The following is a 144,179-nucleotide window of genomic DNA, read 5'->3' as shown; positions in this document are numbered from 1 at the left end:
GAGGCACACCGCCGACAACCTCTTAGAGAAACTGAGGGAAATCATCGCCCAGTGGCTTACCCCACTTAGACTCTCCTGGGGATTTGTGATATCTGACAACGCCACCAATATTGTGCAGGCATTACATCTGGGCAAATTCCAGCACGTCCCATGTTTTGCTCACACAATAAACTTGGTGGTGCAGAATTTTCTGAAAAGCGACAGGGGCGTGCAGGAGACGCTTTGGGTGGCCCGAAAAATTTCTGGCCACTTTCGCCATTCAGCGACTGCATGCCGAAGACTGGAGCGCCAGCAAACACTCTTGAACCTGCCCCGCCATCACCTGAAGCAAGAGGTTGTGACGCGGTGGAACTCAACCCTCTATATGCTTCAGAGGATGGAGGAGCAGCAAAAGGCCATACAAGCCTATACATCCACCTATGACATAGGCAAAGGAGGGGGTATGCACCTGACTCAAGCGCAGTGGAGAATGATTTCCGTGTTGTGCAAGGTTCTCCAGCCCTTCGAACTTGCCACACGTGAAGTCAGTTCAGACACAGCCAGCTTGAGTCAGGTCATTCCCCTCATCAGGCTTTTGCAGAAGCAGCTGGAGAAAGTGAAGGAGGAGCTAAGACGGAGCGATTCCGCTCGGCATGTGGGACTTGTGGATGAAGCCCTTCATTCGCTTTGCCAGGATTCCAGGGTGGTCAATCTGTTGAAATCAGACCACTACATTTTGGCCACCGTGCTTGATCCTAGGTTTAAAGCCTATGTGGTGTCTCTCTTTCCGGCCGACACAAGCCTGCAGAGGTGCAAAGACCTGCTGGTGAACACACTGTCAGCTGAAGCGGAACGTGACACGTCAACGGCTCCTTCTTCATTTTCTCCCGCAACTGGGGCTGCCAGGAAAAAACTTAGGTATCCTAAGCAACCCGCTGGCGGTGATGCAGGGCAGGCAGGACCAAGTTTGGACATCTGGTCCGGACTGAAGGACCTGGCAACAATTTCTGACATGTCTACTGTCACTGCATATGATACTGTCACCATTGACAGAATGGTGGAGGATTACATCGGTGACAGCATCCAAGTAGGCATGTCAGACAGTCCATACCTGTACTGGCAGGAAAAAGAGGCAATTTGGAGGCCCCTGTACAAGCTGGCTCTATTTTACCTGAGTTGCCCCCCCTCCAGTGTGTACTCCGAAAGAGTGTTTAGTGCAGCCGGGAACCTTGTCAGCGAAAGGCGTAGGAGGTTGCTTCCACAGAATGTGGAGAAGATGATGTTCATCAAAATGAATTATCAGCTCTTCCAGGGAGACCAGCCTCCAGAAGGTACAGAGGGACCTGTGGTGGTGGATTCAAGTGGGGACGAGTTAATACTTTGTGAGGATGAGGATGTACACACTGAAGAGGGTGAGGAATCGGTGGATGAGGAGGATGAGGATGACATCTTGCCTCCGTAGAGCCAGTTTGTGCAGGGACACATTAATTGCCAGCTTGTTTTGTGGGGGCCCAAACGAACCAATCATTTCAGCCACAGTTGTGTGGCAGACCCTGGCGCTGAAATGATTGATTTGTTAAAGTGTGCATGTCCTGTTTATACAACATAAGGGTGGGTGGGAGGGCCCAAGGTCAATTCCATCTTGCACTTCTTTTTTTTCTTTGCATTATGTACAGTTTGGGGCCTAGTTTTTCTAACTGCCATCCTGTCTGCCACTGCAGTGTCACTCCTAGATGGGTCACGTGTTTGTGCCGCCCACTCGTGTCGCTTAGCATAGTCATCCAGCTACCTCGGTGCAACCTTTTGGACATGAAAACACTATTGTGAGGTGTGAGGTGTTCAGAATAGACTGGAAATGAGTGGAAATTAAGGTTATTGAGGTTAATAATAGCATAGGAGCAGAGAAACCAACAAATTCTGTGATTTTAGCTGTTTTTATGCTTTTTTTCAAAAAAATACAGATCCAAAACACAAAACCCAGAACCCAAAACACGGAAGGGTGGTTTTGGCAAAACCAATCCAGATCCAAAACACGAAGAAAGATCCAGATCCAAAACCAAAACACAAAACACGAAAAGTGGCCGGTGCACACCCCTACTAATAACGTGATCATCCCACGTAAATAAAAAAGATACAGCAATCTCCCTACTGGTAACATATAGAAAACATTCCCAGGTATGGTTATATGCACTAATAACGTGATCATCCCACGTAAATTAAAAAGATACAGCCATCTTCCTACTGGAAACATATAGAGAACTGTCCCTGGTATAGTTATATGCGCTAAAAACGTGATCATCCCACGTAAATAAAAAAGATACAGCCATCTTCCTACTGGAAACATATAGAACACATTCCCAGGTATAGTTATATGCGCTAATAACGTGATCATCCCACGTAAATAAAACATCTTCCTACTGGTAACATATAGAACACATTCCCAGGTATAGTTATATGCGCTAAAAACGTGATCATCCCACGTAAATAAAAAAGATACAGCCATCTTCCTACTTGTAACATAGAGAACACAGTCCCAGGTATAGTTATATGCGTTAATAATGTGATCATCTCATGTAAATAAAAAAGATACAGCGATCTTCCTATTGGTAACATATAGAAAACATTCCCAGGTATAGTTATATGCACTAAAAACGTGATCATCCCACGTAAATAAAAGAGATACAGCCATCTTCCTACTGGTAACATATACAACACATTCCCAGGTATAGTTATATGCACTAAAAACGTGATCATCCCACGTAAATAAAAAAGATACAGCCATCTTCCTACTGGTAACATATAGAACACATTCCCAGGTATGGTTATATGCTCTAATAACGTGATCATCCCACATAAATTAAAAAGATACAGCCATCTTCCTACTGGAAACATATAGAGAACTGTCCCAGGTATAGTTATATGCGCTAAAAACGTGATCATCCCACGTAAATAAAAAAGATACAGCCATTTTCCTACTGGAAACATATAGAACACATTCCCAGGTATAGTTATATGCGCTAATAACGTGATCATCCCACGTAAATAAAAAAGATACAGCCATCTTCCTACTGGAAACATATAGGGAACTGTCCCAGGTATAGTTATATGTGCTAATAACGTGATCATCCCACGTAAATAAAAAAGATACAGCCATCTTCCTACTGGTATCATATAGAACACATTCCCAGGTATAGTTATTTGCGCTAAAAACGTGATCATCCCACGTAAATAAAAAAGATACAGCCATCTTCCTACTGGTAACATATAGAACACAGTCCCAGGTATAGTTATATGCGCTAATAACGTGATCATCCCACGTAAATAAAAAAGATACAGCCATCTTCCTACTGGTAACATATAGAACACATTCCCAGGTATAGTTATTTGCGCTAAAAACGTGATCATCCCACATAAATAAAAAAGATACAGCCATCTTCCTACTGGTAACATATAGAGAACTGTCCCTGGTATAGTTATATGCGCTAAAAACGTGATCATCCCACGTAAATAAAAAAGATACAGCCATCTTCCTACTGGAAACATATAGAACACATTCCCAGGTATAGTTATATGCGCTAATAACGTGATCATCCCACGTAAATAAAACATCTTCCTACTGGTAACATATAGAACACATTCCCAGGTATAGTTATATGCGCTAAAAACGTGATCATCCCACGTAAATAAAAAAGATACAGCCATCTTCCTACTTGTAACATAGAGAACACAGTCCCAGGTATAGTTATATGCGTTAATAATGTGATCATCTCATGTAAATAAAAAAGATACAGCGATCTTCCTATTGGTAACATATAGAAAACATTCCCAGGTATAGTTATATGCACTAAAAACGTGATCATCCCACGTAAATAAAAGAGATACAGCCATCTTCCTACTGGTAACATATACAACACATTCCCAGGTATAGTTATATGCACTAAAAACGTGATCATCCCACGTAAATAAAAAAGATACAGCCATCTTCCTACTGGTAACATATAGAACACATTCCCAGGTATGGTTATATGCTCTAATAACGTGATCATCCCACATAAATTAAAAAGATACAGCCATCTTCCTACTGGAAACATATAGAGAACTGTCCCAGGTATAGTTATATGCGCTAAAAACGTGATCATCCCACGTAAATAAAAAAGATACAGCCATTTTCCTACTGGAAACATATAGAACACATTCCCAGGTATAGTTATATGCGCTAATAACGTGATCATCCCACGTAAATAAAAAAGATACAGCCATCTTCCTACTGGAAACATATAGGGAACTGTCCCAGGTATAGTTATATGTGCTAATAACGTGATCATCCCACGTAAATAAAAAAGATACAGCCATCTTCCTACTGGTAACATATAGAACACATTCCCAGGTATAGTTATTTGCGCTAAAAACGTGATCATCCCACGTAAATAAAAAAGATACAGCCATCTTCCTACTGGTAACATATAGAACACATTCCCAGGTATAGTTATTTGCGCTAAAAACGTGATCATCCCACATAAATAAAAAAGATACAGCCATCTTCCTACTGGTAACATATAGAACACATTCCCAGGTATAGTTATATGCGCTAAAAACGTGATCATCCCACGTAAATAAAAAAGATACAGCCATCTTCCTACTGGAAACATATAGAACACAGTCCCAGGTATATGCGCTAAAAACGTGATCATCCCACGTAAATAAAAAAGATACAGCCATCTTCCTACTGGAAACATATAGAACACAGTCCCAGGTATATGCGCTAAAAACCTGATCATCCCACGTAAATAAAAAAGATACAGCCATCTTCCTACTTGTAACATATAGAGCACAGTCCCAGGTATAGTTATATGCGCTAATAACGTGATCATCCCACGTAAATAAAAAAGATACAGCCATCTTCCTACTTGTAACATATAGAACACATTCCCAGGTATAGTTATATGCGCTAATAACGTGATCATCCCACGTAAATAAAAAAGATACAGCCATCTTCCTACTGGTAACATATAGAACACAGTCCCAGGTATAGTTATATGCGCTTATAACGTGATCATCCCACGTAAATAAAAAAGATACAGCCATCTTCCTAATGGTAACATATAGAACACAGTCCCAGGTATAGTTATATGCGCTTATAACGTGATCATCCCACGTAAATAAAAAAGATACAGCCATCTTCCTACTGGTAACTTATAGAACACATTCCCAGGTATAGTTATATGCGCTAAAAACGTGATCATCCCACATAAATAAAAAAGATACAACGATCTTCCTACTGGTAACATATAGAACACATTCCCAGGTATAGTTATATACGCTAAAAACGTGATCATACCACATAAATAAAAAAGATACAGCCATCTTCCTACTGGAAACATATAGAACACAGTCCCAGGTATATGCGCTAAAAACGTGATCATCCCACGTAAATAAAAAAGATACAGCCATCTTCCTACTGGAAACATATAGAACACAGTCCCAGGTATATGCGCTAAAAACCTGATCATCCCACGTAAATAAAAAAGATACAGCCATCTTCCTACTTGTAACATATAGAACACAGTCCCAGGTATAGTTATATGCGCTAATAACGTGATCATCCCACGTAAATAAAAAAGATACAGCCATCTTCCTACTGGTAACATATAGAACACATTCCCAGGTATAGTTATATGCGCTAATAACGTGATCATCCCACGTAAATAAAAAAGATACAGCCATCTTCCTACTGGTAACATATAGAACACATTCCCAGGTATAGTTATTTGCGCTAAAAACGTGATCATCCCACGTAAATAAAAAAGATACAGCCATCTTCCTACTGGTAACATATAGAACACAGTCCCAGGTATAGTTATATGCGCTAATAACGTGATCATCCCACGTAAATAAAAGAGATACAGCCATCTTCCTACTGGAAACATATAGAACACAGTCCCAGGTATATGCGCTAAAAACGTGATCATCCCACGTAAATAAAAAAGATACAGCCATCTTCCTACTTGTAACATATAGAACACAGTCCCAGGTATAGTTATATGCGCTAATAACGTGATCATCCCACGTAAATAAAAAAGATACAGCCATCTTCCTACTGGTAACATATAGAACACATTCCCAGGTATAGTTATATGCGCTAATAATGTGATCATCCCACGTAAATAAAAAAGATACAGCCATCTTCCTACTGGTAACATATAGAACACATTCCCAGGTATAGTTATTTGCGCTAAAAACATGATCATCCCACGTAAATAAAAAAGATACAGCCATCTTCCTACTGGTAACATATAGAACACAGTCCCAGGTATAGTTATATGCGCTAATAACGTGATCATCCCACGTAAATAAAAGAGATACAGCCATCTTCCTACTGGTAACATATAGAACACATTCCCAGGTATAGTTATTTGCGCTAAAAACGTGATCATCCCACGTAAATAAAAAAGATACAGCCATCTTCCTACTGGTAACATATAGAACACATTCCCAGGTATAGTTATATGCGCTAATAACGTGGTCATCCCACGTAAATAAAAAAGATACAGCCATCTTCCTACTGGTAACATATAGAGAACTGTCCCAGGTATAGTTATATGCGCTAAAAACGTGATCATCCCACGTAAATAAAAAAGATACAGCCATCTTCCTACTGGTAACATATAGAACACTTTCCCAGGTATAGTTATATGCGCTAAAAACGTGATCATCCCACATAAATAAAAAAGATACAACGATCTTCCTACTGGTAACATATAGAACACATTCCCAGGTATAGTTATATACACTAAAAACGTGATCATCCCACATAAATAAAAAAGATACAGCGATCTTCCTACATGAAAACATAAAGAACACATTCCCAGGTATAGTTATATGCACTAAAAACGTTATCATCCCACGTAAATAAAAAAGATACAACCATCTTCCTACTGGTAACATATAGAACACAGTCCCAGGTATAGTTATATGCGCTAATAACGTGATCATCCCATGTAAATAAAAAAGATACAGCCATCTTCCTACTGGTAACATATAGAACACATTCCCAGGTATAGTTATATGCGCTAAAAACGTGATCATCCCACGTAAATAAAAAAGATACAGCCATCTTCCTACTGGTAACATAGAGAACACAGTCCCAGGTATAGTTATATGCGCTAATAATGTGATCATCCCACGTAAATAAAAAAGATACAGCCATCTTCTTACTGGTAACATATAGAACACATTCCCAGGTATAGTTATATGCGCTAATAACGTGATCATCTCATGTAAATAAAAAAGATACAGCGATCTTCCTATTGGTAACATATAGAAAACATTCCCAGGTATAGTTATATACGCTAAAAACTAGGGGTGTGCACCGGCCACTTTTCGTGTTTTGTGTTTTGGTTTTGGATCTGGATCTTTCTTCGTGTTTTGGATCTGGATTGGTTTTGCCAAAACCACCCTTCCGTGTTTTGGGTTCTGGGTTTTGTGTTTTGGATCTGTATTTTTTTGAAAAAAAGCATAAAAACAGCTAAAATCACAGAATTTGTAGGTTTTTCTGCTCCTATGCTATTATTAACCTCAATAACCTTAATTTCCACTCATTTCCAGTCTATTCTGAACACCTCACACCTCACAATAGTGTTTTTATGTCCAAAAGGTTGCACCGAGGTAGCTGGATGACTATGCTAAGCGACACGAGTGGGCGGCACAAACACGTGACCCATCTAGGAGTGACACTGCAGTGGCAGACAGGATGGCAGTTAGAAAAACTAGGCCCCAAACTGTACATAATGCAAAGAAAAAAAGAGGTGCAAGATGGAATTGTCCTTGGGCCCTCCCACCCACCCTTATGTTGTATAAACAGGACATGCACACTTTAACAAATCAATCATTTCAGCACCAGGGTCTTCCACACAACTGTGGCTGAAATGATTGGTTCGTTTGGGCCCCCACAAAACAAGCTGGCAATTAATGTGTCCCTGCACAAACTGGCTCTACGGAGGCAAGATGTCATCCTCATCCTCCTCATCCACCGATTCCTCACCCTCTTCAGTGTGTACATCCTCATCCTCACAAAGTATTAACTCGTCCCCACTTGAATCCACCACCACAGGTCCCTCTGTACGTTCTGGAGGCTGGTCTCCCTGGAAGAGCTGATAATTCATTTTGATGAACATCATCTTCTCCACATTCTGTGGAAGCAACCTCCTACGCCTTTCGCTGACAAGGTTCCCGGCTGCACTAAACACTCTTTCGGAGTACACACTGGAGGGGGGGCAACTCAGGTAAAATAGAGCCAGTTTGTACAGGGGCCTCCAAATTGCCTCTTTTTCCTGCCAGTACAGGTATGGACTGTCTGACATGCCTACTTGGATGCTGTCACCGATGTAATCCTCCACCATTCTGTCAATGGTGACAGTATCATATGCAGTGACAGTAGACATGTCAGAAATTGTTGCCAGGTCCTTCAGTCCGGACCAGATGTCCAAACTTGGTCCTGCCTGCCCTGCATCACCGCCAGCGGGTTGCTTAGGATACCTAAGTTTTTTCCTGGCAGCCCCAGTTGCGGGAGAAAATGAAGAAGGAGCCGTTGACGTGTCACGTTCCGCTTCAGCTGACAGTGTGTTCACCAGCAGGTCTTTGCACCTCTGCAGGCTTGTGTCGGCCGGAAAGAGAGACACCACATAGGCTTTAAACCTAGGATCGAGCACGGTGGCCAAAATGTAGTGGTCTGATTTCAACAGATTGACCACCCTGGAATCCTGGCAAAGCGAATGAAGGGCTTCATCCACAAGTCCCACATGCCGAGCGGAATCGCTCCGTCTTAGCTCCTCCTTCACTTTCTCCAGCTGCTTCTGCAAAAGCCTGATGAGGGGAATGACCTGACTCAAGCTGGCTGTGTCTGAACTGACTTCACGTGTGGCAAGTTCGAAGGGCTGAAGAACCTTGCACAACACGGAAATCATTCTCCACTGCGCTTGAGTCAGGTGCATACCCCCTCTTTTGCCTATGTCATAGGTGGATGTATAGGCTTGTATGGCCTTTTGCTGCTCCTCCATCCTCTGAAGCATATAGAGGGTTGAGTTCCACCGCGTCACAACCTCTTGCTTCAGGTGATGGCGGGGCAGGTTCAAGAGTGTTTGCTGGCGCTCCAGTCTTCGGCACGCAGTCGCTGAATGGCGAAAGTGGCCAGAAATTTTTCGGGCCACCCAAAGCGTCTCCTGCACGCCCCTGTCGCTTTTCAGAAAATTCTGCACCACCAAGTTTATTGTGTGAGCAAAACATGGGACGTGCTGGAATTTGCCCAGATGTAATGCCCGCACAATATTGGTGGCGTTGTCAGATATCACAAATCCCCAGGAGAGTCTAAGTGGGGTAAGCCACTGGGCGATGATTTCCCTCAGTTTCTCTAAGAGGTTGTCGGCGGTGTGCCTCTTACTGAAACCGGTGATACACAGCGTAGCCTGCCTTGTAACGAGCTGGCGTTTCTGAGATGCTGCTACTGGTGACGCTGCTGCTGTTGCTGCGTAAGGTGATACATCTACCCAGTGGGCTGTCACAGTCATATAGTCCTTAGTCTGCCCTGTTCCACTTGTCCACATGTCCGTGGTTAAGTGGACATTGTGTACAACGGCATTTTTCAGGACACTGAGGACACTTTTTCTGACGTTTCTGTACAGTCTCGGTATCGCCTGCCTAGTGAAGTGGAATCTAGACGGGATTTGGAACCGGGGACACACTACCTCCATCAATTGTCTAAATCCCACTGCACTAATGGCGGATACCGGACGCACGTCTAACACCAACATAGCAGTCAAGGCCTCAGTTATACGTTTTGCTTCAGGATGACTGCTGTCGTACTTCATCCTCCTCGCTAAGGACTGTTGGAGGGTCAATTGTTTAGTAAAAGTAGTGGTGTTCCTACTTCCTCTCTGGGATGATGAACGACTCCCAGCAGCAGCAGCAACAGCAGCAGCGGCAGCAGTAGGCATAGCAATGCAGGATCCTCCGGAGGAATCCCGGATAGGAGAGTCAGTCATGCCAGTGATATGGCCTGCAGGACTACTTCCGATCCTGACTAAGGAGGAAATTGACGAGGAGGGAGTTGACGGTGTGGTTTGCAGGCGCTTGGATACAACAGGACAACGGGATTTAGGTGTCCCTGGACTGCTTACGGTCTGAGCCAAAGTTTCTGAACTTGACAGTAACTTTTTATGAACGCGCTGCAGGTGCCGTATAAGGGAGGATGTTCCTAGGTGGTTGACGTCCCTACCCCTACTTATTTCACCTTTACATATGGTACATATGGCAAGACAGTTGTTGTCCGGATTTGGATAGAAATATTGCCAGACCAAAGAGGTGGAATGTTTGGTCTTCTGCCCAGGCATGACCGTGATGGGCTTTTTCATCCCACGGACAACAACTGTCTCCCCCGGAGCCTGATTTAAACAAACCACATCACCATCAGAATCCTCCTCGCCAACTTCCTCCTCAGCGCCAGCTACACCAGTATCCTCATCCTGTTGTACTTCAACAGTGACATCTTCAATTTGCATATCAGCAAGTGGACTGTGGGTGCTCCTTTCAGCACTTGCAGGGGGCGTGCAAATGGTGGAAAGAGCCACCTCTTCCCGTCCAGTGCTGGGAAGGTCAGGCATCGCAACCACCACCACACTTGGACTCTCCTTGGGGATTTGTGATATCTTCTTAGAAAGCACAGTTCTTCGCTGTGCTTTTGCCAGCTTAACTCTTTTGATTTTTTTAGTGGGAGGAGTGCTTCCATCGTCATGTGAAGCTGAACCACTAGTCATGAACATACTAGGGATCGACCTTAGCCGTTCCTTGCCACTCCGTGTCGTAAATGGCATATTGGCAAGTTTACGTTTCTCTTCAGCTGATTTAAATGTCTTTTTCAAGGTCATTTTCCTGAACTTTGCCATTTGGGATTGTATGTGCCCTCTACTATGACATTGGGCATCGGCCTTGGCAGACGACGTTGATGGCATGTTATCGTCTATGTCATGACTAGTGGCAGCAGCTTCAGCACTAGGAGGAAGTGGTTCTTGATCTTTCTCTATTTTATTTTTATCGGAGAAAGTTTGGTCCTCCATTTATGTTATATCGATTTGATATATACGTGCGGCTAAACACAGAAAATAATTTTTTTTTTGGTTTGGACTGGAGTGTACTTTGTGGGTTACAGCACCCTTTAACGGTCAAGCCAGCCGGCCCTTTACTTATGACACAGGCGCACTCTTGGCACTACTTTGTTGATGCACGTGCGGCTACTGCGCACACAATTCACAAACACAGAAAATAATTTTTTTTTGGTTTGGACTGGAGTGTACTTTGGGGGTTACAGCACCCTTTAACGGTCAAGCCAGCCGGCCCTTTACTTATGACACAGGCGCACTCTTGGCACTACTTTGTTGATGCACGTGCGGCTACTGCGCACACAATTCACAAACACAGAAAATAATTTTTTTTTGGTTTGGACTGGAGTGTACTTTGGGGGTTACAGCACCCTTTAACGGTCAAGCCAGCCGGCCCTTTACTTATGACACAGGCGCACGCTTGGCACTACTTTGTTGATGCACGTGCGGCTACTGCGCACACAATTCACAAACACAGAAAATAATTTTTTTTTGGTTTGGACTGGAGTGTACTTTCGGGGGTTACAGCACCCTTTAACGGTCAAGCCAGCCGGCCCTTTACTTATGACACAGGCGCACGCTTGGCACTACTTTGTTGATGCACGTGCGGCTACTGCGCACACAATTCACAAACACAGAAAATAATTTTTTTTTTGGTTTGGACTGGAGTGTACTTTCGGGAGTTACAGCACCCTTAACGGTCAAGCCAGCCGGCCCTTTACTTATGACACAGGCGCACGCTTGGCACTACTTTGTTGATGCACGTGCGGCTACTGCGCACACAATTCACAAACACAGAAAATAATTTTTTTTTTGGTTTGGACTGGAGTGTACTTTCGGGGGTTACAGCACCCTTAACGGTCAAGCCAGCCGGCCCTTTACTTATGACACAGGCGCACGCTTGGCACTACTTTGTTGATGCACGTGCGGCTACTGCGCACACAATTCACAAACACAGAAAATAATTTTTTTTTTGGTTTGGACTGGAGTGTACTTTCGGGGGTTACAGCACCCTTAACGGTCAAGCCAGCCGGCCCTTTACTTATGACACAGGCGAACGCTTGACACTACTTTGTTGATGCACGTGCGGCTACTGCGCACACAATTCACAAACACAGAAAATAATTTTTTTTTGCTTTGGACTGGAGTGTACTTTCGGGGGTTACAGCACCCTTTAACGGTCAAGCCAGCCGGCCCTTTACTTATGACACAGGCGCACGCTTGGCACTACTTTGTTGATGCACGTGCGGCTACTGCGCACACAATTCACAAACACAGAAAATAATTTTTTTTTAGGTTTGGACTGGAGTGTACTTTCGGGGGTTACAGCACCCTTAACGGTCAAGCCAGCCGGCCCTTTACTTATGACACAGGCGCACGCTTGGCACTACTTTGTTGATGCACGTGCGGCTACTGCGCACACAATTCACAAACACAGAAAATAATTTTTTTTTTGGTTTGGACTGGAGTGTACTTTCGGGGGTTACAGCACCCTTAACGGTCAAGCCAGCCGGCCCTTTACTTATGACACAGGCGCACGCTTGGCACTACTTTGTTGATGCACGTGCGGCTACTGCGCACACAATTCACAAACACAGAAAATAATTTTTTTTTTGGTTTGGACTGGAGTGTACTTTCGGGGGTTACTGCACCCTTAACGGTCAAGCCAGCCGGCCCTTTACTTATGACACAGGCGAACGCTTGACACTACTTTGTTGATGCACGTGCGGCTACTGCGCACACAATTCACAAACACAGAAAATAATTTTTTTTTGGTTTGGACTGGAGTGTACTTTCAGGGGTTACAGCACCCTTTAACGGTCAAGCCAGCCGGCCCTTTACTTATGACACAGGCGCACGCTTGGCACTACTTTGTTGATGCACGTGCGGCTACTGCGCACACAATTCACAAACACAGAAAATAATTTTTTTTTGGTTTGGACTGGAGTGTACTTTCGGGGGTTACAGCACCCTTTAACGGTCAAGCCAGCCGGCCCTTTACTTATGACACAGGGGCACTCTTGGCACTACTTTGTTGATGCACGTGCGGCTACTGCGCACACAATTCACAAACACAGAAAATAATTTTTTTTTAGGTTTGGACTGGAGTGTACTTTCGGGGGTTACAGCACCCTTAACGGTCAAGCCAGCCGGCCCTTTACTTATGACACAGGCGCACGCTTGGCACTACTTTGTTGATGCACGTGCGGCTACTGCGCACACAATTCACAAACACAGAAAATAATTTTTTTTTGGTTTGGACTGGAGTGTACTTTCGGGGGTTACAGCACCCTTTAACGGTCAAGCCAGCCGGCCCTTTACTTATGACACAGGCGCACGCTTGGCACTACTTTGTTGATGCACGTGCGGCTACTGCGCACACAATTCACAAACACAGAAAATAATTTTTTTTTAGGTTTGGACTGGAGTGTACTTTCGGGGGTTACAGCACCCTTAACGGTCAAGCCAGCTGGCCCTTTACTTATGACACAGGCGCACGCTTGGCACTACTTTGTTGATGCACGTGCGGCTACTGCGCACACAATTCACAAACACAGAAAATAATTTTTTTTTTGGTTTGGACTGGAGTGTACTTTCGGGGGTTACAGCACCCTTAACGGTCAAGCCAGCCGGCCCTTTACTTATGACACAGGCGCACGCTTGGCACTACTTTGTTGATGCACGTGCGGCTACTGCGCACACAATTCACAAACACAGAAAATATATTATTTTTTTAGCACTTGGGGGGAGCACCCCTGATGGACAGAGCACCCCCTGGACAACACTACAGCACCCCTTTAGGACTGGGACACTGCACAGGACTTTGGAACTGACTGCACAACACAGTCCAGCCAGCCCCTATGGACTTTGAAGTAGTGGACACAGCCCCTATTAACAACAGCAGCACAGCACAACACAGCCAGCCCCTATGGACTTTGAAGTAGTGGACAACAGCAGCACTACACTACACTACACTACACAGCACTAACTCCCACCCTCCCTCTTCACTGTCCACAGCCGAGTGAGAAAATGGCGCCGACGCGGGTACCTTATATAGGATCCAAAACCCGCGAGACTCGGAAGGCGGGATGATGACGTTTTGCCTCGATGTCAGATCCGAGTCAGGCGGGAAAAGTCGAGCCTGACTCGGATCGGACTCGGATCGGGGGGGCTCGGGGGGGTTCGGATTTCAGAAATCCGAACCCGCTCACCCCTACTAAAAACGTGATCATCCCACGGAAATAAAAGAGATACAGCCATCTTCCTACTGGTAACATATACAACACATTCCCAGGTATAGTTATATGCACTAAAAACGTGATCATCCCACGTAAATAAAAAAGATACAGCCATCTTCCTACTGGTAACATATAGAACACATTCCCAGGTATAGTTATATGCGCTAATAACGTCATCATCCCATGTAAATAAAAAAGATACAGCGATCTCCCTACTGGTAACATATAGAAAACATTCCCAGGTATGGTTATATGCGCTAAAAACGTGATCATCCCACGTAAATAAAAAAGATACAGCCATCTTCCTACTGGAAACATATAGGGAACTGTCCCAGGTATAGTTATATGTGCTAATAACGTGATCATCCCACGTAAATAAAAAAGATACAGCCATCTTCCTACTGGTAACATATAGAACACATTCCCAGGTATGGTTATATGCGCTAAAAACGTGATCATCCCACGTAAATAAAAAAGATACAGCCATCTTCCTACTGGAAACATATAGGGAACTGTCCCAGGTATAGTTATATGTGCTAATAACGTGATCATCCCACGTAAATAAAAAAGATACAGCCATCTTCCTACTGGTAACATATAGAACACATTCCCAGGTATAGTTATTTGCGCTAAAAACGTGATCATCCCACGTAAATAAAAAAGATACAGCCATCTTCCTACTGGTAACATATAGAACACAGTCCCAGGTATAGTTATATGCGCTAATAACGTGATCATCCCATGTAAATAAAAAAGATACAGCCATCTTCCTACTGGTAACATATAGAACACATTCCCAGGTATAGTTATATGCGCTAAAAACGTGATCATCCCACGTAAATAAAAAAGATACAGCCATCTTCCTACTGGTAACATAGAGAACACAGTCCCAGGTATAGTTATATGCGCTAATAATGTGATCATCCCACGGAAATAAAAGAGATACAGCCATCTTCCTACTGGTAACATATACAACACATTCCCAGGTATAGTTATATGCACTAAAAACGTGATCATCCCACGTAAATAAAAAAGATACAGCCATCTTCCTACTGGTAACATATAGAACACATTCCCAGGTATAGTTATATGCGCTAATAACGTCATCATCCCATGTAAATAAAAAAGATACAGCGATCTCCCTACTGGTAACATATAGAAAACATTCCCAGGTATGGTTATATGCGCTAAAAACGTGATCATCCCACGTAAATAAAAAAGATACAGCCCATCTTCCTACTGGAAACATATAGGGAACTGTCCCAGGTATAGTTATATGTGCTAATAACGTGATCATCCCACGTAAATAAAAAAGATACAGCCATCTTCCTACTGGTAACATATAGAACACATTCCCAGGTATAGTTATTTTGCGCTAAAAACGTGATCATCCCACGTAAATAAAAAAGATACAGCCATCTTCCTACTGGTAACATATAGAACACAGTCCCAGGTATAGTTATATGCGCTAATAACGTGATCATCCCCACGTAAATAAAAAAGATACAGCCATCTTCCTACTGGTAACATATAGAACACATTCCCAGGTATAGTTATTTGCGCTAAAAACGTGATCATCCCACGTAAATAAAAAAGATACAGCCATCTTCCTACTGGTAACATATAGAACACATTCCCAGGTATAGTTATATGCGCTAAAAACGTGATCATCCCACGTAAATACAAAAGATACAGCCATCTTCCTACTGGAAACATATAGAACACAGTCCCAGGTATATGCGCTAAAAACGTGATCATCCCACGTAAATAAAAAAGATACAGCCATCTTCCTACTGGAAACATATAGAACACAGTCCCAGGTATATGCGCTAAAAACCTGATCATCCCACGTAAATAAAAAAGATACAGCCATCTTCCTACTTGTAACATATAGAACACAGTCCCAGGTATAGTTATATGCGCTAATAACGTGATCATCCCACGTAAATAAAAAAGATACAGCCATCTTCCTACTTGTAACATAGAGAACACAGTCCCAGGTATAGTTATATGCGTTAATAATGTGATCATCTCATGTAAATAAAAAAGATACAGCGATCTTCCTATTGGTAACATATAGAAAACATTCCCAGGTATAGTTATATGCGCTAAAAACGTGATCATCCCACGTAAATAAAAGAGATACAGCCATCTTCCTACTGGTAACATATACAACACATTCCCAGGTATAGTTATATGCACTAAAAACGTGATCATCCCACGTAAATAAAAAAGATACAGCCATCTTCCTACTGGTAACATATAGAACACATTCCCAGGTATGGTTATATGCTCTAATAACGTGATCATCCCACATAAATTAAAAAGATACAGCCATCTTCCTACTGGAAACATATAGAGAACTGTCCCAGGTATAGTTATATGCGCTAAAAACGTGATCATCCCACGTAAATAAAAAAGATACAGCCATCTTCCTACTGGAAACATATAGAACACATTCCCAGGTATAGTTATATGCGCTAATAACGTGATCATCCCACGTAAATAAAAAAGATACAGCCATCTTCCTACTGGAAACATATAGGGAACTGTCCCAGGTATAGTTATATGTGCTAATAACGTGATCATCCCACGTAAATAAAAAAGATACAGCCATCTTCCTACTGGTAACATATAGAACACATTCCCAGGTATAGTTATTTGCGCTAAAAACGTGATCATCCCACGTAAATAAAAAAGATACAGCCATCTTCCTACTGGTAACATATAGAACACAGTCCCAGGTATAGTTATATGCGCTAATAACGTGATCATCCCACGTAAATAAAAAAGATACAGCCATCTTCCTACTGGTAACATATAGAACACATTCCCAGGTATAGTTATTTGCGCTAAAAACGTGATCATCCCACGTAAATAAAAAAGATACAGCCATCTTCCTACTGGTAACATATAGAACACATTCCCAGGTATAGTTATATGCGCTAAAAACGTGATCATCCCACGTAAATAAAAAAGATACAGCCATCTTCCTACTGGAAACATATAGAACACAGTCCCAGGTATATGCGCTAAAAACGTGATCATCCCACGTAAATAAAAAAGATACAGCCATCTTCCTACTGGAAACATATAGAACACAGTCCCAGGTATATGCGCTAAAAACCTGATCATCCCACGTAAATAAAAAAGATACAGCCATCTTCCTACTTGTAACATATAGAGCACAGTCCCAGGTATAGTTATATGCGCTAATAACGTGATCATCCCACGTAAATAAAAAAGATACAGCCATCTTCCTACTTGTAACATATAGAACACATTCCCAGGTATAGTTATATGCGCTAATAACGTGATCATCCCACGTAAATAAAAAAGATACAGCCATCTTCCTACTGGTAACATATAGAACACAGTCCCAGGTATAGTTATATGCGCTTATAACGTGATCATCCCACGTAAATAAAAAAGATACAGCCATCTTCCTAATGGTAACATATAGAACACAGTCCCAGGTATAGTTATATGCGCTTATAACGTGATCATCCCACGTAAATAAAAAAGATACAGCCATCTTCCTACTGGTAACTTATAGAACACATTCCCAGGTATAGTTATATGCGCTAAAAACGTGATCATCCCACATAAATAAAAAAGATACAACGATCTTCCTACTGGTAACATATAGAACACATTCCCAGGTATAGTTATATACGCTAAAAACATGATCATACCACATAAATAAAAAAGATACAGCCATCTTCCTACTGGAAACATATAGAACACAGTCCCAGGTATATGCGCTAAAAACGTGATCATCCCACGTAAATAAAAAAGATACAGCCATCTTCCTACTGGAAACATATAGAACACAGTCCCAGGTATATGCGCTAAAAACCTGATCATCCCACGTAAATAAAAAAGATACAGCCATCTTCCTACTTGTAACATATAGAACACAGTCCCAGGTATAGTTATATGCGCTAATAACGTGATCATCCCACGTAAATAAAAAAGATACAGCCATCTTCCTACTGGTAACATATAGAACACATTCCCAGGTATAGTTATATGCGCTAATAACGTGATCATCCCACGTAAATAAAAAAGATACAGCCATCTTCCTACTGGTAACATATAGAACACATTCCCAGGTATAGTTATTTGCGCTAAAAACGTGATCATCCCACGTAAATAAAAAAGATACAGCCATCTTCCTACTGGTAACATATAGAACACAGTCCCAGGTATAGTTATATGCGCTAATAACGTGATCATCCCACGTAAATAAAAGAGATACAGCCATCTTCCTACTGGAAACATATAGAACACAGTCCCAGGTATATGCGCTAAAAACGTGATCATCCCACGTAAATAAAAAAGATACAGCCATCTTCCTACTTGTAACATATAGAACACAGTCCCAGGTATAGTTATATGCGCTAATAACGTGATCATCCCACGTAAATAAAAAAGATACAGCCATCTTCCTACTGGTAACATATAGAACACATTCCCAGGTATAGTTATATGCGCTAATAATGTGATCATCCCACGTAAATAAAAAAGATACAGCCATCTTCCTACTGGTAACATATAGAACACATTCCCAGGTATAGTTATTTGCGCTAAAAACATGATCATCCCACGTAAATAAAAAAGATACAGCCATCTTCCTACTGGTAACATATAGAACACAGTCCCAGGTATAGTTATATGCGCTAATAACGTGATCATCCCACGTAAATAAAAAAGATACAGCCATCTTCCTACTGGTAACATATAGAACACATTCCCAGGTATAGTTATTTGCGCTAAAAACGTGATCATCCCACGTAAATAAAAAAGATACAGCCATCTTCCTACTGGTAACATATAGAACACATTCCCAGGTATAGTTATATGCGCTAATAACGTGGTCATCCCACGTAAATAAAAAAGATACAGCCATCTTCCTACTGGTAACATATAGAGAACTGTCCCAGGTATAGTTATATGCGCTAAAAACGTGATCATCCCACGTAAATAAAAAAGATACAGCCATCTTCCTACTGGTAACATATAGAACACTTTCCCAGGTATAGTTATATGCACTAAAAACGTTATCATCCCACGTAAATAAAAAAGATACAACCATCTTCCTACTGGTAACATATAGAACACAGTCCCAGGTATAGTTATATGCGCTAATAACGTGATCATCCCATGTAAATAAAAAAGATACAGCCATCTTCCTACTGGTAACATATAGAACACATTCCCAGGTATAGTTATATGCGCTAAAAACGTGATCATCCCACGTAAATAAAAAAGATACAGCCATCTTCCTACTGGTAACATAGAGAACACAGTCCCAGGTATAGTTATATGCGCTAATAATGTGATCATCCCACGTAAATAAAAAAGATACAGCCATCTTCTTACTGGTAACATATAGAACACATTCCCAGGTATAGTTATATGATCTAAAAACGTAATCATCCCACGTAAATAAAAAAGATACAGCCATCTTCCTACTGGTAACATATAGAACACATTCCCAGGTATAGTTATATGCGCTAAAAACGTGATCATCCCACGTAAATAAAAAAGATACAGCCATCTTCCTACTGGTAACATATAGAACACATTCCCAGGTATAGTTATATGCACTAAAAACGTTACATCCCACGTAAATAAAAAAGATACAGCCATCTTCCTACTGGTAACATATAGAACACAGTCCCAGGTATAGTTATATGCGCTAATAACGTGATCATCCCACATAAATTAAAAAGATACAGCCATCTTGCTACTGGTAACATATAGAACACATTCCCAGGTATAGTTATATGCGCTAATAACGTGGTCATCCCACGTAAATAAAAAAGATACAGCCATCTTCCTACTGGTAACATATAGAGAACTGTCCCAGGTATAGTTATATGCGCTAAAAACGTGATCATCCCACGTAAATAAAAAAGATACAGCCATCTTCCTACTGGAAACATATAGAACATATTCCCAGGTATAGTTATATGTGCTAAAAACGTGATCATCCCACATAAATAAAAAAGATACAACGATCTTCCTACTGGTAACATATAGAACACATTCCCAGGTATAGTTATATACGCTAAAAACGTGAACATCCCACATAAATAAAAAAGATACAGCGATATTCCTACATGAAAACATAAAGAACACATTCCCAGGTATAGTTATATGCACTAAAAACGTTATCATCCCACGTAAATAAAAAAGATACAGCCATCTTCCTACTGGTAACATATAGAACACAGTCCCAGGTATAGTTATATGCGCTTATAACGTGATCATCCCACGTAAATAAAAAAGATACAGCCATCTTCCTACTGGTAACTTATAGAACACATTCCCAGGTATAGTTATATGCGCTAATAACGTGATCATCCCACGTAAATAAAAAAGATGCAGCGATCTTCCTATTGGTAACATATAGAAAACATTCCCAGGTATAGCTATATGCGCTAAAAACGTGATCATCCCACGTAAATAAAAGAGATACAGCCATCTTCCTACTGGTAACATATACAACACATTCCCAGGTATAGTTATATGCACTAAAAACGTGATCATCCCACGTAAATAAAAAAGATACAGCCATCTTCCTACTGGTAACATATAGAACACATTCCCAGGTATAGTTATATGCGCTAATAACGTGATCATCCCACGTAAATAAAAAAGATACAGCGATCTCCCTACTGGTAACATATAGAAAACATTCCCAGGTATGGTTATATGCACTAATAACGTGATCATCCCACGTAAATTAAAAAGATACAGCCATCTTCCTACTGGAAACATATAGAGAACTGTCCGTGGTATAGTAATATGCGCTAAAAACGTGATCATCCCATGTAAATAAAAAAGATACAGCCATCTTCCTACTGGAAACATATAGAACACAGTCCCAGGTATAGTTATATGCGCTTATAACGTGATCATCCCACGTAAATAAAAAAGATACAGCCATCTTCCTACTGGTAACTTATAGAACACATTCCCAGGTATAGTTATATGCGCTAATAACGTGATCATCCCACGTAAATAAAAAAGATACAGCCATCTTCCTACTGGTAACATATAGAACACATTCCCAGGTATAGTTATATGTGCTAAAAACGTGATCATCCCACGTAAATAAAAAAGATACAGCCATCTTCCTACTGGTAACATATAGAGAACTGTCCCAGGTATAGTTATATGCGCTAAAAATGTGATCATCCCACGTAAATAAAAAAGATACAGCCATCTTCCTACTGGTAACATATAGAACACATTCCCAGGTATAGTTATATGTGCTAAAAACGTGATCATCCCACGTAAATAAAAAAGATACAGCCATCTTCCTACTGGTAACATAGAGAACACAGTCCCAGGTATAGTTATATGCGCTAATAATGTGATCATCCCATGTAAATAAAAAAGATACAGCCATCTTCTTACTGGTAACATATAGAACACATTCCCAGGTATAGTTATATGCGCTAATAACGTGATCATCTCATGTAAATAAAAAAGATACAGCGATCTTCCTATTGATAACATATACAACACATTCCCAGGTATAGTTATATGCGCTAATAACGTGATCATCCCACGTAAATAAAAAAGATACAGCGATCTCCCTACTGGTAACATATAGAAAACATTTCCAGGTATGGTTATATGCACTAATAACGTGATCATCCCACGTAAATTAAAAAGATACAGCCATCTTCCTACTGGAAACATATAGAGAACTGTCCCTGGTATAGTTATATGCGCTAAAAACGTGATCATCCCACGTAAATAAAAAAGATACAGCCATCTTCCTACTGGAAACATATAGAACACATTCCCAGGTATAGTTATATGCGCTAATAACGTGATCATCCCACGTAAATAAAAAAGATACAGCCATCTTCCTACTGGTAACATATAGAACACATTCCCAGGTATAGTTATATGCGCTAAAAACGTGATCATCCCACGTAAATAAAAAAGATACAGCCATCTTCCTACTTGTAACATAGAGAACACAGTCCCAGGTATAGTTATATGCGTTAATAATGTGATCATCTCATGTAAATAAAAAAGATACAGCGATCTTCCTATTGGTAACATATAGAAAACATTCCCAGGTATAGTTATATGCGCTAAAAACGTGATCATCCCACGTAAATAAAAGAGATACAGCCATCTTCCTACTGGTAACATATACAACACATTCCCAGGTATAGTTATATGCACTAAAAACGTGATCATCCCATGTAAATAAAAAAGATACAGCCATCTTCCTACTGGTAACATATAGAACACATTCCCAGGTATGGTTATATGCTCTAATAACGTGATCATCCCACATAAATTAAAAAGATACAGCCATCTTCCTACTGGAAACATATAGAGAACTGTCCCAGGTATAGTTATATGCGCTAAAAACGTGATCATCCCACGTAAATAAAAAAGATACAGCCATCTTCCTACTGGAAACATATAGAACACATTCCCAGGTATAGTTATATGCGCTAATAACGTGATCATCCCACGTAAATAAAAAAGATACAGCCATCTTCCTACCTGTAACATATAGAAAACAGTCCCAGGTATGGTTATATGCACTAATAACGTGATCATCCCACGTAAATTAAAAAGATACAGCCATCTTCCTACTGGAAACATATAGAGAACTGTCCCTGGTATAGTTATATGCGCTAAAAACGTGATCATCCCACGTAAATAAAAAAGATACAGCCATCTTCCTACTGGAAACATATAGAACACATTCCCAGGTATAGTTATATGCGCTAATAACGTGATCATCCCACGTAAATAAAAAAGATACAGCCATCTTCCTACTGGTAACATATAGAACACATTCCCAGGTATAGTTATATGCGCTAAAAACGTGATCATCCCACGTAAATAAAAAAGATACAGCCATCTTCCTACTTGTAACATAGAGAACACAGTCCCAGGTATAGTTATATGCGTTAATAATGTGATCATCCCACGTAAATAAAAAAGATACAGCCATCTTCTTACTGGTAACATATAGAACACATTCCCAGGTATAGTTATATGCGCTAATAACGTGATCATCTCATGTAAATAAAAAAGATACAGCGATCTTCCTATTGGTAACACATAGAAAACATTCCCAGGTATAGTTATATGCGCTAAAAACGTGATCATCCCACGTAAATAAAAGAGATACAGCCATCTTCCTACTGGTAACATATACAACACATTCCCAGGTATAGTTATATGCAGTAAAAACGTGATCATCCCACGTAAATAAAAAAGATACAGCCATCTTCCTACTGGTAACATATAGAACACATTCCCAGTAGGGATGTGCAGGCTCGGATAGGTTCGAGTTTGCACGTGGAGTTCGGATTTTTCCCTCCAAAAAAACGGAACTCAGAACGAGGCAAAACGTCATCTTCCATGGACGAACATCATCATTCCTGGTCTTTTGTCCAGGAATGATGATGTTCGTCCATGCAAGATGAAGTTTTGCCTCGTTCTGAGTTCCGTTTTTTTGGAGGGAAAAATCCGAACTCCACGTGCAAACTCGAACCTATCCGAGCCTGCACATCCCTAATTCCCAGGTATGGTTATATGCTCTAATAACGTGATCATCCCACATAAATTAAAAAGATACAGCCATCTTCCTACTGGAAACATATAGAGAACTGTCCCAGGTATAGTTATATGCGCTAAAAACGTGATCATCCCACGTAAATAAAAAAGATACAGCCATCTTCCTACTGGAAACATATAGAACACATTCCCAGGTATAGTTATATGCGCTAATAACGTGATCATCCCACGTAAATAAAAAAGATACAGCCATCTTCCTACTGGTACCATATAGAACACATTCCCAGGTATAGTTATATGCGCTAATAACGTGATCATCCCATGTAAATAAAAAAGATACAGCGATCTCCCTACTGGTAACATATAGAAAACATTCCCAGGTATGGTTATATGCGCTAAAAACGTGATCATCCCACGTAAATAAAAAAGATACAGCCATCTTCCTACTGGAAACATATAGGGAACTGTCCCAGGTATAGTTATATGCGCTAATAACGTGATCATCCCACGTAAACAAAAAAGATACAACCATCTTCCTACTGGTAACATATAGAACACATTCCCAGGTATAGTTATTTGCGCTAAAAACGTGATCATCCCACGTAAATAAAAAAGATACAGCCATCTTCCTACTGGTAACATATAGAACACAGTCCCAGGTATAGTTATATGCGCTAATAACGTGATCATCCCACGTAAATAAAAAAGATACAGCCATCTTCCTACTGGTAACATATAGAACACATTCCCAGGTATAGTTATTTGCGCTAAAAACGTGATCATCCCACGTAAATAAAAAAGATACAGCCATCTTCCTACTGGTAACATATAGAACACATTCCCAGGTATAGTTATATGCGCTAATAACGTGATCATCCCACGTAAATTAAAAAGATACAGCCATCTTCCTACTGGTAACATATAGAACACATTCCCAGGTATAGTTATTTGCGCTAAAAACGTGATCATCCCACGTACATAAAAAAGATACAGCCATCTTCCTACTGGTAACATATAGAACACATTCCCAGGTATAGTTATATGCGCTAAAAACGTGATCATCCCACGTAAATAAAAAGATACAGCGATTTTCCTACTGGAAACTCATAGAACACATTCCCAGGTATAGATATATGCGCTAAACACGTGATCATCCAACGTAAATAAAAAAGATATAGCCATCTTCCTACTGGAAACATATAGAACACATTCCCAGGTATAGTTATATGCGCTAATAACGTGATCATCCCACGTAAATAAAAAAGATACAGCGATCTCCCTACTGGTAACATATAGAAAACATTCCCAGGTATGGTTATATGCACTAATAACGTGATCATCCCACGTAAATTAAAAAGATACAGCCATCTTCCTACTGGAAACATATAGAGAACTGTCCCAGGTATAGTTATATGCGCTAAAAACGTGATCATCCCACGTAAATAAAAAAGATACAGCCATCTTCCTACTGGAAACATATAGAACACATTCCCAGGTATAGTTATATGCGCTAATAACGTGATCATCACACGTAAATAAAAAAGATACAGCCATCTTCCTACCTGTAACATATAGAAAACAGACCCAGGTATGGTTATATGCACTAATAACGTGATCATCCCACGTAAATAAAAAAGATACATCCATCTTCCAACTGGAAACATATAGAGAACTGTCCCAGGTATAGTTATATGCGCTAAAAACGTGATCATCCCACATAAATAAAAAAGATACAGCGATCTTCCTACATGAAAACATAAAGAACACATTCCCAGGTATAGTTATATGCACTAAAAACGTTATCATCCCACGTGAATAAAAAAAAGATACAACCATCTTCCTACTGGTAACATATAGAACACAGTCCCAGGTATAGTTATATGCGCTAATAACGTGATCATCCCATGTAAATAAAAAAGATACAGCCATCTTCCTACTGGTAACATATAGAACACATTCCCAGGTATAGTTATATGCGCTAAAAACGTGATCATCCCACGTAAATAAAAAAGATACAGCCATCTTCCTACTGGTAACATAGAGAACACAGTCCCAGGTATAGTTATATGCGCTAATAATGTGATCATCCCACGTAAATAAAAAAGATACAGCCATCTTCTTACTGGTAACATATAGAACACATTCCCAGGTATAGTTATATGTGCTAATAACGTGATCATCTCATGTAAATAAAAAAGATACAGCGATCTTCCTATTGGTAACATATAGAAAATATTCCCAGGTATAGTTATATACGCTAAAAACGTGATCATCCCACGTAAATAAAAGAGATACAGCCATCTTCCTACTGGAAACATATAGGGAACTGTCCCAGGTATAGTTATATGTGCTAATAACGTGATCATCCCACGAAAATAAAAAAGATACAGCCATCTTCCTACTGGTAACATATAGAACACATTCCCAGGTATAGTTATTTGCGCTAAAAACGTGATCATCCCACGTAAATAAAAAAGATACAGCCATCTTCCTACTGGTAACATATAGAACACAGTCCCAGGTATAGTTATATGCGCTAATAACGTGATCATCCCACGTAAATAAAAAAGATACAGCCATCTTCCTACTGGTAACATATAGAACACATTCCCAGGTATAGTTATTTGCGCTAAAAATGTGATCATCCCACGTAAATAAAAAAGATACAGCCAACTTCCTACTGGTAACATATAGAACACATTCCCAGGTATAGTTATATGCACTAAAAACGTGATCATCCCACGTAAATAAAAAAGATACAGCCATCTTCCTACTGGAAACATATAGAACACAGTCCCAGGTATATGCGCTAAAAACCTGATCATCCCACGTAAATAAAAAAGATACAGCCATCTTCCTACTTGTAACATATAGAACACAGTCCCAGGTATAGTTATATGCGCTAATAACGTGATCATCACACGTAAATAAAAAAGATAAAGCCATCTTCCTATTTGTAACATATAGAACACATTCCCAGGTATAGTTATATGCGCTAATAACGTGATCATCCCACGTAAATAAAAAAGATACAGCCATCTTCCTACTGGTAACATATAGAACACAGTCCCAGGTATAGTTATATGCGCTTATAACGTGATCATCCAACGTAAATAAAAAAGATACAGCCATCTTCCTACTGGTAACATATAGAACACAGTCCCAGGTATAGTTATATGCGCTTATAACGTGATCATCCCACGTAAATAAAAAAGATACAGCCATCTTCCTACTGGTAACTTATAGAACACATTGCCAGGTATTGTTATATGCGCTAAAAACGTGATCATCCCACATAAATAAAAAAGATACAACGATCTTCCTACTGGTAACATATAGAACACATTCCCAGGTATAGTTATATACGCTAAAAACGTGATCATCCCACATAAATAAAAAAGATACAGCCATCTTCCTACTGGAAACATATAGAACACAGTCCCAGGTATATGCGCTAAAAACGTGATCATCCCACGTAAATAAAAAAGATACAGCCATCTTCCTACTGGAAACATATAGAACACAGTCCCAGGTATATGCGCTAAAAACCTGATCATCCCACGTAAATAAAAAAGATACAGCCATCTTCCTACTTGTAACATATAGAACACAGTCCCAGGTATAGTTATATGCGCTAATAACCTGATCATCCCACGTAAATAAAAGAGATACAGCCATCTTCCTACTGGAAACATATAGAACACAGTCCCAGGTATATGCGCTAAAAACGTGATCATCCCACGTAAATAAAAAAGATACAGCCATCTTCCTACTGGTAACTTATAGAACACATTCCCAGGTATAGTTATATGCGCTAATAACGTGATCATCCCACGTAAATAAAAAAGATACAGCCATCTTCCTACTGGTAACATAGAGAGAACTGTCCCAGGTATAGTTATATGCGCTAAAAATTGCATAAAAAAAAATCTGGCTAATAAACGAACAATTGAAGGTAATTTAATGAAAATGTAAAAAAAAAATGTTTACTAGAAAACAACAATGCATTTAATTATTACTGATATTGTTGTAGTTTGTAAGTAAAATGTAAGCACAGGCACATTTCACTGTTAATTACCAGCTCCAAGTAGGTACATGCAGTGGAATCAGTATGATTTACCGCCGGCTGCATGGCCAGCGGTTCAAATCCCGACAGCGGAAGCCCGGCAGTGAAGATCCCGATAGGTAAGTATTTTTTCTATTTACTAACCTAACCTCCCCCCCTAACCCTATCCTTCCCCCCTAGTGCCTAACCCTAACCTTCCCCTCAAGTGCCTAAACCTAACCACCCCTTCCCCACAGCCTAAACTTAAGTCTCCCGAGGAAGTGCCTAACCCCAACCTCCCCCCGGGGGTGCCTAACCCTCCCCCCACTTCCCCTAGCCTAACCTAACCCTCCCCCCACCACCGCGGCTGTCGGCGCCCGGCTTACCTTCGATCGGTAAGCCGGGTGTCGGGCTCCCGTCGTAGGTTTAATGACATACGTCGGGATTTTGACGCCTGTCATTAGACACTTGCCTGGATTAGACAGTCGGGATGCCGACGGTCGGCAATCCGACTTCATACCCGTGCAGTAGAGGAGCAAAAGATACTGTATAGGCAGGGCTGCTGTGTGATTTTCCAGCAGGGCTGGGCGGGAGTCACTCGGGAAGCACAATGAATGGAACCACAGGGAAACACGTTAAGTGATTTCTGTAGAGGCTGCAGCAATCACCTGATGTGCTTCCCTGTGGCTCCACCCATGGCGTCGACATCCTGGGGGAGCACGCGTCAGAGGTCACTTCCTCCTAGTTGACTTGGGAGTACTGCAGCTATGTGAGCTACCAAAATTAAGACCGTGAGCTACCGGTAGCTCGAAAGCTACAGGTTGGAGACCACTGGTATAAACCGTCAATGTTCCCCATATGATAGTTTTTTTTACCATCGATTAAAAGCAATTACGCCAATGTTTGTTAACCATTTGATAGCCATCCCTAATTCAAGATAAGTTCAAAATGAGTGAGACATGTACAACCGTTGGAATGAATGCACCAATTAATTTCAAAGGGGTTTCACTTTCTACAGGTGTGCTATTAGAGCTAGTGGAACATGAATGGGTACATTGACATACATGTGAAAACCTCCCATCTTTAGAGTTTGCCATTACTAGCCAAATGCTACTGAAGTGAAACTCTGGTATTCGGACAACTTGCTGGAGATATAAGGTGCTGAGGCGTATCTACCCATTGGCCAGAATGGAACTCGCCAGGGGCACCGCGCGGCGGTGTCACCCACGTCCAGGGGGTAGGATCACTTTGTGTTACATACCAGGGCCGGTGCAGGTGTGGTCACATGATGGCTGATGGGAGCCAGCTCTGTCTCCTTCTCTAGCTGTGATGCAACAGGTGCCTGCTGGTGACGGAGACTATGGCTGCGGACGAGCATGGCAAGTTCAGCTTGCATCCAGGCTGACCCAGCGGCTGATGATGGGGGTCCCAGAGGATTCAGAGAGGGTGCCGCTGAGCATGAGGGTCTTTAACCCCTACACCGAGTTCAATGAGTACAGAAGAAAGCAGATCACGGACATGGAGGGGATGTTCCGATGGTGAGTGCCCTAATACCCAAGCCAGCAGCACTAGCTTTTTGCAAGTACCCCAGCCCTCCTCTCATTGCTCCCACCCTGCTGCCTGCCTGCTGGGCATCCTTTTTACCCCTTTGTCAGCAACCCAGGGCACCCTCCTTACTGAACATCTGTGCCATTACCACAGGGCACCATCTGTACCTCTCTGTAAGACCCCCCCCCCACAGGGCACCCTCTGGAGAGACAGAGGGGAACCTGGAGAGACAGAGGGGTGACATAGGGGGTCTGGGTAGACACAGGAGCCTGGAGAAGCACATGAGGTAACACAGGGGGGTGCTGGAGTGATACGAGGGACCAGTCCCTTAGTTTGTCAGGGGTACTCGGACCCCTAGTTGCACCCCTGGTCAGGTGTATTCCAAATAATCCTGCAATGTTTTTTCTGTGCAACATGTCCTTAGAGAACCCAAGAAATCCCCTGCACTATAATTAGAAAATATATTACTAGAATGTTATTATTGTTACTGCTCTGATTATGCACAATATTGAAAGTTCTTACCAGCATTGTTATCTGGTCAACTTGTCGACAGTCAGAAGGTCAATAGCCAAATGTCGACACCACAATGTCGACAGTTTCTGAATATTGAGATATAGAGATATGTCGACATGCTTATAGGTCGACAGGGTTAAAATGTCAACACATTCAGAATGTCAGCATTCAATATGTCGACACCAAAATGCCAACATTTTTCTCATGGTTTTTAGGCCAAGGTATAGGGTTAGTTATTTGAATGTGTCAACATTTTAACTGCATCGACCTAAGTGCATGTCGACATAATGTCCATCTCGACAGTCAGACTGTCGACATTCTGTTGATGACTAACTGAATGTCGACCTTCTGAATGTAGTCATACCACACCCCCACCATTTAGTTAGTGCAATTGCATTTAATTTTCCCACACTATCCTCTTCTGATTGGCTATTTACTTATTGACTAAAGTGATTCATATAAATTCATTAATTCATTTTGCAGCTCCATTAGGAGCAAGTTGTACCAGTCTATTATGTATTTTTATTCCAAAATTCCATTTGTGCTATTTCATTAAATAAGATTCCCATTGGATTTCTGAGAAAAATAAGGACTCAGGGCCTGGTTCAGTACGGATTGCAATTGTGATCGCAGCTGCGAATTCACCTGGTACACAGCTGTTAAAATATGCTCATGCTTGCCAAAGCTCAGCCGGCATAAAGACACCCATTGCTGCTTTCACACATTCATCCAATGTCGCTCTAATGCATAAACATCGGTACCATCGACGCACATCGGCCAGTCACGCAGGATTTGCACCAGATCTGACCAGCAGCAGAAACGGCAAGTCTCCTCGCACGCTGAGAGCTCTCATGCTGTGTATGGAATCACACTGGTTCATTTATCCACGCCCAGGAAACGGCGTACAAACGGACAGACAAGCCTGCATTCTTCTGACCACCCCCCTGTCACCACCCCAAAACCGCTCACAGTCTGTCAATCACTGTGGACACGATGGGCTCCTCTGTGCATCCGCTGTCGCAGAGCGATAGCTGCATGTGCAGCTTACACACATGTGCGATGGCAAACAATCGCTCGATGTGCGTCCGTTGTGGCACTTGCGATCGTTAGTAAATCAAGCCCTCAATTGAGGCTAAATACTACTAATAATGTTACACCAATTATGGTCTGAAATAATTGAAAGACAAAAACAGCCTGGAAACATATTTGTCTTTAAAATGGATTTTGAGCTTGAGCTAGGTACACACTGTCCACTTTTTTTGATCGGGCTAACAAATGGGGCGGTTTTTCCGCTAATCGAATATCTGTACTACACATTATGTAATGTTATATTAGAGGTTAACTATTTTCCACCACACCATACTGATTTTGCATATGTCCGCCCACATTGAAGAAGACACAGTCATGGGAAAAGTGGAAAACATAGGAAATATGCAGGGGCATAACTAGAACTTTGCGGGCCCCATAACTTAATTTTTTTAACGGGGACCCCCCAACTCAGGTCTCCACCAGAGTGGGTATGGCTAGTATAGTAACAGTAAAATTGTAATTCATTTCTAAACCAGTTCTGAGGTAATATTTACTTGTAGTATTTAGAATGAATATAATTATATATATATATATATATATATATATATATATAGATAGATAGATAGATAGATATTTATATGTATATACAGGATATATATATATATATATATATATATATTATTTTATATATATATATATATACAGTATATATATATATATATATATATATATTACAGCCATGGCCAACAGTTTGGAGAATGACACAAATATTGGTTTTCTTACAGTTTGCTGCTTCAGTGTTTTTAGACCTTTTTGTCAGATGTTACTATGGTATACTGAAGTAAATTTATAAGCATTTCATAAGTGTCAAAAGCTTTTATTGACAATTACATTAAGTTTATGCAAAGAGTCAATAATTGCAGTCTTTTTTTAAGACCTCTGCAATTCGCCTTGGCATGCTGTCAATCAACTTCTGGGCCACATACTGACTGATGATCGCCCATTCTTGCCTAATCAATGCTTGGAGTTTGTCAGAATTTGTGGGTTTTTGTTTGTCCACCTGCCTCTTGAGGATTGACCACAAGTTCTCAATGGGATTAAGGTCTGGGGAGTTTCCTGGCCATGGACTCAAAATGTCAATGTTTTGTTCCCCGAGCTACTTAAGCTGGCCACACACTAGACCAACTTACATCCAACCAGCCAACTTGTTGATTGGTTGGAATGAAAATCTGGTAAGGAATGGGAGTAACTGATGATCAGCAATTTGCTCCTAAATGCCAGAAAACAGATGAAAATGGTCGTCAGACAAGTTTGTTAAATGTTTGATCTAAACTATTTGTTCAAACAAGTTTTGGTCCATTTTCCAGCATTTGGGAGCAAATTGCTGATTGTCATTTGCTTTCATTCCTTACCAGATTTTCATTCCAACCAATCAACAAGTTGGCTGGTTGGACAGATAATCTGTAGATGTGTGGCCAGCTTTAGTTATCACTTTTGCCTAATGGCAAGGTGCTCCATCATGCTGGAAAAGGTATTGTTCGTCACCAAACTGTTGTTGGATGATTGGGAGAAGTTGCTCTTGGAGGATGTTTTGGTACCATTCTTTATTCATGGCTGAGTTCTTAGGCAAATTGTGAGTGAGCCCACTCCCTTGGCTGAGAAGCAACCCCACACATGAATGGTCTCAGGATTCTTTACTTTTGACATTACCCAGGACTGATGGTAGCGCTCACCTTTCATTCTCTGGACAAGCATTTTTCCAGATGCCCCAAACAATCTGGTAGGGGATTAATCAGAGAAAATAACTTTACCCCTGTCCTGAGCAGTCCAATCCCTGTACCTTTTGCAGAATATCAGTCTGTCCCTGATGTTTTTCCTGGAGAGAAGTGGCTTCTTTGCTGCCTTTTCTTGTTCTTGACACCAGGTCATCTTCCAAAAGTCTTCGTCCTGTGTCATGCCAACAGTAAAGCATCCAGAGACCATTCATGTGTGGGGTTGCTTCTCAGCCAAGGGAGTGGATCACTCACAAATTTGACTAAGAACACAGCCATGAATATAGAATGGTACCAAAACATCCTCCAAGAGCAACTTCTCCCAACCATCCAAGAACAGTTTGGTGACAAACAATGCATTTTCCAGCATGATGGAGCACCTTGCCATAAGGCATAAGTGATAACTAAGTGGCTTGAGGAACAAAACATCAACATTTTGAGTCCATGGCCTGGAAACTCCCCAGACCGTAATCCCATTGAGAACTTGTGGTCAATCCTCAAGAGACGGGTGGACAAACAAAAACCCACAAATTCTGACAAACTCCAAGCATTGATTAGGCAAGAATGGGCGGCCATCAGTCAGTATGTGGCCCAGAAGTTAATTGACAGCATGCCAGGGCGTATTGCAGAGGTCTTGAAAAGGAAGGGTCAACACTGCAAATATTGACTCTTTGCATAAACTGAAATGCTTGTAATTTTACTTCAGTATACCATGGTAACATCTGACAAAAAGGTCTAAAAACACTGAAGCAGCAAACTTTGTGAAAACCAATATTTGTGTAATTCTCGAAACATATATATATATATATATATATATATATACACACGTGTAGGGGGCACTCTTGGATCAAATAGATATAGTTGCCGGGGTGCCTTCCTTAGTTGAAATACAACAAGCAAGTGTCCATAATCACGGACCAAGCGGCTCTCACACGGACTTCATATAGATGGATAACGTACTTTTATTGCCAACGTTTCAAGACCCTGTAGGCCTTTTCGTCAGGGTGAATAAAGATTAGCCTAAGCATTGAAGGCTCACCAATAATGGTTAGTTGCCAATGGTGAAGAACCATCGACCAACGATTTCAGAGCCGTTGATGATCATCACTACCCTCTTCTTCCTCCATCACTGTTTGCAGGTACAGGAGCACCCTGTTCAGCCTGGTGAGTCGCCTCAGTTCAAAGGCACACGCAGGACCACAATAGAAATTGTAATATACTAGAATGTTACTAGTGCTGCATGTTGTTCTCAGTATCACAAATGAAATAATTAACACCACCTGTGGATCTTTTAAATTGTGTCAGCCAGTAATAAATATACCCCTGCACCAACTAGAAGATGTGGAAAACATGCACTGTTAGGGGTGCACTGCTATAGACCATCTATAGGGCTAATTATTAATACTGCATAATAATACACTATCCAGTACATAAGGAGACCGATATGTACATATATGTCCAGGGCAGTGCTAGGTTCTTCTGCCACTCCCCCAGACTCCCAAACTTGCTCCAATGCCCTGGAAGTGTGCCCACATCTTACATAAAAACATTCAGCTCAGGCAGGATGGCTCTACTGCCGCATTTAATGGATTACTGTGATTGCTGGTAATGTATATGCTGGGATTATGACACAATGGAACATATTAAAGCTGGATAAGTGCTAATTATGCCCTCTTCGTGGACAGGCCACACTCACTCTAAAATCAAGCATTTGGAAACCCCCCTCTAGAAATCCTGCGTTTGCCACTGTTAGTTGATATTAGCGGCCTGAAGTGCCCCCTGCAGACTGTTAGATTGCATTAACTTGCTCTTGGGACTAAGAGAGAGAGGGGTCTTTCCGTGTGAAATCAACACACTGATTTTACGTCACCAGCTCAGATTTTGTTAAAATTTGGTATATGGAGAGTATATATGTAGTCTAAGAAAAATGCTAAATATTATTTAAATATATCTAGCTTAATTAGGAGAGCTGCTATGTGGAGTTGAAAATTTGCTGGTTGTGCCTTTTTGACAGATTTTTAAAAACTTTACATATTTTGGAAACAGCATGATATATTTAAATAATGTTTTGTATTTTTCTTAGACTACATATATACTGTCCATATACCAAATTTTAACAAAATCTGAGCTGGTGAGGTAACATTTTAACAAAAAGTGTGTTGATTGGACACAGAATGCACCAGAGAAAGAGAGACAGAGAGAGAGAGAATAGGGGAGGAAATAGGGAGGAAGGGGTGAGACATAGAGAAAAGGGGGGGGGGAAGGGGAGACAAGACAAATAGGAGAGGCAGGAGGGAGAGGCAGAAGGAATAGAGAAGATGGGAATAAATAGGGGGATATGGCAGAAAAATAAATTTATTGCACAGATGGTGAGAATAGCTAGCGTACAGGCTATGACATATTACTATATTTGCACTTGTAGGTGCTGATTCTGAGTTGGACGCAGCAGCGATATTGGACGTGTGTCGCCCACATTTTCTGGGAGTGCTAAGGCCAGGTTCTGTGTCTTCCGGCCAGGGTTACTCAGATTGCCGATGGTCTTGCAGAAGATCCAATGCTGCATGTTAGGATTATTTGCCTTTTGCTGCATATGAAATCTAGATTTCATGGTTTCCTATAAGGAAACGCATTGCATTCGGGATCCAATGCATCCCGCAAACCTTCGCATGCATGCCGGCTTTAGCAAATCCGGTACGCATGACGAACACCACAAAGGACCTCTCTCTTGGTAAGAGCAGCCCTTTGCGATGGAGGGACTTCCTGGGTCTATGAACCAGAAGCCCCTTCGGCACATGCGCCACCGGGGGTGCTGGGAGGGATCCAATTGGATCTCTCTCACAGCACTCTCCCGATAGAAGTCCATAGACTTCTATAGGGTAACGCCATCAGAAAGATGGCGTTATCCACTGCAACCAAGTCCCAGAGTGCATCGCATGGCGGGGCTTGGTGCATATGATATAATAATAATATGAGAAATGCGGTCAAACCCGCATTTTTGGGGTTTGACTGCATTTCTCACTTTGCTGCGTCCCACCCAAAGTCCTATTATATTTAAGAGTTGCTGTATGGACAATAGTGTAATTGTTTGAAAGCAGTGTGCTCCTGCAATGTCTCCTCACTGTTCATACATGCTGGGCACTAGGACCCAGAGACTGCAGGGACATCCGACCTCCAACCTGCTGTGCTACTGCACATGTGACTGGAACCATCTTTACTGTGAGAGTGACATGGTGGGAGACAGAAGTCTCCTTGTTAGCTCCTAAATAGAACCTGGATAATACCTGCATTTTAAAGCTGTTCCAGCATCCCAGCAACGCTACCCTTTTGCAGCATGCACTCAATGGCTGGTGAGCTGTATAGAACCCTGCTTTGCTCAGGCTCCACTCCATTACCAGTGTACATGTAGTAGTGAGCGCAGCTGTTCCTGCTATCTCTCAACAAATCAACACCACTGGGTAAGTAACTGGGCTGTTCATAGTTTGAGTCATCAGCTTGTTGGCGCCTACATAACTTTGCAGTATGAACACCTGCAGACACATAATTTCCAACAGTAACAACAAGCATATATATTGTGACAGGGACAGCATGCTTTCACATGAGGTTAATGTGGAGCAGCAGGTTTGTGCAGAGATGGAGCATAAACAGCATGGTAATGAGATCCAGTCCAGGTATTCCTAGGATCAGTTGAAACCACAAGCAAGGCTAATTAGCAGCACCTGTTATCTGTCTTTAAAGTTGTGTCAGTGCACATCCACAATGATCCTGATGGTGAATTAGTCACCCAGGTTATAGGCCCGGGGGTGACTAGTGTTAGAGATCCTGGACCTGAGGGTCCACTAAAAGAACTGTGTTGCTGTATGGAAGATTCTGTGTACCTGCTGTAACATCTTGCCTGTGAACACTGCACTGATCTGTGTATCTGCCCGTGGTGAGAAAATAGACTTCTGTTGGATATTACTCCAGTCTATGCAATTCTTGTCACATTTGGCACCCGAACACAGCAAGAGCCCGGATACAGTGCCTGGATCCACCCACAGCGGCAGTGAGATGCATTGCATGTTGCTACCTGCTGCGCAGTGGCTTGGTGAGTCTGAGTCCCATTACTAGCAGCTGGGTAGGTGAGTGTGGCAGGCCAGCCATAAAACAGCAGTTCACAGTGATAATCTGTCCATGTGTATATGCAAATTGTGCACAATATAAAACTGCTTAATTCCTGTGTATGGGGCTGGGAGCCCAGGGAATGTAGCACAGTTTTAAGGAAAGCCAGATGATATAGATTGCTGGAAATCTGGCTTGCAAGAGAGAGTTAATTAAGCCTGCTATATTTATCCACAAAGTGGAAAAGCAGTGTAATATGGAGGAGCTTTTGAAAAGTTTTGCTGAACTGGCTGCAGGGCGGCAAGCTCTGGCAGCAGGGCAGCAAGCACAGGTGCAAGAACTTTGATTCAGGGTCAACAGATGCAACTTCAGTTATTACATGCATAATCAACTGAAATGAGGAAAGGTGGGCATGAGCAAGAGCTGTTAAAGAAGCTTTCCCCATCTGATGGCGTTGAAGCTTTTCTGTGCACCTTTGAGTGTGCTGCTGCACGCCTAAAATGGCCTGAGGAGGAGTGGGCTGCCAGACTTGCTCCCTGTCTCACAGGTGAACCTCAGAGAGCATATGTCGATTTGACCTTGACTGAGACAAACCCCTATTCTATTTTTTTTTTCTTAGCACTTTGATTACACTTTTCACCTATGTATTACATATTAACACACAGTTATTGCTTTATTCTTATTAACACATACTAACACTTTAGTCTTTAACTGGTGTGCTTCCCTGGGGTGGCTGGCCTTCACAGGCTTCTTTTGGGTTCTGCACTTCAGACTCTGACCAAGTGATAGGGACCTCCGGCATCAGAGAAGCCAATACGTGGCCTGGAGGCTTATCCATATTTTTGCAAATATATGCAACTGAGATCTCTGAATTATCTACCACCATGTAGTTTTTCAAATCTTATTGCTGATTTCATTCTGAGTGCTGGGGGATTACTTTTTGTTGTTTCTTGTATAGAATAACCCCTCCCTTACATGCACCCGAGTGATATTACTGAAGTGATTGAGCAGCTACCAACATGTATTGCTAAATTCCTATTCTCACCTGAAAAAGACCATACTCAGTAGGGTTGGAGTGACTGGCCCCCAGCAAAGCTTAGGTGGTTACTTGGCATGATGACAGCAGACGGACCACATCAGAGGTGTCCCAAAGAGCCAAGCTCTGCAGTATGCCAAAGTTTGGTGGCTGTAACACTCTCCTTGGCCAGTGAGCACCAGGAGGCGAGTGAGACCGAGGCACAGTGGATTCCCAACAGCAAGGAAGTGTCTTTACAGGACTTTGGCTAAGACAACAGAATGTTGGGAACTTGACAAACACATTTGAAAATGTTGTAGAAGTAAATGGTAAAGTAATTGCGGCTTTACCAGCAGAACGTGTACCTTACTTTGCATTGAAAAATGATTTGTTAAATCGTGTAACATATTTGCAGGGTAAGAAAGTAGACCAATTGTTGGTTCCCCGGAAACACAAGGAGTTTGCGCTGAGGGCGGCTCTTATATACCTGTGGGGTGGCCATTTAGGGGAGGAGAAAACTGTCAGGAATGTCCAGTGTGTCAGAAGACAGCGCCCGACCAGGGTTTCGGGCACCCTTGGTTCCCCTCCCTGTGATTTCTGTACCTTTTGAGAGAATTGGTATGGATCTGATAGAGCCTGTGGAAAAATCTGGTCATGGGCATCAGTACATATTAGTGGTAGTAGATTATGCCACAAGGTACCTGGAGGCCATCCCGCTACGTAACATGAAATCTAGCACTATTGTCTGGGAGCTATTGATGCTATATACCCATGTGGGAATACCTAGTTTGAGAAGTGCCCCAATCCACCATGGAGTTCAGTCCCTTTGAACTCCTCTATGGAAAGCAACCTTGAGGGATTTTAGCTGTGTTAAAGGAAGGGTGGGAGCAACAGTCATGCCAAGATCCTAATATCGTTCAGTTTGTGTCCCAATTGTAAAAACAGGAAGTGGTGAGTTTAGTAGCACGAAACCAAGATGTACTCTCTGCTATTCCGGGAAAGACCCAAATCATACAGCATGATATTGTCACTCCTCCCGAGGTGATAATAAAGCAGAGACCCTATCGCATACCTGAGGCAAAACGGGCAGCGGTAAAACGTGGGGTGGAGGAGATGCTGCACTTAGGGGTCATAAAGAAGTCAAACAGTGAATGGAATAACCCCATTGTCTTAGTGCCTAAGCCTTCGGGGGCTTTAAGATCTAAGCCTTCGGGGGCTTTAAGATTCTGTATTGACTTTCGCAAGTTAAATAAGTTTCTCAGTTTGACTCCTACCTTTTTTTCCCGGGTTGACGAGCTGGTGGAGAATCTAGCAGAAAGCCAGTATCTCACCACTCTCGATTTGATGAAAGGTTATTGGTAGATTCCTTTGACTGAAGCTGCTAAAGCAAGAACAGCCTTCTCTACCCCAGAGGGTTTGTTCCAGTACAAAATGCTGCCTTTTTGTTTGCATGGAGCCCCAGCAACTTTCCAGAGGGCTATGAATAAGTTGCTTCGGCCCTACAGAGAGTATGCAGCTGCATATTTAGGCAACATCGTCATCTTTAGCTCTAACTGGGAGTCACACCTTACAAAGATAGAGGCATTGTTAGTGTTTACGGGCACATGGGATTACCGCTAACCCTGAGAATGTGCCCCTATTAGTACTATGCTTTACAGTGGCTGGCACCTCCCTTGAGACCAGCCACCAACAAGCTGAGCTCCATTACACTGGCCACTCCTCTCCTGGCTCCCACCCACTCCTCCCAGTGCCCATCTTGTGACCAGTCTTCTTCAAACTTCTCTGCCTCTCCTTCCTGTGGTCATGACTGCCCCCATTATCTCCAGAACCAGGTAAGTGATATGTGTGTGTGTGTGTTTTGGTAGGGGAGGGTTTTGTAAAGGACCAACAGCTTCTCTTGCAGTATTCATTATAATATGTGCTTGTTTTTCTTACAGTAAATATGTGGGGTTTAGTGTGTGTGTGTATATTTATATATATATATATATATATATATATATTTATACACACACTAGTAAAGGTATAGCCTCAGTGCGCCCGGGCCCAACCCATGCTCCTTTCTTCAATCTTCAAGCATTTGTAACCTTCTGCAGTGGTAACTATTTCTAACATATTATTAATAAGTTATTGTGTGTGTGTGTACATATGTGAGTATAGGTATAATATAATGAGTATTCATGTATAGTGGAAGCAGACAGGTCTAATTTTTAATGAGGGAGGTGGTGATGTTAGTTTTTATTTATCATTAGTTACTTATATAGCGCCAGCATATTCCGTTGTGCTTTACAATTGGAAACAAACAATAATAGAACAATACTGGGTAATAACAGACAGACATAAAGGAAAGAGGGCCCTGCTCGCAAGCTTACATACTATAAATCTGGGGTCTAGTTTTAAATGCGGAAAGGGGGGCGGATACAGATTTGGAGTCTAATTTCAAACAAAAGAAAACTAGTGGTAATGATGAATTAGGCCAGTATCCAATTAGCCGCAGTAAATTACCGCAGCTAATTAGCTCGCCCATGGCTATCCAATTAGCCCCAATGCCTGCACTTATCAGGGATTTTGTTTCGTTTACCTCAGGCAGGCAAAACCAAATCCGTGATAAGAAGCTATTTTTCTCCTTATCACGGCAGTGTTTTTGGGAGAAAAACTGAAAGTGTTTGGACGTAAAAAACAGGGTTTAATTGGTTGCCACGAAAAAAACACTGGTGAAAAAGACCCGAAAATCAACGGGAAAAAAAGTTTTCTGCGTCCAAATTTTTTTTGCAGCAAATGCATAACGGCCTTAGTATTTATTACACTAATATAAGGTTGTAACTAATTTATGCAAAAATTTGGGTTGTATATTTAGTAGATTGTTGTTTTTAGGGTGAAAATAAATGCTTTTATGTCAAGTCAGTAATATATTTTTTTAAGATATAGGGGGAATTCAATTAGCGGCAAACGTCGAAACAGGGACTTTTTGCAGGTTGTCCCTGTTTTTCACAGATGTTTTTTTTTTCTCCATCTCCTATAAATTCATCTGAAATAATAGGATATTTCGGACAAAAACATATAGGATCTGTGATAAGTTCATGGACCTCTGTGTTTTCACCATTTCAGGGGCAAAAAAAATGCACATTTTGTGTTTTTTTTTCTCGAGACACATTAGGTCCCGAAAAAAAAACCCCCAATAACTGCCGGCATCTGGGGGACTTCAGGGCTAATTTGGTAGCCCCATAGAGGAAAATGGTCCCTGCATTGTATATCGATCATATCAATGGTTTCTTCATTGTTTATTGGTCAATACAATAGTCTCAGCTTTGTCAGATGTGTATTTGTTTAAATTACTTTGTTATTACAATGTGTTAAATATTTGTTAAATATTTCAATGGCTAATTAAATCACACCTACATTAGGCAAAGTACACCAACACATTTTTTTTCCACGCCCAAGGCACCAAAAAAGCTGGGCCACTTGCTTGTATCTGCTCCCCATTCATAAAGTTGCCAGCCAGCCCCTGGTGAGAATTCGGGCTAGTCACAGATCATGCTCCCTTACAGTGGATGCACACAAAGAGGTGAATGCCAGGGTGACCCGCTGGTTTTTGGCTTGACATCCATTCAAATTTGAGGTACAGCATCGCCCAGGAAAATAGCACCTCAATGCTGATGCCCTTTCCAGAAGGTTTGTGGGTCCTGAACCTCCGAGCACCCGTATGGTGAAGCTAGGGGAGGAAGAGAAACATAGAATTTGATGGCAGATAAGAACCACTTGGCCCATCTAGTCTGCCCCATTTTTAAACATATTCTGACCTCAACCCTTATTGATCCTTACTTCTTCTGAAGAATATCCTTATGTTTATCACATGCATGTTTAAATTGCTCTACTGTCTCTACCACCTCTGATGGGAGGCTATTCCACTTGTCCACTACCCTTTCTGTGAAGACATTTTTCCTCAAATTTCTCCTGAACCTACCACCCTTCAGTTTCAGAACATGTCCTCTTGTTCTAATACTTCTCTTTCTTTGAAGAATGTCTCCTTCCTTTACCTTGTTAAAACCCTTTATATATTTGAACTTTTCTATCATGTCCCCCTTTCCCTTCTCTGCTCCAAACTATACATATTAAGATCTTTTAGTGTATCATGGTACGTTTTGTGGTGTAGGCTTTGCACTATTTTAGTTGCCCTTCTTTGTACAGTCTCTAATGTATTAAAATATCCTTCTGGAGATATGGCCTCCAGAACTGAACACAGTATTCGAGATGAGGATGTACCAATGACCTACAGTATACAGTGGTGTTATCACTTCTTTCTTTCTGCTACTGATTCCTCTCCCTATGCAGCCAAGCATATGACTTGCCTTCCTCATTGCTTTGTTACAATGTTTGCTTGCCTTTAAGTCACCTGAAATAGTGACTCCTAGATCCCCCCAGTAAATCCATGCAATTCTTTGATACTTACATGGTCTGCCACACGACTGTGGCTGAAATGATTGGTTCGTTTGGGCCTCCACAAAACAACTGGCAATTAATCTGTCCCTGCACAAACTGGCTCTACAGAGGCAAGATGTCGTCCTCACCCTCTTCAGTGTTGTGTATACCCTTATCCTCACAGAGTATTAATTAGTCCCCACTTGAATCCACCACCACAGGTCTCTCTGTACTTTCTGGAGGCTTGTCTTCCTGAAAGAATTGATAATTCATTTTGATGAACATCATCTTCTCCACATTTTGTGGAACCAATGTCCTATGGCAAGGTTCCCGGCTGCACTAAAAACTCTTTCGGAGTACACACTGCAGGGGGGCAACTTAGGTAAAATAGAACCAGTTTGTACAGGGGCCTCCAAATTGCCTCTTTTTCCTGCCAGTACAGGTACGGACTGTCTGACATGCCTACTTGGATGCTGTCACCGATGTAATCCTCCACCATTCTGTCAATAATGACAGCATCATATGCAGTGACAGTAGACATGTCAGAAATTGTTGGCAGGTCCTTCAGTCCAGACCAGATGTCCAAACTTGGTCCTTCCTGCCCTGTATCAACGCCAGCGGGTTGGTTGGGATATCTAAGTCGTTTCATGGCAGCCCCAGTTGCGGGAGAAAATTAAGAAGGAGCTTTTGCCGTGTCACGTTCCGCTTCAGCTGACAATTTTTTCACCAGTAGGTCTTTGCACCTCTGCAGGCTTGTGTCTGCTGGAAAGAGAGACACCACATAGGCTTTAAACCTAGGATTGAGCACGGTGGCCAAAATGTAGTGGTCTGATATCAACAGATTGACCACCCTCGAATCCTGGCAAAGTCAATGAAGGGTTTCATCCACAAGTCCCACATACTGAGCGGAATCGCTCCATCTTAGCTACTCCTTCACTTTCTCTAGCTGCTTTCGCAAAAGCCTGATGAGGGGAATGACCTGACTCAAGCTGGCAGTGCCTGAGCTGACTTCACGTGTGGCAAATTTGAAGGGCTGGAGAACCTTGCATAACACGGAAATCATTCTCCACTGCACTTCAGTCAGGTGCATACCCCCCTCCTTTGCCTATGTCATAGGTGGATGTATAGGCTTGAATGGCCTTTTGCTGCTCCTCCATCCTCTGAAGCATATTGAGGGTTGAGTTCCACTGCATTACAACCTCTTGCTTCAGGTGATGGCAGGGCAAGTTCAAGAGTGTTTGCTGGTGCTCCAGTCTTCGACATGCAGTCGCTGAATGGTGAAAGTGGCCTAAAATTTTTCAGGTCACCCAAAGCATCTCCAGCACGCCCCTGTCGTTTTTCAAAAAATTCTGCACCACCAAATTTATTGTGTGAGCAAAACATGGGACGTGCTGGAATTTGCCCTGATGTAATGCCCGGACAATATTGGTGGCATTGTCAGATGTCACAAATCCTCAGGAGAGTCTAAGTGGGGTAAGCCATTGGGCGATGATTTCCCTCAGTTTCTCTAAGAGGTTGTCGGCGGTGTGCCTCTAACTGAAACTGGTGATACACAGCGTAGCCTGCCTTGCAACGAGCTGGCGTTTCTGAGATGCTGCTTCTGGTGACGCTGCTGTATAAGGCGATACATCTACCCAGTGGTCTGTCACAGTCATATAGTCCTTAGTCTGCCCTGTTCCACTTGTCCACATGTCCGTGGTTAAGTGGACATTGGGTACAACCGCATTTTTTAGGACACTGAGGACACTTTTTCTGACGTCTCTGTACATTCTCGTTATCACCTGCCTAGTGAAGTGGAATCTAGATGGGATTTGGTACCGGGGACACACTACCTCCATCAATTGTCTAAATCCCACTGCACTAATGGTGGATACCGGACGCACGTCTAACACCAACATAGCTGTCAAGGCCACATTTATCTGCTTTGCAACAGGATGACTGATGTCGTACTTCATCCTCCTCGCAAAGGACTGTTGGTCAGTCAATTGCTTAGTAAATGAAGTAGTAGTGTTCCAACTTCCTCTCTGGGATGCTGAACGACTCTCAGCAGCAACAGCAGCAGCAGTAGGCGTAGCAATGCAGGATCCTCCGGAGGAATCCTGGATAGGATAGAAGTCAGTCATGCCAGTGACATGGCCTGCAGGACTACTTCTGATCCTGATTTAGGAGGGAATTGACAAGGAGGGAGTTGCTGGTGTGGTTTGCAGGTGCTTGGATACAAAAGGACAAAGGGATTTAGGTGTCCCTGGACTGCTTACGGTCTCAGCCACAGTTTCTGAACTTGACAGTGACTTTTTATGAACGCGCTGCAGGTGACATATAAGGGAGGATGTTCCTAGGTGGTTAAAGTTCTTACCCCTACTTATGACACCTTTACATAAGCTACATATGGCAAGACAGTTGTTGTCCGGATTTGGATAGAAATACTTTCAGACCGAAGAGGTGGATTTTTTGGTCTTTTGCCCAGGCATGACGATGGGTTTTTTCATCCCACGGACAACAACTGTCTCCCCCACTGCCTGATTTAAACAAACCACATCACCATCAGAATCCTCCTCATCAACTTCCTCCTCAGCGCCAGCTACACCAATATCCTCATCCTGTTGTACTTCAACAGTGACATCTTCAATTTGAATATCAGCAACTGGACTGTGGGCACTTGCAGAGGGCGTGCAAATGGTGGAAGGAGCCACCTCTTCCCGTCCAGTGTTGGGAAGGTCAGGCATCGCAACCGCCGACACACTTGGACTCCCTATTTCGGATTTGTGATATCTTCTTAGAACGCACAGTTCTTTGCTGTGCTTTTGCCAGCTTAAATCTTTTCATTTTTCAAGCGGGAGGAGGAGGGCTTCCATCGTCATGTGAAGCTGAACCACTAGTCATTACCATAGGCCAGGGCCTTAGCCGTTCCTTGCCACTCAGTGTCTTAAATGGCATATTGGCAAATTTATGTTTCTCAGACGATTCAAATTAATTTTTTGGGGTCATTTTACTGAACTTTGGCTTTTTGGACTTTACATGCCCTCTACTATGACATTGGGCATCGGCCTTGGCAGACGACGTTGATGGCATTTCATCATCTATGTCATGACTAGTGGCAGCAGCTTCAGAACTAGGAGGAAGTGGTTCTTGATCTTTCCCTATTTTATCCTCCAAATTTTTGTCCTCCATTATTTTTATGGAGTGCATTATTTTTATGGAATCACCCCTGCAAAAATTATTTTGATGAAGGGCAGCGTACCTTTACACCACTCAGGTTAGCGTACCCCCTACACCACACAGGGCAGTCCCTGTAAAAATTATTTGGACTGAAGGGCAGCGTACCCCAACACCACACAGGGCAGTCCCTGTAAAAATTATTTGGATTGAAGGGAGCGTACCCCTACACCACACAGGACAGCCCCTGTAAAAATTATTTGGATGAAGGGCAGCATACCTCAAAACCACACAGGGCAGTCCCTGTAAAAATTATTTGGATTGAAGGGAGCGTACCAATACACCACACAGGGCAGCCCCTGTAAAATTGATTTGGACTGAAGCACAGCATACCCCTACAACACACAGGGCAGCCCCACACCACACAGGGCAGCGTACCCCTACACCACACAGGACAGCCCCTGTAAAAATTATTTTAACTGAAGGGCAGCGTACCCCTACACCACACAGGGCAGCTTCTGTAAAAATGATTTGGACTGAAGGGCAGCGTACCCCTACACCACACAGGGCAGCCCCTGTAAAAATTATTTGGACGGAAGGGCAGCAACCCCTACACGACACAGGGCAGCCCCTGTAAAAATTATTTGGATGAAGGGCAGCATAACCCTACACCACACAGGGCAGCCCTTGTAAAATTGATTTGGACTGAAGCACAGCATACCCCTACAACACACAGGGCAGCCCCACACCACACAGGGCAGCGTACCCCTACACCACACAGGACAGCCCCTGTAAAAATTATTTTAACTGAAGGGCAGCGTACCCCTACACCACACAGGGCAACTTCTGTAAAAATGATTTGGATGAAGGGCAGCGTACCCCTACACCACACAGGGCAGCCCCTGTAAAAATTATTTGGACGGAAGGGCAGCAACCCCTACACGACACAGGGCAGCCCCTGTAAAAATTATTTGGAAGAAGGGCAGCGTACCCCTACACCACACAGGGCAGCCACTGTAAAAATTATTTGGATGAAGGGCAGCATACCCCTACACCATACAGGGCAGCCCCTGTAAAAATTATTTGGATGAAGGGCAGCAACCCCTACACCACACAGGGCAGCCACTGTAAAAATTATTTGGATGAAGGGCAGCAACCCCTACACCACACAGGGCAGCCCCTGTAAAATTGATTTGGACTGAAGCACAGCATACCCCTACAACACACAGGGCAGCCCCACACCACACAGGGCAGCGTGCTCCTACACCACACAGGACAGCCCCTGTAAAAATAATTTTAACTGAAGGGCAGCGTACCCCTACACCACACAGGGCAGCCTCTGTAAAAATTATTTGGACGGAAGGGCAGCAACCCCTACACGACACAGGGCAGCCCCTGTAAAAATGATTTGGATGAAGGGCAGCAACCCCTACACCACACAGGGCAGCTCCTGTAAAAATGATTTGGATGAAGGGCAGCGTACCCCTACACCACACAGGGCAGCCACTGTAAAAAAAATTTGGACGGAAGGGCAGCAACCCCTACATGACACAGGGCAGCCCCTGTAAAAATGATTTGGATGAAGGGCAGCGACCCCTACACCACACAGGGCAGCCCCTGTAAAAATCATTTGGACTGAAGGGCAGTGACACCTACACCACACAGGACAGTCCCTGTAGAAATGATTTGCATGAAGGGCAGCGACCCCTACACCACACAGGACAGCCCCTGTAAAAATTATTTGGATGAAGGGCAGCGTACCCCTACACCACACAGGGCAGCCACTGTAAAAATTATTTGGATGAAGGGCAGCGTACCCCTACACCACACAGGGCAGCGTACCAATACACCACACAGGGCAGCCCCTGTAAAAACTATTTGGACTGAATATAGTATATACACTTTATACAGCACAGATTAGCACCACTGGACTGGACTGATACAGCAGAGCAGGTCACCCCCAGACTGATACAGCAGCACAGAACCACTGGACTGGACTGATACAGCAGAGCAGGTCACCCCCAGACTGATACAGCAGCACAGAACCACTGGACTGGACTGATACAGCAGAGCAGGTCACCCCCAGACTGATACAGCAGCACAGAACCACTGGACTGGACTGATACAGCAGAGCAGGTCACCCCCAGACTGATACAGCAGCACAGAACCACTGGACTGGACTGATACAGCAGAGCAGGTCACCCCCAGACTGATACAGCAGCACAGAACCACTGGACTGGACTGATACAGCAGAGCAGGTCACCCCCAGACTGATACAGCAGCACAGAACCACTGGACTGGACTGATACAGCAGAGCAGGTACCCCCTGACTGATACAGCAGCCACTTTCCCACAGACACTACTAGACATGTCCTCTCACAACCCTCTCCAGGACTGGAGTGAAGATGGCGGGGCGTGAGGCGCGAAATGTGCAATGTGCGGTTATCGCGAGAATCTGACACCAGGATGATGTTTTCCCTCGTTCTGGGAACCGAGTCTGGCGGGAAAACCCAATCCGGACTTGGTTCCCGGCTCGGATCGGGGGGTCTCGTGAGGGTTCGGATTTCGCATATACGAACCCGTTCATCCCTACTTTAAAGTTGTGTCAGTGCAAACTCACAATGATCCTGATGTTTGATTAGTCGCACAGGTTATAGGCCTGGGGTTGACTTGTGTTAGGGATCCTGGGCCTGAGGGTCCACTAAAAGAACTGTGTTGCTGTATGGAACATTCTGTGTACCTGCTGTAACATCTTACCAGTGAACACTGCACTGACCTGTGTATCTGCCTGTGGTGAGAAAATAAACTTCTGTTGGATTTTACTCTGGTCTATGTAACTCTTGTCACAATATGCATTTATATAAATGTGATTTTCTTGGTTTACAGCTATTAGCAGCTTAACATTACTTATTGTAATAAAACATTAAAAGTAATTTAAGTACTAGCTTTTATTGGGATGTAGTTAGTATGCCAGCGGACGAGATGCCGGCCGTCGAAATCCTGGTGTCAGAAGCCCGACCTGGGACTAAAGATAGGCGTCAAAATCCCAAGGGGTAGACTTTGGGGGGGTTAGGGTTAGGCACTAAGGGGGGACGGTTAGGTTTAGGCAACAAGGGGGGAGGGTTAGATTTAGGCACTAACGGGGAGGGTTAGGGTGCGGGGTGGGGAGGGTAAGGATGTAAAAAAGGAGGGTTAGGGTGAGCAGGGGGGAGGGTTAGTATACTTACCTGACCCCTGTCAGGACACTGAGCATCGGGATGCCGCTGTCGACATTTTGACAGCAGGCATCCCGACTGCCGATATTTCATACCCAACCCCTTTTATTACATTACATTTTGAACAATACAGATACAACAGTTTCATTTAATGCAAACAATAGTCCACAAGTCTTAGAATCCTGACTATAAAAATAGAGAACACGGTGTCATGTAATATGTTCTATTTATTGTGTAGCAAGAGTGTAACATGCAATCATCACCACCATAGCAACATTTTTGGAGGCCTGGAGAGACTGGTCCCTGCACTCTGGAGGACCTTGCCCTCTTCTGGGCATGCACCAGGGAGCAGCAGTTCCAGGACTCTAATGCCAGGTTCCCCTCTCCTGTTGCACCCATTGTTTAGAACACAAACACAAATGATTCTTTAGTCTCAAGATAAGATGCCTTGTAGCTTTGGATCCCATTTAGATAAGACTCAAAATAGACCTCCTGTAGCGGTTCCCTTTTTAAAGTCACGTATCCGCCACTGACCGGTATCACTCCTATGTGAATTGCTGCAGCACAGATGGAAGAGCTCTAAGGTAAAAGAAAATACACAGAATAAAGTACTCTGCTAAACATCAGATATCTATTAGTGAGCACCTGACACCTACACATAGTGGTAGAAATAATTTTGTGCACCGGACCAATATTCATGAGAAAGCAATTACATATCTGAAGAAGTGAATGTGCAATAAATCAGAAAAGACAGTCAGCAGAAAAACAAAAAGCCTCATAGTGTGGCATTAGTGTGTATTTATTTTCTTTTCACATAACAACAAGGAAAAATCACCTGAAAGATCAACTAAGGAAAAGCGATCCAGTTGGAATGTGTATTTGATATGTGCATACGAAAGATCCTTATGAATAAGGAGATTGCCTAAGGGAGCTGCTGTTTCACATATGAAGTCTTAAGGCAGAGGTGGTCAAACAGTCAATCGCAATTGACTTGTCGACTGTGGACATGCGATCAGTTGATCACGTTGGCCCATCCAGAAGCGTTCAACAAGAAATTAGTGTGATTCTTTTTGGCTGCTGCGCTGAAATTACCAGTGAGGAGCTGCTCCGCGGCTGGCTGTCATGTTTTCCCAGACAGGTGCGAGTCACTAGCCAATAGGAATCAAGGTGATTCCTATTGGCTGCTGTCACTGCTGGCGTCATGTGGTTTACTGCCAGCCAATAAAAATCAATTGCAGATAACGCTGACATGTCAGGAGAGCTCTCCGTATGGTGCCTTCTTTGGGAGGTGAAAAATTTGGGGGGGCTTGAGTGAACAGCAGCCACAGAAATACTGAGCCTGCTGTAACATTTATCTGTAAAATAGAGGGTGCTGTGTGCTATTTTTAACGCAGCATTACATTTATTGTTCTATGCCAGTAGAAAACCGATCAGAATACTCGCGCCAGCATCCTGACCACCGGGAGGCCGACGGTTAGTAGCAGAGTGAGTTGAGGGTTAGGTTTAATGGTTAGGGTTAGACACTAGGGGGAGGGTTAGGGTTAGGCACTAAGGGGGGTGGGTTAGGTTTAGGGTGTGGGAAGGGGGTGGTTAGGATTAGGCACAAGGTGGGGAGGTTAGGTTCAGGCACCAGGGAGGGAGGGTTAGGGTAGGGAGAGGGGGAGAGTTAGCATACTGACCGACAAGTGTCGGTATGATAACCCTCTCAGGATCCAGGCGTCAGGATTCTGACTGCCTGGATCCCGTGTGTCGGTATTACATACCGATTCCCAAGAACGAATATACACCATTTCTAGTGTTAGAAAACCACAGATACTGCAAGGCGGCAAGCATTCTTAACCACTTAACTGACAATTTTTTTTCTAAAAATCGCTCTGAATTTGTTTTTTGTTTTTTTTATGGGTGAACTAGGTGAAGAACATGTATCTCAACTTATCCAAAATGATTTAATTTAAAAATGTATTTATTTTTCAATAGTTGTAAAAAAGCTTTTTTCCCCCAAACATCGGATCACCACCATCGGAACAGCGGGAACATCGTGACCATCGTGACTTCCCTTTTCAGGCACTAGGTACACTTTACTGAGTAAGGGGGGTTAATTTACTTTTTCCCATGCATATTTAATATGCTGTGCTAATATTGCTCTGGTGAAGAAGGAGAATTTACAGATACATTACTCAAGTCTGCATAAGAAATATGATTAAGACCTTGCACTTAATAGTGAAGAAGGAAGGCTAAAGTGAAATCCGTGAAAACTCAGGAGTGCAACAGTTCACATTCACAAAACATATTTTGCAGTCCCAGGCAGCGGCTGAAGCATCTTACTATATTACGCATATTTTAGTGCAGCACAAGAAACCTCTCCAGGATGGTGAAATACATACTTACCTACTCTCTTGGCCTGAGGCACCCAAAAATCAGGTGGCGTTCCCGGTTGGCCGTCTACCCCTGGAGCCCCCTACTCTCCCTCCCACACCCTCACAGCAGAGGGGCTGATGATGCAATATGCACTGAATCACATAATCATGGCCCCGCCCTTTGTTTTACAATGCCTGTAATCTTGGCATTGTGTTGCTTGGGCGGGACCATGATGACAAGCTCATGTGATCACGCCCCTAGCTCCGCTCCTAATGCCAGGTAATGTGTTTGGCCATGCCCCCTTATGCTGCTGGAGGCCCCCTGCTATGCCAACCTGGCTGCCCCCTCCCAGAGGAGGCAGACAGTATGTCGGCAAGTATTGTGAAATGTTGAAGGAAGCTTTCCTTAATGCCGGAAATGTTTTAAAAAAGACATCTTGAATGCAATTAAAGATATACCACTATCTCAACAAACTTTAGTGAGACGAGTAGAGCAAATTGGCAATGACTAACTGAACCAAGGGGCCTATTTACTAAGACTTGGTTGGAGATACAGGACCTCATTCAGAGCCGCTCGCAAAATGCGAGCTTTCGCTCTGAATGAGGGCGGCCGCATCTCTAGAAAGAGCCGACCTCCTGGCTGCTCACTAAGCTGTGGGTGACCACCATCGGGGCTTGCGACGAGACCCTTGTGTGTATAAGAATGTTATTCACTGATATGAGTTACAAGGAGGAGTCTTTAACTCTCATTCCTACAGTATAAAAGGAAAAACCAGAGGTTAAGACATTTACCAACAGTTTGTTACTTTTACCAAGGAAACTAGTCTACCTCTTAGCAAATTTGTGTGCATTGCTACTGATGGGGCCCCAGCCATGGTTGATTAGAATAATTATTTCTTGTTCTGTGTCAATTAAATTGGGAGTTTCCTGATTTTACAAAATTCATTGGGTTATACATCAGACTGGACTGCTAAAGTTTTAAACATGGCTGATGTTATGGACATTGCGATGAAAATCGTAATTTCAGTTTGTGCAAGGAGTTTACAAAGACAACTTTTCCGAACTCTGCTGGAGGAAATTGAGTTTAAAGACCTGCTGTTGTATAATGATGTCAGGTGACTTAAGCTGGCCACACATCTAAAGATTATCTGTCCAACCAGCCAACTAGTTGATTGGTTGGAATGAAAATCTGGTAACGCATGGGAGTAAAATGATGATCAGCAATTTGCTCCTAAATGCCAGAAAACAGATGAAAATGGTCGTCAGACAAGTTTGTAAATGTTTGATCTAAATAATTTGTTCAAACAACAGTTTTTATCCTTTTTTCGGCGTTTGGGAGCAAATTGCTGATTGTCATTTGCTTTCATACCTTAGCAGATTTTCATTCCAACCAATAAACTAGTTGGCTGGTTGGACAGATAATCTTTAGATGTGTTGCCATCTTTAGTCGGGGGCAGTTCTTAGAACGATTCCAATCCTTGCTGCCTAAAATAACTGAGTTCTTGGAATCACTTGGAGAAAGTCCATCTCCGCTGCATGATGCATCATAGTTGCTGCAGTTAGCTTTTATTACAGACTTAACCAGTCACTGCAATGCATTCAGCCTTGAACTTCAGGGCACGTAAAACATTATCCAATTAATTAGTTCCATAAATGCTTTTCAATTTTGCAAAAGGGAAATCCGTACTACCTTGCAGTCCTTGCAGTAACATCGGCCCCTCACGCACAAGCACAGCAGGTCTGACCTTACTCAGAAATTGCTAACCTTGTCACATGTAGTGAGTACACAAGCTACGCATGCTGTTGCAGCAGCTAATTTATGCACGCCCATGCAACGGCGTTCAAATGGACAGGCATGCCTGCATTTCTCCGACCACTCCCGTGTCACCATCCCCAAACGCTGACGTCCTGTCCTGCGATGGCTTTGTATTTGCGTAGGTGATTGCAGTGTGATCACAATGCTAACTCACACACGCTCACCGCGGTGCATGCTCAGTACGCACCATCGGCTGATCTGCAAACACTGTTACTGTTGTGATCCAGAATGAATCAGGCCCTATGGTAGATCACAAAATATTTTTGTCATTTAGAGTAGATCACCATGTCCAAAAGTCTGGCCACCCCTGGCTTGAGGGGTCTCTCACCTTCCTTTTCCACCAGTTCCTCTCACAGTAGGGTGTTTGTGAATTTATATAGGTAATGCTATGTATGTTTTTTATATTGATGAGAATATGTAACCAGAGAAAGTTCCAAAGTGGAACTACAGTCATGAGAAAGCAGTCAGTCAACTAAGGAAATTATATACTTACTAATTGCTAATAGTTTCCAGGGACAGTGGACCTTATTTAGAGATGAATGCAAGTGCCGTTGCTGCTGCGATCCTGTATGCAGCTAGTGTGTAAAAATATGCAAATGTCACAGCTGTTGGGTTGGTACTCAGACGCCCACTTGCAGCATCTCAATTCCTCCACTTGTGTACAAAGGCATAGCCATCGGATGCACATTGCTTGATCATTAAACTTCTGAGTAACCTTATGGCCGCACAGAATGGCTGACGGGACTAAGATGCTGGAACCTTAACAACTGTATATGAGAACACAGTCGCAGGCTGTGACATGCCCCTGAAATGGTCGCATCACGGCTGCATTTGAGCCTCCACCCCCCTTTACCGCCACACAAATGGTCCCTGAATGTCAATCACTTGACATAATAGCAGATGCTCAGTGTGACTCTGACCCATACGCAGAAGAAGAAACATCAACCATTTGCAAAAACATTGGCATTGTGTCCATCTCTGAATCAGGCCCAGGGACATTTATTCCTTGTGTGAAATATATAATAAACATATTTACTTATAGCAAATATATATATATATATTGTCAGGAACCGTCCTTAACCAGGTCATGCTGCTCTGTGCTGGCGGGGGTCCCGGCTAGGAGGATCTCAGGAGAGTGCGCTGTTGATGGGCTCCCGGCGTGGTGGTGGTCTCAGGGGTCCGGAGCTCTGGCTGTCCTCCCGCTGGCTCTGGTCACTGGGCATCACCATATCGGTCCTGGCCAGCTGAGTGCGCTGTTGATAGGCTCACAGCATGGTAGTGGTCTCACGGGCCCAAATTTCTGGTGGCGTTCCCGCCGACTCTGGACACTGGGCACTGCCATGTTGGTACCAGTCAGCTGGCCACTAATCTCCTATGGCAGCCAGGCTAATGTCCACCTGACCACATCGGCCAATCTCCGTGAGACCCAGGGCATAAATCCCTTCCACTGACCGCACTCTGCGCCTGACCTTTGTCGATGTTAGATGTCCAAGGCTCCAGCTCCCTGACTAAATGTCTACAGTTCACTTGTCTACTCCAGCGGTGATTCCACTCCAGCTCTAGTTTGTGCTTTAGTCTGGTCTCACTCCGGTTCCAGTTTGTGCTATAGTCCGGTCCCACTCCAGCTCCAGTTTGTGCTACAGTTCGGTCCCACTCTCTAGTTCATGCTACTGTCCGGTCCCAATCCAGCTCCAGTGTGTGCTACATTCTGTTTCCAATCCAGTCTTAGTTTGTGCTACATTACAGTTCAAGTCTCAGTGTCTTATCCCAATGCGCCTTTCTTTCCAGTACTGTCCAGCTGCTTACATCTATTATCTTTTACTCCTATGAGGAAGTGTTACATACATCCTTCTCTACTCCAAACCTCCCAAGTTATCAGTGAGCAGGTATCTAGGTCTCTCCCTGGAAGTCGAGTCCCCAGTCCTCACAGTAAGCTCAGGCCTAATGAACTCAGAGGAGAACCCAGGTACCAATGCCCTGCAGACTTTGATCGCATGGCTGGTAAACCAAGAGTCAACTCAAATTCAAGTTATGCAGTCCTTACAAGAACTATCTGCTTGTTTGAATATCATTCAACCAACCCTGGTAATGACAGTACCAGCATCCAGTGTGCTGTCTTTGGTGCCAACGTCAACTCTACCACTTTCCACTCTTCCCAAGTCTCATCTGCAGCTTCCCAATCCTAGTAAATTCGGTAGAACCCCAAAACTGTGCCGTGGCTTTATTAATCAATGTGAAATAAAATTTGAGATCTTACCTCAGAACTTTCCAACTCAAAGATCTCGGATATCTTTGGAATGCGTGTCTCCTTTATGGGAACGTGCAGATCCTATTGCTTCAAATTATGTGGAGTTCATTGCGAATTTCAAAAGAATCTTCAATGAACCAGGTCATTCCTTTGCAGCTTCTATGGATATCTTGTGAGTCTGTCAGGGTTCCATTTCAATAGGTCAATATTTGGTCTAGTTCCAAACTTGAATAAAACAATGTGGCCCTTAAAGCAGCCTTCTGGAATGGCCTCTCTGAAAGGCTCAAAGATGAGTTGGCATCTTGTGATCCTCCTGGAACCTTGCAGGCACTGATCTCTCTCTGCACCATGACTGATCTACACCTTTGAGAAAGAGCAGCCTGTAGGTTCAGAAATGAACGATTTAAGTCTTGCATACCTAGTACTCCACTATAATGTAAGGGGAATGGGAGATATGACCCTGCACAGGTTAAAAATTATGATATATGTTTAATGTATTTACCAACTGTAACACGTTATTGTTCTGGGTTTAATCATATTAATAACAAATGTGTTGGTGGTGCTCCCTGGCATATATAAATATGTATATATCTATTGTATTTTGCAAGGGCAAAGAAGAAAAATGTATTTTTGGGGGGCACTCTTCAATTGTATTAGTGTAAAGGTTATAATAATTAACACTTAACTTTTATTACCTACTAATGTAAAATAAATGATAATAAATATCATGAGGCGAAAATTTATAAATAAGTAAATGTCCTAGATAGAGTTGTAATCTATATATCTATGATTCCCCTCCAATCACGAATGTTCAATCAATATGCTGTAGTGCAAATACAATATATATTATTATTCAAATGAGAAACTACAACACAGTTATAACCAGAAGAAGCATACGTTGTTCATATAGGTTATTGGGTATGTCCCATTGTATAGTAACTCTATCTAGGACATTTACTTATTTATAAATTTTCACCTCATGATATTTATTATCACTTATTTTACATTAGTAGGTAATAAAAGTTGTCTTAATTATTATAACCTGTACACTAGTACAATTGAAGAGTGCCCCAAAAAAGGAATTTTTCTTCTTTGCCCTTGTAAAATACCTCGTACTCCACAGTCTTCTTCTCCTTCTGCTGAAGAGCCCATACAAGTAAATTGCTTGTGCCTATCTCCAGAGGAATGCTTGAGGCATCAACAAGAAAATATATGTCTGTATTGTGCTTTAAAACAAGCGTTTACATCAACCCCAATCCTCCAGCAGCCTGATCTGGAGAAACCATTCTTCCTTGAAGTTTGCATCATCTGTAGGAATAGGTGCTGCCTTATCACAGATCATTTAAATAAAGGATGGGGGGTTTGGGAGATACCTCTGCACTAGGTTTAGGTCTTAAAGATTATTTTATATAATGGCCCCAGTTAGACAGTTCATGCTCGATTTGTAATCATTCTGTGGGGGTGCTACCAAGGACAATAATTACAGGTTTACAAAGAAAAGAAGAAAGAAAAGTATTGTCTCTTTGTTGCCGAACGTGTAATGAAATGAAATAAAATATAACTTTTATTGTATATACATTAAAAAGATTTTCATTTCACCTTGTTGGTGAAATATTCCATAAAAATGTATATAACATGTATCGTAATATTATTATTGATATTAAATTATTAACAGTATATTTGTCTCTGTGTCCTTTTGTGATTATGACTCTATAATGATATTCAATGAATTTATAATATCTCCTAGTGCTAATACCGCACTTGTACACTTTATAGAGATTGGTGGTGATGTTATCACCTCCCTTCCTTATAATAGCCCAGCCGTGTCTTCAAACAGTATTCAAGTATTCAATTATCAGTGGAATGCTGCCATCTTTTGGCCATAATCTGTATTGAAGTTACACAGATTGTATATTCTGAAGATGGTTCTGAAAGGTTTGTATTGTAACAATCACAGCACCCTCTATAGGAGTAAAACATTTACAGCTATAGAATTTTGCCACATGGGAGCATGTATCCAGTTTCTAATGCAAAAAAAAATGTTATACCCCATGTTAGAATAAAGTGTGCTCAACCCTAAAATTGTGGTCACTATATGGATTATCCAATTCGATATCTAGTGTTGATATTATAATGTCAGTTGTTAAGATGTGCCAGTGCGTAAGAATATAAAGGCTATCATGGACTATAGGACTAAAAAGCCGGCTCACATAATATATATTGAACACAGCTTGCAGTTGTGTTTTAAATACACACAGACATTAGGTTGTTATTGGATTAATTAGTATAATTGCCACTTAACATCCAGGCCGTTATCACCTGAATCCCCAATATACTCATAGGAAACTATATATTTCCTATCACTGCCAAATTCTGTACATTGTGAGTCCAATGGCTGATCACAGACTGAAGGTTTACAAAGATTGCTACTTGTAGTGTATAGTGTATATGCAGCAAATATCAGCGGTGGGGAGATATGTGTACTGTATGGACCCTGCAGCAGCAGCTGAACTCAATGACAAGGGTAATGGAGATGTGCTGGTAGCAATTGGGTCGAGAATTGCTGGCTGTGTTCAGGGCTGCCATCAGAAATCGTAGGGCAGATAGCCCCATGTGTCTGACTGCCATGTGAGATGTGATAGGTTTGAGTACAGGGTATGACAGTATTTTGAAATGTGTGTTAAATAAAAGAGGATGTGACTGAAGGTGCTTGGGGAGGTGGCCAGATGGAGGGGGAGCAGCCAGGAGATGCTGGGAATAAAAAAAAAAGAGGAAGCTACAAGCGAAAATGAATATAAACAGAAAATTGACAGGCCAAAACAGTGCCCCCTGCCCTGTGGTGCCCTGTGCCATGGCACATGTCGCACCACCCTAGTTACGGCCCTGCCACTTGCTGCTAAATTACGGACAGATGATGACTTTCCTGGACCTAGGGTTGGGAACACAACTCATAAACTTTGTCTCTTTGCAGACAATGTTTTTCTTTTTGTTACGAAACCTCTGACTTCGTTACCTCACTTGCATTCGGTGCTGGATGCATATGGAGCTGCCTCTTACTACAAGTTAAATATGACAAAGACTGATACTTTGCCCATCAATCTTGATGGCGCTATTATTTCTTAATTTCGCTCTACTTTTCCATATAATTTGCGAACTTCCTCCATTTAGTATCTTGGTATACACATCCCCTCTTTCTCTGCATCTATTTTTGACATACATTTACCTCCCCTAATGAAGCATTTGACCAACTTTACTAGATCTTGGCTATCTTTTAAAATCTCCTGGTTGAGCCACTTAGCAGCATTTAAGATGACCTTAGTTCCTAAATGAATGTATCTATTTTGCACGATTCATTTAATGTTTTCCAGTAAATATTTGGATAAATGCCATTCTATTTTAACTCGCTATCTTCGGAAGAATCATCCTCCGAAACTTGCATAGTCTTGAATGATTCTTCCGAGAGATCAAGGCAGTTTAGCTTTACTGGATTGGCCCAATATCATGAGGCATGCCTATTGGTACAACTTCAAGAATGGTTCCGCCATCTGCTCACTAATTGCAAGGAGCCCCTTGAACAAACTCGTCCTAATTTTCCATTAGCAGATTTATTGTGGATCCCTAGACTCATGATGCGCCTTTCTGCTTTTTTGTTAATGACTTCTATAAAAGCTTCTCTGAAGGTTTGGGATAGGTTTGTTTCTAGAATTAATACATTCCGTTTCCCGACTCCTGTGCTATCGCTTAGAGTGGTAGCTAAATTAATCCCTAACCTGAATATTTCCCTATGGAATAGTAGAGGCATGTACACTTTAGGGGATCTCATTGAGGGTGGTATTTTCCTTTCATTTTCGCATTAACAAACGTGATATTCTCTTCCTCCTGTGGACACATTTCATTATCCACAGATACACCACTGGTTCCAAAAGGTGACTTGTTCAAGCGGTCCGCTGCAACTCCCTCCTTCTGAACTTCTTTTGCAATTAAAAAAAGGTGGGTCTAGGGGTAATATCTCTTTTTGGTACAAATTTAATTTAAGGTTGTTTCCATCTGTTAAATTGGCAGCTAAATTGCGATGGGAAATAGACCTGGGTTACCCTATTTCTGACTCCTAAAGGAAGGTGGTTTATACTATGACTTTTTCGTATGTCTCGCTGTTTTAATCATTTGGAAATGCAGGTCAGATTACTAAATAGATTATACCTCACACCCGATAGAAGACACTCCTACTGGCCTTCCTGTTCCAAGTTTTGTTGGTGGAACTGTGGTGAGGTGGGCCATGTTTTTCATGTTTTTGGTGTTGCCCACTGCTATGAAATTATTGGTAAGAAGTGTTTCCCCAATTAATAAGGTACTAGGTGTGTCCTTGTCCCCTTTTCCATATTTGGTACTTATTGCTGCTCGTGCTGCTTTGGCCCAATGTTGGAAACAACTTTTCCCACCCCCTTTGTCTAAGGTGTTTCATAAAATCCATTTTCATTTTCTAATGGAGACAGACACAAGGCCTGATTTAGCAAGGAACGCAGTTGCAAATTCGCACGCAATCAGTCGATTAATTTGCAATGCGCATGCGTGAACTAGCAATTGCGTTGGGAACTGCGTCTGCAGAGGCTACGCAGAGCCAGAGCAGAGTGATTGACAGGAAGTGCCATTTTTGGGTGGCGATAGGGGGGTGGTCGGGTGAACGCAGATGTGCCAGTGCGTTTCAACATATAAATTAGCCACTGTGCTTCCAGACGCAACCTAAGGTCTCATAGCGTGCACTGAAGTTAGCAATTCTTGAGTGAGGTCTAACCTGCCCTAACTGTGCGTATGGGTATATGGATGTGTGTAAGGGGAAGTGGGCGTCCTTATGTAAGGCTGTGATTGCAATGCGATTGCATTCTTCTAACCTGCCCTAACTGTGCATATGCGTATATGGATGTGTGTAAGGGGAAGTGGGCGTCCTTATGTAAGGCTGTGATTGCAATGCGATTGCAAACATTTGCATTTCACAGCTGATATTAGCAACTGCGTAGCGTGCATATTAGCAGAATAGCGATTCTTGCTGAATCAGGCCCACAGTCCGTTATTCCACCTCAACCTCCTCTCCAATAATGAAGTGGATGGCCTGGCATAAATATGTGATTGACGGGGAAGGCACCACCTTTCTTGATAATCCATCTAACTCTATAGTTTAGTGTAAATGAACCTGACAGGTCTAATTGAGAATTCTTTCCCAACTTATTTACTAGCATAGTAACGTTTATGGTGAATTATTCAAATATGTATCACATTGTCTGTGTTGTGGATTTTGATGTTTGTCTCCCCTCTATTTGTCCCCCCCCCTCCCCATGGGTGCATTTATAATGGGTGCAGGGTGTATAGTGCACACGTGCCCCTGCACTCATATTATGCTTACCACTCCAGAGTCCCACATCGGCGCCAGTGTCAGCACTGTAAAAACGCGTGGAAAATTGCCACTGCGGCCATTTTCCCAGTGTTTGCGCATGCGCAGTATGGAAAACACAGGGAAAATGGCCGCCGTGGCGATTATCATGGTGATCTGCGCATGCGCTGTAGACTCTAGGCACACTCTAGTGCCCAGAGTCTATCAGTGCAGTGCTGCGCTCAGTGCGCTGCCGGCCACCGGACTGAGAGGAGGGGGCTGCACGACAGAGGCTGCACGCGGCCCCCTCCTCTCTTGAAACACCCCTGCTCTTCCACTTTTTTCTTTTCTGTACCCCTACCCTGGAAAAACTATTATAAGTATTATTGATAAGGAAAAAAACTTGCAGTGGAGTGGGGTTTTGTTAGGAACAGAGGTTAGTCAGGCAGATTTAAGTGGTACACAGTCCTAAGAAGCGATGCTCTAGGTGGACACTGCCTAAAAGGTTTAGCACGGAGCGGATTCTGAGCCGTGTAACAACCTTGAGGGTTGAACTCTAAGCAAGTAGTGGCCTGTGGCCATAAACAAGATGCAGCCTTTGGGCTGTGTGGCAGCCTTAAGGGCTGATATTCTTTAGTTTGTTGCTGCTTGTGGGCCGAGGACAAGATGCAGCCTTTGGACTGTGTAGCAGCCTTGAGGGTTGGTATGTCTTGGCTTGTTGTGGCCTTTGGGCCGAGGACAAGATGCAGCCTTTGGGCTGTGTGGCAGCCTTGAGGGCCGAAAAGTCTGGTGATGGTGCGCCTTTTTGACACTGACGTTGGTAAGATGGATTGCGCACTTTGGACGCTGAGGTGCGGCCAATGTCGCCGGGTTGACACTGGCATTGGTACTCTGGATTGCGCACCTTGGACGCTGAGGTGCGGTCAATGTCGCCGGGTTGACACTGGCGCTGGTGCACTGGATTGTGCACCATGGACGCTGAGGTGCGGCCAATGTTGCCGGGTTGACTCTTGCGCTGGCACGCTGGGTTGCATACTCGGATGTGAGTGCACTCTGTGCTGCAGGGAGGACACTAGTGGCTAAGGGCAGAGATACACGCCGTGTCACCTAGAAGACACAAGTAGCACACAGCAGATGTTATGCGGCCTGGATATAACAAATGACAAAGAATAGACACGGCAAACTGGAACCTGAAACTCAACTGAACAAACAGGAGACTGGCCACAACCGGAAACACATGAAAAACGCTATCACCGGCATCGGAGCAGTGTTCACAGCAGCAGGATATGGACTCATGAGCCAATACGGATCAGCCCAAGAATGACAGACAGGAGCTAGGTGGAGTCTCAACGAACGATGGCCCGGCGTTCGCCTCGCACAGGATTAGCAGTGCGGCGGCTTGTGACAAGTTTGAGATTGATGAAATCCTGGATTCTCGTTATCATTTCTGTCATCTTCAATATCTCAGCGACTGGAAGGGCTATGGCCCAGAGGAAAGAGCCTGGATTGATTCCATGGATGTTCATGCTCCACAGTATGTAAATCCTTCTATGTTGTCTGAAGGGTCACTAGAGGGAGTACTGTCAGGAATTATCGTTACCCTTCAGGTCGTGCTGCGCTTTCCTGGCAGGGGACCCAGCCTGGAGGCTCTCAGGTGGTTGACAGGATCCCAGCATGCAGGTGGTCTTAGGGGCCCGGATCAACGATGGCGTTCCTGCCAGCTCCAGACACTGGGCTGACCAGTAGTCTCCAATGGCAGCCAGGCTAATGTCCACCTGACCACATCGGCCAATCTCTGTGAGACCCAGGGTATAAATACCTTCCACTGACAGCACTCTCTGCCTGAACTTCATTGCTGTTAGACGTCCAAGGCTCCAACTTCCTGGCTAGCTGTCTACAGTTCACTTGTCTACTCCAGCGGTGATTCCACTCCAGCTCAAGTTGCGCTATAGTCTGGTCCCACTCCAGCTCCAGTTTGTGCTATAGTCCGGTTGCACTCTGGATCCAGTTGTGCTATAGTCTAGTCCCACTCCGGCTACAGTTTGTGCCAAAGTCCGGTCCCACTCCAGCTCCAGTTTGTGCTATAGTCTGGTCCCACTCTGGAACCAGTTTGTGCTACAGTCCGGTCCCTCTCTGGAACCAGTTTGTGCTATAGTCTGGTCCCACTCTGGAACCAGTTTGTGCTATAGTCTGGTCCAACTCCGGTTCCAGTGTATTATTGTCACACTCTGCACAATTGTGTGACTTACCTTGCCATTTGCTGCAGGTCAGGGTTTCTGCCTGACCTTGTTTGGGAACCATGCAGTGACATCACCATCATGCACTATGTCAGCTGATAGCATTCTTCCAGTGAGAGTGCTCCTGTCTCAGCTGACCTCTGCAGCCTATCAGGGACTTACAGCAGAGTCATATCCCCTGTGAGAACTCCCACTGGTGCCTGAGCAAATTGTTGCTTCCTAGAGTTCAGTTCTAACCTGTGGCTCCTTTGTGCAGAAAACCACCACTGCTATCAGGCTCATTTACCATACTCCAGCGTTCCTGTGTTGTTCCAATACCTGTTTCTGACCTTGGCTTCGTTTGTGACCCTGAATTCGCCTGACCCTTGGTACTGCATCTGATATCTGGTTTTGACTTCGGCTAATCCTTCTGACTTGTTTTCGCCTGCTCCCTGGTACCATCTAGTCCATTTGGTTCTGACCCGGCCTGTCGACTAAGCAATACGTCTTCTCCGCTCCATCCAGAGTTTGCCAGCACTTGTATAAGGGAACCTATCCTGAGGGCCGCGACCTGTGTGTCAGACGCAGCCAAGTCCATACCTTCTTGCGAGGGTCCCTGGTGAATACCGCAGGCACATTAGACTCCGCACCTCAGGCATAGATCTAGCCAACTCCCAAAATACGGGCTGCATCCATAATCCATCCGAGACTTGTGACAGTTATAGTCCGGTCCCACTCCAGCTCCAGTTTGTGCTATAGTCCGGTCCCACTCCGGCTTCAATTCATGCTACAGTCCGGTCCCAATCCGACTCCAGTGTATGCTATGTTCTGGTTCCAATCTGGTCCCAGTTTGTGCTACAATGCAGTTCAAGTCCCAGTGTCTTATCCCAGTGCACTTTTCCTTCCAGTACTGTCCACTTGTTTACATCTATTACTTTTGAAACCTATGAGAAAGTGTTACATACATCCTTCTCTACTCCAAAGCTCTCGAGCTGTCAGTGAGCAGGTATCAAGGTCTCTATCGGGAAGTCCAGAGTCCCCAGTCCTGACATATATACAATACTGTCTATACAAAACCAAATTTCTGGCCCTTACATTAATCCATAGTAATGCCCCAGTGCTTCCTCCATAATAGTTGTGACCGGACGCCTTTCGCTTAGGCCGGCCCTGGTCATGGGTTAGCGCTTTCGGAATCCCAATCACCATCAGTGACCGCCTGTCACTGACTCCGCCCACTGCACCATGGGCGTGTAACGATGCTGCCACCACCAAACTCTACCATCGGCGTTTGGAACCACTTTTTACGTTACCCTCAGGCTCCTACCTCGGCACCTGGAACCGCTTCTGCTGCGTATGTGTTTGACTAGCTGTGGCCACACCCCCTGATTGGTGTCAGCTGATTCCTCCTGATCCCTCTCAATGGACCAGGTCTGCACGTTAGCTTGGCAGAGGGCTTGAACTTGGAGACACGGATCTCTTACCCAGAACAGCCGGAGAACGGAATAGCATTTGGCGCAATTCTGATGGTCGCAGGATTGAGATACAATTGAAGTCAGGCAAGATGTTTATTGCTTAAAGTCTCGAAGAAGACTCGTCCTTCCAGATGAAGGGGTACATCGCATACAAGAAATCTTATCAAGCAGTTCTTCTCCTCAAAGAAGTTACAGGGTTGTACAAAAACACAGGCTCACAGGCCCTGTATTTATAGTCAGAACACATAATACAGCATGGTGAAATCCACCCACAGTTGGTCTTGTAACCCAATCAGACCATCTATCCCAAATGTAATTACAACTCACATTCCACAGGAACTGGTAATTTACTTTCATCCTTTGATACATTTATCACACAGTGACAAAATATCTATGTAGGATAACCAGCAATAATATTCGCTTTGGTCTTCCTGCAATAATCATGAAAAAACAAACACTTCTTTCCCCCAGAAGTGCAGACACACACACAGGAGAGATAGTCTCAGGCCATTGACTCTCTTCACACCTTCACAGCTTCCATCCTGGTCTCACTTGGATTGCAATTCAAAGAAAGCTTTGTTACACCACTAGCATAGGTCAGGATGATTAACATATCACTTCCTATGTCAGGAGGTTAGAATGTCTCATAACCATTTCACTTAAATGCTACAGCCTTCTAAAACAATACAACTTATACATTCCTTATAAGTGCATAGCCTATTAAATATACTCTGCATCATGCACTAATGCATTGCAGATCAGCTGCAGTGCATTACAGCAATATAAATATATACAGTCAGGTGCATAAATATTGGGACATTGACAGAATTTTCATATTTTGGCCTCTATTCACCACCACAATGGCTTTGAAATGAAACAAACAAGATGTGCTTTAACTGCAGACTGTGGAGATTTAATTTGAGGGTAATTACATCCAAATCAGGTGAACGGTGTAGGAATTACAACAGTTTCTATATGTGCCTCCCACTTTTTAAGGGGCCAAAAGTAATGGGACTATCAACTCAAAAGCTATTTCATGGACAGGTGTGGGCTATTCCCTCGTTATTTCATTATCAATTAAACAGGTAAAAGGTCTGGAGTTGATTCTAGGTGTGACTTTTGCATTTGGAATCAGTTGCTGTCGACTCTCAATATGAGATCCAAAGAGCTGTCACTATCAGTGAAGCAAGCCATCATTAGGCTGAAAAATCAAAACAAACCCATCAGAGAGATTGCAAAAACATTAGGTGTGGCCAAATCAACTGTTTGGAACATTCTTAAAAAGAAAGAACGCAACGGAGAGCTCAGCAACACCAAAACACCCGGAAGACCACGGAAAACAACTGTGGTGGATGACAGAAGAATTATTTCCCTAGGGAAGAAAAACCCCTTCACAACAGGTGGCCTAATCAAGAACACTCTCCAGGAGGTAGGTGTATATGTGTCAAAGTCAACAATCAAGAGAAGACTTCACAAGAGTGAATATAGAGGGTTCACCACAAGATGTAAACCATTGGTGAGCCTCAAAAACAGGAAGACCAGATTAGAGTTTGCCAAACAACATCTAAAAAAGCCATTACAGTTCTGTAACAACATCCTATGGACAGATGAGACAAAGATCAACTTGTACAAGAGTGATGGGAAGAGAAGAGTATGGAGAATGAAAGGAACTGCTCATGATCCAAAACATACCACCTCATCAGTGAAGCATGGTGGTGGTAGTGTCATGGTGTGGGCATGTATGGCTGCCAATGGAACTGGTTCCCTTGTATTTATTGATGATGTGACTGCTGACAAAAGCAGCACAATGAATTCTGAAGTGTTTCGGGCAATATTATATGCTCATATTCAGTCAAATGCTTCAGAACTCATTGGATGGCGCTTCACAGCGCAGATGGACAATGACCTGAAGCATACTGCAAAAGCAACCAAAGAGTTTTTTAAGGCTAAAAAGTGGAATGTTATGCAATGGCCAAGTGAATCCCCTGACCTGAATCCGATTGAGCATGCATTTCACTTGATGAAGACAAAACTGAAGGGAAAAAGCCCCAAGAACAAGCAGGAACAGAAGACATTTGCAGTAGAGGCCTGGCAAAGCATCACCAGGGATGAAACCCAGCGTCTGGTGATGTCTAGGCGTTCCATACTTCAGGCTGTAATTGCCTGCAAAGGATTTGCAACAAAGTATTAAAAAGTGAAAGTTAGATTTAGGATTGTTTAGTTTGTGCCATTACTTTTGGCCCCTTAAAAAGTGGGAGGCACATATAGAAACCGTTGTAATTCCTACACCGTTCACCTGATTTGTATGTAATTTCCCTCAAATGAAATCTGAAAGTCTGCAGTTAAAGCACATCTTGTTTGTTTCATTTCAAAGCCATTGTGGTGGTGAATAGAGGCCAAAATATGAAAATTCTGTCAATGTCCCAATATTTATGCACCTGACTGTAGACTTTAATACAGTTTATTATAAACCATGTGCAGTGTGTTTTAAACTGTGTCCTCACTGGGACCGTAACTGTTTCAGCGGTGGTTGCAGTGGCTCCCAGTGTGCAGCCACACTCTACCTACATTCCCCCAGTGCAGTGGGTCCAGGCCGCGACATGTAAAACATTAAAAAACACACTTATTAACACTCAGCGCGTAGCGCAGAGTATACATTTACAATGGGCGCCTGGCGCCTTTTTGTCCTTTTAGAAATGGCGGCACAGCACGGGGATTAACCCCTTCAGTGCTGTGGCAGCCATTAACCCCGTGTGGCTTGCCTCCGGTCACAACAGTGATTTACACAGATGTATAAAATGAGGACATATTATATATATATATATATATATATATATATAACCCTTGTTAAGGGTTAAAAGAAATACAATATTAATAAACATACATATTCAGAGGTAATATATGTACATGGGTTGACAAATATTATATATGACATATATGTATAGTTGTATATTGAGGTAAAACGCCTAATTTATTAATTCTTTAAGAAATAGGCTTTAGTAAAGGATGTGTATGTACAATTTGTGAAAAAAGCATATATATTTCTCTTTCATCCACTAGGGAACACTGCAAGCTATTACACTGGGGTATAGAGGCGTGGTAAGTCGGAGCTGGCACTTTCAATAATTTAGAAGTGTGAAGCTCCTCCCCCTCTATGCCCCACCAGCCCTCAGTTTAGAAAAATTTGCCTAGGAGCTGGACACTTTGGACAAAGTTCCAGCAATATACTTTAATTATTATTATACTTACACAGGCTATCTGCCTAATGTAGGGACCCTTCGCCATCTCTAAAAGGTTTGGTTCTGGGTCCCTGGTGCCCTGACTCAAAGTAAGGCAGGAGTGTACAGGGCTTCTACTAAAGCTCCTCACAGCTCCTCTCTGCCGCATGAACACTGCACCTGTCAAGGGAGCAGTAAATACAGGGAGCCGCATAAACCAGCTGCGTGCCCCCCTGGCGGGAGTGCACAGGGCTTATACAAAAGTTCCTGACAGCTCTTTTCCACCGCATCTGAAAAGCAATCCACGAGGGAGCCGCAGTGAGTATGTAAACCCAGTTGCGTGCCCCCCCCATCTACCGCTCTCTACCCGACCCCGGCAGGGAGTCGCGCTACAGCACAGCTCTCACTAGTCGTTCCACCCCCCACGCTATTTCAGGGATTGGAGACTCAGCAGCGCTAGCGGCTGCTTGTACAATAGTGAGCAATAGCTCAGCGGTAGGCAGGCACCATTTTATGCCACCGTCTGGCGCACATCTCAACCTGGGTTCAGATCCCATAAGGGAACACACAGGGTAAGCCGCTCCCCATATGTCAGCAGCAGGCTGCATTATTATGAGCTGCAGTTAGGCCGCTGCCTGAGACTGAGTCGGGACACAGGCCGCTGATAGTGGCCAACTTAGCTATATATATATATATATATATATATATATATGGCTGCAAGGGGCCATCTTGGTGCCAGGGATGAAGGAAAAAGTGGGTGGAGCTTGTCAAGTGCAGGCTCTCTCTCTCCCTGCACGGCTCAGGTGGGCTGTAAAGCAGCATTGCTACTGATTCTATTGGATTTTCCCTGCATCTCTTTTTCCTCCAGGCTGAGTGCAGGCACCATTTACAGAAGGCTACAGTAAGATTCTCCTAGCATCTGACATCCCTTCTACATGGGATCCTTTCAAGGGCTGTGAGTACGCTGGGTGTTATAACTGGCTGGTACATACAGGGAATCCATTAATTAGGGAAGAGAGTGGTGTGATTCTCCCCCTCTGTCTCCCATTAGCCTTCTAATTTCTAACTGTACAGTTTCTGTGTGAGTGGGGTGTGTGTCTCCACCATGACTGGCAAGGCAGCACCAAAGCTTCTCAGAAGCTGTTTGTTTGCTCAAAATGCTATAACAAACTTTCACAGCATTACGCTACTGACAAACTATGTGATGCTTGTGCAGTAATAGATCTGCCTGTTACTATAACTACCTTGCCTACTCCTACGTGGGCCTCTGACCTAGCGGGAGTTATGGCGGACTTAACGTCAGAGTTGGCCAAGTCTTGTAGATCACAAGACTGGACTGGACAAATCAGAGGAAGGCCTTGTACATATCATGGGTTCCACTAGTAGAATGCCCTCTACTTCCTATCAACAGAAACGTCTACAACCGGTGGAACTCCAGTCGTATGATTCTGACATGCATTGGAGGAGGTTTTGGGAGATGTTGTTTCCGTAGTGCAAGAATTAGAATCTGGTTCTCAGGTGGAGCCATTAATCTTGACGGTCAGGCAGGTCTTTAATTTACCTGAGGACATAGGGCCTGATTCAGCTTTGGAAATAGAGTGAGATTTAGCACTTAACTGATCATCTTGGTGAAACCATGCTGCACTGCAGGTGGGGCAGATTTAAAATGTGCAGAGAGATTTAGATTTGGGTGGGAGGTGTCCAAACTGACATCTAAAGTGCAATGTAATAATATTTATTTATTTATTAACAGTTTCTTATATAGCGCAGCATATTCCGTTGCGTTTTACAATTGGAAACATAAATAGAACAAAACTGGGTAATGACACACAGATATATAGGTAGGAAGGCCGTGCTCGTAAGCTTACAATCTATAGGGAATAATAATAATAATAATATAATAATAAAGCTGTGCAGTATTTGTGGGCTACATACAAAAGCAGCCAGTATTTACCCTGCATGCAAAAAAATGTATGTATTTACACCCCTTGCATTGCAACATAGTTTGTCCAGGTACACAGTTAAGTGCTAATTCTCACTCTATTCCCAAAGCTAAATCAGGCCCATAGTTCCTAAGCTCGGGAGTTTGATCTAGGGTATTTGGTAAACAACATAAGAGGTCTGTTGCTTTTCCCTTCTCACAACAATTTCAAGACCAAACTTTCCATGGCCTGGAAGCAACCGAATAAGAGTTTCCACAATGTTTCATCTCCGGCTATTTCATTCATATACGATGGAACAGTGGAAAACCCCTCCTCCAGTGGATGCATCCGTTCTTGGCTATCAAGGAAAACGCTCCCAGTCCCTGGTGCTACATCAATCAAGGACCCTTCTGATCATAAGCTGGTAACAACACTACGATCTGTGTGCACTATGACGGGAGCATGACTCAGACCAACACTTTTTAGTAACTGGGTTAACAAGGCAGTAGCCTGATGGGCGGAGCAGTGGATAATGTCTGGACTCGGTACTTCCAGAGCAGAGCTACCTATACTAGTGGAACACCAGATCACTACATGTATACCTGATTTCACTATTGCAGCTTGCAGAGCTCTCTGGCTGCGCTCTTGGCAGGAGGACACAGGATCTAAGTGGGGGTTGACGGTCTGCAGTTCTCTGGAATATGCTTTTCAGTCCAGAGCTGGACAATGGATATTCCAGGTTAAAAGGGGTAAGTCTTCTTTCCTCCTTTCAACTGCCCCCACACCCAGAGGGACTTACACTGGTCCCACATTTAATTCCTTTCGTGCCCCGCAGCCCTTTCGTGGTACAGCTATAGGTGCTTTCATGCAGGCTAGAGGTGGCAGAGGTAAAGGTGGTCACATGTCGACAGGCATAAAAGCCAGTTGAAAAACAGGTGACATGACGGTCTCCTGTCCGACCTGGGATTTCCTAGAGTAGGAGCTTGCTTAAAGACTTTTCAACAGGTTTGGAGCCAGACCTCTTCGGATTCAAGGATTCGAAGACTACTCACCATAGGGTACAGGATAGATATCAAACTTTCACCTGGTCTGCCGGTGTCAGCAGACACACAGTTCTGCAGTAGGAGATTAGTCTCTTATGAAATCAACAGTGCTGGTTCTGGTTCTGGGGTACCCAAGCCGCATGTGCCTGTCAGGCCCATCTTGAACCTCAAGTCTTTAAATCAGTATCTGACGGTTATCACTTCTATATGATGATCACTATTAGTTTCGGGCATTGCTTTGCCACCCTGTGTCTTCACCAAGCTAATGTCTGTCATGATTGCACACCTTCGGACATCAGGTGTGACCATAACTCCATACTTAGATGAACTGCTGATCAAGGCTCCATCAGAATCTCTTCTCTTGGACCATGCCTTGCTCACATACAAGACCCTGAGGACCAATCTAATTCCATCTCAGGGACTCCAGTTTCTGGGCATGATCGTGGATATGAGGTTACAGCGGGTGTTCCTATCTGAAGACAAGGCCCAAGACATTTGGCTACTAGTTCAACTAGTTTTCAGACAGAAGAGGTGTCTTTACTTATTTGTCTTAGTCTCTTAGGGAATTTGGCAGCTTTCTTAAATGCAATACCATTCGGATAATTCGGTTGGCCCCGCTACCCAGGTTATCTCCCCTCTGGTAGATGCACCCCAACATCCTCTTGGCAGGTCGATGATTCAGAGTGTGGGATGGGGTAATTGTAACAACAGCTGCCAGTCTCTGAGGATGGGGAGTGGTAGCCCTAGACTATCAGTTTCAGGGCTGCTGGTCTGAACAGTAAAGAAGGTGGCCCATAAAGGTGTCTGCTGAAATCCGCACACTTACTAAGGTCTCAACCAGTGAGGCTGAAAATGCGATGGCCATCATTATATATCAACCTACAGGATGGAACTTGAAGTCGCATGGCTATGAGAGAAATTACTCAGATTCTCCGGTGGGCTGAGAGTCAGTCAGTTATCCTATCGGCAGTGTTCTTTCTAGGAGTGGACTCTGGGAAACAGATTATCTCAGTTGCCAGGATCTCCACCCCAGGGAATGGATGCTTCACCCAGACATATTACAAGCCTTGGTCCACCGTTGGGGGTGGCCTCAAGTGGACCTCATGGCATCTCGATTAAACCCTCAGTTACCAAGACACGTATCCAGAACTCGGGATCTGGCTGTACAGGCAGTGGGCGCACTAACAGTTCCATAAACCTACGTAATGGTTTACCTGTTTCCTCCAATTCCATTTCTTTCTCGTCTACTAAAGCAAATAGAACACGACTCAGCCTTGGTCATACTCATGGCTCCAGACTGGCCTTGGAGGAGTTAGTTCTTGGACCTTTGGACTCTCTACACAGATGACCCATGGCCCCTACCACTTCGTCCAGACCTCCTGCAACAGGGTCCTTTTGTGCACCCCAACCTAGCACAGCTGCATTTACTGGGGTGGCTGTTGAAGCCACTATGTTGTGATGCAAGGTATCCCAGAATCTGTTATCCCCACTATGATTCCCGCCAGAAAACCGGTAACAGCTGCACATTACCACCGCATTTGGCGTTCTTATGTGGCATGGTGTGACAGTTGGGGTCTTCCGTCTAGGCTTTTTTGTTTATCTAGGTTATTGCTTTTTCTTCAAACTGGGCTATATACTGGTCTCCGTTTAGGGTCCTTAAAGGTGCAGAAATCTGCCCTTTCTATTTTCTTTCAAAGCAAATTGGCCCTCATACCTGAGGTGCAGACTTCTCTTCAGGGAGTATTGCATGTGCAGCCACCTTTTGATCCACCTACCGCTCCCTGGGACCTGAATTAGGTTCATATGTTTCTTCAGTCTTCCATTTTTGAGTCGCTTGATGAGGTAGATATCAAGTATTTGGCTTGGAAGACTGTTCTCCTCCTGGCATTGGCTTTGGCCCATTGGGTTTCAGAGTTGGGGGCCCTGTCTTGTAGGCCCTCATACCTTATCTTTCATGATGATAGGGTGGAGCTCAGGATACAAGCCGCTTTCCTTCCTAAGGTTGTGTCAGCTGTCTACTTAAATCAGCCTATTGTGGTGCCTTCCTTGGTTGAGGACTCCAGAGTATCATCGACTCTGGATGTGGTTTGAGTTCTTCATGTCTATGTGGCTCAGACTGCGTCTCTCCGTATGTCAGTTTTGTTCTTTGATCTGTATGATGCTGTTCGGAGGGGTTGGCCAGCATCAAAACAAACGTTGGTGAGGTGGATTTGTCTGACTATATGTCAGGCTTATGTCAGCAGCAGTAGGCAACCTCCTCCATCTATTTCAGCACATTCCACATGCTCTATGGGTACGTTGTGGGCTGTACATCGGGGTGCCTCCACCATGCATCTGTGCTGTGTGGCTACTTGGTCCTCGGTACATACCTGTACTTGTGAAGTTTTATAGGTTTGACACATTTGCGGCTTCAGCTTCACAATTTGGCTGCCTTGTTCTGCAGGTTCCTCAGAGCGCTCCCACCCATGTGGGAAAACTTTGGGACATCCACAGTGTAATAGCTTCCAGTGTCCCCTAGTGGATGAAAGAGAATATGGGATTTTGGTGCTTACCTGTAAATCCTTTTCTCTGATTCCACCAGGGGACACTGGATGCCCACCTCAGCACTCTTTGCCTGCCTGTTCGGTTGTTTGTTTGTGTAGTTCTGTTTGTTGGGTTATCTCTTCTCTTTGCTCCTGTTATTCTCCATCTCCATTCGGTCTTAATTTTTCTAAACTGAGGGCTGGTGGGGCATAGAGGGGGAGGAGCTTCACACTTTTAAATTATATAAAGTGCCAGCTCCAACTAACCATGCCTCTATACCCCAGTGTAATAGCTTCCAATGTCCCCTGTGGAGTCAGAGAAAAGGATTTACCGGTAAGTACCAAAATCCCATTTTCATGTATTTATATGACAGTTTGTGGTACTCTTTTCTCTGTGGTCGGGATGTGCACAAGTGTGTGGGATGCACATTCACAGGAGAAGCAGGGACAGAGTGATATGGCTAGGAGTGGTTGGGTTCCTATCAGGGAAAGAAGGGCAGGTTCAGACAGGTATAAAAAGGTGCTGCCAGCAGACTGACAATTAGTGTGGAGATACCTTCCTTCAGTGATCACCCCCCTGTGTCCTGAGCAGCAGCCAGTCTGTCAGGTGCAGGGAGGTGGAGACAGAGAGGGAACAGGGAAGCTGTGAAGCTGGAGAGCCTGAACAGCAGCACTCGCTCTGCCAGAGAGTTGGTTACCTGTGGCAGCAGCAGTGTTCAGTGGTGATGGTGGTGGTAGAAGTGCTCGGCAGTGGCAGTCTGTCTCAGTGTGGAGTGGGCTGTCACTGGAGGTCCTGGCTAAGCAGACAGGGAAGCAGACAGGAGGCGCCCCTCTGGCTAAGTGGGCTGAGGCTGGACATTACCGCTAAGGAGGTGTTGTACAAGTTAGGTGGGCTTGTCTGCTTAAGTAGTGGGTGCAATCAGCGGCAGCGTTGCCTGTTTGCAGCAGTTCCACCAGGGATCTAGAAGGCCTAGAGTGCTGTCAGATAGGCTGTCAGAGGTGGTGATTGGCAGTAATTATGGGAGAAATGGGGGAGCAAACCTATCTGTGCAGCTGCAGTTAGATCAGGAGTATGGTGATCAGGAGTGATTTCTATAAGTCAGCCCCCACACCTTCACAGAGTCACTAAAGAAACTGAATATACAGACAGCCACACTATAAGGCAGGTTTCTTTTTCTCTGCATTGGCCAGTAATGGGGTAGTATTTGACCTGCAGCCCACATTGATAGTTAGGCAATAGACAACCATTAATTGGAGTACAGGGATTCTATATGAGGAATCTAGCATCAGGTGTTCCCTGGAGTTCAAGGGACCCCCTCATCAGCAGACAGAGGAATGAACTACAAGAGATATAGGGCCTGATTCATCACGGATCGCAACTGCGATGCCTGCATATCAGGCGGTCGGCCACCCGATCGCTCCGTGTGTGGGGACCAACCGATATGTCGGCGTCGCGTCGCAAGGTGCCAATCGCACCATGTATGGGGGCCTTTAGGAGCTGAGTGACTGGTAGTTTATCACTCTCCAATTTATCACTATCTAGTGCTTAGTACATCTCCCCCTAAGTAATTGTTTGTAGCAGTAGTCAGGAACCATCAATATTGGGCTGATGATTTCATTGGACTGATATTTTCAGCATTGCTTTCACAGTGTTTATAACATTGATATGTTTAGTTAACCTATGCAATTGTATGTACATTGTACACCACTGTATATTGAAAAGTTTTGTAGTTAGTAAAATGCTTACTGTCGTTTGTCAAGTATATATTCATATATATAGAAAAAGAACAAAACTATATTATAATCTACGTGTGTTACTTATGCAGAGGTGTGGTGAGAGTTATTGGTGAACTCCTAACCTAAGGGGGACTGGATTGGAACTGGACTACTATTATACTTTATATACTAGGTTATCTACACCATATTACTTAATCACTATTAATATTTTGGGTTTTCCCAAGAAGGCCCAGATTGACCACTAATACTTGGATGGAGGCACTGATAACAGTATGTGTACCATTTAGCAGGAGGTTGAGGGTAGGTACACCCTAGACACAGAAGTGAATTGTAACCTAGGGTCCCTAGTGGTAAAAGGGGAGTTACATATATCTTTTTTTAAAGACCCAGCGTGCCATCAATTTTTCGCTTTTGTTAATATATACATACATAGAGTATACTGTATAATACTCACAATAGATAGTGGTGATAACATTGTAGTAGTGGTCAATTCAGTAGGAGGTGCTAAGGACATATTACAAGGCAGCAGGATGCAGAAAATGTCTAACAGTGGTCTTAAAGACAATATCATGGTACGCCGAATGCAGCAGTTTGGGGCACAAGGCCATGGGAGTGGCACAGTTGTTGCCACAGCAACCCCTGTCTCCAGCTCATGGGGTGCTTGGAGAGATGCTCGGCCTATCCTTAGGACACGCCGAGCTACCTGCTCAGAGCCGCCTCTTCTGTGATGTCATGATGTTACATGCGCTGGCGGTATTGGGACTGGCCCAGGTAGTGGAAGTGCTCGTTATGGCACTGGGCAATATTTCCAGTGTACTAGATTTCAAAGATAAAGGACACCACATTATAAACTAATAATGAACAACATGGGCCCTTATCTGTGGCCCCCTATTCATTCATGCATTATTGTCAGATTTGTTATAGCTTTTAACATTTGTGTAAAATTCCTGATGCTATGTTATTAGTGGTAATTGTCTTTCTTTTCTTAAAAACTTATTGCTGAGATGAAGGGTAATGTGTGGCCCTTTTGAAGGTGAGAGGACCACCCATGCAGCCACTGAAATGTATCAGTTTGCCGATCACTGTTATAAACCATGCAGATTAATGTCACATAACAAATTAACAATTAAGTATCTTACAGATGTGTAAATTTTAGTTCCCCAAACATAGCCTGATTTTTCACATCCTTCTGGACAGTGCAATCTAAGATAAAATACAATAAGAAAAGCAATAATTGCTATTTTAAACATTATATCCACTTACAAGTAGTACAAACAATGTTTCTATGCTTCTAGTAAAATACTTAAACGTTAATTTATTAATTTATTATAGGGAGAAAAATCATGTAAAATAATGTATAATGTATAGATATATAAATATGAATTCAACTAATGAGGCTGAATATAAGAGCCTTTAATAGCAGGGCCGTCAAGAGCTCTGACGGGTCTGGGGGGAAGGGGGGCGTCCAACCGGCCCAAGTAAGTAGTACCCCCCCTCTTTTTGGCGACCCTGCTTAATAGACATGTGATTGATTAAGTAATGTTCAACATATTTATATATGTATATGTTTAAGTATTAGGATTTTGTATGCATAAAATTTTATAAGCCACTCTTGTATGATATTGTATTGTATGTGAAACATTAGCACTATTAGAGATTTCACATTATATATATATATATATATATATACACAGTATATATATATATATATATATATACACATATATATATATATATATATATATATATATAGTGATACAAATTAGTGTAAGTGGTGCACAAAGCTCATATATAATAATATAACAACAAACAAAACACTGAACTTGTGTATCAATATTATAAACACTCCCTTTCTGAGGTGGCTGCCAAACCTTCCAAATAGTGATCTATTCAGCAAAATCACAGAAAAGAATTGGTTTACAAAAGATGAAGGAACGGCGCCTTCAGTGTATAATGATTTTGATTTATAAAATCTACAACAGTAGTATTTTAACCAGGTCCATAAAGTCTAAATGTAAGTCCTTGCAAAATCTTTGTGTAGTCCCCACGGTAAATCTCAAAGAAAACAGAAGAAAACAAAAACAAACAGAGTAATCTGAGACAAAATATATCAACATATAAGTTTTAAAGTGCTGACGTGCAAATAGTAGTGAAACATGTGCTAGAAACACTACACACGTGTTCAAATCATAAACTCCAGCACCCAGGGTGCTGGAGTTTATGATTTGAACATGTGTGGAGTGTTTCTAGCACATGCTTATGTCTGTATTCACTACTATTTGCACGTCAGCACTTTAAAACTTATATGTTGATATATTTTGTCTTGGATTACACTATGTTTGTTTTTTTCTGTTTTCTTTGAGATTTACCGTGGGAACTGCACGAAGGACCTGGTTAAAATACTACTGTTACAGATTTTATAAATCAAAAAATTTATACACTGAAGGCGCCGTTCCTTCATCTTTTGTAAACCAAATATGTATATAGTATTCCAAAGGGGCTGCACTCAATGTTCAATCCACAGCAGGTGGGGTGCTCCATTACAGACGGTCAGGTCCAATGCATAGGAATAAAGAATTGGATAGGCACAAACCATTCAGTAAAAAGATTATGTATTTACTCACAAGTACATAGTTGTAAAGTCTTTACAACTATGTACTTGTGAGTAAATACATCATCTTTTTACTGAATGGTGAGTGCCCATCCAATTCTTTATTGCTATATATATATATCTATATAAATATAGCTATGCTTAATGAGCCAGCAGCTGCTTCCTCCTGCATGATCACCATTAATGGACATGTGTCCCTATATACAGAGACTATACGACATGCAGCCCTTAACCTGCTGTGGAACTACACATACCAGCATGCCCTGACACAGTTTTTAGGTCATGCTAAAACTGTAGCAGGGCAAGCTGGCATGTGTAGTTCCACAGTAGCTAGGAGGCCACATGTTGAATAGCCGTGGACTATAGTATACACTGCATGTGTAGCACTGGAGAACCAACAGTTCTCTCAATACACTCATTATACTCTTGGACTCCCCTTTTGGCCATGCACACTCTATTGCTACTTAGGAGCTCATTCAGACCCGCTCGCTAGATGTGTCTGCTCGCACCCTGCATATGCAAATCGAACGCACGCCCAGCAAGGCAGGCGATCATACGGCAAGGCATTAGCACGCCCACTATGTCTTAGCGTGCGATCACTTTGTGTATGCAGACGCCCACGAGCCATTCATAAGACACCCACTTGCACATGTCATGAAAACATTGGTACATAGAGCACCATCAGATGTATTCGCAGAGCTTGAGGTTGACTATACCCTGCCGCAAGCACTGCGATCACTTCAGTGTGAAATACAACCAGGTGACGTGTACTATGACGCTGCCTGTTAATCGTGCACGCCTCTGAAACAGCATTGAAACACTCAGGCACGCCTGCGTTTGTACCTCCACTCCCCCATATCTAGTGGCCTGCCCCTGTTACCACCCACAAACGGCCTCTCCTGTCACTCATTCATCTGGGTTGTCTATGCTGGGCGAGTGAGAGCTTGCCGATCTTTCGCAGTGGTTCGCGCACGCACATTGCGATACATACGCATGCACAGATTTCAAATATCAGCCAGCTATGAGCGATCGCATCCACGCGAGCGGGTCTGAATCAGCTCCTTAGTATGCTGGCGAATAATTATGATGCAACTGTTTTTTTTTTATTCCGGTTAAGTATGTGGAAAACAATTCAGATTTAGACCAGTATTCTGAGAGGATTAGCCTCAGATCACTGATAATTTCACACTAACCTAAAAAGAATTAGGCAAGCCATTAAGTATATAATTTAATGGTTAAATAATCAGATTTACTCACTTTATGAGGTCCCCTTGCAGGAAATCTAAACTGGTATAACAGGTAATAAGTCCTGTAAGGGAACAAAAAATGCCCCATGAATATATTTCATGTTAACACTTGTACATTTATTTTGTTATACATTATATACCATAATATATTGTTGTCATTTCATATCGTGTGTCAGTTCCAGATGCAAATAAATGTAAATAATTATTTCTGATGAACTATATGTTATATCTAGTTCAGGTCACAAATGCTATTAAAGGAGAGGCAGGTGATGAGTCCCAAACCTAAGCAGGCCCCTATAGTAAAAGTAACTGAACTGGCCTATAATATTACAAAATCATTCATAAAATAAGTCCATACTGTAGATTACTGTGTATGTATGTATAAAATGTTTGTGCTTCAGAGACTGAATATGCACACAGGTGGTAACGCTGTTGTAGCTTTCTCTGCTCTTCAAAGCATTTGAAAAAACAGGCAAAGTGTGGCTACTCGGATACATGGGTAGAAAGATACTGGGAAGACAGGACTACTATCTTTCCCAGCAGTGCGCTCTCCTTTTTATAGCCAATACTATAATATATATATATATATATATATATATATATATATACAGTCAGGTCCATAAATATTGGGACATTGACAGAACTTTCATATTTTGGCCTCTATTCACCACCACAATGGCTTTGAAATGAAACAAACAAGATGTGCTTTAACTGCAGACTTTCAGATTTAATTTGAGGGTAACTACATCCAAATCAGGTGAACGGTGTAGGAATTACAACGGTTTCTATATGTGCCTCCCACAGGCCAAAATATGAAAATTCTGTCAATGTCCCAATATTTATGGACCTGACTATATATATATATATATATATATATATATATATATATATATGTACATATATTGCTATGAAAAGATACTTGGACAGCTCAAGAACCACTAAAATGGGGAAATATAAAGCTATAAACCCTTGGTGGAGTGTTTCACACTCACCTAAGATGACTCCTACATCCCCAAAGACATCTAATTATTCCAGCTCAGAGGCAGTATTAAATATAACAAACATGGCAGTTTTGGCAAAAGAGGTGTCATGTATTTTAATGCCTCTGATTGAAAAAAAATGGTCCCCGTGATTGAACAGAAATTTGACTCACTCCAGGACTCATTGAACAATGTAATTATAAAATTGGAAAATAACACTAAGAGGATTGAAACAGTAGAACAAAGAGGGAGTGATGTAGAAGACATGGTGAAAACTTTACAAAAACAACTCTCAGAACAAATAAAGATAACCGAAGCCCTAGTAGAAAAAGTTTACGACCTGAGAATAGGCACTGCCGCAATAACCTGAGATTTGTGGGAATCCCCGAATATATAAGAGGACAAGAACTGATGGACCTCCTACAAAAGGAGTTTAAAAAATCCCTCGCATTAGAGGAACCCTTGGTAGAAGTCATAATTGAAAGAGCCCATAGGTTAGGTCCAGGAAGACCAGAAGGTACAGAAAGACCTAGGCCCTGATTCAGAGCCGGACGCTATTTGCGCTCGCTCGGTCAATAAAAAGAGGTGGCTATTCAAATGACCGTTCGCACTTTGTGGTCTGTTCACGCCTCTATGTCTGAACGAGCGAACAAAACTTGCGGTCGTAATTTTGAAAAAGACGCCCCCTGGCCGCTCGCACCATACGTCATGTCCGCTATTTAATAGATTAATCGAGTACATCGAACAGCGTATGAACTGCTCGCTATTCTTGTGGTTGGTTTTTCCTACCGCAATCTTGCGAGCAGTTCTGACTATAAATCAACCAAGTGACGTGGTCAATGAAGCTCCTGTATTAATTATGCACACCCATAAAACGCCCGTTTTGACCTTTAAGCACGCCTGCGTTCTGATTTCCACTCCCCGTTTTCAAGCACCTTCCCCTGTTACCACCCACATACGCCTCCTCCTGTCACTCAAAATAGCAGGCATTCACTATTTAGCGAACAAACGATTTTCGGCCGCACTGACTGGTTTGCGCACGTGTATTAAAATCCGTACGCATGCGCAGATGTGCGAACATCGCTCATAACGAACGAGCGGCCGCTTACGAGCGGCTCTGAATGAGGGCCCTAGAGCAGTACTTGCCAAATATTTGAACTTCAAGGTTAAAGAAATTATCCTGAGAGCATATAGGAAAATGTCATCTGTTACAGTACGAGAGTACAAAATTCTGATCTTCCAAGACTTTTCAGCGCATGTGTCTAAAAAAAGAAGAGAACTTTCATCAATATGTTCTGAACTGGTTAAACAACATGTTTGTTTCTCGTTGATGTATTAAAGGTTATGATTGGAGGTCAACATCATATGTTGGAGGAGGCAGCAAAAGCAAAAATATTTATTGATCATTGAATAGAAATGATAGATAGGAGAAAGATAATTCAATGAATGTATAGATTAGGATATGTAACTGATGTTTGTGATATATAGATGGTTTTTATATGAATGAGAAAATGTATCAATGTTCAATGTTAAATTTAAAATAACAGTGAAGATCTGGAGGAAAATGTAGGAAAATGGTGGATTAATAAGGATAATACTGAAGAATACACAAGTGGTAATAATAAGAATTAGGTGTGGTTGAAAACTATATTGATAAGAATAATGACATCCCTTGACATAATTAAAGCAAGAAATAACAGGAGGACAGATAAACAGGAAAATAGTAGATATGAGTGATATGGCTAAGTTAGATGGTATAGAACGTCACCCTAATATACAATTAATATCGTGGAATGTCAAGGGAATTTAATACTCCCATTAAACAAAGGAAAGTGACATCCCATCTCAAAACACTCAAGCCAGATATTAGGGACTATGGCCCTAATTCAGAGCCGGACGCTCTGACCAGAGCGCTCGCTCTGAATCAGGGCCCACCTCCATAATTATGGAGCATCCTCCTGAACGCTCGTATAGCTGTGGGTCACCACCCACAGCATATACGAGCGTGCAGGTTGATGGTCGCGATGGTCTTGACCATCGCGACCATCGCCACTGCAAGCCAAAGCCTGCGGTTGAGTTTCTCAACCGCAAGGCCCGGAGTGATTTTGGCTCGATCAGAGCCAAAATCACTCCCACTGACATCACTAGTGATGTCAGTGGGGCCGGCTTCTGACGGTAGGCGTTCCCTTGGGAACGCCCCCGTCTGGGAGGCACGCCCCCGGCACGCCCACCAAAGGGGGCGTGCTGTCAATCAACATCGACAGCACGCCCCCTTTGATCAGACACAAAGAGCGAAGGAAAGTCCTTCGCTCGTCGCGTCTCGCGCATGCGCACGATGGAGCTCCCTCTGTCGTGCGCATGCGCAGTGCACACCATCGACCCACTTGCGAGCGGACAGCCGCTCGCGAGTGGGTCTGAATCAGGCCCTATGTGCCAAATGGATAGAGGAATGTATATCAGCTTCATATAATAAGAATTCAAGGGGTGTAGCAATATTGTTTAAAAAAAATTAGATTATGTTATCGATCATAAGTTTATAGACCCTAGGGGTAGATATTTGCTATTGGCTATCAGAATAGGTGAGGAAAAAAATACATTACTTAATATATATGCACCCAATCAACCAAATTAACAATTTTATACATATCTCTCTCAATTACTGAGAAACACCAAATTTAATTATAGGAGGAAATTTTAATTGTGTAGACAATTATAAATTGGATATATCCAAACTATTAAAAAAACAAAGGCCCTCATTCAGACCCGGACGCAAGTGGCCGTTCATACGTTCGGCGTACGTAAAAAAATATGTAAATTCAAGCACTCGCTAGTATTTTCGAACGCAGCCAAACATCCTCCCCAAACTCTACCGACCCCTCCTCTAACTAACGAGCGTGCCAAATAGCGAGCGTACATCCCCGAAATGGCTTGAAGGGAACGCACGCACAAGTACAAACCGGAAGTGGGACTGTCAGATTTCGATTAACTGCTCGTTTATTCTGCCTACCTCCCTCAATCGTATCATGCCAATCAATATATCAATTAGCTTAATTGTTTTTTTTTTTTTTTTCACAATGCAATAAACTTTAATCTTGTCCGTGTTTGTGTTTACCCGCAGAATACGTACGGCTTAAACATTCGCTTTTATTTGTCAAAATACATGTTAGAGCCAATTAAACAATTGTTTTATTTGTTTATTTCCGGGGTTCATTTCTTTATTTAAATTTGCTTACGGATGTCACTGCATCAAGCCTATCATAACTCTCAAGAGATTTCTGGCCCTGTCGAACACATGACTCATACACTAACCAATAGAATTGGTCCTGTTAATTACCCAAATACATTAGCCAATCAAAATTATTTTCGGGTCTTTATTAAAAATGATTTTTAACAAATACACCATTGCCATCATGAGAGCCTCGGCATTCACCAGGCGCGAGCTGCTGGTGTTAACCGAGGTGATGGATAGGCGGATCACCAGCCAGCCTCCACCCATCACAAATCGCGAGAAGCGTTCCACATATGCAGAGGTACGTGGCCGCCTGCGTTCCTTCGGCTCACGCCGCCAGATCGGCCAGCTGGAGCGCAGGTGGTCGGACCTGCAACGGCGGACGCCCCGCTTGCTGGCATGCTTTCGCATGCAGATCGCTGAAAGTAAGTTTTTGGGACTGTGGTTTTCATGTTTATCTTTGTGGCCCTAACTGCGTGTGCATGTTTTCATGTATGTTCTATTTATTCATTGTACTCATATCTGCATGGCCATGTTTTCATGTATGTCCTATTTATTCATTGTACTCATATCTGCATGGCCATGTTTTCAGATTTGTGTTGTCATAAATTAGAGTTTTACTCGGTTTTTGTTGAAACTAACCACAATTTGTTTCACATCTTTTAGGGGCACAGCGAAGACTACGGCGTCATCGCCATCCAAGACGGTGCTCTCGCCCACTCTCCCCAACCCCAAGCCAACCCTCCACAACCCCAAATTCCCCTATTTCCCCCTCCTCCCCAGCCTGCCCAGACCCTGTGGAGGATATTTCGGGGCTCCTTCCCCTCCATCCCAATTCCCCCTCTCCTCCAACCACCCCTCTTCTAACTACCCCCTCCCCAGAATCCCAAATCACTCTTCCAGCAAGGATTTGCAATTATTGTCACTAAGATTGTGTGTTGTATGTTTTAGGAAAACAGGCACAAGAAACACCTAACAGTAACAATCTGATTTCCCTTTTTTGGTGTTGTCAAAATTATATATTACTACATTTTACATGTTCCTATTTGGGGGGCAAGCTGCTTAGGCCGATATTATGAAGCCAACTGATTGTACAGGATTCCTTTGGGTGTTGGTTTGGACCCAGAAAGCATCTTACATTTTAGCTCAACTTGCGTCATTACTGGATTACCCCTTAGGCAAATGTAACGTGTGTGAACCTGGTTACACTTGCTTGTAATGGGCAAAAAAAGGAACAAAATTACACTCTCCAGACATTTATTCACAACATAACTAAAATAACAAAGTGGTCACTCACAAACAAAACACACAGTGATAATCATAAATACAACACATACAAAAAACTTAAAAAAATCACACAAAAAATCAAGAACTGGTTGACGAAGGACCATGCCATCATGATTCCACAAATGTGGCATTGCAATATGGGTTCCATAATATATTCCCAAAGTTTCCACATGAAGGTTTTTTAAGGGTAGCAGGAAGTAGTCATCGTTGGAGTCCCAAAGATTATGAAAACAAACAGAAGATGGAGAAAAAAAATAAAATAATTAGATGTTCTCAAACAAACCGTACCACATTGGGTCTAAACACTGTTGTTTTGACAATAATTACCTAAAATATCTGGCCACCACATCATCGCGTATGGCCCCCCCACATACTGACCTCCGACCAACCTCGGGGGGGCCATCCTCAGGTAAGGCATCCTCTGGCTGCATTGGTACACCACTCCTTATGGCGATGTTGTGAAATATCCCACACAGGACCACAATTTTCGAAACCATATCCGGCAAATACATGAGCTCGCCACCAGAGCGGTGGAGGCATCTGAATCGGCCTTTTAAAAGGCCGATACAGTGCTCCACCACTTGCCTGGTGGCTGTAAGTGCGGCATTAAAATTACTTTGTGGCCCTGGTGTGGGAGCCAAATAAGGAGTGAGCAGCCAGGGCGTGCAAGGGTAGCCACTGTCTCCTGTGAAAAAGAAGTGACAACATCAGGATCACTGTGTATCAAGCTTAACATTGTTATGTACTAAAGGTCTCCACTTACCCAGAAGCCACGCATCACCAGCTTGTAGGTTGGTTAATTTGTGCCTATCCCTGATTGCCGGATGACGAATGAGTCATGTGCACTTCCTGGTAATTTTGCATTCAGGGACAGGATCTGGAGGGAGGCATCACATACCACCATTACATTCAGGGAGTGATAGTGTTTCCGGTTGCGAAATATGGCCTCCAGCCGTGCTGGAGGCTGAAGTGGTATGTGAGTACCATCCACAACCCCTATGATGTGTGGGAAGCCAGCTATTTGGTAAAAATTGGCCTTGGCCACACTAAGGGCACCCATATCCAAAGGCATTTGAATAAAATTATGGAGGTGCTTGAAAAGTGCCTCCATCACTGCCCTCAGGATCCGGGAAAAGGAGGATTGTGAGATGCCCACCACTATTCCCACCGTTGTTTGAAATGATCCCGAGGCACAGAAATGTAACACCACCATAAATTGCGTAAGTGGTGGTATTGCTGTAGGACTGTCAATTTGCCGCTCAAGATCACTCTCTATTAATGAGAGAGTGTCTATGATGATTTTGGGAGGAAGACGGTAGCGTCTTAAAACCTCATCATCGGGCATTCCAAAAAGGGTGCCACGTGTTCTATATATCTGGGGCCTTGCACGCCTACGATGCCTACGCCTGGGACGAGATTGAGGTTGGTCGGCTTCCGGGAGCATGGCCAGAACAATCCGACCCAGATCAACCTGAAATGGCAAGATTTGAATGTAAGGCTTTTTAACCCCCCAAATAAATAGATTTATACTTAGCTTGATGATACCATCCATTGATGCTTACATGCCGGGGTATTGTCATGATACATGCAAACTGTAAATAATCACAATATAAAAATACAACAATTTATGCTGGGCATTTCTGTTTCAAAATTGGGTGCAAGACAAAACATAAAAGGGGAGAAACACACATTTGGCCAAAGAGCAAAACGACATTGCGCAGACTACCTCAAATTGGGGCCAAATGTAATCAACAAATCCTAAAGGGAAAACACAAACAATTTAACGGGTCTGAATAAGCAGTTAAAAATGCGCTAATTAGTTCACAAATACCAGTCACAATAGAAACAGATAAAAATGCGCTAATTAGTTCGCAAATACCAGTCACAATAGAAACAGATAAAAATGCGCTAATTAGTTCGCAAATACCAGTCACAATAGAAACAGATAAAAATGCGCTAATTAGTTCGCAAATACCAGTCACAATAGAAACAGATAAAAATGCGCTAATTAGTTCGCAAATACCAGTCACAATAGAAACAGATAAAAATGCGCTAATTAGTTCACAAATACCAGTCACAATAGAAACAGATAAAAATTAGTTCGCAAATACAAGTTCAAAAATACGCAGCTAGAAAAACACAACATTTTAGAAACATTTCTGACTAAGAAAAACAAAGGTTACAAGTGTAAGGTCCAAAAAAGTTGCGTAAATACAAACATGAACATTTACTAACCAAGTGAAAAAATTAACTTACCAATAGATAATATATAAGTTTCCAGATCAAAAGGTCTTTGGGGCAGAGCCAAAAAAAAACCTAACAAAGATGAAATTACGAAAAAATAACGTTAAAAAATTCAGGAAAAGAAGGAGACACAAATTTAACAAAAGTTAGACTGCCAAAAACGTACCAAATAAAGAAACGCCAAAAACAAAACCACCAGAAAAAATGCGAACGGAAAAAAAACCAACCAAATTTAGCAAACAAAAACTACTCCCACCAACGCCAACTCCAAAACCCGCCAACAATCAACTCCGACCAATGTAACCTCCAACAATCAACAAACGCCACCTCGACTCGAGACGCCCCAAGCCATAAATAGTGTTTAGTTTCCCGCACAAATTAAGGAGGGGTCATAGGAACGCACAATCAATGATGTGGCCGAAAAATAAGGACGCATGTATAAATACGTCACGAGCCAAACCAAAAATTCTGGTGTATTTCTTGTTTTGAGCTAAGACATGGCTACAGATCAGGGAAACAATGGGCAAAAGTCTGGTGGTAAGTATTTCAGGCATTTGGAAACAATGATTAATCTGAAACATAATATAGTGCAAGTTGTGAAGTTTACAATTCTCAACATTTAAACAAATAGGTGAGGAGGATGACATGGAAGAGGCTGCTGGGCCCAGTATTCCGGCCAAAGCTGGCAAACAGAAAAGGCAGCCACAATTCACAAGAAAGGAGATGGAGGTTTTGGTTCAGAAGTGTGTGGACATCCTGCCACAGGCAGACAGGAATATGAGTGCAAGCCAGAAGTGGAGAATGTGGGAGGAGGTAGCCGTTGCTGTCAATAGGGTGGGTGATTATGTCCGTCTAGCCCGGGATGTCAAACGGCGGTAAGTAAAAACTTGACCCCCCCTAAAACCAAAACCCATTTAAAACAAAAGGATAATGGTTCCAATTTCACCCACAGATGGGCCGACTTCAAATATCGCCTGAAGCAAAAATTGGTGGACAGGGCTAGGCATGCAAGGGGGACAGGTGGGGGTCCCACCCCTGTGTCATTGGAGTTGAATGATTTAGAAGAGCTGGCACAGGGGTGTGTGCAGGCTGTGGAGGTGTTTGGCGTGTCCAACATGGATACGGACATGCCAGACTTTGCGGCTCCTCATGTTGTCCAAGGTAAATATTGTGATGTTACCAACTCTGAAAATGTTATTGTGCCAATATGTAGATTCTCATTTTTCCAACAGAGACACAGGCGGATGAGTCTGCTCCAGAGGGGAGCCTTGGTCGCAGAATTTCTGCTGGCTCTGCAGGGGAGGAACCAGTACATCCGGCTGAGGACCCTGCAGAAGCCAGTCCAGGGCAATCCCCCTCGCAGGCAGTGTCCCTCCTCACAGAACTCAATTTTAAATCGGATTTCCATACGGAGATTCTGCAGAGGATGGACGCCAGTCTGGTACGGGTGGCTGAGGCCCTGGAGCAAAATGCTGCGGCAAACGTGACCATTGGCGGAAAATACCAGGGCCAACATCCGCATCGCCAATGCCCTGGAGCAGCTCGTTCGCCAGCACATGGTGGAGCCGACCTCCCTTCCTGCCGGAACATCAGGATCCTCCACCTCTGGCACAACATCAGCCAATCCTCCAAATGTGCCTAGCCCTGTGCCTAGTCCAGAGGCCACAACATCTGCCTCTGGACAGGCCAGCCCGATGACATCCCGGACCCGGTCTGTCGCCCTCCCTCCCCCAGCCAAACGGGGGAAAAAACGTTGACAGCACTGGCTACTTTTCCCACACTCCTTCTGTGCTTGCCCCATATTCCTTTCTGGCCAAAACTTCCCTCTCCTTTCTTGTGAATTGTTTTTAATTTTTAGCTTTACGTTTCCAAAAACTTTTATGTTTGCACAATTATTAAAATTTTTGGAATGAACACTGCAAAAAATGTTTGTGTAAAATATGTGCATGAAATTGTTTTTTATAGCAGTAAATTTGCAAAAAATGTACGACTTTGTATTCTGACATTATTGTAAAAATGGTTTTCATTTAATCCTGGCCCACAAGGCAAAAACGCGCAACAACAACATTTTACATGAGAAAAAAAAGGGCTCTTTAAGGAACGTTTGAAAATTTACATAAGGATGCAAATTCACCAGGCAAAAGCAAAATGGCCTAAAAAACACAAACATGATGACATTATTGTTACAATAGGCCAAAAAGAAAAAATTAACCCCAAAATAAACCCCCACAAATGTACGCAAATTGATTGTGTAATCCTGACATTAGCAGCTATGATTTCCACCTGCGTACGGTTTTGTGCTAACCCAAAAAACTGATTTCAAAACACATACCAAGCCGGTTTTCAATCCAACACTAATTGTTTTTCTGACAAGCCGTGATTAATCGATGCAACATCGTGGAGTGCCGGGACGGAGGAGAAGGCCATCGCCAATGTGGTAGAGTAATCCAGACCCTAAGCTGTGCGAGCATTTTGAAAGGAAAGAGGATCATCCAGTGACGTATGAGTTGGTACGAACACATTTGACGTTCGCATCTGATAATGTATGTACGCCCCAAAAACGCCTCGCCACGCCTGCATTTTTCCATCTCCACCCCCGTCAACGCCCAAAAACGCCCTGTTCTGTCAATCACATTTGACATGTCACTTCCTGTACGCTATTTGACGAACGAGACAAAAAAAGCTTGCAATCTGCCGTACGCACATGCGCAGCGTTACACCGACGCATGCGCGGTTACTCAACATCGGAATGCAACGAGCGTACTGCTGTTAACGAACGGCTCTGAATCAGGTCCAAAATCCCCACAAAAACAATATTAAAAAAAGTAAACATGATCACTTTGTAATGAATCCATGGAGACTGTATAATCCAAATGATAAACAATATACATTTATTCACATCCAAATAAAACATTTTCTAGATTAGACTATATAATGGTGGTAGATTCATTATTGTGTAGGGTTAAGGAAACTGAGGGCGTGATTCAGAGCCGCTGGTAAGCGGCCGCTCGTTCGTTCCGAGCGATGTTTGCCCAACTGCGCATGCGTACGGATCATAATACGCATGCGCGAACCAGTCAGTGCGGCTGAAAATCGTTTGTTCGCTACATAGCGAATGCCTGCTAATTTGAGTGACAGGAGGAGGCGTATGTGGGTGGTAACAGGGGAAGGTGCTTGAAAACGGGGAGTGGAGATCAGAACGCAGGCGTGCTTAAAGGTCAAAACGGGCGTTTTATGGGTGTGCATAATTAATACAGCAGCGTCATTGACCACGTCACTGGGTTATTTTATAGTCAGAACTGCTCGCATGATTGCGGTAGGAAAAACCAACCACAAGAATAGCGAGCAGTTCATACGCTGGTCGATGTACTTGATTAATCTAATAAATAGCGGACATGACGTAGGATGCGAGCGGCCAGGGGGCGTAGTTTCCAAAAAAAGGACCGCAAGTTTTGTTCGCTCGTTCAGACATAGAGGCGTGAACAGACCGCAAAGAGCGAACGGTTCATTTGAATAGCCACCCCTTTTTTCAGAACGAACGACCGCAAATAGCGTCCGGCTCTGAATCAGGCCCTGAGCTTTTTGAGATTTTAATCTCAGATCATGCCCCAGTGACAATTACTTTGCAAGTACGGATCCCCAGAAAGACACCCAGGTGGCGCTTCCCAGCATATTTAACTCACTCAGAGGACTTTAAAAAATATTTGATTGAGAAGTGGGAAGAATATATTAAGGATAATATTGATTTTAGATAATCACGTAGTATATTTTGGGAAACAGCAAAAACGGTTGTACGTGGACATACCATATCCTATATAATCCATAAAACCCCCCCAATATAATCTTAAATATGAACAGCTACAGGTAAAATTTGGTCAAACTTTTCAAAATTATATAGATTCACCTACTGATTTGAATCTAGAAATATATACAGCCTCAAGACAGATATTGAAAACATTTCTACTCACAAAAGCACAAAATCACTTAGATAACGTTAAAAATAAATTCTTCAGATGGGGAAAGGCAGGTAGAATTCTAGCCAATATGACTAAAATACAGAATAAAAAACAACAGGTAATAGCTATTAAAGACCCTAAATCAGGAACAGTATATACAGAAACATCGAAAATAATATCAGTTTTTTATGAATATTAAAACTTGAATCCTTTCTTCAAAAAGCACAATTACCCAAACTATTGGAATCTCATAAAAGGGATGCTTAATTCAGATATTACAGAAAGTGAGGTAAAAGAGGCTATAAAGTCAAGTAGAAATAATAAATTGCTGGGCCCAGGAGGGTTTAGCGTAGAGTTCTATAAGTTACTGGAACTTCAATTAGTCCCTCAGTTCACTAAAATATTTAAGAAGTACACAAAGAGATTCTGCATTTTCGCATTTTATCCGCATTTTAACGATGCAAATACGATAATTATCTTAAAATCAGGATAACCAAAGGAGGATGTAACATCTTATCGTCCAATAACGTTATTAAATCAACATTTCAAAATTGTAGCTAAGGTGATGGCAAATAGATTGCAGAGCATAATGCCTTCCATTATAACTACACAACAATTGGGATTTATACAAAATAGATATTCAGTAAAAGGTGTTAGAACAGCAATTGTGAGCATTCTAGCATCAAAAGGGATTAATTACCCCAAAACACCAAATGTATTGTTGAGCTTAGATGCTGAAAAAGCTTTCGATAAACTATCATGGTTACATTTGCAAAAAGTTTTTGAATACAGAGATTTCGGCCACATTTTACAACATTTTATTAAAATTATCTACGCGCAACCATTCACAAATGTAATCATTAATGAAACAATTAGTGCACCATTACAACCGAATAGAGGTAAGAGAGAAGGATGCCCATAATCACCGTTATTATTTAATATACAGTAGCACTAGATCCATTGATACACACTTCCAATTTAGCACTAGATTTGAGGGTTTAAAAGTAGGGCAGATGATCTTCTGTATTTATTTCAAACCCAGCACAAACTTTCCCACATATATTTAAAATAACATAACACTTTTTTGCGAGATTTCAGGGTTTTCAGTAAATTGGAACAAATCAAATGCACTACAATTACATAAAGAAAGAAAACCAAGATGGTCAGGAGGCCCTTTATTAAATTGGATAGAAGGCGCATTAAAATACTTTGGGATACAAATACCAAAATATATGGATAAACTATATAATCTCAATATGGAAATAATAATTAAATCATCTATGAAAGATTTACAGAGATAGTGAAAAATACCCCTCACCTATACTGGAAGAATAAACCTGATCAAGATGGTACTATTCCCTAAAATATTATACCTAATTCAAGTTTTGCCAATATTAATCTCTAAAAGAGATGAGAGATTATTAAATAAGGAATTCAGGAAATTATTTTGGAATGGTAAACAAAACCGTGTAACGTTGGTCAAACTTCAACAAAAAAACTGTCACAGCACGCTGGACACCGGCACACACTTACCGGCTCCGGCAGCGCTGGTCTGTGGCGGGGCAACCAGCGGGGAGTCCCTGGCGCCCACTGCTAGATGCTGCTTCCTCCCTCCCCCTTTCGCAGGCGGCCGCATGCCGACCTGTCAAATGATTTAAAGGGCCATACCCGCCTCCCAGGTGACGTCACAGGTGGTGACTAGTTCAAGCCCAGCCTATATAAGGAAGTCCATGGGAGCATTCCAGTGCCAGAGTATAGGCTCCATTACCTAATTCCAGCGTTCCTGTGCAAATCTCGTTACCTGTTTCTGACCTTGGCTTGTTTGTGACTCAGTTTTCGTCTGATCCCTGGTACTTCGTTGACAAGCTGGTTTTGACCTTGGCTGTCCTCCGTGACCTGCACACATCTGCTCCCTGGTACCGTCTTGTCCAGTTGGTTCTGACCCGGCTTGTTGACTACACTGAAAGTCTTTCCCGCTCCATGTAAGAGTTCACCAGCACCTGTATAGGGGAGCCTATTCTGAAGGCCGAAACCTGTGTGTTGGATGCAGCCAAGTCCAAACCTTCTTGCGAGGGTCTCTGGTGAAGCTGCTAGCACATTAGACTCCACGCCTCAGAAATACATCCCGCCAATCCCCAAGATGCAGGTTGCATCCTTTATCTAACCGAGAGTTGTGACAGAGTACTCTGGCCAAAAACATGGATGCCACTGGTAATCTTTCACCTCAAGATCTGTTGGAAAATCTCCTCGCTAGAGTTGAGAAGCAGGAACAAGACCAGGCCCAGATTATGCAGTGCCTTCAGACGCATATGCAATGCCCTGTTGCATATGTGTCTGAAGGCACTGCATAATCTTGGCCTGGTTAGTCACCACCGGTACAACTAGCTCCACCTCCTGTGGTGTCCGTACAAGTTGCAGGTACTGCAGCACCATTACGAATCCCGAATCCCACAAAGTACGATGGGGATCCAAAAGGCTGTAGAGGATTTCTGAATCAATGATCCATTCAGTTCGAAGTCCAGGCCACAAACTTCTCCTCTGAGAGAACGAATGTGACTTATATTGTTTCGCTGTTGTCTGGACAGGCATTGGCATGGGCTTCTCCATTATGGGAAAGAAATTACCCTCTGGTTAATAGCAGCACTGAGGTCATAGCGGCTCTTCGAAAAATCTTTGATGAGCCTGGACGAGGGTCCTCTGCAAGTTCAGCCATTCTACAACTGAAGCAAGGCAACCAGACTGCGGGGCAATACACCGTGCAATTCTGAACCCTTGCCTCAGAATTAGGGTGGAACAATCAGGCCTTGGTAGTGGCATTTATACAAGGTCTGTCTGAGCAAATCAAGGATGTATTGGCGTCCAGGGAATTGCCAACCACCTTGAACGATCTGATTTCTCTGTGTATCCGGGTAGATCAATGCAACAGAGAAAGAGCATGAGAGAAAGAACAATCCAGATGCTTCAGTTTCAAGCTTGCTCCTCATTTCTCAGCCCCGGCTGAGGCTCCAGAAGAACCTATGCAGATTGGAAAGTCACCTCTACCTGCTGCAGAGAGAGAAAGGGGGTTCAGGAACAAACTGTGTTTCTACTGTGGAGAACCAGGACACCTTCTCTCAGGTTGTTCTAAACATCTGGGAAACGAGAAGGCCTAATTGATCGAGGGGTGGTCAGATTAGGTGCATTTCAGTACACCGCAAAGGGGAAAGTTTCCTCCCAGTTTACTAGTGACGTGATTCTAGTTCTAGAGAAACACTCTGATGTTATTAATGCCTTTTTAGACTCTGGTGCTGATGGCAACTTCATCTCAGCCAGGAAAGTTCGGGAGTTAGGTATTCCAAGTGTGCCATTAGAGGCACTGCTCTGTATTATCGGAGTGGATGGGAACAAACTTCCTACGGCTAACATTCACTCCAGGACGTCAGAGGATATCATGCAAGTTTTTTCTCTTCATAAGGAGTTGATTTCATTTTACATATGCCCGTCAGCAGAAAATCGGATTATTCTGGGTCTTCCTTGGCTACACAGACATGGTCCTATTTTAGATTGGAACGAACCTCAAATTCTGTCGTGGGGATTTCAATGCCATCAATCATGCTTTCCATCCATCAAACCATCACAGCATGTCATTCCGAGTTTGGTCATCTCCCCAGAGAATCCTCTTCCAGCTCCATACTGGTCCTTTGAGGATGTATTCAGTAAGAAAGCCGCTGAAATGATTCCAGCTCATAGGGAGTGGGACTGCACTATAGATTTACTTCCAGGGAAAATGCCTCCTCGTGGAAGAGTGTTTCCTGTCTCGCTTCCTGAAGCTCAGGCAGTGTCCAAGTACATCCAGGAGAACCTGGAGTGAGGATTCATCAGAGAATCTAAATCACCTGTGGGAGCAGGGTTGTTTTTCATTAAAAAGAAAGATGGTGGATTGAGACCATGTATAGATTATCGGGGCCTGAATGCCATCACTGTTAAGGATCGGTACCTGTTACCACTAATCTCCGAACTTTTTGATCGCATAAAAGGAGCAAAGGTTTTTTCCAAGGTAGATCTCCATGGGGCCAATAAATTAATCAGAATCCATGAGGGGGATGAATGGAAGACGGCCTTCAATGCACGTGATGGTCATTACGAATACTTGGTTATGCCTTTTGGTTTAAGCAATGCACCTGCTGTTTTCCAAAAGTTCATGAACAAAATCTTTTGAAACCTATTATACACTACAAGTATGTCCTGGTGTATTTGGATGATATCCTAATCTTTTCCAAGAACCTAGTGAGTCATCGTGAACATGTATGCAAAGTACTGTCATGATTACGGACTAACCAACTCTGATGATTTGTTCCGGGCATTCTGTTCCACTGAGGAGGAAGAAATTCAAGAAAAAAAAGCATATTCTGAATCCAACTTGGTTTCTAGCGGTAACCATTAAGGTCAAGATACCTGCAGGGAAGACATTCGTGGCACCTAAACTCTGTGCAAAGCTGTTAAATTGGACACATGGTACACGCTTTTCTGGCCATGCGGAGGTGAAGAAAACTCTGAAATTAATCCTCAGGAAGTATTGGTGGTCTACTCTCTGTCAAGATGTCAAGGATTTTGTGGCAGCCTGTACTACCTGTGCTCAGCACAAAGTCCCACCTCATCCACCCTTGGGAGATCTGCATCCATTATCAGTGCCCAACCCTCCCTGGATTCATATTTCTATGGAATTTTTCCACCAATTTGCCATTATGTCAAGGTTTCAACACTATCTGGGTAGTGGTGGACAGGTTTTCCAAGACCATTCACTTTGTTCCATTAAAAGGTCTACATGCAGCTCCAAAGCTTGCAGAGGCATTCATAAGGGAGATTTTCAGGTTGCACGGATTCCCTAAAGACATTGTATCTGACTGTGGGGTGCACTTTACTTCCAAATTCAGGAGGGCACTGTGCAGATGTTTTGGAGTCAATCTGAGCTTTTCATCAGCCTACCATCCTCAGGTAACGGTCAGACAGAGCGGATGAATCAAGATTTGGAAAAATTAATTTGAATGTATGTGTCAGCCAATCAGGATGACTGGATCTTCTTGCTGCCATGGGCCGAGTTTGCTCATAACAATTTATTTCATGGGGCAGCAGGTCACTCTTCATATTTTATTCAGTATGGATTTCATCCTGTGTTACCAGAATTTCCAGCTGTGGGGTCGGCATCACTTCCAGTCATCCGTGATACGGTTAAACGATTCCTCAGTATTTGGAGGAAAGTAAAAAAGAACTTGTGCAGAGCATCTTCAAGGTACAAAGTGTTTGCAGACAGGAAAAGGAAGAGGATGCATTTACTATGTGCAGGCAACAGAGTTTGGCTGCCAACCAAACATTTGCGACTGAGAATGCCTACAATGAAATTTGCGCCTAGATTTTTTGGGCCATTCCAGCTTCTCCAAGTGATAAACCCGGTGGCATATCACCTAAAGCTTCCTGATATGCTTAAAATACCAAATGTTTTTCACGTCTCCCTCTTGAAACCATTAGTTCTGAATCGAAATTCGAGGCACAGTGATCTTCCTTCAGCTATTTCAGTAGATTATCAGGAGGAGTACAAGGTAAAGCAGATTTTGGATTCTAGGATATCTCGAGGTACAGTCCAATTTTGGGTAGACTGGGTCAAGGCCTCAGATATTCATGCACCCCAGCTTCTTTGGAAATTCCATCTGAAGTTCCCTGGCAAGCCATTTGTGGGGTGTTCGGTACCCACCCCTAGAGGAGGGGATAATGTCACAGCACGCTGGACACCGGGACACACTTACCGGGTCTGGAAACGCTGGTCTGTGGCGAGGCAGCCGGTGGGGAGTCCCTGGCGCCCACTGCTAGATGCTGCTTCCTCCATCTCCCTGATGCAGGCAGCCGTGGCTCTGTATGGGCGCACGCGCCGACCTGTCAAATGATTTAGAGGGCCATACACGCCTCCCTGGAGACGTCACAGGAGGTGCATAGTTCAAGCCCAGCCTATATAAGGAAGTCCATGGGAGCACTCCAGTGCCAGAGTATAGTCTCCATTACCTTACTCCAGCGTTCCTGTGCAAATCTTACCTGTTGCTGACCTTGGCTTGTTTGTGACTCCATTTTTGTCTTATCCCTGGTACTTCGGTGACAATCTGTTTTTGACCTTGGCTATCCTCCGTGACCTGCATACGTCTGCTCCCTGGTACCATCTTGTCCGTTTGGTTATGACCCGGCTTGTTGACTATGCTGAAAGTCCTTCCTGCTCCATCCAGAGTTCACCAGCACCTGTATAGGGGCACCTATTCTGTGGGCTGCGTCCTGTGTGTTGGACGCAGCCAAGTCCAAACCTTGTTGCGATGGTCCCTAGTAAAAAAATGCCGGCACATTAGACTCTGCTCCTCAGAAATAGGTCTCGCCAATCCCCAAGATACGGGTTGCATCCATTATCTACCCGAGAGTTGTGATAAAAACATCTGAAGGAGGCTTAAACCTTCCAAATATTAGGAGATATAATCAAACTATCATTATTAGATATATTAGAGATTGGATTCATAACAGGGATAATTATGTAAATATTGAATTAGAACAATCTACGGTAACTTCTGTTAGATCACTTATCTCATTTTTACATACTGTAAGATCTGGTTTCATGAGGGATATTCAAAATAATCCACTATAATTACAGTATGGGAAACCTGGAAAAATGTTAGGAAACCATAAGAATTAAATAATACATGTACATTATTCTTGCAATTTGTTAATATTCCTCCATTTCAAAGGGGAGAAGCAGCCAAGCCCTTCGAGAGATGGATATTAAAGGGAATTATAAATATAGGGGACTTAGGGCCTGAATCAGTAAGGAACACTACTCTGCTTATACGCACACAACTGCATTACTAATATCAGCGGTGCTATTTAAATGTGTGCATTCACATTGCGTACACAGGCCTGACAGAAGGACGCCAACTTCCCCTTATATCCGTATACTAGGGCAACATAGCGAAACAATCGGTAACTTTGAGTAACATCGGGCCTATACGCACAGCTAAGGAAGCCCAGACCTCACTCAGGAATTGCTACCTTCTGCGCACGCCTCAGGATGCATCAGGTAACGCAGCGGATAATTTATGCACGCCCATGCACCAGCATTGAAACGCACTGGCACGCCTGCGTTCGCCCGACCACCCCCCGTCACCACCCACAAACGGCACTTCCTGTCATTCACTCTGTTGTGGGTCTGTGTAGCCTCTGCAGCCGCAGTTCCCATTACAATTTCTAGTTTGCGCTTGCGCACTGCGAAGCATTCGCATGCGCAGTGCGAATTATTCGACCAATTGCGTGCATATACGCAACTGTGTTCCTTGCTGAGTCAAGCCCTTAATATCACAATGGGGAAATTTATGTACTGCGAGTAAATTATGAGAAAATATAATCTTATGATGAAAGATAGATTCTCAATATTTCAAGCTCTTCACTATGCTCAGGAAGTACTACATATCACAAAAGGATATTACAGGTAATAATAACTTAGATAAAATACTTAATAAACAGCTGATAGATAAGCAGGCTATAACAATAAATTATAATCTATTGAGAAAATTGCTTGATACAGTACCTCCATAAAAGAGAGAGATATTGAAAAATGGCAAGACACTTTTTCTGACATTACAATAAACTTTTAAGATCTTTAGAATATTGTAATAAAACGATAACATCTGTATCGTATAGGGAAATGATTTTGAATATATAACACAGAGGATATATAACCCCACAGAGTAGATTTAAGATGGGACTCGCTGAAACAAGTGAATGTCCTACATGTAATGAGTTTGATGCTTCATTATATCATTGCTTATGGGAATGTCCCGAGTTAAAAGATTTTTGGGAACAAGAACTTCACATATACACATCTAGTAGAATATGTTCCCAAAACATCTAAATGGGCTATCTTGGGGATTCTAGATCCCGATTTAAAATGTACTAAAGGAAGCAGGAAAATGCTCACAATAGTATCGGCAGTGGCTAAAAAAATGTATCCTACAAAAGTGGATTGAAGGTAATCCATCGTTTCTATCTTTATTTCAAAGTAAATTATTATTTGCATTTAGAAATGGCTGTACATAGGGAAAATTATATTGAGAAGTTAATTTGAGATTTGGGAAGGGTTTATAAATGTAGTAGCTGAATCTATAAAAATTCAATTGCATAAGTGTTTTGAGAACTCAGAATGGCATGAAACAAGGATCACTATGGGCTCTATTTATTAACATTATTTTTACTAAAATAAAGTGAAAAAGGGTGTTTTCACACCCTTTTCACATTATTTTAGTATCACCTATAGTTATTACAGGGCAATTGGAGTAGAATTAGTAAAATTCTACTCCAACCCCCAGTATCACTTATTTTTAGTAAAGCAGATCGCATTTCCCATAATTGTAATGGGAAATGTGATCCGACCTAAGTTACTAAAAATAAATTGTAAAAAAATACCGGGGAAAGCCCTGTGATAATAACGCCACCTGGAGGTGGCGTTATCCAGGGTCTCCCCCGGTTACCGGGCTCCCACTCTGCTCTAACGGGGAGAGCAGAGGCGGGAGCCGGTACCAGTAATCAGCTATGTGGTCTAAGCAGACCGCAAGCTGATTACTGTACAAAAAAAAAATAAAAAAATTAAACATTTTTTTTTCCTTACCTGAATCCAGGGACCGGTGATCGGGCCTCCGGTGATGGCTCCTCTCCAGTCAGCTGGTCTCCCATAGTACACTGGGGCCTGGTCATCAGGTGATCGGGCCCCAGTGCAGTATGGGAGATCACCTGATAGGGAAGCCCGGAGAAGATCACCGGAGGCCAGGAGGATGCAGGTAAGTGTAATGAAGGGGGGGGGGTCGTGGGGGTCCGCGATTGTGGGGGGCGGGGCTTAGCACCAGGGGCGGGGCTTAGTGTCGGTGGGGGAGTAGTAGCGGTGGTCGGTCGGCGCATGCGCGGGCTCTTAGTCGCGGTATTTTTTCCGAAAATACCGCGACTAGAGTGCGGATGGGATCCGCAGGGACAGAGCTTTATTGCAAGCTCTGTCCCTGCAAGGAATTTATAGTAAATCCCTGTGATATTGCCTGAATTCGCAATGCGAATTCACTCGGTAATATCACACTACAATCCGCATTCAATATGCGGATTGTAGTAAATAGAGCCCTATGGGAGATCCACCTATAGTTTTGACGGAGTAATGAAAACCAAAATTGGAGATGAAGTGCTAGTACTATGCTAAAAGTAGGGAGAAACTGCACCTTGAACCATACAAAACTAATAAAGGAAATAGTGGATAATCTAGATGTTGCCAACTTCTGTAATTTGAAAATGTTACCTTTGAACTTGACATAAATTTAACGTGAGTATATAAAGCTTTTACAGAAATTAAGAAATTTGTATATAAATACAATTTTTATTACTTGTGTTTTAAGCTATATGAAATTTAATAAAGAGAATGTTTGTGCTACATGACATTTTATATGTACAGTATAGAGGTGGTGTAGTGCGCTCTTATGTAGCACGATGCACTATATACTTTATTGGATATGTGTCATATTTTTTCTAGGTGGGTATGGATAAGGAATTAGATGCAGCCACAGACACTGGTGGTTTCTCCTGGGTGTGGTACAAAAGATAAACAGTTAAAAGGTCGACAATGTCTAGAAGCTGGAGCACGTATAAGAAGTGAATAAGAGGCTGGAGCACGTATAAGAAGTGAATAAGAAGCTGGAGCACGAATAAGAAGTGAATAAGAAGCTGGAGCATGTATAAGAAGTGAATAAGAGGCTGGAGCACGTATAAGAAGTGAATAAGAAGCTGGAGCATGTATAGGAAGTGAAGAAGAAGCTGGAGCATGTATAAGAAGTGAATAAGAAGCTGGAGCATGTATAAGAAGTGGGTAAGAAGCTGGAGCATGTATAAGAAGTGAATAAGAAGCTGAAGCATGTATAAGAAGTGAATAAGAAGCTGGAGCATGTATAAGAAGTGAATAAGAAGCTGGAGCATGTATAGGAAGTGAAGAAGAAGCTGGAGCACGTATAAGAAGTGAATAAGAAGCTGGAGCATGTATAAGAAGTGGGTAAGAAGCTGGAGCATGTATAAGAAGTGAATAAGAAGCTGGAGCACGTATAAGAAGTGAATAAGAAGCTGGAGCATGTATAAGAAGTGAATAAGAAGCTGGAGCACGTATAAGATGTGAAGAAGAAGCTGGAGCACGTATAAGAAGTGAATAAGAAGCTGGAGCATGTATAAGAAGTGAATAAGAAGCTGGAGCACGTATAAGAAGTGAATAAGAAGCTGGAGCACGTATAAGAAGTGAATAAGAAGCTGGAGCATGTATAGGAAGTGAAGAAGAAGCTGGAGCACGTATAAGAAGTGAATAAGAAGCTGGAGCATGTATAAGAAGTGGGTAAGAAGCTGGAGCATGTATATGAAGTGAATAAGAAGCTGGAGCATGTATAAGAAGTGAATAAGAAGCTGGAGCACGTATAAGAAGTGAATAAGAAGCTGGAGCATGTATAGGAAGTGAAGAAGAAGCTGGAGCATGTATAAGAAGTGAATAAGAAGCTGGAGCATGTATAGGAAGTGCATAAGAAGCTGGAGCATGTATAAGAAGTGAATAAGAAGCTGGAGCACGTATAAAAAGTGAATAAGAAGCTGGAGCATGTATAGGAAGTGAAGAAGAAGCTGGAGCACGTATAAGAAGTGAATAAGAAGCTGGAGCATGTATAAGAAGTGAATAAGAAGCTGGAGCACGTATAAGAAGTGAATTGGGTGTTTATGAGCGCTCTACATAAATAAAATAAAATTAATTAAAATAAATAATTATATTAGTGGCACCTGTGGAAAAATATTTGTTAAAACGTAGTGTTATGAGGATATTGTTTTAAGGTGAGGTCCGGTTTAACACGTAAGTTGGATCGCACTGTATTAGTCAAAAATCTGTCCCTACCTTGCCCTCATAGAGATGGTGCAGCGGGACAGGTCCGGATTATGATGTTACGTTGGTGGAGAGTGGCCTGGCCTCGGCTCTCTCTCCACGTGCTGTCGGCGTCTGGCCGTGTGCGGCTGCTATAGATGACGTCAGCGGGACAGTGCGGGTAGTGTAAGCGGCTTCCACGAAGGTCAGCTTGCTGCCGGATACCAATCACCTGAATGCCTCCAACGCGTTTCGTACCATTCGGTACTTTGTCAAGGATAGCATTGGGCTGATCTTAGGTCCTTTATATACCTACAGCAACTGGTTTTCCCAGGTGGTCTCCCATCCAAGTACTAAACAGGCCCAACACTGCATAGCTTCCAAGATCAGACGAGATTGGGCATGTCCAGTGTGTTTTGGTTGGACATGCCCAATCTCGTCTGATGGTGTCAGGATTCTGATTGTCAGGATGCGGCGGTTGGTATTCTGATTGATAGCATCTCAACTGCCGGGATCCCATACCCAACCCCCATTTGTAGTAGTTCTGCAGGTTGTTTTTAATCAAAAAAGATCTATTTATATCTATATTGTTTACACTTATTTTTAATTTAAATCAGAGAACAGACATTTTTATAAATCTTACCGATATCAGGGTTCATTGGTGTTTCAGCAGTTATCATTGATGTTTCAGCAGTTATCATTGATGTTTCAGCAGTTATCACTGGTGTTTCAGCAGTTATCCTTGGTGTTGCAGCAGTTATCATTGATGTTTCAGCAGTTATCATTGATGTTTCACTCTGGGTATTAACAAGTGTATCAATAGTGGGAGAAGAGGCAGCAGTGGTAACAGTAGGAGTTGCTGTAGTGGTTGTGATGCCAGCAGTAGTAGTAGCTGTAGTAGTGCTTATAAGACCAGCAGCAATATTAGTAGCTGTGGTAGCAGTTGTGTGGCTGGCTGTAGTAGTAGTAGTTGTGGTAGCTGTAGTAATGCCAATAAGACTAGCAGCAGTTGCTGGGATGCCGGCAGTTGTAGTAGCTGTGGTAGCGGTTGTGTGGCTGGCAGTAGTAGTAGCTGTGCTAGCGGTTGTGTGGCCAGCAGTAGTAGTAGCTGTGGTAGCGGTTGTGTGGCTGGCAGTAGTAGTAGCTGTGCTAGCGGTTGTGTGGCTGGCAGTAGCAGTAGCTGTGGTAGCAGTTTTGTGGCTGGCAGTAGTAGTAGCTGTGGTAGCAGCTGGGAGGCTGGCAGTAGTAGTAGCTGTGGTATCAGTTGGGAGGCTGGCAGTAGTAGTGGCTGTGGTAGCTGCAGTAGTGCTAATAAGACCAGCAGCAGTGGCTGGGATGCCGGCAGTAGTAGTGGCTGGGAAAGTGGCAGTAGTAGTAGCTGTGGTAGCAGTTGGGAGGCCGACAGTAGTAGATGTGGTAGTGCTAATAAGATCAGCAGCAGTGGCTGGGAGGCTGGCAGTAGTAGTAGCTGTGGTAGCGATTGGGAGGCTGGCAGTAGTAGTAGCTGTGTTAGCAGTTGGGAGGCTGGCAGTAGTAGTAGCTGTGGTAGCAGTTGGGAGACTGGCAGTAGTAGTAGCGGTTGGAAGACTGGCAGTAGTGGTAGCTGTGGTAGTGGTTGGGAGGCTGACAGTAGTAGTAGCTGTAGTAGTGCTAATAAGACCAGCAGCAGCGTTTGGGAGGCCAGAAGTAGTAGTAGTTGTGGTAGTGGTTGGGAGGCTGGCAGTAGTAGTGGCTGTGTTAGCAGTTGGGAGGCTGGCAGTAGTAATAGCTGTGGTAGCGGTTGGGAGACTGGCAGTAGTAGTAGAGGTTGGGAGACTGGCAGTAGTAGTAGCTGTGGCAGTGGTTGGGAGGCTGACAGTAGTAGTAGCTGTGGTAGAGCTAATTAGATCAGCAGCAGCGGCTGGGAGGCTGGCAGTAGTAGAAGCTGTGGTAGCGGTTGGGAGGCTGGCAGTAGTAGTAGCTGTGTTAGCAGTTGGGAGGCTGGCAGTAGTAGTAGCTGTGGTAGCGGTTGGGAGACTGGCAGTAGTAGTAGCGGTTGGGAGACTGGCAGTAGTAGTAGCTGTGGTAGTGGTTGGGAGGCTGACAGTAGTAGTAGCTGTAGTAGTGCTAATAAGACCAGCAGCAGCATTTGGGAGGCCAGAAGTAGTAGTAGCTGTGGTAGTGGTTGGGAGGCTGGCAGTAGTAGTGACTGTGGTAGTGGTTGGGAGGCTGGCAGTAGTAGTGGCTGTGGTAGCGGTTGGGAGGCTGGCAGTAGTAGTGGCTGTGGTAGCGACTGGGAGGCTGGTGGTAGTAGTGGCTGTGGTAGTGGCTGGGAGGCTGGCAGTAGTAGTAGCTGTGGTAGCGGCTGGGAGGCTGACAGTAGTAGTAACTGTGGTAGTGATTGGGAGGCTGGCAGTAGTAGTAGCTGTGGTAGTGATTGGGAGGCTGGCAGTAGTAGTAGCTGTGGTAGTGGCTGGAAAGCTGAAGGTAGTAGCTGTAGTCGTGCTTATAATACCACCAGCAATATTAGGAGCTGTGGTAGTGGTTGGGAGGCTGGCAGTAGTAGTAGCTGTGGTAACGGTTGGGAGGCTGGCAGTAGTAGCGGCTATGGTAGCGGTTGGGAGGCTGGCAGTAGTAGTAGCTGTGGCAGCGGTTGGGAGGCTGGCAGTAGTAGTGGCTGTGGTAGTGGTTGGGAGGCTGGCAGTAGTAGTAGCTGTGGTAGCGGTTGGGAGGCTAGCAGTAGTAGTAGCTGTGGTAGCGGTTGGGAGGCTGGCAGTAGTAGGAGCTGTGGTAGCGGTTGGGAGGCTGGCAGTAGTAGGAGCTGTGGTAACGGTTGGGAGGCTGGCAGTAGTAGTGGCTATGGTAGCGGTTGGGAGGCTGGCAGTAGTAGTAGCTGTGGCAGCGGTTGGGAGGCTGGCAGTAGTAGTGGCTGTGGTAGTGGTTGGGAGGCTGGCAGTAGTAGTAGCTGTGGTAGCGGTTGGGAGGCTAGCAGTAGTAGTAGCTGTGGTAGCGGTTGGGAGGCTGGCAGTAGTAGTAGCTGTGGTAGCGGTTGGGAGGCTGGCAGTAGTAGGAGCTGTGGTAGCGGTTGGGAGGCTGACAGTAGTAGTGGCTGTGGTAGTGGTTGGGAGGCTAGCAGTAGTAGTAGTGGTTGTGGTAGCATTTGGGAGGCTAACAGTAGTAGTATCTGTGGTAGCGATTGGGAGGCTGGCAGTAGTAGTGGCTGTGGTAGCGGTTGGGAGGCTGGCAGTAGTAGTAGCTGTGGTAGCGGTTGGGAGGCTGGCAGTAGTAGTGGCTGTGGTAGCGGTTGGCAGGCTGGCAGTAGTAGGAGCTGTGGTAGTGGTTGGGAGGCTTGCAGTAGTAGAAGCTGTGGAAGCAGTTGGGAGGCCAGAAGTAGTAGTAGCTGTGGAAGCAGTTGGGAGGCTGGCAGTAGTAGCAGCTGTGGTTGGGAGGCTGGCAGTAGTAGGAGCTGTGGTAGCGGTTGTGAGGCTGGCAGTAGTAGTAGTGGCTGTGGTGGCAGTAGTAGAAATGACAGATGTTGGTACCATAGTAGGATTAGTAGAAACACTTATCAATGTAGAGTAAGTGGACAACAAATAGGAGCTGGCTGACATTGTAGAATTGAGGCTGGTGATTCCATTTTTAATGGATCCAATGTAGTAAGGTTGTCCTGGCATCTTCTGTACTGTGACATAACCTCCACCATTAGAACCTTTTCCAGCATGAATGGCAGCCAGGCATACAGGAGTGTTCTGTAAAGATCAATGTAAAGATGGCATCAAACACAAATGTTTATACAACTAATAATTAAAAAATTAGATGTTTTAAAAGAATAACTGATTTTCATTCAGCGCTGCTCATTATTAGTCTTTTCATGGAACTTGACCTGTTCTTAGGACTTGTCCCATTGATGAATTCTTACTACTAAACATGGTATCTTGTAGGGTAAAAAGACCTAGGGGTAAATTCACTAAGAATCGTGTCTGATCGAGAGTGCCCGAAATTGCATTGCTGAAACTCGGGTGACTTTTGTCTGATGGAATTCTCAAATTTACCAATCAGGATTTGCTGAAATTGTGTTTTCCAATGGTGTATGTGATCGAGATTTCTCTGTCGAGTTCCCTGAGTCTGCCCACAGCCAAACTCACCCAAACAAGTAGCCTGCACATATCAGTGAGATATGTGCAGGCTGGTTGTGTGTTTTAAAAATAAATAAATGGTTAATGTTGAAAAAAAAAAGACATAGGGTTCCAACCCAAAAAGCATGACCAGCCCTGGGCTCCTGTGCCAGTCCTGGTTCTAAAATTACGGGGGAAAAAACGAGTAGGGTTCCCTCGTACTTTAGGAACCAGCACTGGGCTCCTGAGCCAATCCTGGTTTTAAAAATAGGGGATAAAAAATGCATGGTGTTCCCCCTATTTTTAAAACCAGCACCGGACTCAAATCTAGTCAGGGTGTAATGCCACAGCCAGGGCATCCTTTCACCGGCTCACCCCAGCCAAAGCATTAACACCCCAAGCTACTTAGCACAAACTGGGGATCTCAGGAGAGGTGGAGACCACCCTATAAAGGGGTCCCCCCTCTCCTGAGCACCCCAGGCTTACGCTGAAGTGCGGGGCTCTTCCCTGCACCCCTGGACGGTGGATGCAGGGGTAATAGTGTGAAGAATAGAGTAATACTATTGTGTTTTACAGTGGAATTACAGGTGCCAGCATGCCTGCCCTTTGGCACTTGTGAAACTACAAGTGCCAGCAAGTGGCCGACACCTGTACCCCCACTGTAAAAAAAATAGTAAAAAAAACAAAGTACACACTCACGGTCCACTTCTATAAGTAGATTTCCCATGGTTTACCTGTGAAAAAAAAACCAATACTCAGCTACCTCCTGGTGCCGCTCTGTCCCCTTGTACAGTAGGGTCACAGCCAATCAGCTATCAGAGTCAGATTCCCGGGTCACTCGACCTGGGTTATTTTTTAAGGACCCTTTTACAACGAGCCACAACCTGGGTATACCCAGCAATAACCCGGGTTATTTGGACAGTGGAAAAGGGGTATCAGTCAGTGCCTATGTTTTCACTGCGAAGCCCACACTTAGTGAAATGGAAGGCCTGCAGCCAACAACTTTTTACCTTTTTACTGATTATTGTTGTTAAATGCAGTTAATGATCTGGTATTGTGGCGCTGTGTTATGATGTCTCTAGGGCCATCGAGAGCTGAGCGGGGCCCGGATACTGGGGGTATGCGGCCAAGGAGGTGTGGCCATGCCGCTTCTGGAAAACAAATACTATGTGCGGTTCCATTTTGCTGCAAATGGGTTACATTTGTCCCCCTCAGCAGCACTTCAAAGGGGAACATTTGTCCCGCTCAACAGCTAACCCGGGCTCCTCCAACAAGCCTTTAGATATCACACTCTAGTGCCCTGGCACAGACACTTGCAGATATGAAATAATTAATACCACTTATGGATCTTATAAAATGTGTAAGTCAGTAATCTTGATGTTTAACCACTTGCCTGGGATGGTCGTATCAGATACGACCAGTCAGAATTGCCCACTGGGCAGCTGCGGGAAGCTAATCTTCCCACAGCTGCCTATGTAAGAGGGATCTTCTGGTCCCTCTACACCCTCAGCTCCCCCTCCTTAGTGTCCCGATCACTGCTGGCCACAGTGATCAGGCACCCAACGGGACCCCTCCCGGCCTGGCTGCAAGCTGTGTTTTCAATAGAAGTAGCAGCTACTGCTAGCTGCTTCTGTGACCCGATCATTGTGGCCAGCAGTGATCGGGCAGCCTGGTTGTCCTCCCTCCCGGCGCAGCACTGTCCCCGACCCGCACAGCCGGTGGCATACTCACCCCCTTCTCCCCCGGCGCAAATCATGCAAATCGGCGGCTGCTGAACTCCTCCCCCTCAACCACACCTCCCCCGGCGCTTCTAGAGGCAGTAGCCGTGGCTGCTGCTGTTCCTGTTCAGGGCATCCAGCGGTGCGATCACCCTGTTCTCCACCGGGTTGGCTGCCAGGCACTGTGCAGCAGCCGTGACCGGCTACTGCTGCACTGTCCCGCGATCTCTCCTCTCCCGGCGCGGCTACCATCACTACTCTCTCCCCAGTCCCTCCTTCCGACCTTAGCTCTGCCTCTGTACCCCCCGTGACCCGATTACTATATAGGTATATATATATATATATATATATATATATATATATATATATATATTAGGGGTGTGCACCGGCCACTTTTCGTGTTTTGTGTTTTGGTTTTGGATCTGGATCTTTCTTCGTGTTTTGGATCTGGATTGGTTTTGCCAAAACCACCCTTCCGTGTTTTGGGTTCTGGGTTTTGTGTTTTGGATCTGTATTTTTTTTAAAAAAAGCATAAAAACAGCTTAAATCACAGAATTTGTGGGTTTTTCTGCTCCTATGCAATTATTAACCTCAATAACCTTCATTTCCACTCATTTCCAGTCTATTCTGAACACCTCACACCTCACAATATTGTTTTTATGGCCAAAAGATTGCACCGAGGTAGCTGGATGACAATGCTAAGCGACACGAGTGGGTGGCACAAACACGTGGCCCATCTAGGAGTGACACTGCAGTGGCAGACAGGATGGCAGTTTGAATAACTAGGCCCCAAACAGTACATACTGCAAAGAAAAAAAAGAGGTGCAAGATGGAATTGTCCTTGGGCCCTCCCACCCACCCTTATTTTGTATAAATAGGACATGCACACTTTAACAAACCAATCATTTCAGCGCCAGGGTCTGCCACATGACTGTGGCTGAAATGATTGGTTCGTTTAGGCCCCCACAAAACAAGCTGGCAATTAATGTGTCCCTGCACAAACTGGCTCTACAGAGGCAAGATGTCGTCCTCATCCTCCTCATCCACCGATTCCTTGGATAAAACAGGAAAAAGGGATTTAGGTGTCCCTGGACTGCTTACGGTCTTAGCCAAAGTTTCTGAACTTGACAGTAACTTTTTTGTTCCTAGGTGGTTAACGTCCCTACCCCTACTTAATTCACCTTTACATATGGTACATATGGCAAGACAGTTGTTGTCCGGATTTGGATAGAAATATTGCCAGGCCAAAGAGGTGGAATGTTTGGTCTTCTGCCCAGGCATGACCGTGATGGGCTTTTTCATCCCACGGACAACAACTGTCTCCCCCGGAGCCTGATTTAAACAAACCACATCACCATCAGAATCCTCCTCGCCAACCTCCTCCTCAGTGCCAGCTACACCAGTATCCTCATCCTGTTGTACTTCAACAGTGACATCTTCAATTTGCATATCAGCAAGTGGACTGTGGGTGCTCCTTTCAGCACTTGCAGGGGGCGTGCAAATGGTGGAAAGAGCCACCTCTTCCCGTCCAGTGCTGGGAAGGTCAGGCATCGCAACCGCCACCACACTTGGACTCTCCTTGGGGATTTGTGATATCTTCTTAGAACGCATAGTTCTTCGCTGTGCTTTTGCCAGCTTAACTCATTTGATTTTTTTAGCGGGAGGAGGGCTTCCATCGTCATGTGAAGCTGAACCACTAGTCATGAACATAGGGAAAGACCTTAGCCGTTCCTTGCCACTCCGTGTCGTAAATGGCATATTGGCAAGTTTACATTTCTCTTCAGATGATTTAAATGTTTTTTTCAAGGTAATTTTCCTGAACTTTGTCATTTGGTATTGTATGTGCCCTCTACTATGACATTGGGCATCGGCCTTGGCAGACGACGTTGATGGCATGTTATCGTCTATGTCATGACAAGTGGCAGCAGCTTCAGCACTAGGAGGAAGTGGTTCTTGATCTTTCCCTATTTTATTTTTATCGGAGAAAGTTTGGTCCTCCATTTATGTTATATTGATATATACGTGCGGCTAAGGCGCACACAAACACAGAAAATAATTTTTTATTTTTGTTGGAGACTAGTGCACTTTGTGGGTTACACCACCCTTAACAAATGAGCCAGCCGGCCCTTTACTTATGGGACACAGGCGCACGCATGGCGCTGCTCCTTCGTTGATGAACGTGCAGCCACAGTGCACACAATTCACAAACACAGAAAAAAAAATTTCATTTTGTTTGGAGTGCCCTTTGGGGGTTACAGCACCCTTTAGCGGTCAATCCAGCTGGCCCTTTATTTATGGGACACAGGCGCACGCTTGGCACTACTTTGTTGATGCACGTGTGGCTACTGCGCACACAATTCACAAACACAAAGAAATATATATTTTTATTTTGTTTGGAGTGCCCTTTGGGGGTTACAGCACCCTTTAACGGACAAGCCAGCCGGCCTTTTACTTATGGGACACAGGCGCACGCTTGGTGCTGCTCCTTCATTGATGCACGTGCAGCCACAGTGCACACAATTCACAAACACAGACATTTTTATTTTATTTTGTTTGGAGTGCCCTTTGGGGGTTACAGCACCCTTTAGCGGTCAATCCTGCCGGCCCTTTATTTATGGGATACAGGCGCACGCTTGGCACTACTTTGTTGATGCACGTGCGGCTACTGCGCACACAATTCACAAACACAAAAAAAAATATTTTTTTATTTTGTTTGGAGTGCCCTTTGGGGGTTACAGCACCCTTTAGCGGTCAATCCAGCCGGCCCTTTATTTATGGGACACAGGCGCACACTACTTTGTTGATGCACGTGCGGCTACTGCGCACACAATTCACAAACACAGAAAATATTTTTTTATTTTGTTTGGAGTGTACTTTGGGGATTACAGCACCCTTTAATGGTCAAGCCAGCCGGCCCTTTACTTATGACACAGGCGCACGCTTGGCACTACTTTGTTGATGCACGTGCGGCTACTGCGCACACAATTCACAAACACAGAAAATATGTTTTTATTTGGTTTGGAGTGTACTTTGGGGGTTACAGCACCCTTTAACGGTCCACCCAGCTGGCCCTTTACTTATGACACAGGCGCACGCTTGGCACTACTTTGTTGATGCACGTGCGGCTACTGCGCACACAATTCACAAACACAGAAAATATGTTTTTATTTGTTTTGGAGTGTACTTTGGGGGTTACAGCACCCTTTAACGGATAAGCTAGCCGGCCTTTTACTTATGGGACACAGGCGCACGCTTGGCGCTGCTCATTCGTTAATGCACATGCAGCCACAGTGCACACAATTCACAAACACAGACATTTTTTTTTTATTTTGTTTGGAGTGCCCTTTGGGGGTTACAGCACCCTTTAGCGGTCAATCCAGCCGGTCCTTTATTTATGGGATAGTGTACTTTGGGGGCTACAGCACCCTTTAACGGAAAAGCCAGCCGGCCTTTTACTTATGGGACACAGGCGCACGCTTGGCGCTGCTCCTTCGTTAATGCACATGCAGCCACAGTGCACACAATTCACAAACACAGACATTTTTTTTTAATTTTGTTTGGAGTGCTCTTTGGGGGTTACAGCACCCTTCAGCGGTCAATCCAGCCGGCCCTTTATTTATGGGATACAGGCGCACGCTTGGCACTACTTTGTTGATGCACGTGCGGCTACTGCGCACACAATTCACAAACAGAAAAAAAAATATTTTTTTATTTTGTTTGGAGTGCCCTTTGGGGGTTACAGCACCCTTTAGCGGTCAATCCAGCCGGCCCTTTATTTATGGGACACAGGCGCACGCTTGGCACTACTTTGTTGATGCACGTACGGCTACTGCGCACACAATTCACAAACACAGAAAATATGTTTTTATTTGTTTTGGAGTGTACTTTGGGGGTTACAGCACCCTCTAACGGTCAAGTCAGCCGGCCCTTTACTTATGATACAGGCGCACGCTTGGCACTACTTTGTTGATGCACGTGCGGCTACTGTGCACACAATTCACAAACACAGAAAATATTTTTTTATTTGGTTTGGAGTGTACTTTGAGGGTTACAGCACCCTTTAATGGTCAAGCCAGCCGGCCCTTTACTTATGACACAGGCGCACGCTTGGCACTACTTTGTTGATGCACGTGCGACTACTGCGCACACAATTCACAAACACAGAAAATATTTTTTTATTTCGTTTGGAGTGTACTTTGGGGGTTACAGCACCCTTTAATGGTCAAGCCAGCCGGCCCTTTACATATGAGACACAGGAGCACGCTTGGCACTACTTTGTTGATGCACGTGCGGCTACTGCGCACACAATTCACAAACACAGAAAATATATATTTTTTTTGTTTGGAGTGTACTTTGGGGATTACAGCACCCTTTAACAGACAAGCCAGCCAGCCCTTTACTAATGGGACACAGGCGCACGCTTGGCGCTGCTCCTTTGTTGATGCACGTGCAGCCACAGTGCACACAATTCACAAACACAGAATTTTTTTTTTTTTAGCATTTGGGGGGAGCACCCCTGATGGACAGAGCACCCCCTGGACAACACTACAGCACCCCTTTAGGACTGGGACACTGCACAGGACTTTGGAGTGGACACAGCCCCTATGGACAACTGACTGCACAACACAGTCCAGCCAGCCCCTATGGACTTTGAAGTAGTGGACACAGCCCCTATGGACAACAGCAGCACAGCACAACACAGCCAGCCCCTATGGACTTTGAAGTAGTGGACACAGCCCCTATGGACAACAGCAGCACAGCACAGCACAGCACAGCACAGCACAACACTACTCTGCACTACACTACACTACAAAGCCCAGCCAGCCCTAACTCCCACCCTCCCTCTTCACTGTCCACAGCCGAGTGAGAAAATGGCGCCGACGCGGGTACCTTATGTAGGATCCAAAACCCGCGAGACCCGGAAGGCGGGATGATGACGTTTTGCCTCGATTTCAGATCCGAGTCAGGCGGGAAAAGTCGAGCCTGACTCGGATCGGCCTCGGATCGGGGGGGGCTCGGGGGGGGTTCGGATTTCAGAAATCCGAACCCGCTCACCCTTAATATATATATAGATCTATTTATGTCTATCTATATCTATATATCTAATATATCTATGTGTATGTGTACAAGTCTAATCTCCTATAGCCAAAATGCTCAGGACCGGGAGCTTTTCAGATATGGTTTTTTTCAGTATTTAGAATACCTGGGGGTCCGTGGGCATAGACGAGGGTCTGGCGTCGGAACGTGGGGGTCCGGCTTGCATTGCAGGTGTTCAATTGCGGCCATGGCAGGGTGCGGGGGCCAGCATCGGGGTGCGGATGGGTCCAGTGGCGTCCACAGGGGGCTTCGGTGCTGTGGAAGAGAAGTAGCTGGTGAGACAATGGCTGCAAAGCCACTCCCACACCGGCAGTCATTGGACAGTGACACAGTGACGTCATGACGTCACGGCACACCTAAAATATTTCGGTTTTATTTATTTGATGTTATAGGTAATTTTATTTCTATTATGGCGGTCTGTACGATTAAGACTTGATACGGGGCCTCCGCTTAGGGATGGTATACTGTACAGTATACTAGGGATGGCCACCGACCATCGATGGTTTGCAAACCGGTGTGATGGAAACATGGGTGGCTGTGACCTCAAACAATCGATGGTTTCTATTGATGGTTGAACCCATCGGCCATCGATGGTACAGCTATCAATGGCCATCATTACAGTATACCATAAAAACTGCTATTTTTTTTTAGAAAATCATGTTGGATAAGTTTTAAAAAGATGGTCTTGACCTAATTCAGTCATAAAAAAAAGACTATTTCTGAGCGGTTTTTGGAAAAAAAGTTTGTCAGTTAAGTGGTTAATAGTACATCTCCTCCCTCAAAGTGAAGTCTTGTTTTTGCACATGGCATTAAAGCAAATAGACTACATTCAATGTAATACGCCTGATCTAGATCCACATTTAATAAACTCCTCCTATCTTAAGCAGCAAGATTTTTCTGCCTCCAGAATTGCGTTTATCTTGGAACCTTTGTCAAGATAAACACAATATATATCTCAATAGAAAGGTGCAGCAGTGCAAAAATAACGCAGTGTCACAAATGTCACAAAAAGGTATTTGTTCGATAATAATGAATCTTTTTTTTAGCTAATATTCCCATTTATCTCTGCCAAAAAATGTAATATAACACTACTGATGGCTTTTTTTACTTCACCCAGTGGCAAACGCAGGATTTCTAGAGGGGGGGTTTCCAAATGCTTGATTTTAGAGCGAGTGTGGCCAGTCCACGAAGAGGGCATAATTAGCACTTATCCAGCTTTAATATGTTATACCCCTTTTAGACCGGAGCTAAAACCCGGGTTTTTGAAGGGTTAACTCGGGCAGCTCCGGTGTAAAAGGGGAGAGGGTTGGATCGCTGGGTCGAGTGACCCGGCAATCCAACCCAGGTAACTAGCAGGGTTTGACATGGGCATAGCCCGTGAAACCCTGCTGTGAGAACAGCTCACTCCGGGTCACGATGACCTGGAGTGCGCTGCTAGCCGGCCGATTGGTCCGGCTTCAGTGGCGCTTGGGGATGACGTCATCTCCAAGCGACCACTTTCACTCCGGAAAAGCCGGGTCAATGCAGACCCTACTCCGGTGTGAGCGGCGCTGACTCGGAAATATCCCGAGACGGCACCGGCAAAATTCCGGGTCTAATCCGTATAGGAACTTGGGCCCTCATTCAGAGCCACTCGCTAGCGGCAGTACGCTCATTCCGAGCGATGTTCGCACATCTGCGCATGCGTACGGATCGTTATACGCATGCGCGAACCAGTCAGTGCGGCCGAAATTCATGTGCTCGCAATATAGCGAATGCCTGCTATTTTGAGTGACAGAATGAGGCGTATGTGGGTGGTAACAGGGGAAGGTGCTTGAAAATGGGGAGTGGAGATCAGAACGCAGGCGTGCTTAAAGGTCAAAACGGGCGTTTTATGGGTATGCATAATTAATACAGCAGCGTCATTGACCACGTCACTGGGTTATTTTATAGCCAGAACTGCTCGCAAGATTGTGGTAGCAAAAACCAACCACAAGAATAGCGAGCAGTTCATACGCTGGTCGATGTACTCGATTAATCTAATAAATAGCGGACATGACGTATGGTGCGAGCGGCCAGGGGGCATTTTTAACAAATAAACGAGCGTATGTTTTGTTCGCTCGTTCAGACTTAGAGGTGTGAACAGACTGCAATTTGCGAACGGATCATTTGAATAGCCACCCCTTGTTTTTGAACGAACGACCGCAAATAGCGAACGGCTCTGAATCAGGCCCTTTATTCCAACTCCAAACAGACCCGGAATTTAGGTGGAAAAGGTGTATTACATACAAAGTTTATTGTGTTGCATAATTCCAGCATATACAGGAACAGCAATCACAGTAAGCCATTAGATACGGCAGTAGGTCCATCCTGTCTGAGCAGAATGTTTATTTTTCAGATGTGCGCACCATTCCTGAGCATTGGAGCAAGTCTGGGAGTCTGGAGGAGCAGCAGAAGAACTTAGCACTGCCCTGGACATATATGTACATATCGGTCTCTTTATGTACTGGATAGTGTATTATTATACAGTATTAATTATTAACCCTATTGATGGTCTATAGCAGTGCATTCCAAACAGTGCATGTTTTCCACATCTCCTAGTTGGTGCACAGGTATATTTATTACTGGCTGACACATTTTAAAAGATCCACAGGTGGTGCTAATTATTTCATTTGTGATACTGAGAAGAACATGCAGCACTAGTAACATTCTATTATATTACTATTTCTATTGTGGTCATGGTGTGTGCTGGGGAGGGGGGTTTCCAGTCAGATGGGTGCCTATGTCACCCCATATATTAAGGTGGTTATACACAGCGGAGGCTCCTTAGCTGTCTGGCCAGTGGGTCTGTAATTGATCAAACTGGACTGCTTCTAGGGACTGCATCAGCTGGTGCTCCTAGAAGCTGGTTTCGGGTGACATTACAGCAGAGCAGTGGCTTCCCATTGGAAGCGCCCTCTTTAGCCCTAAGGGACTGCCTGTCTGGCTGTGACTATCAGGGAGCACTTCCAATGGAAAGTTACTGCTAGGCAGTCTCTGCGGGTGGCGGCATTTAATGGGGGAGCCCTGCAGCCCCTAGGTAAAATTCACCATGTATACATTATGGTGGGGGTATGCATACGGTGATGGCAATTCCAAAGTTGGACAACCCCTTTAAACAGTAATCCCTAATAACATCATTAACAACCTTTTAACATTTTTACATGAGTTTATTTATATACTTGTGCAATGTGTGTATTGTATATAGCCCACCGAAACAAACAGTTTAATGTAATTATATTTTAGAATATTTTTCAATATGGGATCAATTGCTGTTGTGTAACAATAATAAAAGCAGAGCCATCAATGTGTGTAGAAACTATAGTATTATACAGCTAGTGCATATTGGTTTTTTTTACCTCTGGGTAGATATCTGTTCCCCATACGGAGAGATTCTTAGTCATACATCCAGCTGGACAATAAACTCTGCAACACATTAATAGAAATGCAAACTTTTACATAATAGTCTAACCACACCTTCCCTCAAATAGGAGAACAAATAGGAATTGAATGCCTGGAACTGACACCCGCCAGCACTGCAACAGTCTCTCCGGCCCAGGACAGCCGTGAAAGTATATAGCGCTCATTGCAAATGTATCGAAACAACCCAATGGGGTTGGATTTTTTTTAAATCGGTAAATATCGGTATTGCATACATATCTGAATCAGGCACTTAGTGCCTGATGAATACCAATTTCATGATTACATAGTCATTGTATGTTCTAGTCTTAATGCTATACTTTGTTGCTGTACTGTATATCATAGTTGACTACATAATAGATCACAAACAGCACACAAGTACAGTATGTCATTTAAAATTTGAAAGGATTGTTTGTTCAACATAAAATGATTGGCCCGCCTGTGTCTAATCTCATCCAGTTTTAAATAGCCTGATTTTTCCCCAACCGCAGCTGCCTTTATCCTGACACACTAAATCATGTATAAACAAATGCCATAGCAGGAAGCCTCTGTACTCTGGGTTGGCACGTGACATCATGACGTAATATAAGTAGTGCCAGGGAGGCACTGGGAGCAGGATGATGAGTGCTAACTACGGAAAGCCTCACCAAGCACCATGTTTTGGGAGCTTGGTCTTGGTCATATATCACAGCACATCCAAGAGCATAAAACATATTTTGTTTATAAAGTGCTAAAAAGTTTAGTGTTATATAATGTTATTACAACACATGAACTATAAAATGCAATCAGCAGAGTAACAAGTATTAAGTGCATATCCATATCCAATCAGCAGAGTAACATATAGAGGCTTGATAATAAATAAGGAAAACTGCGCTGCCGTGTCCTACTGGAGTAACAAAATCAAGTTTTTCAGCCCTTAAAAGAATATTTATTCATATGCAATAAAAACAGGATTTTAGTACCTACCAATAAATCCCTTTCTACGATTCCATAGGGGACACTGGAGGCTAAAGACAGTGGGGTATAGATGGTGCTAAGTGAGCCTGGGCACTTTAAATTTCAAGAAGTGTGACTAGCTCCTCCCCCTCTCTACTCCCCTCCAAGCCTCAGTCTAAGAAAACTGTACCCAAGGGGAGCTGAGAAAATGCAAACGGAAGAGGAGGCAAAGCAATCACACAGAACATAAGAAAAGGTTGAAAAACAGTAACACAACCGGAGACATAAAATTGTTCTCTAATAGTCATAATATAAAATGATCCCAACCCTGGGCGGAAGGAACAGCGCAGGGTGGGTGTCCAGTGTTCCCTATGGAATCGGAGAAAGGGATTTATCGGTAAGTACCAAAATCCTGTTTTCTCTTTCTTCCACTAGTGGGACACTGGAGGCTAAAGACAGTGGGGATGTCCCAGAGCTCCCATAAGAGCTGAGAACCCTGCCAAACAGACAGGCCATACTGCACTGTAGAGGCCTCAAACATGTCAAATCTATAAAAAATAAGAAAGGTATGCTGGCCAGACCAAGTAGCCACTCCGCAAAGAAATGTCATGGAAACCCCACAAGGAACCAACTGAGCGAGAGGAATGCTCTGTAATAAAAAGGCGGAGGTTCCCTAGGTGATGCCATATCGGCCTGTCTGAAAGTCAGACAACTCCAGCAGCCAAGTAAATGTCTTGGGGCTGGCTAGCCAGGATGAACAGCATCATACAAAACAAATAGAGTGTCTGTGTGCAGTCCTGTCCACAGAAATACGAAAAACCCTAACAGTTAAGGGTCTAGAATGAAGTAGAATCTTGTGGAAGAACCTTTTGAAAAAAGTCCATTGTTATATGGAATTCCACTCTATCCTCGTGAAAAACCAAATCAGGAGGACGACAGAATAGAGCTCCAAATATTCCAACATCCTCCAGGCTGAGACCGGGGCGAGAAGTGTTACTTTCCACTAAGGTATTTTAAATCCACTGACTCCAGAGGTTCGAACAGAGGAGACTGTAAGAAGGAAAGTACAAGATCCAAATCCCATGGAGCAATAGGAGGAACAAAGGGTGAATGAAACCGAATTACACCGTGAAGAAAATGCTGTACCTCCGAGCTTCTTCTGTAAGAAAAACCCTCAGAGCTGAAATCTGAACTTTCAGAGAACCCATGTTGAAAAAATAGCTTGCATAAAAAGCATAAATCTGGCTAGATTGAAATCTATCTATTGTGGAACCTACTGCAATACAATACTCTCTATATTGCAATTTATTTTATTTCAACTTTTCGCACTCTCTCATCAGCCGACCAGCCCCGCCTGTCCTGCAATGTCCATGATATCAGGATAGCCAGGGTTTGAGCACACTGACAGCAGAAGTGCCTATATCCCTTCCTTCCCACCTTCCTTCCCACCAGCTGCCAACCCCACTCTCTCATCCCATGTCCTCTGTTTTACACAAGACTCGTGAAAGCAGAAGTGGGGAAGTCAGGATCTGGGCACCTTTTCTCTACTAATGTGGGATTTATAACATGCAAAACTCATTTATTTCCCCAAGTCATCGCTATATCTAACCCCTTATGTCCCATAGGTGACAACTGTGCTGCTACTATTCTATCCTAATCAGCAGGACTGATATAATTTATTTTCCTGATTTTGTGTATGTATAACCTGGAATGTTAATACATGTTACTCCACTATATAACTCACCCTACAGGTATTAGGATATGATGTGGTGACTCATATATACCACATTATAAGAGGGTGCAGATATTTCGAATATCTATTCTGAACTCACCTGCATATTATCTTGGTGAAAACTTTATTGTTACTACCTCATCCCCATAAGTGGGTCTTATTTATCTCAATATTCTTATCTTGCTGTGGTTGTTCATGTTTTGGGACATATATGCATGTCATTATACTACATAACTTTTTCCAACAGGCATTAGGATATGATGTGTTCATCTATACACATTACATTGTAAGGGGGTGCATTGAGGGTTCCTCCGTGTAGGAGGGAATTTGAAATAAGTACTTGTTAATCACGTTCATCAATTAATGTTCAAAATAATTTTTCTGATCCATACCAATTCATGGTCATATTTACTTTATGAACAGATTGATTTTTATTTAATAATATTCGCCACCATCCAGAATTTTCAAATCTCAATTCTATGAGTACAAATCTCTCACAAGTTTTTTCTCATAGCAAATATCTGCCAATTATTACAGATAACGCATGTATGTTGTATGTCAATACTATATGTTTTATGTCAACCCTATATTTTAGAAATAGAAATATTAAAAGTTAAATTTTAATTTATTAAATTATTATTTTTCTACTTTATTCTGAGTGCCTCCAACAAAGAGTCTTCTTTTTCTTCTTTCTCCAAATGGATTGAAATCTGAAGGGAGAAGCCCTGTACATTCACACCGGAAACATAAATTCTCCAAAAACGGTGGTAATGTTTAGAAGTAACTTCTTTTTGGGTTCCAAGCATAGTAGGGATTACCATGGATGGGATCCCTTTACCTCCTAAAATGGCCCTTTCAACATCAAATGAAGCCGCGTTAAGTCTGGATAGACGAAAGGACCCTTAATCAGGAGTCGAAGTTCAGAATACCAAGCTCTGCGAGGCCAATCCAGACCCATCAATAGAACTCTGGCGGTCTCCCTTATGATGCGATATAGAATCTGAGGGAGAAGAGGAAACAGAGGAAACAGGTAGACAAAATTTGAACTGAAACTACTTTAACAGTGCATACCCTGCCACAACCTACGGGTCTCTCATCCGAGAGCAGTAGAGAAGCAGTTGATGATTTCATCTAGACGTCATGAGGTCGACCTGAGAAAGACCCCACCGTTGGACCAGCTGTTGAAAAACCTGTGGATGTAGCCCCTTGATGCATCCTGCCAGCTGAGGTAGTCTGCCTACAAATTGCCCAGGTGTGAATCCGATTTACTGCCTACATAGCCGCCCAACTTCTGTTGCCGCCGATCATGTACACCATTGTGATGCCAAGCCCTCTTGGATACTTAATTATAGCCCCCCCCATTCTCTCAGAATCACTTCTGTGGTAAGAAGAGTCCAATCCCACACTCCAAATCTGTTCCCTCCAGAAGGTGTATTAAGTTCAACCTCCAGAGAAGAGATATCCGAGTTCTGGAACTTAACCCTACATGTTTGTGAAGGAAAAGCTGGGATTATGTCCACTGAGAGAGGAAGTGAAGCTGAAACGTCCTGGAGTGAAATCGTCCGTAAAGAAAGACCTCGAATGCCGTTACCATCTTCCTATGGAGGCAAATGGAAACATGCACCGAAACCAGACGACATCGAAAAACCGTCGTCACCATTTCCTGAATAGAAGTTGCTTTGTTTGAGAAAGGAACAAGGAGTCCCTGAGCATACCCAGAAATAGTAGCATCTGCTGAATGTAGATGAGACCTGGGAAAAAAAATTCAGAATTCAGCCCTGACGAATGAGACTGCTGAAAGACACTCCATAATAGGACCCTGGAATGGGCCTTCAGCAGAAGATCATCAAGATGAGGGATGATAGTGATCCCCTATATCTGACGGAGAGTCCTCATCACAGCCATTATCTTTGTGAATACCCTGGGGGCTGAATAATAAAGCGAAAGGTAAGGTCTGACTCTGGAACTAAGAGTTCCGAAATACTAAACTCAGAAATGCTAGGAGGGGGCGACTAGATAGGGATTTTTGATATCCAGAGATATAGTGCCTATTCCCGCACTCCCAGAGGGAAGGGACTCTATACTTAGGAAGAGATTGAGATACGTCAAGTTTGGAGTAGGGCTGACCGAGCCGACCAGCTTCGGAGTCACGAAGAGGCTAGAGTAAAATTCTATTTCCCCCCGGTCTGGGGCCCTGATCCACTACTCCCATGAAAGAACTAGTGTATAGTCTTAACAACTATACTCTAGTTGAGCAAACCTGTGGTAAAAAAGCCAAGGTAGAGGAGAAGACTAAAAAGTCAAGCTTGTATCACAAGTGATGAGAACCCGGACCCAAACGTCCGAGCCAGATTCCATCCCAACTACTCTGAAGTTCAGGAGACGCGCTCCCTCTCTGGGCACCCCCAGGTGGGAGGAACAGCCAGCAAGCACTAGGCATAGTAGAGCTGTTGTTGTGACTCTGCCCCGACCTCCGGAATCATGTCCCGTGAACAACCCGAAGCACTAAAGGACCTAGGCAAGGGTCCAGAGAAAGATCCAGTAGGTTGAGAAAAAACATTTATCTAGATCCACTGCAAATAATATACTTATCCGCTAATGAAAGTAGCAGATTACAATGACAGGCCACAGTTAATATATGGACTCCAGATAGGGGCGTATCAGATATTAAACTGAATAGATGCTACACTTGATCTTAACCAAAAAGGCCGAGAAGCGATCACCTGCAGCAGCATAAATGGACTTGAAAGTATACTTCCAACTCCCACCTTATCTCTTTAAAAGACATGGTCTCAGGAACTGGTAAAGTTGACAATCACGAAACCGATGGACCTACTATAGAGGAATATATTTCTTTAAAAAGAAATACGGTGGAGCAGGACTAGTGTCCTCCTCCCGTAACTGCAATACCTAGCGTATTGCAGAAAATAAAGCCTCTATCGTATCTGACACAGTTTAGTGGTTCGGGAAAGAGCCATAGGTTTAAGCCAAGGTCATGTTTCTAGAGTCCCTGATCCAGAAGGCCCTAGCCATCTCTGAAGATTATTGTTCAGGATGCATAAACCTACAACACCTGGTATTCCCAGGGTGTATACAGGGTGGTGTTGTCATAGTTATATTACAGGGAGAACACAAACTCCACACAGCCACAATTGCAGTGGTAACCTAACTCCCAGCGCTGCGATGGAGCAATGCATTATAGAATAGGGAGTTAGAAGATAGTCTGTAATCTATCCTGCACATATATGTAGGTAAATAATTGTAGATACGTGAAACATACAGAGCCTCCACACACAACAGTAAAGTGTAGTGAAAAAGGTCAAAATAAGAAACTGGGATATAGAGAGGCAGAAGAGAGCCACACTTGCCTAATAGCGCTCCTAGCAGTGCCAGAAAATGCTAGGCATAAAAGGAAGTATTCACCTATACTTAAATGCTCTCCTACCTTGCCTAAACCCCGCTGTGTACTTACAGACCAGGATTAGGCTACCAGTTCTGTGCAGCAATCATTAGTGGATACATTCAGCAAACAGGGCTTGTAATGGCCACCAGCACTTCCAGAGAAGCGCTGGGGCCGCTGGAAGGGAAAGCAGGACTCAGGAGCTAAGCTCCACCCCCATAGCTAAACTCAGCCTCCAGCAGGACTCCGGAGCTAAGCTCCACCCCAAGAGCTAAGCTCCGCCTCCTGTAGGACTCCGGAGCTAAGTTCCGCCCCCGATATTTTATTGATGAGCGTGCTAATTATGCACATGTGTGCTTCTGTCACAGCGTTTGTCACTGGCTAGGCTGGCTGCAGAGTGTAGTGTGACAGACTTATACAGCAGCCTGTCTTGCTGCTCCATTATTCAGATCAGCCTTGCTGCTAATTACACAGTACATGTGCGCTTCTGTCACTGGCTAGGCTGGCTTGCACTTGACAGCCTCCATTTTACACTGCCTTGTGATATAATAACCTGGCTACCCCGCTACTCAGGGAGCCAGGGTCTACTCACCGAGCTGCACATGCTGCTGGCGGCGGTAGTGACTGACGGGGGCCGCTATGCACGCAGCAGCATGTGGAACCCCCTGTAATGGAGACTGCGGTCTCAGCAGTCGGGGACCCCAGGCAAAGTGTATGCACTTGCGAGTGGGTCCCCCCGGCAGCTCCATCGTTGCAGACAGGCAGTGCAGCTACTGCCTGTCTGTCCTCTTATTTCAGCGCAGCAGCACTCTTTCAATTAAAAAACCCTGAGGAGAAGTGTAGCTACACACCCAGCTCCACTCGGGCACAAACTTAGACTGAGACTTGGAGGGGGGTATAGAGGGGGAGGAGCTAGTCACACTTCTTGAAATATAAAGTGCCTATACCCCACTGTCTTTAGCCTCCAGTGTCCCCTAGTGGATGAAGCAGAAAGACAGACATAATATAGACATGAACAATAAAATATGTTTTAGATTCTAAGTGATTGTTCTCTTACTGAATGGAACTTTGTATAGCTACATTCAACAACCAAAACAAAGTACTTGATTTATTATTTTGTTGCTGAAAAGTAACCATGTTTGATGCTGTTTTGTATGACTATTGCAGTTTTTCACTAAAATTTTTTATTGTTCATGTTTATATTATGTCTTCTATTGGTTATGAATAAATATTGTTTTAAGGGCTGAAAAACTTGATTTTGTTACCCCTATCAGGGGCAAATGCAGGATTTCTAAGGCGGGGTTTCCATACATCATATATATATACACAAGCATGCATACATACACACAGCATGCATACATACACACAGCATGCACACATAAGCATACTTACCCACAGCATACATACGCACACCTAAACATACTCACAGCATACATACATACATTACACATACATACAGAAATAAACACAAACATGATTACACACAGAGTATACACTCACACGTAAGCGAGCATACTTACAAAACCGAGGGCTGAGGAGGGAGGAGGAGCCAGAGTCCAGCGGAGCTGCTTCTGTTACTCTGCTAGCGCAGCAGTTCCCTCCTTGGCCATATCCTCTGTATGCAGCCATGCACCCCTGGCCAGTGATGGCTGCATGCAGAGACTGAGACGAGGCTGTCTCCGTCTCTATGAAACAAATTTAGTCTGTCAGGGGGGTTTCTGGGTATTTAAACCCCCCCCTGCGGGTGCGAATGCCAATAGGACAGTTTTTACTTGTTAATTGTATGTTTTGTGGATGGCCTATTGCCCCTTTACTACTGCTGCAGGTGTGCCCTTAACCCTCTGCTATATCAGGTGCTGGATGTAACCTGTTTATATGGTGGCTTGACAGCATAATTAGCAGCATATATGACACAAATGGAGTACTTATCCAAAAGGTGTCATGGTAATAAATAGCAAATCATCCTCCTGTCACAGACGGTAACAGTGGCTCACCAACGCTACCTAGCTTCATTCTACCAAAATACACTATATATATATATATATATATATATATATATCTATATATGCACACAAGATGATAACTTTATACTCACTCTGTGATATCACTTGTCAGCTGCTTTGATGTTGTAAAACAAGGAACTAAAACTGAAATAATAATTTTGTAATTTGCAAATAAATACATAGAGGGAGTGTTGCAAAGTTGGCAATAAAATGAGTGCACACGTGTATTTCCGATCCGTGTAACCCATCGTATAGGAGTGAATGTGTATGATCTCATAAAGCATAAAGATACACTTATTGAGCATCATGCTTTCATTCATTACAGTAATAATTAGCACTTTTTATGTCTTGCTGGTTAAAAAAAAGTATTATTCTTAAACAAAAAATTATAATAATAACAATATAATAATAATAATAATAATAATAATAATAATAATAACAGCATGCCTGCCCCTACAGTGTTGCTAGCAGTAGTGTTCACAATTTAGGCTGGTACAGGCATATTCAGTGGTACAAACAGCATAAGCTGGTCCCGATTCCCTAGGGGAATCTGGAAAACAACAAAATGCTGGTCCCCCACCTAGGAGAAACCAGTTCCATACTAGCAGGTCTAGTGTTCATCCCATGCCTCCAGACGGTGGGGGTGTGGGGTAATAAAAAGTTGAAAAGTAGAAATAAGTGTATGGGCTTTTCTTTTTTGCTGGAAAACTACATATCCCAGCAAGCCCTGCCATGCCTAAAGTGTTTGGGTATGCTGGTGCTTTTATAACTACAAGCATCAGCATACCAATGACTGCTAGAGCATGTTGCCAATTGTAGAACCATGATGTTTGTTCCACCAGTTTTACTGCAACCAGCCTGTGAGTGATAGTTCCATACTTGCCAACTTTCTGGCTGCCCCCTCCGAGATACAACAGAGGGCGTGGTTCGGCACAGGTGGGCAGTCCGGGGGCGTGATGGTGCGATTACATCATCATCTCACTCTACATTCTCACATTTGTGTGTGCTCATTTTTTGGGTATGCTCAGTGTGGAAATATGTAACATACACCTTTGCATCCGACCCACAGCATAAGCAGACCTCTAGCTAAGGCGATGTAACCTTTGTATATTAGTTATATCAATTTGTAGATAACATTATCCATAAATTGGTCAAAGTCTTTCACTGCTTTTGTTGTTAATTTTCCTATTAATTGGATATTCCAGTACATTGTCTCAAGGGTGTAAGTACCATTGGTGCAGCTGGTGTAGCTGCTATGGGACCCACATCTGATGGTGGGCCTGTCTTCCTTTCCTGTCCCATATTTCTATGTCAGTGTGGCCCTTACATATGTTGCTTTGGGACCCACACCTGATGGTGGACCTGTCTTCCTTTCCTGTCCCATATTTCTATGTCAGTGTGGCCCTTACATATGTTGCTTTGGGACCCACACCTGATGGTGGGCCTGTCTTCCTTTCCTGTCCCATATTTCTATGTCAGTGTGGCCCTTACATATGTTGCTTTGGGACCCACACCTGATGGTGGGTCTGTCTTCCTTTCCTGTCCCATATTTCTATGTGAGTGGGACCCTTACTTATGGTACCCACTCTTCCTTGTTTGTCCCATGTATCTATGTGAGTGGGGCCCTTACATATGTTGCTATGGGGCCCACATATGATGGTAGGCCTATCTTCCTTGTCTAGTCCATGTTTCTATGTAAGTGGGGCCCTTACATATGTTGCTATGGGGCCCACATATGATAGTAAGCCTATCTTCCTTGTCTATTCTATGTTTCTATGTGAGTGGCGGCCTTACATATGTTGCTATGGGGCCCACATCTGATGGTAGGCCCATTTTCCTTGTATGTCCCATGTTTTTATGAGATCCAGATGCCATTTTTCCAGACAACTTTGTTGTAATTGGACATGTGGCAGCTGAGTAGGAAAGTGGTCATGAAAAGTATGGAAGTGACATATAGTGAACGTAATGAAAAGCATATAAGGAAGAAAGAAAACCAAACGGACCAGGAAAAACACCTAGGGGTGAATTTACTAGGAATTGTGTGTGATCGAGATTGCCCGATTAGAAACTCTGGTGATTTTAGGCTGCTGAAGCTCTCAAATTTACCAAGAATCGTGATTAACTGAGATCATATTTTCCGAAGGTGTATGTGATCGAGATTTCTCACCCGAGTTCCCTGAGTCTGACTGCAGCCTAAATCTCCCGAACAAGCAGCCTGCACATATTAGTGAAATATGTGGAGGCTGCTTGTGTGTTATTTTAGGTGTTAAATGGTTAATTTTAAAACAACAATTACTTAGGGTCTCCCACCAAAAAGCATAACCAGCCCCGGGCTCCTGAAACAGTCCTGGTTCTCTAAATATGAGGGAAAAAAATCTAGTAGTGTTTTCCCCGTATTTTATGAACCAGCACTGGGCTCCTGAGCCAGTCCTGATTTTAAAAATAGAGGAAAAAAAATATTTTTTAAAACCAGCACCAAACTCAGTTCTAGTCGGGATGTAATGCCACAACCTGGGCACCCTTTCACCGGGTCACCCTGGCCAAAGCATTAGCACCCTAAGCTAGTTGTATTTTTTCCAGGAAAAGTACTTGCGAGTTTGGCCGATGGTCTATTGATTCGTGTTTGCATTCTCACCCGAGATTTCCGGTTTCAAAAGAGAAATCTCTCCCGAGTTTTACTTTAGTAAATTTGTAAGTTGGAAAAAATAGTTAAACTCACCCTAGATTGCAATCTCGACTAAACATGAATCTTAGTAAATTTACCCCCTAGAGTGGTAGCTGTAGAGAGGATAAATGAACTGAAAGCAGAGGAAACGTTTTATGAGAGGGGAGAGAGTTGTCAAATATAAATAGCTATTCTAAGAGTAATTGTACAGTACAGTTGAGTATGGGATCCTAGGAGATCTGTCTTATCCTGGGGGTGTGACAATGTCTCAGAAGTACTGTAAATACTGAAATACTGTTGGTAGAAGATAGTTCAGACATGCCAGGATATTTCCAGCAAAGCACAGGTATATAGAATAACTGCAGGGGGATTACATGAGGCTACTGTACTGTGCACACAGCATAGGGGGGGATGTATCAAACTTTGGATAGAGATAAAGTGGATATAGATCAAGTACCAACCAATCAGTTTCTAACTGTCATTTTACAGTTAAATGCTGATTGATTTATTCATGAATTCAGAACTTCATTAAACCACTGCATGTGCACCATAACATTCTAAGATTCTTTGTACTTTAGATAGAGCTCCCTAGTTCGCATCAAACTTTACAACGGGCTTGACAAACTGCATATATCCAGGTGTTTTGGAATTAGAAGTCTGAGCATGCCTTGACTTGTAGTTCCCCAAATGGTTTAGAGTCACAGGTTGAATCTTCCTTACCTACTCTCCTGAAAGTTGCAGGAGGCTCACGATTTTCTGAGCAGTCCCCCACACCTCCGGAAGAGTAGGTGGATCTTCCGCATCCCGCCCACTTCCTAGTGTCATTTAGCCCTGCCCCCACAGACCCACAAATCCAATCATTTTGCCACAACAGCGGTGGGGCTTAATGAGATGGAGAGCCCGGCCCCACCCCCAGAGCTGTCAGGTGAATGTCCTCTCTGGGCTTCTCCTGGAGAGGAGCTAATTAAAGTAGGCAAGTATGGGTTGAATACTTCTGCTTTAGACACCTATACAACAACCTATGCTTTCTCAAATAACGTTCTACTTAAACTTCTCTCTACAAGGTTTCGTACATCTCCCCCAAAGGGAGCTATTACTAATGTTATGTGGTTTTGCTTTTACAGAATATTAGGTATGTGTTTTTGTTATTATGCAGTATCATGTACGTGTTTTTATTATTACATTCAAATATTTTTTGAAGCAATTACACCAAATGATCTATAACTGTGATTGGTTGGAGGTTATGGCAATGTGTGAGTAATGTATGCTGTATAATAGAGGCTTTTCCAATGGCTGGCAATGCCACTCTGCTGGTTGGCCTCAACACCTTCGTCAGCTAGACCCTCCTCTCCAGGGGTGCCACACATTACCTCATGGGCCCCTGCCATTGCAAGTCCTTTATGCTCTAGTCTGACACTGTGTTTAGCATACAGTATAAACAGATTTTTACATATTACAGAAACAGAATCAGTTGTTATTATGGTCTAATAGTGTGTTGGGGATTCACGTTACCTGCATATCCGAGCTCACAGGGCCATATCTGCGCATCTGTAACAAAATGGATTCTAACAAATTAAAATTGTCATTAATTTCTATAGCAAAAACATTAATGGACCTATAGGTATTCATTCTAGTAATCACCGCAAACTGTATCGCTGATCTTTTCACTGTAATAGTCATCATGGAGCTGATTCTGAGTTGCAGCTGTGTTGTGGGCCAGGCGGAAACCTGATTTGCTACCTTATGCTAATGCCAGAACCCATAGCGCTTATGTGGCGGTTCGCCTCTGCGCACGCTCTGTATACAAATACTTGCAGTTTGCATCTGTGCACAGAGATTAGTCCAACTCAGAACCGGCCCCCATATGAAAGAGCAAAGAAACATTGGGAACATTAAGTGCTGAGTTTATAGTGCAATCAGTCCATTTAATTAATATCTGGTACCTGCCTTTGTTTTGTGCCATCTGCAACAATTTATATTGAAATTAAAATATGGGCCCAGATTATCAACGAGTGATATTCTTGTTATAACTCAGTACTAATCTTAAATACTGCTCCAACTGGGATGCAGTCAGGATGCCGACGGTCGAAATGCCGACCGCCGTCTTCCCGACTGTCAAATCTCGGCAGGGTACTGCTAATGACAGGCATCGAATTCCCGACGCCTGTCATTATACCTACGCCGGGAGCCTGACGCCCGCCATACCAAATGAAAGTAAGCCGGGCGGTGGGCGTGGACAGCCGTGGGGGAAGGGTTAGGTTAGGGGCTCCTGGGTAGGACTTAGGGTTAGGCACCCCCCCGTGAGGGTTAGTGTTAGGCTAAGGGAAGGGAGGGTTAGGGTTAGGCACCCCCGGGGGGAGGTTAGGGTTAGGCACCCCCCCGGGAGACTTAGGTTTAGGCTGCGGGGACGAGGGGGTTAGGTTTAGGCACTTAAGGGGGGCTAGGGTTAGGCACTAGGGGGGGAGGTTAGGGTTAGGCACCCCTAAGGGAGGGTTTGGTTGTGGGGTAGGGTCAGTTATACTTACCTAAATCCCCTGTCGGGATCTTTACTGCTGCCGGTGTCGGGATTTGAGGCCGGCGGTCATTCATACTGATTCCCTCCAACCAATCAGCTCCTAACTGTCTTGTGTTTGAAATATGAAAGTTAGGAGCTGATTGGTTGGAGCACCAGTTAAGATTAGGAACGAGTGATAACAAGAATGTCACTTGTTGATAGCCCATGTTTCTATTACAATATAGGTTGCTGTAGATGGGTCTTAAGTGTGTCACATTAGTTAATGCCATCTATGGACAGGTCTGCTGGAATTGCTCAGCAAGGTGCCTATACATACAGTTTTTTTGGTTAAAGTGTTTGGTGTTCAGTATTTATTTAAAGCTGACAATTCATCAATAACTTTTGACTTGATACATTTTGTCTGTATTACTATAAATACAGTAGCAAGTTATTTAGATGTATCCTGTAAAACAGGGATGGGAGACCTCAGGCCCGGGGGCCATATAAGGCCCTCGGTATCATTTGGTCTGGCCCTCTGAGCTTTTTTCTGCTAAACTCATCTTGCTAGCAGGGTTCCTAGAATTGCACACTGCAGCCAGAATCTATGCAGAAGTGCCCCCTAGAGTGTCCTTAGGACGCTTCAGACGGTCACACCGCTGCCCTTCCAGCTCCCAGAGCATCCTCAGGATGCTCTGGACATTGCTGTAATCACTGGTGATTTTGGCCTCGTTCCTGCGTGACATCACACGGAGGGGGCATGGCCTAACTAATGTTATATATATATATCAAAATGGCCCTTGGCAGAAAAAAGGTTCCCCACCCTTGCTGTAAAATGTATTCCACTTTGTTTATATAAGATTAACATAGTTACTTTGCTAAGGGGAGGATAATTTATAATGGAGAGGGAGGGGTTTCAGTACACAATCCACATCCTTATCTGTCTAAAGACAGCTGCTATAAGCATACCTCCCAACATGACCCTCTCCAGGAGGGACACAATGCTCTGGTCCTTGACTTCCCTAGTATTGATTACAAAGGAAAAAACACCCAAGCGCTAATAAACATAAAAAAACATAAATAAAAAATTAAAAGTATACATATACAAAAAACAATAAAGTACAGCAGCAGAAGAAAGTATGTGCTTGTGAGGGCACAATATATACCTGTAGGACAGGTAGAACACAGAACTATTGTTGATATTCTCTGCGCTAATTTGAATTAAAAAAAGACTTGATGGAAAATAAACCACAATACGTTTTATCAAAGATAAAAGGAAATGTAATATCCTAAAACAACAATATGACCGGTCAAATAATAAATATCACATCTAAGACAATATTAATGTCTGCAAGGGATTTATAAAGAACAGATATATCAATGTTAAACTACAATATATATCAAAACCTAAAGGAGGTGGATCCTAAAAAAAAACTGGTATTACCAGTATAAAAATATATAATGTGTGATACTCGTGGATTAAATTTCATTTCAATTGATGCAATATATTTTTGGAGTCCCGTAGCTGGTTCAGTGGAACTCAAACAGTTCCGTGGAGTTCTGTGGAAAACCGTAATAGCGGTGCTGGCTCTGAGATATGAATCATACGGTGTGCACACAATAAAAATATGTGGACAGCGGGAGACAGAGGGAGGCACTTCTCCAATGTGGAGGTATTAGGCATCAACTATCTGTCAAATGAATGCAGTCCTGTAACTCACGTGTTGTGCCCAGCCTCAACCTTAATCGCAACAGTGTATCAGCTGTGTAGTATGTCTATGTCTCCAAAGCTCCACGGTAGTCGAGTGTGCACAGTCCTGTGGATCTCCTATTACACCCAGCTTCCACCAACAGCAGCGCGTCCAGCCGCGCAAAACAGCATCTTACTCTCCGGGGCTCCACAGCAAACGGTAAGTACTCAACGAGTAAACACAATGGGTCCAATAGTTAGTGCTGATGCATTTCACACCACAGCATGGGGGCTTTTTCAAAGAGTGATCTATTACTCTATAGGACCCTTCCTTATAACAGGGCAGAGATCTTCTCTGCTCTGCCCTTATTATTTGCACCTGTTAGGATACCACCTCCTGATCCACCTCCTCTATAATTAAAAAATATGTAGTCCAACAATATTTGACATGTGCAATAGCAGGTTTCTTCAAAAAACAAATCTCTAAAACAAATTAGAATCTTTAACAATTATACTAAACAATGATATACATGAGCAGATGTGTACATATGTTTACATAAATATATCTATACTATAGAAATTTAAAAGAGTGAATAAATATAAAAAAGGCAAAAAATAAAAATAAATAAAGTGAGTCAATAGTGGGATTTGATCCCAAGACCTATTGTATCCTAGCCTGTACCTCTACCTCTACCTCTGTCCTATCCAGCTTTAAGTGATCTATCACTATAAACTAACATATCAGTGATAAACGAAAATTATCACAAAAAAACCTAAAAAATAAAAATAAAAATACTAATTAGCCAAAGTACATCAATCTAATCATACTAGAAAAATAAATTGATATTATACCAAGACATAAAAAAACAGATAAATAAACTTTAAACATAAGAATACTAATTATCATTCATGGGATCCGATCCCTGAACCTAGTACATTCCAGGCCTGAATCTCTACCACTACGCTATCTGACTAGTAATGTTAAAATGCGTTAAAAGATAAACTATTACATTTAAATGTTGCTGGTTGCTATTATCAGGGCAGTTCATCTATTACATCCTCCATATAGGGTAATCAAACAGTAACCTAAAGTATCACAACTCTATTACTCTAGTGAGCATTCTAAATCTATCTATAAAGATAACAAGAGATGTGAAGAAATATATAATCAAGTTTTATGCAAAGGACTCGAACTCAATATTGTCATTGAGTCCTGTGGGAAACAAGGTTTTAAGTTTAAAGATCCATAGTGCTTCAGCTGCACACAGCCTCTTAAATCTATCCCCTCCCCTTACAGTTTTTTTAACAAGATGTACTCCAACTACAGAAAGACCTTCTGGGTTACAGTTATGCTTATTCAAAAAGTGTTGAGACACACTGTGTTTAGAGTACCCCTTCATAATGTTCAAACTGTGATCTCTAAACCTATTTTTAAGTTGGCGGGTGGTCCTTCCCACGTACTACAAGCCAAAAGGGCATTGCAGTACGTAGATACAATAAATAGTATCACAATTAATAAATTAATGTATAGGGTATTTTACTTTAGTAACATAAGAGACCACTTCCACAGATCTATTTGATATAAATCCACAGGTTAAACATCTTGTTTTTCCACACTTATAGCATCCTAAAGTGTGAGATGGTAACCAAGAATGAACCTTATTAGTTTTAGAATTACTATTCTCCTTTTTCAACATACTAGGAGCTAATATATTTAGACTTCCCTGGCAATTTATGATTGGTGGCAGCTCCAGAGGTGGGGATGCAGTACAGTCCAAAATTCAAATTGGGGAGTCACATCAACTGCCAATGAGTCCCAGCCAGTGATGTTTGGCAGTGTGTGAAATGACAGTTGGTGTGGCTCCTCTATTTGAATTTTGAACTGCGCTGCAGCCCCACTTCTTACAAGGGAAATCCAATACCAGAGCATTGTGTCCCTCCTGGAGTGGGTCATGTTGGGAGGTATGTATAAGTCATGCCATTCATCTGGGGGAGGGTCTGAGAAGATGTCATGGTTGTGGCTTGATTATCATACCTCCCAGCACTTGGGCATTGTGACTTTGTGTGTGCGTTTCGGCAGAGCAGCAGGTGAGAGAGAGATCTCCCAGCCTTTACCTCCCTCCCTGTGGAACACTGTGGGTCGTGGGTGGGATGATGGGACAGTGCCAGGTAGGGATTATGCAAATTGCACCATTATGTGAGTGGGACAAGGCATCTAATGCTGTAAATTCCATCATCACAACTTACCTTACCCACCCACTTTGCAAACCAGTGAGCTGTATTCAGGGAGAAGTAGGTGATATCCCAATAATCTGGTAGTCTCACTGATATTCTGGGAGAGTAGGTAACTATGAGGGAGAAATATCACGCCTTCCAAAGAGAACAAGTGGAGAAGTTGCCATAGCAACCAATCATCTTCTAGCTAATATTCATAAGTGCATTATATAAAATGATATCTAGAAGTTGATTGGTTGGGAATCTTCTTCATCTGTGCTTTAGAAAGTTTGATGCATCTCCCCCTATGCGTGAATAATTACATGCACATATGCTCTAACGAAGCTTCTGCAAACTTTATTACCGCCAAACATGAAATCCAGAGCTTCATTAAACCACTGCATATGCACCGTAATATTCTGAGATTCTTTGTACATTAGGTAGAGCTCACCAATTCACATCACACTTTACACCGGGCTTGGCAAACTGCATCTCTCCAGGTGTTTTAGAACTAGAAGCCTGAGCATGCCCTGACTTGTAGTTTCCCAAGTGGTTTAGAGTCACAGGTTGAATCTTCCTTGCCTACTCATTGCAAGAGGCTCACGATTTTTTGAGCAGTGCCCCGCACCTCTGGAAGAGTAGTTGGATCTTCCGCATCCCGCCCACTTCCAAGTGAAGTGGGCAGAATGGGGAGACAATATGGGGAATTTGCAGGTCAGTACAGAGGGGAGGGGATAAAATTAAGCTAATCATGTCATTTAGCCCTGCTCCCTCATCACAGACCCATGAATTGTGCCATTTTGCCACAACAGGGGTGGGGTTTAATGAGATGGAGAGCCTGGCCCCACCCCCAGAGCTGTCAGATGCATCTCCTCTCTGGGCTTCTCCCGGAGATAAGCTAATTAAAAAAGGCAAGTATGGGTTGAATACTTCTGCTTTAGACACCTATGCAACAACCTATGCTTTCTCAAATAACGTTCTACTTAAATTTCTCTAGCCCAAGTTCCAGGGGCGTTTCTAGTGAGGAGGGGGCCCATGTGCAGTCTCCATCATGGGCTTCCTCCTCTCCGTTCGGTACCCGGCAGCGCACTGAGCTGTGCGTGGCCAGTGCCAAAGTTATGGACTCTGGGCACTAGAGTGTGCCCAGAGTCTATAGCGCAATTGCAGGTCACCGGGAAAATGGCCGTAGTGGCCATTTTGCCTGTAGTGCACATGCGCAAATGACGGGAAAATGGCCGCTGCGGCCATTTTCCAAAAGCTTATATAGCGCTGGGACCCCGCGCCGCTGTAGGACTCCGGAGAGGTAAGTATATTATGGGTGAAGGGTGTGTGGTGCGGGGTCCCTCTGGACCTAGGGGCCCGTGAGCCCCGCACACCATGCACCCATTATAGATATGCCCCTGCCAAGTTCCCCTTACCTTATTGACTGTAAGCTCTTTCTTTCCTCACTTATAACATTTCCTCATCCCCCTTGACTGCATAGCAATGAACCTACAGTTTCAGCCTTCATTGCTTCTGTGGGAATGATGGCTGTATATGCAGTAATGTTTATATCCTACTGGCCACTGCATTGTTTTAAACTTTATTAATTTTTGCACTGAATATCTTGTTATGTCTGCACTGTATTTGTAAGGTACCATATAAATACGTTTGTGAGCAGCATCAAGGGGGGATTAGACTCAAACGCAGAATCTGAGTGCAGAGATGTACACTAATGACACTGCAGATGCAAATTTGTATGCAGTGGATGTGTGAAAATATGCAAATGTTGCAGCCACCTGGATTTGTATGGAGATGCCAGAGACATTTTTTCTGAACAAGCGTCCGCAAATAGCGTCCGGCTCTGAATCAGGCCCTCAGTTCTCCACTGTACTCCCTCCCCTCTTGATGGTCCTGCCGCTCCAGCGGATTGCAGATGATGGCAGCTCTGACTCCAGCAGCATTAAAAATATAGCTCACAAAAACACCAGAGGACTGCGGATAGATTTCTCCATCAGGATAGACGGTGGTTTTGTAAGCTATATTTTTCATGCTGCTGGAGCTGTTTAGCAGCTTTTTTCTCAGTTACTGGACACACTGTTGCTAATTGCTGTGGTACACTGTCAGCTACTTAGTTTTATTGGGCCATTCAGCTTTCAATTCATTGCTACATGAAAACATTTTTTTATCAGTTATTCAGAACATTGCTGCTAACTGGGTCATTTTCACTTGGCTCATTGAAGCATCAGAGCTCAGATGTTCAATCCATCAATTTGAGAATAATAGAGATATTTTATTGTAATTGTGTATCTTTTAATTGTAATGTAGTGCTTCATTTGAAGACATGTTATTCATTTAAATACATACTGTGTGTATAGAATTTTCTTATACTCCCGGGAGTTTTATTGAGATTTTTTAAAATTTTATACTGATATTTTAGCCTTCAATAAAGGTGGTTTATAATTACACTCCCTGATATGTGTTCTTAGATGCCGCCTACTTTTTTTGCGTTTGTCAAAATAGGCTTTAATCTGCCTGTTGAAATCTATTGTGTGAAACATTGCAATTAGGTGTGAGATTGCAAAAGTGAGCTTGTTTTTAAAACTCGCAAACATCGCACGAATGCGCAATCCTGAGGAATGAGAGATCCAATTAGAAATGCCTATTCGCAGTACTCGTGGAGAGGGTGTGCAAATTTTCTATAACATGCTACTTGGGAGAAGGGCATAAAAAAGTGGGGAAACCATGCTGGACTCCAAACTTTGTTACCAGAATCATATAGAACGCATAAGTGGGCATAAGGAAAGTACAGTGTCAAATGAGTGATTTGTGCATTTTTTTTAAATGAAACAAATGATAAAAAGCATACTTTTTTTGTTTCATCTCAAACTAAGTAAACGGAAAATGAAAAAAAAAGGAGATTTTGTGGTCATTTGAGACCACTGAAATTTTTTCAAAAGCGTTTCATAACATGATAAAAACCTATTATTTTTCAATTTATAAAACTTTAATTACATTTGGGGTGCCTAAACTAAAGAAAAAGTAAATTTGGGGTAATTTGAGGACTTTTTTTTTATATAATAATTTTTTATTGAAATTTCATACAAAGAAATGGAGGTACAAAAATGGAAGGGAGCCAGATATTTTACATATTCAAAAAAAAGCAAAAATATGCAAAAACATTACACAAACATTATAAAATAAACAGAGACAAGGTCTAGCAGTGATCTAATCCATCAAGATTCTGATTGCGGGGACCAAAGAGTGCAGTAATATCATTATCTACAGGAGCACTATATATAGTAGAGCATCCTTGTTCTTCTCTCTATTCTCCCCATCTGAACAATTTCATATGAATGGATGTAGTAGAGGCGGAATATTTAAAGTTCATTGTTTCGAATAGAAAAGCATTGCAATCTCAATGATTGCAATGCTGGGTATAGAGGTGGTCTTCCACATCTGGGCGATAGAGGCCTTGGTGGCTACCAAAATGTGACCCATGATATATCTATGTTCACGGGACAACTTCCCAGAATAGAAATTAAATAGAGCAGTCAGGGGTTCTACAGGAATATGCATCCCTACCACTTTGCTAATCATTAGAAATACTGTTATCCAGAGTGGCCGAAGCAAAGGGTATAACCAGAAAATATGAAGAATATCTCCCACACATCCACAATTTCTCCAGCAATACTGAGAGATGGAGGGCCAGATTTTGTGTTGCCGCTCCGGGGTAAAGTACTGTATGCTCTCTGAAGCAGTTTATAATACATTTTCGAATGATTAATGCACTTAAATAGTGTAAAACAAGAGTGGAAGATAATATCCCATTCTTTTAAATGTGGAGGTGTTTTCAGGGTATTAGTGCTCAAAAAAATGGAAAGGGATTCATATATAGCTTGCTGAGCCCCTGGCTGAGACAGGATATAGCTAACCTCCAGGGGCCGGGGCAAACCTCCTAACACCTATATCCTAAATCAAAAACAGTGAGAAGTGACCAGACCATGTCATAGGGAGTATATAAATTTTACTCATGGAAGACAGTTCACTTATCTGATAGTGCTAAATCAATTCTAGAGTAGGATCTATGGACATGTGAATAAAAGGAAAAGTCCCTCTCGGTGTGGTCCTTAGTTATCCACATGTCAAACATCATACTCTGCTAACAACTTGAAAAAACCTTTAGCAAATTCTTGGGGCTGACCTGAACGAGAAACAGTCGAATAAGACCTATCCATCACAGGGTCTAAGACCATATGAAAATCTCCAAGGATCAACACTGCTCCTCTGGAATGTTTCTGAAGTATCGAGCAAAACTTCCCACAAAAGGACAGCTGCCTAGTATTGGGTGCATAACATGAAACTGAAGTGACTTCAACATTCTCCAGTTGTCTCACTAAAATTAAATATCCTCCTCAAATGGCTGCCAGGCCACGCCCCGAGGCCATTTGTTTTTAACACCTAATAATGACATGTAATTATTGGGCTAGTTAAGCTAATTGAAAAAAATGCCTAATTAGTCAGTTTGGTGTCCAAGGGATTATGCACTTTTACCTTAAAATAAATATGTTCTCTCGCTTTTCACACCCTCAGAGAGGTGCACACAAAATAGTAACTTTCTTTTGTAAAAAAAATTTAGTTTGGAATTAGATTGCAACTGCAATTCTCAGTGCGAGTTTGCTGTGAGAAATGCTCACGCAATTCGCACCTAATTGGATTGCCCCCATTGTTTGTCGTGTTTAAATTTTTTTCACAGAGGCAATAAATAAACAAACATTTTAATGTAAATAATCTGAAGTATAAACTTATGCTGGCCATACACCAACACGATGAGTGCCGATGCGACTCACCATGCCATTTTCCCTTCAATTTACCAGAGCTCCCTGGCAGTGCCTGCCGTACATTTTCTAATTTCACACCCGATTTTCACACGATCCGTCGTACGATCACACGTCACTATACGACGGTTCTTGATGCAATTGATCGTGTGCTGCACATATAAACATTCAATCATAGGATAGATCATGCCTAAATTTGAATAGAGGGCTGTGCTTCACTAGGGGGTTGCTGGGTTTGAATGAGGGGTATAAATAGCAGCAGCCATTTTCGGTCTCTGCAGTTTCTGTTTGCTCTGTGATTAGTGAGGCTTGGTTTTTTACCCTGCTGAACACTCCACATTGCTAGCTACTGTGCTTGCTTTGTATCGCCTGGCTTTATCCAGCTCTATTTCCTGTGTTCTATCCTGCTCTTTTGTGGTGATGGAGGCGGCTGCTGTCCTATGCTGTGGTCAAGATGAGTAAGGAAAGGGAGAGGGCCCAGCATAGGTGGAGGATTAGGTCCTGCTGGACCAAGGATTGGCTGCTGGAGAGGAAGAGTTGATCCTACATGCCCCTGCTGACGGAGATGAGGGAGAACAACCCGGACGATTACCACAACTTCCTGCAGATGGATGAGCCCACATTCCAGGAATTGCTGTGTCTGGTGACCCATATATCCAGAATCAGGACACCAAGTTTAGGATGGCCATCACGGCTGAGGAGAGGGTCCTGGCGACTTTGAGGTACCTGGCTACAGGACGCTCCTTGGAAGACATTAAGTTTGGGACCCGCATCTTGGCTCAAGCTTTGGGATGCATTATCTCTGAGACCTGCATGGCTATCGTAAAAGGTGCTGCAGTTCCATTATTGTAAGGGAAGATAAAACACACACCACACTGTTTTTCATACTTAAACAAGATGATTGTTTTATTAGGTGGGTGGCGGCGTGTTGAGTGTAGGGGGGGCAGGACCTGCTGGCAGGCTTACAATGCTAGTGTCCGCTGATAGTAGAGACTGGCGAGCTTTGAATATCAGGTCTGAGGTCAGTCTTTCAAAATGCATTCATTGGATGATTGCTCTGAGTGCTGCACTTACATATACAGCAAAGTGGTCATATTCGTCAGGGGGCTTTAATAAGGCTACTCTGGCCTTTTGTCATAGTGAGTCATCTTCCTCCTGGTTTTTTTTTGTTTTCTGGCATTGCTTTTTGGAAACTGGAACTTTTGGGGTTGTTGTCTCCACACTTTCATCACAACTTGTGAAAGGGTCCGGGGTGCTGGAGATGTCAGAAGTCTGTTAACAGAGAAAATTAAAACAAATGTCATATATTAATATTGTTTTCTATTCTTTCACAGTTCCCTACAAGCACGGAAGAGTGGATAGCCATTGCAGATGAGTTTGAGAGCCGTTGCCAGTTCCCTAACTGTGGGGGAGCTATCAGTGGGAAACATATTAGGGTTACCCCACCGGCCAACAGCGGGTCCTACTACTACAACTACAAGGGGTACTTCAGTATTGTTCTGATGACAGTGGTGAACGCCAACTACAAGTTCCTCTTCGTAGATGTTGGGAAGAATGGCCGTTCTTCTGATAGTGGATCATTTAAGAAGACGGTATTCTATGACCGGCTCACCACTAACACCCTGCATTTGCCGTCCAGAGAGGCTACCAAACATGGCCTAAATTATGTGTTTGTGGCTGATAAGGCATTCGCCCTTCATGAACATGTCATGAAGCCATTCCCACAGAGGGCCTTGACTCATGAGAAGTGGGTGTTTAATTACCGCCTATATCGTGCAAGGCGTATTGTGGAAAATGCTTTTGGGATCTTGAGCAATCGATTCCAGATTTTGCATAGCCCGATAAATCTGAAGGTGGAGAAGATTGAATGGGTGGTGACGGCTTGCTGTATACTGCACAACTTCCTGCGCAAGAAAGCCACCCAGCAAAGGTTATTGGGCACAGCTGTAGTGGAAGACCAGAAAATCCTGAAGAAGTTGCTCCGTTCCCCTCAATGGAGGTCCCCTCGGTCATGGAAACCAGGAGTGCTCTGGCCCAAAAGGTCAGAGATGAAGATATGGCCTACTTTAATGGGGTCGGTGCGGTGCCGTAGCAGGAGGAGTACATCTAAAAAATTTTTTTATAGGACTCAAAATGTATAGTTGCTGGCATTTCACATTGCTGGGTCTCTACTTACCAAAGATGTCTCTCTGGATTCCCCCACATCCTCCTGCTGCAGGCTGCACTCCTCACCTAAACTGAAGGACATACCGGATCCTGCTGCACCACAAATTTGAAGAGGTCATAATACCACAGCTTCGGCCTATAAACGCTGTCAGTCCCTGCTCCGGATCTCTTCGAATTCTCAACCTTCTTGTGCTCTTTTATGAAGGATGTGCGTAGGTTTTGGATCTTCTGCTGCACCCAGTTTATGGAGGCATAATCGTGGCGCGGCTTAATGAATTCTGCCAACACAGTATATGCTTGGTTTCTTTTCTGTGTGTTGCTGTACATCTTTGATTTTTGGCACCAAAGACATTCATGCTACCTGTACAGCTTGAGAAACCCGGTGATAAATTCTGGCTCACGATCCAGGGACATGCTAGAAATTTTATTTTTAAAAAAATTAAATGGACTAATTCTGGCCACCCCCAACAGTGGGAGTGGCCATTGAACTGCATAATTAAAAAGGCCCCAAATACCGGGGGCCTTAATATTGACTTTCTATTAATAAAGTTTAAATGTTTACACAAGTGTAAATTATTTTATACACATATAAATACCTATGTATATATACTATGAATATAAAACACATTGGTGGCCAGTGGGCATTGCTAGGCAAACAGAGGTGGGCATTGCTAGGCAAACATAGGTGTGGCAGTGTGTACAGGCCCCTAAATAAATGCCAGTATGCGCATATAGAAAACATGCCCACTGCAGGGGAAACATTGGTGGCCAGTGGGTATTGCTAGGCAAACATAGGTGTGGCAGTGTGTACAGACCCCTAAATAAACGCCAGTATGCGCATATAGTAAACATGCCCACTGCAGGGGAAACATTGGTGGCCAGTGGGCATTGCTAGGCAAACAGAGGTGGGCATTGCTAGGCAAATAGATGTGGGCATTGCTAGGCAAACATAGGTGTGGCAGTGTGTACAGGCCCCTAAATAAACACCAGTATGCGCATATAGTAAACATGCCCACTGCAGGGGATACATTGGTGGCCAGTGAGTATTGCTGGGCAAACATAGGTGGGCGTTGCTAGGCAAACATAGGTGGGCATTGCTAGGCAAACATAAGTGTGGCAGTGTGTACAGGCCCCTAAATAAACACCAGTATGCGCATATAGTAAACATGCCCACTGCAGGGGAAACATTGGTGGCCAGTGGGCATCGCTGGGCAAAAAACAATATATACCTACTGTTTACAGCGTGAATCTTCACCTTCTGGCTGACGCTGCTGTTCTCCGTTCACTGTTTGCAGTCGGCGTTGGTAGGAAATTGTCACTCAAGTGACGCCTCTCGCACGTTCTGATGCACGATGCATTGCATGCTGAAATAAACTGCACGATCAGCATACGAATACGACGGATAAGATGGACTGCTCATCTGATCACACGATATGTTTTGACAGTTGCAGGAGCATGCATCGCATCGTATCGTACCTAAAAAAACCACACGATTTCCACATGTTTCATCGTATGGCGCATCGAAAATTGGATAATCGGCCTGAAATCGCGTAGCTGTATGGCCAGCATTAATGTCAGCAAATAATTGAACTTTAATTGTTTATATCTGCGCTAATTAAAAGAGAAGAAAGAACCTGGCTGAAAGGAATCACGTGGTCACAGTATATTGAAAAATAATAACAGATTTAATATCCTAAAACATCAATTTAGACCGGGCAAAAATTTAACATCTCACATATATAGCAATATTGCACAAAAAAGTATTTTTGATAAATGAATAGATAATATCACAAGGCTTTTTACCTTGATAAAGCCTTATAGCGAAACGCCGCGTTGGTCATGCGGCGCTGCCTTTATTCAATCTTATATTAATGTGTTATTATGTTTGATGTCCCTGCATCATGAATCCTGTGTATTGCAAATGTGAACAATAACATGGGCCACTTGCACCTCGAGTTATGATCTATATCATATAGACAATTAGAACAGTCTGAATACTCAAAGTGTATGTGATACTGAATAGCTCACTGATTTGCATAAATCTCCCAGGCATAGTTTAGCCAGTTGAATACCTATAGGAGCTTATGTCAAAGTGAGACTAGATTATATAAAATATTTTTTGTATTGTATGATATTACTTATGAACATATATATTTACTAACCAATATACCATTACTTTGCGGATGGTTAAATTACTTTAATAGTATTAGCATTTCTAATAAACTACAGTGGAGTAACAAATATCATCTAGATGGTTAATAGCAGATCTAACTAATGTGATATGTCAGAATTGTGACATGATGTGTATATAATCACCTCATGAGAAATTATATGTGATATTATTAAGATAGACAGAATTTCCCAAAGATATTTGGGGATGGACTCACTGTCAATATACTATATTACATGGGATATTGCTAGATAGATATAATTTCTCAATACCATCTCAGATATAGATATAGTCCTGTTTGTTAGAATATTACACATGAAACCATTAATAATAAGCAGGGTTCATTAATATTTTTGTGGAGGGATTTTATATATATATTGAAGTGTGAGAACACTATACTAAATAAGATATACACTATAATCACCTCTAATACACTGGAATATTGTATGAAATTATAGGAGCGCTGCCGTAAATGTTCTTTTGAGAACACTTATTTTATATCACACTTTTTTCATTCTTTTGACACTATCTATTTATATTTTAATTATTTTCGCTATTATCTGAGAATATTTTAGTTTTCATTTAATAAAAGTTATATTTTAATTTGTCTAGTGCACCATCATAGGACATTTCTTTCTCTTTCTTGTTGTTGTGAGTATAAGTGATACTTAAGGATTTTTTATTATTTAATTAATTGGTTGGAGTCCCATAGCTATTCAATATAAATCAGTCATCTGAGTTCTGTATAGTCCTGCAGGATTCCGCGACAAGAATAATAGTTTCCAGGACGTAAATCATGGAAATCAGCATACAGGAGTAACAAGGAGAGATAAAGGGAGGCACTTCTCCAGCCGGAGATAGCAGGCAGCAGCTACCTGTCAGATGTAAACAGTCCCATAGGTCGCGTATTCAGCCCAGCCTCAACCTTTTTAACAACAGCGCGTCCAGCTGTATGGTGTAGCATATGTCTCTCCGGAGCTCCACAATTAATAGCAGGTACCAAGAGTATTCCAATGGGTCCAGTATATCAGCACTGACGCGTTTCGCACCACAACTTTGGGTCTTTTTCACTCTTTGAAAAAGCCCCCAAGTTGCGGTGCGAAATGCGTCAAGCCAATATACTGGACTCATTGCATTCCCTGAGTGCTGTCGGTCACCGCACAATTGCATGCGGAATCTAGGATCTAATATTTAATATATGATGTTGTGATATTTCTGTCAAGTGTGTATACATACATGAGGGAAAGTATCTGAGTTGGGACAGAGCATTAATGGACCCATTAAGTTCGTTACCATACTTGCGGAATGTCCTACGATTATTACATTTCAGGAGAATTGCCTAGATCCACGATTCTAATAACGGCAAACCCCACTCATGTGTGAAACTGACACAGCACTTCATAATGAATGTAATATTCATATAAAAAAATAACAATTTAGTGATATCTATCTATTATAAGAATTACTAGAATGAATTGTTCCCTTGCTATTTATATATCCCTAGATAACTACTGATGAATGTAATATCTACAAAGGAACACTGATACTGTCACAACTGCATAGGTTACTAAGTGTCCAGATATAATTTATAATAACAATACTTATAAAGGAACACTGACACAATTGCAGCTGCATAGGTTACTAAGTGTCCAGATATAATTTATAATAACAATACTTATAAAGGAACACTGACATCATTGCAGCTGCATAGGTTACTAAGTGTCCAGATATAATTTATAATAACAATACTTATAAAGGAATACTGACACCATTGCAGCTGCATAGGTTACTAAGTGTCCAGATATAATTTATAATAACAATACTTATAAAGGAACACTGACATCATTGCAGCTGCATAGGTTACTAAGTGTCCAGATATAATTTATAATAACAATACTTATAAAGAACACTGACACCATTGCAGCTGCATAGGTTACTAAGTGTCCAGATATAATTTATAATAACAATACTTATAAAGGAACACTGACACCATTGCAGCTGCATAGGTTACTAAGTGTCCATTACAGAGGTTTCTCTCGGCTAAAGACAAATACCTTAGAGAAGATATTATAAAGATACATTGTAAAACATTCAATAGTGCTGTAAATACTGACAGCTTCATCACTTGACAATTTATTGATAGATAAAGAGATCCAATAGACTGACAGCAACAAGAAATGTTTATAATCACTTTTTCTATATTTCCTTTTCATATTATATTTTCTATATTTTAAATATTTCGCCATATATCTGTACATCATTTAAAAAAAAAATACTAATAAAAGTTAGATTTTACCAATAATTCAGAAATCACAATACGGGCATATTAGACCCATGAAGGTGCACTAGTCCATATATCTTATCGTTTTTCTTCTTTGAGACAATATTTGGAATTAAAGTTCTGTGTTT

At 43.1% G+C, this 144,179-nt stretch overlaps 1 protein-coding gene and 2 pseudogenes across 1 annotated transcript; all 3 read right to left on the bottom strand.

The window, feature by feature from the left end:
* Positions 1-49,073: 49,073 nt before the first annotated feature.
* LOC148506148 (uncharacterized) lies at positions 49,074-133,054 on the bottom strand. The gene is made up of 9 exons (XM_088447198.1): positions 132,982-133,054; positions 123,650-123,701; positions 115,426-115,492; positions 104,360-104,867; positions 103,777-103,903; positions 101,783-102,003; positions 78,533-78,584; positions 75,804-75,867; positions 49,074-49,327 (listed from the first exon to the last, which is right to left on the bottom strand). Exons 1-9 carry the CDS (start codon positions 133,052-133,054, stop codon positions 49,151-49,153), a joined length of 1,341 nt encoding a protein of 446 aa, XP_088303324.1. The 3' UTR covers positions 49,074-49,150.
* On the bottom strand, positions 101,449-101,567 carry LOC148506150 (5S ribosomal RNA; annotated as a pseudogene).
* LOC148506149 (U2 spliceosomal RNA) lies at positions 120,708-120,874 on the bottom strand (annotated as a pseudogene).
* Positions 133,055-144,179: the final 11,125 nt, after the last annotated feature.

The sequence above is a fragment of the Taudactylus pleione genome, unplaced genomic scaffold (assembly GCF_031769625.1).
Source record: "Taudactylus pleione unplaced genomic scaffold, aTauple2 ptg000423l, whole genome shotgun sequence".
NCBI classification, from domain to species: Eukaryota; Metazoa; Chordata; class Amphibia; order Anura; family Myobatrachidae; genus Taudactylus; species Taudactylus pleione.
Note: the sequence above shows the minus strand (reverse complement) of the source record. Positions and strands in the feature narration are given on the sequence as shown.

Coding starts and splice junctions, on each gene's coding strand:
- LOC148506148 (XM_088447198.1), bottom strand. CDS start 133,054: ATGTACAAAGAATCTCAGAATATTACGGTGCATATGCAGTGGTTTAAT. Junction 103,904..104,359: donor CACAGCTACTACTACTGCCA/GCCTCCCAACCG, acceptor CCGCTACCACAG/CTCCTACTACTGCCAGCCTC. Junction 78,585..101,782: donor ACCAATGAACCCTGATATCG/GTAAGATTTATA, acceptor GTTCCCTTACAG/GACTTATTACCTGTTATACC.